Source organism: Carassius carassius, chromosome 42, assembly GCF_963082965.1.
Source record: "Carassius carassius chromosome 42, fCarCar2.1, whole genome shotgun sequence".
NCBI lineage: Eukaryota > Metazoa > Chordata > Actinopteri > Cypriniformes > Cyprinidae > Carassius > Carassius carassius.
In genome coordinates, this window is record NC_081796.1 from 22,277,471 (window position 1) to 22,421,649 (window position 144,179).

At 36.9% G+C, this 144,179-nt stretch overlaps 4 protein-coding genes and 1 pseudogene across 4 annotated transcripts; 1 reads left to right on the forward strand and 4 right to left on the reverse strand.

The window, feature by feature from the left end:
- Positions 1–45,826: 45,826 nt before the first annotated feature.
- Positions 45,827–50,113, reverse strand: LOC132124208 (holocytochrome c-type synthase-like). The gene is made up of 7 exons (XM_059535119.1): positions 49,984–50,113; positions 49,117–49,260; positions 48,895–49,028; positions 48,663–48,811; positions 47,538–47,657; positions 46,839–46,925; positions 45,827–46,755 (listed from the first exon to the last, which is right to left on the reverse strand). The coding sequence occupies exons 1-7, from the start codon at positions 50,102–50,104 to the stop codon at positions 46,557–46,559; spliced, it is 954 nt and encodes a 317-aa protein (XP_059391102.1). The 5' UTR covers positions 50,105–50,113; the 3' UTR covers positions 45,827–46,556.
- Positions 50,114–50,918: 805 nt separating this feature from the next.
- LOC132124210 (TLC domain-containing protein 4-B-like) lies at positions 50,919–74,235 on the reverse strand. Its single transcript, XM_059535120.1, has 7 exons — positions 73,943–74,235; positions 62,548–62,717; positions 61,439–61,528; positions 61,225–61,283; positions 60,319–60,413; positions 53,914–53,987; positions 50,919–52,882 (listed from the first exon to the last, which is right to left on the reverse strand). The coding sequence occupies exons 2-7, from the start codon at positions 62,700–62,702 to the stop codon at positions 52,567–52,569; spliced, it is 789 nt and encodes a 262-aa protein (XP_059391103.1). The 5' UTR covers positions 62,703–62,717; positions 73,943–74,235; the 3' UTR covers positions 50,919–52,566.
- Positions 74,236–82,258: 8,023 nt separating this feature from the next.
- Positions 82,259–96,060, reverse strand: LOC132124211 (calponin-3-like). The gene is made up of 7 exons (XM_059535122.1): positions 95,820–96,060; positions 85,774–85,895; positions 85,260–85,326; positions 84,799–84,936; positions 83,696–83,812; positions 83,256–83,402; positions 82,259–83,180 (listed from the first exon to the last, which is right to left on the reverse strand). Exons 1-7 carry the CDS (start codon positions 95,874–95,876, stop codon positions 82,839–82,841), a joined length of 990 nt encoding a protein of 329 aa, XP_059391105.1. The 5' UTR covers positions 95,877–96,060; the 3' UTR covers positions 82,259–82,838.
- A 2,380-nt stretch (positions 96,061–98,440) lies between these two features.
- Positions 98,441–109,121, reverse strand: LOC132123933 (UDP-N-acetylglucosamine transferase subunit ALG14 homolog). The gene is made up of 3 exons (XM_059534612.1): positions 109,098–109,121; positions 107,388–107,513; positions 98,441–98,713 (listed from the first exon to the last, which is right to left on the reverse strand). The coding sequence occupies exons 1-3, from the start codon at positions 109,119–109,121 to the stop codon at positions 98,483–98,485; spliced, it is 381 nt and encodes a 126-aa protein (XP_059390595.1). The 3' UTR covers positions 98,441–98,482.
- Positions 109,122–122,852: 13,731 nt separating this feature from the next.
- LOC132123934 (tissue factor-like) lies at positions 122,853–132,950 on the forward strand (annotated as a pseudogene).
- Positions 132,951–144,179: the final 11,229 nt, after the last annotated feature.

Sequence of the window (144,179 nt, forward strand, 5' to 3'; positions counted from 1 at the left end):
TTATTATTATTTCTAATGGCTCATTTAATATTTTATTGTGGAAACCATTTTCATTTGTTATGATTCTTTGATGAATATTTAGAACAACAGTATTTATTTAAAAATTAATCTTTTGTAAATATCTGTAACTGACATTTTTGATCTGTGTAATGTGTAATGTATCCTTGATAAATAAAATGATTAATTTCTTTAAAGAAAAACTCTTACTGACCCCAAACTTTTGAGTGGTAGTGTAACTAAATACTCAAAATTATGCATATAAATGTTTTTTTTTTTTACAAAGAAATATACTGGTGAGTGAGAGAGACAATTTAGAAAAAAGGTTAGCATGGCTATTTGCACCAATGTGAAACAATACATTGTGACACAACATGTTACTTTCTGGCATGCTGCTTCTTGAAAAAAAAAAGAAGTAGTTTGTTAATGGAAAAGCAACATTGTTTTGAACACGTGAGCTATTGTATTGTTTCATGCTACTGGGAATTGCAGGTAAGTTCTCAGCACTACTTCTTTTAGTCAGTTACTCTCCAGCAATGAGGCTATAAATTTTATCAATAAACTGTGATGAACACAACACTGGAGTGATAATTATCTTGAGTATAATTAAAACTACAAATATGTGCACTTTCGCTGGTGAAGCAGTGACAAGCTGTCGTAATTATAGCTTTTTTGTTCAGGTCTGCCAAATGTCCAATTAGCAGCCTAGTATCAGCTGAAATTTGATGTCATTGTTCTAACATTCTGCTGGACATTTTTGAACATACTGAACAGGTGGACAATTGTCTAAAGAAATTACACCTGTTTCTTCCTCTTAAAAAAGTTGCGCCTACTCCAACCATCTTTAAAGAGGCTTCAGGTGCATTACACAATATGGGTCGCTGTTTCTGGTTTTATCTAGTCCTTCAGACACGCCTTTCAAATGACACTACGTGCACGTGACACTGCAACCCTTAATGTTAGCTAATGAATTTAGCAAACGTTACTAGTCCTTGTTTACTTTACTTAGAGTGTAATTGTTTACACTCTGTAAAGCTACATGAAGGGTTCCTCAAATCACACAGTATATATATATATATATATATATATATATATATATATATATATATATATATATATATATATATATATATATATATATATGCTTCTTGAAAATAAAAAGGAGTTTGTTAATGGAAAAGCAACATTGTTTTGAACACGTGAGCTATTGTATTGTTTGATGCTACTGGGAATTGCAGGTAAGTTATCAGCACTACTTCTTTTAGTCAGTTACTCTCCAGCAATGTATATATAGAGCAACTCTCTATATATATACTGTGTGGTTTGTGTGTGTGTGTGTGTGGGTGTGTGTACTCCCAAATGTATAATATATAATTTACATTTTAACTGTATTTAATGACCTGTCATCAGTCCACATCACCCTGCTCATCCATTTATCACAAATGTACAATTAATAACATTAATTAACATTAGTTTTTTTTTAAGTTCATAAAAAATGTATTTCTGTTCTTTAAAATTTCAATAATGGTTAATTGTTTTCAAGGCTGAACAAATCTTGGTTTACATTTTATTTTCAGTTTTTTTTTTCATCTGTTAGTCCTCTGAGATGTCTTGCGGTGCCCCTGTGTGAGTGTTTCACAGCTCTGAACTTGGCACATCACACTGAAAAAAAAATCTATCTGTTCCCGTCTACCACCAAACATCCTCAGCCTGCGTATGAACCACTGCCTCTGCCCCTGGTGATCACAACGAAGCAGATATTTTTGTCAGATGAACAGCAGGAGGATCTGGACTGACCGGGACAGATCGGACCCCCTCCTCGGCCAGCTCTACGGTAAAAGCCCCACTGAGTGACATTAGACCCAGAGCAGGTGGGGCCACGGATGGCTGGTGGCCAGGAAGATGACTCTCAGAGTAATTAATGGTGAGTGTTTTATTCCAAGCTCCCAGCAGTCAGCAGACTGAGACCTTTTTGGGAATTACAAAGCTGTCATGGCAAGGCACTCACACCAGCACAGTAAATATCACCAAGTCCTGAATCAACACAAGCTTCTGGGAGGAGAAACAGTTTGCATTCAACCTTCCCTTCGCTTTGGTGTCCGCCGAAGATGAGGGCCACTGTGGCCACATTTACAGCCGAGCATTTATCTGGTCTTCGTAATGAACCCGACAGAGTAAACAATCATTGTAAGATTAGAATTAATAATGTAGACACTAATGTGTTTATTCAGGTCAGATTATGGTTTCAATAAAATATGGACAGGCCAGAGAGCCATGGGGAACAGCCACATGTGGGACAAAGCAAACATCATGGTGGAGCTGAGGGAAAACCTGTTCATTACACACCTTTAACCCAGCTTTCCCACTGAACATCTCCCTCATCATCATCCGTAATTAAGCAGAATGCAGGAAAGAAGGGTAAAACAGTGTGATGCAATGCAAAAAGCTGAAATGGTTGATTGGTTTAGGTAAATTATAGAAAAATATGTCTGGGTCATATTCACAATTAAGAACACAGACACACACACACACACACACACACACACACATATCCCCTAGTTAACACAGTTACAAATTAGGCAACCAACTGGACCTTATTAACACATGACACTGCTCCACTGATTATGTACTGGTTACTCCACTGCACACCTCGAATCACTTCCTCCTCAATCTTAACCATAACATGGTTCCTGACACAACACACACCCCTCCACATGTCACTTTTCGACATAACCTACACTCCCTTTCACCCTCCCGGCTATCTGCTATGGTTTCATCTTTACTTCCTTCCCCTGAACAGTTATCATCTGTTGATGTTAACAGTGCTACTGATTGTTTCTGCTCCACTCTTACATCTTGTTTAGACACTGTCTGCCCATTGTCTTCCAGGCCAGCTTGTACCACCTTTACTTTCCCTTGGCTGTCTGATGTTCTCTGTGAGCATTGTTTTAAGCTCAGAGCTGCAGAAAGAGCAAATCACAATATCCAACTGACCTTAATGTATATTGATCACTCCTCTCTTCATTCTATGCTAATGTCTCCAACTGCTAAAAGGACACACTATCACAATAAAATTAACCATTACGTCTAACTCTTGCATGCTCTTTAAAACATTTTCCTGCCTCCTTTGTCCTCTTCTTCCCCCTCCTTTATCAACTCTAACAGCTGATGACTTTGCCACATTCTCCATTAATACAATGAAAACCATCAGTGAACAATTTGCCACACCACAAACTGGTACTGTATCAGCAAACATACACTCGCTTTCAACCTTCTCTCCACTCTGTGAGGCAGAAGTCTCTAAACTCATCCTTTCCAATCATCCTACAACTTGTCAGCTTGATCCTATTCCATCTCATCTCCTTCAAGCCATTTCTCCTGCCGTTGTACCTGCACTCACTCACATCATTAACATATCCCCCCACACTGGAATTTTTCCTAAAACATTTAAATAGGCTCGTATAACCGCACTTCCTAAGAAACCCACTCTTAACACAACTCTTTTAGAGAACTACCAGTTTTCCTTCTAACTTTCATCGCAAAAACATTTCAATGAGCTGTGTTCAACCAAGTCTCTGCATTTATTACACAGAACAGCCACCAGTCTGGTTTCAGAAGTGGACATTTGACCGAGACTGCCTTGTTCTCAGTTGTTGAAGCCCTAAGACTGGCAAGAGTGACTTCCAAATCTTCACTGTGATACAGTGAACCACCAGATTCTCCTGTCAACCCTATTGGAAAATGACATCTCAGGAACCCCATGCCAGTGGTTTGAGTTTTACCTCTTAGATAGGTCCTGCAAGGTATCTTGGAGAGGTGAGGTGTCCAAGTTGCAAAATCTAGCTACTGGGGTGCCTCAGGGAACAGTTCTTGGACCACTCCTATTCTCTGTCTACATAGCATCACTAGGTTCTGTCATTCAGAAACATGGCTTTTCATATCACTACTATGCTGATGACACTCAATTCTACCTCTCATTCCATCCTGATGATCCGACAATAGCTGCTCGCATCTCAGCTTGTCCAACAGACATTTCTTGTTGGATGATGGACCATCAACCTCAACTCAACCTGGCTAAGACAGAACTGCTTGTGGTTTCAACAAACACATAATTTTCTCAAGATTTCACCATTCAGTTAGGCTCATCAACCATAACCCCTTCAAAAACAGTTAGAAACCTTAGAGTTATTGTCACTGGGTGACTATTCTGAGCTGAACTTTTTTTTTCCGGGCGGAACTGGAGTGTGGGAAATATTTCCGCCCGGACTAATTTAAGTGAAACACGAGTTCTGTTCCGTTTGGCCAAGGTGGGGAAATTATCCCAGATACACGGCAGGTGTGGGAAGAGGACGTTTCGGATACTGATTGGAGGATCGGGAAGGAAGCAGAGATATAAAAGGGGCTGGTTTATGAACAGGAATAGTAGTTTTTTTTCCCCGCTGTTGTTCCACACGATACGGAAGTGGCTGGTGTGGCGTGGATGTTGTGATTTACGGGCTGCAATGGAGAATCCAAGGAAAGTGGATATTGGAAGTGCGGAGGAAGATAAGTGCTCAACCTTTTTGTATGTTGTGTTTACATCTTATTGTGGATTGGGTTGAAGGAGCGATCCTATGTTTGGAAGGCCCCTGGGTGAAGGAGATCATTGAATTCGTATTGGGAGAGGACAACACTGTGTACTGGCGGGTGAAAACTTTATGAACATTCCTTGTATATTGTGGAGAGTGGATGAAGGATGTGGAGGGAGACTAACTGCCTTTAAGAAAGAGTTCCGACTGCATATTTCCCCGTAGCAGTGGGTAATCCCCCCCCTCTCTTGTGTTGATCTAATAATCCTCAGTGCTCGTGTGTTTACTCAGGGTTGATAGTAGTGCCTTGTGTTGGAGATCGCTGGGAAAGATGGAGAGACTCCGGTGTACGATATATACGCCTGCCGTGGTCTGCCCCCTGCCTTCGTCCATCTGACACGCCCCGCCAGGACTCTGAGCCCGAAACGGGAATACACCACGGATCTTCTTTCACTGAGTGTGTGGAGTGCGGTGAGTGCTGCTATATTGAAGTGTACACACGAGAAGAATTGTAGTGCCTTTGTGGTGTGTGGTGTTTGTCCGTGGCTGTGTCCCCGGTCGTAGGAAGAGATCTGACGGAGAGGAGCAGTGTATTGGTGGCGACCACAGTCTTTACCTTAAGTAAGCTGGAGCTTGGACGTGTTGGAGGCGCCTCTGGAGGAGGTTGGATGACGTCGCCCACGCAGCAATCTCTGTAAGCTTTTAAATCAAATCCTTACCCTTGCATCCACGTGACGTTGTGTCATTTGCCTTGTCAGCAACCACCGGCCTTGTGCGTGTCGTCTGTGCTGTCTCTTCGACGAGGGAAGCAAAGGACAACAGCCGATCCTCCCCCGTGTGCCCTCCTGCCAAGCTGGGCGGGAAGCCCAGTATTGTTTGCAGTCTCACCTGTAAGGCCCACCAGCCGTCAGTCATCGACCAAACCCGTATCTGCTTGGAATATCGACCTCTGAATATCTTCAGTGGTGAGTAGCCAGTTAACAGCCCTGTGAATACCCACCTGTATTGAACTCTGTACTTACCTGGGAGCTAGAAACCCCTGCATGCTAACAGCTCAGCCCTGTGAATACTCACCTGTGTATTGAACTCCGTACTTACCTGAGAGCTAGAACCCCTGCACGCCAACAGCTCAGCCCTGTGAATACCCTCTTGTATGGAACTCTGTACTTACCTGGGAGCTAGAAACCCCTGCATGCTAACAGCCCAGCCCCATGAATATCCACCTGTTTATTGAACACTGTACTTACCTGAGAGCTAGAACCCCTGCACACTAACAGCCCAGCCCTGTGAATACTCACCTGTGTATTGAATTCTGTACTTACCTGTGAGCTAGAACCCCTGCATGCTAACAGCCCAGCCCTGTGAATACTCACCTGTGTAGTTCAAAGATTTTCATATTGTCTTCTTAATGATTAATATTAGATAGTTTTCTTCTAGAAAGACAAAATCTAATTCCCACCGCAAACATCATGCCACGAATCTATGGAACACCAAAAATACACAAAAATGACATCCCATTATGCCCAATAGTAGACAGTATCGGCTCGGTCACTTACAACCTATCAAAAGCATTAGTGGAAATTATAAAACCCCTCCTCGGCCTAACAGAGCATCACTGTCAAAACTCAAAACAACTAGTAAAAGAACTCAACAACATGAAAATAGAATCAGATGAAATTTTAATTTCACACGATGTCATATCACTTTTCACAAAGACCCCCGTGGATGTAACACTACACATCGTACAAGAACGACTCCGAAAAGACAGGACACTTAAAAGACGCACAAACCTCACAGTTGACGATATAACGGAACTACTGAGCTTCGTCACAAAATCCACATATTTCCAATACAGAGGGACAATATTCAGACAAAAAGAGGGATTCGCCATGGGGGACCCACTATCAGCCATAATGAGCAGTTTTTTCATGGAGGACTTGGAAACCACAGCCATAGCCACAGCACCATCGCATTGAGACCAACCCTCTGGAAACGTTATCTAGACGACATACTGGAAAAAAAAAAACTGACATACACAGGAACTCGCTGACCACCTAAACAGTATTGACCCCACCGGAAACATAAAATTCACACATGAGGAAGAATGCAACAGAACCATAGCTTTTTTAGATTTAAAGATCCACCACAGAGATGATGACAGTATCAAAATAACAGTCTACAGGAAACCAACACACACTGACCAATATCTACTCTGGACATCTGAACATCCCACGGCGCATAAATTATCAGTAGTGAGAACACTTTATGAACGGACTAGTTTCATCACGGAGGAAAAAGACAGACGAAAAGAGGAAAAACATATCAGACATGCACTTGCACGCTGCAAATATCCGATATGGGCCATAAACAAAGGAAAAGAACAAGTCGCAAACAAGCAAACCAAATCAAAAACAAAACCCAAACCGAAACCTGAAACCGGAAACAAGGACATAGTAACCCTACCATATATCAGAGGCATAACAGAACCATTACAGCGGGCAATGAGAAAATACAACATAAACACAGTAATAAAACCATACACAAAGTTAAGGCAGTTACTGGTACACCCCAAGGACAAAATAGAGCAAGACAAAAAATTGAATGTCATATACGAGATACCATGCAAATCATGCAATAAAACATACGTAGGAGAAACAGGCAGGTCATTCAACACAAGAAAGAAAGAACATCAGAAAGAATGTGAAAAAGAAACAACAGGACGACTCACTAGAACTCAAAAGGAAAAAGCGCAACAGGAACAACTAAAATCAGCTATATCAGATCATTGCAAACGAAATAACCACATTATGGACTGGGACAACGGACACGTCATCAGATCAGAACCAAACCGATACAAAAGATGGATAAAGGAGGCAATTGAAATCAGGAAGCGGGCCAAGGATACCATCAACCGGGATGAGGGAGCCTACATGCTCTCACACACATGGAACACCATCCTCCAGAGACCATCGAGCAACAGGGGGGCAGGGCGTGGCCAGAAAATAACAGCTGATAAACGACACGTCAAAGTTTTTTTTCTCCACCTGAATGGTTTTGTCTTTCTAGAAGAAAACTATCTAATATTACTCACCTGTGTATTGAACTTTAAACTTACCTGGAGTGGAGTCGGCTGGAAATTAAGGGCTGAAGTGGAGTGTTGTCGAGGAAGGGCTGAAGAGTAGTGCTATCGAGGACTGGAATCCGTATCTGTGGACAAAAATAGTTCGAGTCATCAGTAGTTTTAAAGTTTCCTCTCCCCTTTTCCCCAAACTTTTAAATAAATAAAATTGTTAAATTTTAATCTTGATTGTCTGTCCGTTCATTGGGGTGTTGTGGGACCTCCTCGAGGTGGAAGTTAGAGGGAGGAGCGAGACCCGTTAAATTGGTGGTCCGCTCTGACCTGCGACATTATGATTGATGATATGTCGAATTTCTCAAAGATCAGGCTCTTTCTCTCAGAACATGCAGCACAACTCCATGTTAAAGCTCTTGTTCTGTCCAGGCTGGACTATTGCAATGCTCTCTTGGCAGGTCTTCCAGTCGCTTCTATCAAACCTCTACAATTAATCCAAAATGCAGCTGCAAGATTAATCTTTAATGAGCCAAAAAGAACACGCATCACACCTCTGTTCATCAATTTGCGCTGGCTACCAGTAGCAGCTCGCATACAATTCAAGGCATTAATATTCACCTACAAAACCACCACTGGCTCTGCACTCCTTTACCTAAATTCATTACTTCAGACTTATGTGCCCTCTATACCTGCATTTATATGCTTACTCTATTCTTTTTCTAATCTATCGGTTTTCTTTTTATTTATATTTTTATTCTTTTTAAAAACCCTTGCTACATGTACTACGTTTAAGCTAACTGAGACTTGTTATAGCACTTATATATCATTACTCTTCTGTTGTTTTTGATTTCTTCCATTGTCCTCATTTGTAAGTCGCTTTGGATAAAAGCAATATATATATATATATATATATATATATATATATATATATATATATATATATATAACAATATAAACTTTTTTTAAACAAATTAAAAAATATTTTTTATCAACAAAAGTCAGTCTCTTAGTCAATCGGTATGTTACTGAAACTTTTCTTATCTCCTGCCTCCTGTGGATTTTTCTCTACATATTTCCATGTTCTTTCTCTAATTTCTCTCCCCCAATTCTTTCTGTTTCAAAACATAAGAAAATAGTTTAATTACTGTAATTACTGCATTTAAGAACAAAAAGGAGTCAAACTAATGTTATTTAATTATTTAAAATGCTTCTTAAAGATACCTTGTTCTCTGGTGTGACATTTTTTGTCTTATAGTTTGACAGTACAGGCATCACACCGGAGGACATTTTCTGTCACACCATAGGATGTTTCAGCCTTTTACTGTCAAATGATGACTTTCCTATTCTGAGCTAACCTGTCATTAGTGGTTAGCAAGACACATTTGCATAATTTTCCATGATTTTGTAGTTTAACATACAATTTAAAAAATATATAATTTAGGGGTGTCCACCAAAGGACAACAAAATGTAACACTTTTGTATTGGTTCCAAATAAATTAAATATTTGAACATTTCTGAGAGAAAAACTGACACTTGCCATTTACTAAAATAGACACTTGTACAATTATTAAAATTATTATGTTTTTCATTTTAATTTATAAGAGTTGTACTTTATCGAACCATGCTTTTTGAGGTTTTGAATGTATAGTTTTATATATTTAATATCTATTTTTTTTTTATAAAATATAATCGAATTATATTGTTTATATATCTTTTAGTATTATTTAGTATTATGTTTATATTTGTGTTTAATTAATAAATAATATATTGTTGCATTAAATTATATTGTTATTTATTATTATTTTCTAATTTCTGCAATAATAATGAAGAGAACGTGCTTAATTGTCAAAATGTTGCAACAATGCATTGCACATACACAGAGAAATATATAAATAGTCCTATACATAAGAATGAATTGCATTATGCAGAGTTTATTCATTTATTTATGTATATATATGTATGTATTGTTTTTTTTTAATATGGCATGTTCTTGACAGGTGTCATGAAATATAATTTTTCCTTTTGTGATGTTGCTCTTTAGCTCTACCCACAGTGAAATTCCACTGGTCCAAAATCTTTCTCTCCATAGCTGTCTAATACTAAACCTTCTTGCCTTGAACTTATTGTTTCACTATGTTAACTGTTCACTTATTATCCCATTATTGCAAAACGACCTTTGTTCAGTAAAACACATCCTCTGAACCTGAAAACAACTTCATCATCCATGCTTTATTTAGTCTCTCTTTGCACACATGAAAAATGCAGTCTTTTACTTTCCCATTGAGCAGAAAGGGTAAATTAAGAGTGTGCTGTATCAACGCGAGGAGACAGCTCTCCAATAGACAACAGACATTGATATGTTGCCACAGAGACTCTTCCTGGTCCAAGCAAATTAAAGAGGAGGAGAAGGAGAAAAAAAGGACTTACAAATCGTCCCCCCTTCTCTCTTTCTCTCTCTTTCTCTCTTTCGCTCTCTCCACAGCCAGTGAGAAAATTGAGAATTTGTTAAAAGGTCGCAGTGGATCAAAGTCATGTTGCGGCAGGCTACCTGCCAAGCTACTGGAGTGCTAACACTTGGCAGACCAGAAAGAGAAAGAATGTGCCATCTGCACCCGGATCAGTGAACATTAGGGAGCGGGCCTAAAAATGGAGCTGGCCTGAGGACAGAGCACTGCTACCGATCATTGTCACATTACAACCCCTCCTCACCCCCCACCACCACGCCAAAATGCCCCCTGACTAACCTGCCTCCAGCAAACTGCCAAATGTTAGCCGCCATGAAAATAAAGATGCATAGAGTCACTGGACACTTTTTTCTGTTTTGTTCTGCTTGAGCTCTGCTGAACAAGACTGACTGAAGACGTTACACGCTTCCCTTTAGCTGCTTAAAAAGTCTTACAGTGTTAGTCTGAAATTGTCCATGTATAATATATTAATATTAGATATATTAATATATCTCTAATAAATATGTGTAAACAAATACAAACACCATACATGTATCATACATAGACAAAACCATAAGAAAGAAAGAAAGAAAGAGGGGACAATATTGGTTAATTTATTATTTAAATAACATAAAATAACATAACATAATATATATATATATATATATATATATATATATATATATATATATATATATATATATATATAATCATATATCTAATTTATTTGTTCATTTATTTAAACATGAATATAATATGTTACAGTGTGTTATTATTATGTTACTGAATATTATATATTTAAATATAGAAATAAATATCCTCCACTATCCCTTAATTCTTCTTTCTTTTTGGGGTCAATAAGATTTATTTATTTATTATTTTGAAAGAAATTACTACTTGGATTCAGCAAGGAGGTGTTAAATTGTTCAAAATGTATTTTGAACTTCGTTTTAATAAAATGATCCTGAGAAATTTTGGTTTCCACAAATATACTCTCCGCATAATATCCACAACTGTTTTCAGTAAATTTTGCTGGAGCACCAAATCAGCGTATTACAATGATTTCTGAAGGATCATGTGACTGATCTTATGTATAATTGCACTTGAAATTTGCCTTATGCTCTCTATACTCTCTTTTTAGAGAGACGCTTATCAATCAAACCTGAATTAATGTGTTTCTTTACTATTAACTCCACTTTTCTGTGAGTTACAGCTAAGGTTTTTTTTCTGGCTTTTGACTTCCTGTTAAATACCACAGCGTTCTGATGAGGTTAATCCTGGAGTCAGGTTGAATTGTGTCTATCTGCGAGCTGAAGCGTTGGAACCGAAGTCCGGCGTAGAGGAGAGCTCACACTGGTCGGTACAGATTAGGGCTAAGAGAGATACAAAGCGGCCTGCAACAGCGAGATACAGGAGAAGAGAGAGCAAGCTGGGCTCTTTCCTCATCCTCTACCTATAACGGAGTTGTGGCTGCTGAGAGAAGAACGACAGATCTCTCATGTGAATGAGCTGCAATGCTGATGGGACTGGTGCATTGTGGGAAATCTGGTTATTCTGAAAGACTTGTATCACTATAAAGATTGCTCATACTTAAGGTAAGTAACTTGAATAAACCCCTAACCTCAAGGATTAAACTTCTAAATGAGCAGATTTACTGACTGGTGGATGATAAAACCAGCAAAAGAGACCACATTGAATACTGAGCACTGAAGAAAGGACTACAATTCTAAAAAAGGTTCTTTATTGGAATCTATGGTTCCATGCAGAACCTATAAAGGGAAATTACTCCAAAATAAACAATTCTGTTATCATTTACACTGAAGTTGTTTTAAACCTCTATGAGTTTCTTTCTTTGGCTGAACACAAAAGAAGATATTTGGAAGAATGTGGGAATCTAGCAGTTGCTGGTCTCCATCAGAAATGCATGATGGTTTCCACAAAAATATTAAGCAGAACAACTATTTTCAAAATTGATAATAATAAGAAGAAATAAGTAGCATCGCGAAAGCAATTTCTGCACTGGGAAACACCACTTAAATGTATTGCACAATTCAACAACGATATGTAAATGTGCAGGATTGATGCTCATTTTAACTGCATTGATTTGGCTCTATAACCAAAAGGCACTGTTTCATGCAAAGTCTAAACCTAATGAGTAAAGTAAAGGTTTCTCTCTCTCTCTGAAGTCCAAGTCTTGTGTGAAACATTATATTCGTTTAAAAAAAGTGTGATTTTCAAAGGTTTTGATCTGACATCAAGCCTTCTAATTTTACAGATGGACCAGTCTAGCACTTGCTTCATGCAATGGCACTTAGGATAATAGACAGTGAAGATCAGACGATTTTAATAAAGTGGAAGATATGGAGAGCCGTGGTAAATTGGTTCCAGAACAATCTAACACTAGCTGGCAATGACATTGGCCTGTGAGATTTAGCACATACCTTGGGAGAGCAATTAGATTGAGTTAAGGAGGGATTCTTCACTAAAGTTCTGGGTTCAGTTGCTTGGAGAAAATCCGTCTTGTGGAGTGTGAGTGACGGAAGTTCTAGATCATTCATAACTGACAATGAATTTGTGCAATTAATCTTAATGCAACTTAAATCAGATAGATACCACCCTTACAGACTCCTGTCACCGGGATATTTACATCAGGTGAGTTAAAGCACTGGGGAAATTTGTTCTTAACCTAAACAGATCAATTATTTCACTGCATTTCCTTGATTTTCTGTCTCTATAGAGTGCTGCACTGAAGACTTGAGTCACGAGCGTGGGGAAAAAAACAAATTATCATTATATCAACCATAACATAACGGCTCAGTATTGACAAATCCAATTTTTCCTCCATTTGAGTGGGCAGTCATGTTAAGATTCTGTCATTTGATTTAGCAACTAGCAAGAGGTCACTGTCAATCTGAAGTTCTTCAACAAACTCTATCTGGAAATCTAATCCGCAGTCCAGCCTGGCCGATCAATGGCCTCCAGACCAATGAGAGCGGCCGAACCTGCTACACTCCCACACTTATCAGTCGAGTCGAGCGCTGTCCCCGTCAGCCATGGCTTCATTCACCTGAACAGCAAGAGACAGACTATGTGATGTACAGGGGAAATGGACGAATATACATATCCGGATCAGAAGAGAATCCCAGAATGCATTATGATGATCATAGTATATAAACAATAGGACATATTCTAATAATATATCTATGAATAAATACAAAAAATATAAAAGTATCATATAGCAGACTTGTTGAGAAAAATATATAAAATCTTATCTACCCCAAACATTTGAACAGTAGTGTATATTATTTTTATTAAATAAAATTACATCAAGATTTTTAAACACCATAATCATTGTAGAATTATCTTTTTTAATAGGATGAATTGTTTAGAAATGGTGAGAATGTTTTTTGGAAGAAAATAAAACATGCACAATATAAAATTAATAATAATACACTCCTTCAAAATAAAACAACAACAACAACAACAACAACAATAATAATATTATATATTTTTTTCTTTTATTATTTATTTGTTTTTTAAATAAAATATTAACTTTTTTTACCATAGTAATACTATGGTATTTTTTAATAGCCACATCAAAGTCCTGCAATTTCAAATATAATTGCATATAATAAATATGACAAACATTCAGTCTCATTATTTGTAAAGCACTATCATATCATCACTCGTACCATAGTGCCTCCACTGTACATTTTTATGTTTTTAATTAATAATTACATTTTGTTAGTATTATGCTGTTACATAGTCTTGAAGCTGCATTTGAAAAACTGTTATTCAGATAAATAAAAACTGAACCCTTATAAGAAAGCCCAGAAATGCTATTCATTAACAAGTATTGTAAGCTAATACAGACAGCTCAATAACATGCACCTCATTAGTAACTCCATTAAATCATCATTCAGCAGTCCAGGCTTTGTTCTCCATCCACTTCTATGGGCAGAGAATCTCACTGTTGTTCAACGCTATGCTTCAAAGAGCGGGTACACAACATTAGCATGCAGGCCGAGCAGGTCAATTTGTTAGCATGACAGAGATGTTATGAAGAAATGCAGTTCTTCAAAAGTCAGATTATTTGGATCATCATTTTTAGCGGCAGGTATAAAGGACCGAGAGCCTTCCGAGTGGAGACTCGGGGGCAGTAATTGGATGATGCTGCAAGCACATGCAGTTCAGTAGGACACCTGTTATAATTACTTGTACATATCAGAGCTGGCAGTGATGTAAATACAAAGCTCAGAGACAGTAGGGTAAATTAGCTCCTGATGTAAATAAAGCAGGATTCTGCAGATTCCTCAGAGAGATGCGGTATAATGATCTGTGGACAGTAAAATAAAAGATGCTGGTATATATTTTAACATGCTCATAGTCATTCAGCCAGGAATGGACTAATGACTGTATTATTTGTTAAAAAAGTCACTATGAATTGCTAGAAAGTCAGAATTGTGACATGTAAACTCAGAATTGATAGATATAAACATGCAATTCTGAGAAGAAAAATCTGAATTATGACATTTAAAACAAATCAGAATTTCGAGATATAATTCAGAATTGCAATAAGTTGTCAGAATTATAAGATATGTACTCGTCAGAATACTTTTTTTTTCATATTTTCTTCGTATATATATATATATATATATATATATATATATATATATATATATATATATATATATATTTAAAAAAATGTGGAATAAATAAATAGATAAACAAAAGCAAAACACCCTTCTATTCAATGCCATTCCAAACCTGTACAACTTTCTTCCCCCTTTTGGAACAAAAATGAAAATATTTGTAATATGGATTGATAGATTTTCAAAATATTATCTTTTGTGTTCTTTTTGTTCCACATATAGAAGAAAAAAAATCATACAGATTTAAAATGATAAGAAGCATGAGTAAATTATTTTGGGGTGAACTATCCTCTTTTTAGGACATTTATGACAAAATGTACATGTCTTTGTCTTTTTGTTAGCTGATCAGCGAGCACATTTTGAAGAGGCAGAGTGAATTATAGGTCACCCTCTCAGACACCTGCTCCACCAAAAAGCACGTTTGCAACCATCATTGTTTCTTCGAAGCAAACTGCAGTCAACGGCCGCTGTTCTAAGAGCAATGAACCCTCTACCCCCTTGCATGCTAAATCACCATTGTGTAAGAGTCAGCCTGAAATCCTGGCATTATATCGCTCAGTAAAGGGTTTGGAAAAAGTTACTGGATGCAATGATTTACAGAAGCAATCACCAGCACTTCTATTCCTCCCATCCATATGCTGTGGAGATGAGATGTTTTCAAAAATCCCATCTTGATGAGGAAACAGATTTGGAGAGAAATGGTACAGCTCTTTTCACACATGCACCACTTGCTCCAGAGAGCGAGCTTAGACAGCTGATATAAAAACATAAACCTCTGCTGGTTCACATTAAAAACACATTTCTAAAAATAAGCTGTGATAGGGATTATGTAAGGGTAATATAGTTTTATTTCCCTGACAGGCTTTATTGTGCTCACTAAATAAATATGTTTGGACAAAATATATTGATTTGAAAGTATTTTATCATTTTAACTAATAATTTTTTTTCCTGTAAATTATCTTAAAGTTTGAAAAATGTACATTACAATGTATAAAATAATCAGCACAATAATTATGATATTTTTTTATGTTTTTGAGCATAGTCTTCTATCTTAATATCCTAATGATTTTTGGCATAAAAGAAAAATATAAAAATTTGGACCCATACAATGTTTTTTTTGGCTATTGCTACAAATATACCCCAGTAACTTCAGACTGGTTTTGTGCTCCAGGGTCACAAATAGTATCAAGGCGAAGGATGGTAATTTGACTAGAAGCACTGCTGATTCATATTTATGAGCTCAATCTTCTCCATGCAGAGACGTGACATCACAAATCATCAGCCCATCTTCTCTAAAACTTTTCTGCTCCAGCTCCTGCTCCAGGAGCTTCTGCTCCTTTTAAAAGTTCCGGCAGCTCCTGGGCTGGCCAGAGTTAGCAAGAAATGTTTGAGAATGAGAGATTTAGCTGTAATTATTACAGAAGGAAGTAAATCACTGGAGAGGAAGAGGACCAGGGCAAAGAGTGAAACTGATGCAATCAAATGCCTCAGGCAAATATACCTCCAGCCATCCCGGGCCAACACAGGTAAACACACACACACACACACACACACACACACACACAAACAACTGATAAGAAAGATCATCCGAGCTCACTCAAAGATGAGCATCTGGCTCTCAGCTTTATCCTCTGCCCTAACAAACCTATACAGCTTGTAATCCTGCACAAACAATCATCCGACCATCAGCTGGGGGACATCGATTCAGTGCAGGCCAGATTTGGAAAGATCCTGATGAACTTGACGGATCACTTGGAAATATTGCACATTTCCTCAGGAGAGCAGAGCAAAATATTAAAAGAATCGATCACTCAAATAAATAAATAAATACATTAAATAAATAAATACATAGATTTCTTTATATAGATGGACGGATGTAATAATTGTGAATAATGTGTATACATAATATTTAAATATTGGTTAATGATGGTGACGCCATTTCCTGCAATGCCATTTATTTCTGACCGTGTAACATTTTTGTTTTCATGTTAGTTTTGTTAACTGATATTCTGAAAACAAGTTATTGGAATATCAGATATTAAGATTCAAGTTCACATACTGTATCATGCAGGTGCAAAAAAAAAAAAAAAGATTTGACATATGACAGACTGACACAGTCTCATTCAAAATCTTCTGAAGCCAAACAGAAGGAACATAAAAACGTATTATTTTCTTAATTCTCTCATCTCAATTCAAATATGGCAATGCCACATTTAAATGAGATTTCAGAACTGAACGGAAGGGAAGATTTTTAACTGAAAATGACTTAAGCGGGGGTACAATGGTGTTTTGTGTATTCAGAGTTGTTCACAGTGTTAAAGAGATGGATTCTCATGCTAAACATGGCCAAAGTTGTAAAAAATAATTTAGAAGAATGACTGAGAATTTCTGTGCTGAAAATCGTACTTCCGGGTTGGTACAAGTTTCAGCTGTTTTTTTTTCGATTGTGGATCTAATGATGTAGACGAGAACGGAACTCCTTATATGAGCATTTCTCTCGGAAAAGCGCGCCCGCGCACACACATTGACCAGAGGAGAACGAGACTGCGCACATCAACACGCTTCAAAATCGTCAGCAGCGCTGCATAGGATTTGTTTGAGAATGTCTCCAAATAAGTGTGTTTTTGGATGTGAGGGAAAGTTTACCATGTTCGGCTTCCCAAAGAACCCAGCGTTATATGAACAGTGAATGCAGTTTGTTTTTCCGGGGCAGCAATGGAGTATATCGAGTGTGTTTGTGTGTTCTGGTCATTTGAGTGATGAATGTTTTATAAACAAGGCCCAAGTCGATGCTGGATCGTTTGCTATTAAAACATGGAGCGGTCCCTGTGAGAAAAGACTCCATTCATGTAAGTACAATTGCATCAGACTTCTGTCTTTTGTTGGAAATCAGCACATAAGTGAATATATGTTAATGGAAACAACACGAAACATCAGTATTATAGCTCCGCCCACGGCACGCCTCCAGGAGCTCGGCTTTTTCTGGAGAGAATCGGAAAGCTGTATTTCTCTTTTATAAATATGATAAAACTAAAGACTTTTTGGAGATATGAAGGATGCAGTACTACTCTATAGGTACTCAAGATTAACATGAGATTAGGTGAAACTGTGTATGTTATGTACCCTTTAAATATGAATCTGTTTCTCACACAACACTATGGTTTGGCCTTGGCCTTGGCACACTTGGAATATAATGCTTGAATCATATGCACTGCTTTTATAGCACTTTTATGGTATTATGGTTTAGAAGTCATTTTTGGAGGGTTTCAAAATCCCCAAGCCACATTATGAAAAAGAGCATTCAGAAAAATATGCAGTACCCTCCAAAAGTTTGCAAATGCCCTACTTAAAATGTTTTGGACACTGTCAGCATTAATTACTTGGCCTAAGTGCATTACAGTTTTTCTCGATTGGTTTGGCTCATTTCTTGAAACCGAGATGACATTCTCAAAACCATAAGGTTCTTTGGCCAAACAGTCTTACAGTTCTGCTCAACATTATAGCTCACTAGCAAAATCAAATATCTTTCCCCAAACTCTTCTTCCATGCTTCAAAAGCAGATTCCTTTCCCATATAAAAGGTCAGTACACTCAAAATAGCACAGATCCTTCTCAATTGCCTTGGCACATGTGCATTCATTTAGTGCTTTTGTCAAAATAACCTGGATGGTTTAGCACAACACCATGGATCCCCTGCAAAAGCTCATATCTCTCCCAAAACAGTTTATCCATGTGTCAAAACTAAATATCCTTCTCATATAAATAGTCAATGCCCCCAAAATGCATTATACCTTTGGCATTGTTTAAGCACTGCAAGTCAAAATGCTTAGACGTTTTGTCACTGAGGCACAGGTCTAGCAACAGAATACCACTATGAATAAAACTAAAAGATTTTACAGTAAAATCAGCCTCCAATAAACCACTCATACTCAAGGAAACTGTAAACATTTTTATTCGTACAAAGAAATGTTAACATTAGAGAACATACTGTGAAAAGAAAACATATACAGGATTCTGTAAATGTGAACAGTTATAAACACAAACAAAAAACAAAAAAAACTCTAGCCTACCATACTGTAAATAAAGTTTCAGAACTATAGTACAGTAATATTTTCAGTGGTCGCCATTGTCACCCTCTCTTTCCTGGCCACCATCCTCATCCTCCTGGCCATCGACGCGCTGCTCTCTGTTAGGCCATAAATTCTCATCCACATCGCAACGGATATTTTCTCTTGCGATGCAGCGAGGGAAGAAACGGCGTGAATGTCTCAACCATCCCCTACATTGATCCCCTGTGATGTCCTCACATGCAGCATCCATTGCATGCAGCAGGGCCCTCTGGTCTTGAGCCTGATGCTCATACACCCTCCACCTCAAAGCTGAAAAAAACTCCTCAATTGGATTTAGGAAAGGAGAGTAAGGTGGAAGAAACTCCATTAGCATCCGGGGATGGGTGGTGAACCAGGTTCTGATGCGTGGGCCACGGTGGAAGTTCACATTATCCCACACAATGACATAATGTGGTAGCTGAGGTCCTTCTTCACCTCTCTCATTTTCCGGGATCAGATCAGTATAAAGGTGGTCCAAAAAATTGAGGAGCTTTTGTGTATTGTAGGGCCCTAAACTGGGAATGTGTGTGGCCACACCTCTTTCTGATATAGCGGCACACATTGTTCACACTGCAAATGAAACTGGCCCCGGGCCAAGCTCTGTCTATATACTTTTGGCAGCAGTCATAATCATAGACAACACCTGTCAGGTAACTAAACAAACTGTTTGATTGGTCATCTGAGATGTGGGAAACTGCTCCTTCGTTAGTTCTAATTTCACCTGATTGATTGTCAAGTACTGTCATAAATTTATCAAATGTTCCAAGAAATTCTTTCATGGTATTATATCTTTGACTAATTTTGACAGTTGAAAAGACAATTGTGCATATGATGACTTACACAATGAAACCATGCTGATATGTTTTGGAGAGAGTAACCATTTCACTGAAAAATCAACTAATCAGTTTAGATCAGCAAGATCTATTTATTTGGAAAATGTGCTAAATGTGGGCTCATTGTGCTAACTGTAGCTACTTGTACATAATCATTTGAAAAAAAGCACAGAGTCACTTGAGACATGTACTAAAGCATTTGCAATTTGATAAAACCAATGAAAAATGACATTCTGTTGTGAACAATTGCAAGGTGGTTTGGAGATTTGTCCATGTTATTTTGAGAATGTCATCTTGGTTTCAAGAAATGAGCCAAACCAATCGAGAAAAACTGTAAAGTAACTTGAAAGTCAGAATTCTTATTTTGGAATCTGGAATCTGTCATCTAAAATTAAATGTCATTGATGTCATATTTGAACTGAATGAGATTTGAGAACTGGGTGGACAGGAAGGTTTTCATGACTTAATGACTTGTTGCTCGCACAACACTATTCTATGACTTTAGCAGAGGAATACAATGCATGAATCATATGACTTCCTTTTATAGCACTTTTATTGTCATTTTTTGAGCTTTTAATAATCTCCAGTTCACATTATGAAAAAGAGGATTCAGAAAAATATGCAGTGCCTTCCAAAAGTTTGAAAATACCCTAGGAAAGTTATGGGTTTTGCACAATATATAATATAAGCATAAATGTATTAAAGTAACTTGCAATTATCATTGAGGACCAGCAGTAATGATTTGAAGGCCTAATGAATGATTGAATAATGGCATAAATGAAAATGCATTAGAGTTGGTATATAAATAGCTGTAGTATTTTTATGTTCAAAATTTGTTCTTTTTTTATTTAATCAATTTTTTTTTTTTACCTTAATTTAAATAAAAGAATGTTCAATTAGGGTGAACTATTCCTTACAGAACTATATATATATATAATATAAACAATAATACAAATATTTTACTGTTCTAATATTTTACTGTTTTAAGAATTTTAAAAGGAACTGTAAACTTCTTGTTGTCAAGTTTCTACAACTGTCTTAATTTCAGCCTGGTCGAGTGACCATTTCTAATGATTTGGCTCCTAATAGATGGCTCAAATTTCTCCGGTACTTCATTAAAGTAAATGAGTGTTTTTGCCCGTCTGATTTAAACCTCAGACAGACCTCCCGCCTTTGGATAACACAGCGTTTGAAGGCCCTGCTCTCAGGACATCACTCCTCTTGCTCCTGACAGTGTCATTATCCGACTGCTTCTGTTTGATGGCTCACAATAAGACCCTTTCTAAGACTACTGGGTATTTGTAGTAGTGCAGCATTTAATGAACAATGTTGCTAACAGGATGTGTGAAGGCAAGTGTAAGAGGGGGAAGGGAAGCTGGAAAGGTATGGCTGTAATTACCCACTCGCTGTTTGCCTCGATGGGCATTGTGTAAAGACGACAGCCAGCAGCGACAAATGCTATATACCTTTTTGAGTAAAATCTTAGAGGGCTGTACATATTTTTTTGCAGGGTATAAATAATTGAACACTTGTATGACTCTTAAAAACAAGCACCCACTCTCTTTCTAAAGTGCTCTTTAGGTAATAAGAATGCATTTTCATGGCTGTTTTGTCAGCTTTTAGTTTTTGTACGGAATGCAGTATAGGAACAAAAGATGAAATAATAAAATCAGAATAGATAAGTAAAAAATAATTGACAATGGACATGATGTGAAGCGGATTATTTGTTAATTTTTCTTCTTATACTATGGTTTTCACAGCTCAAGAAATTGTTCAGATGTTGTATTTCATGAAATTTAACAGTTTAAAGCACTCTTGTGTATAAGACTAATTTCTTATGCGTTTCATCCCACGCCTCATTGCTAATTCCAAAACATTATTTTAAGGCTTGTTACGAAGGCTTGAGCCATTGATATCAGATAAATGCAGTTTCGATTGTAGTTATTTGAGAGAGAGAGAGACAGAGAGAGAGAGAGATTAAGTGTGAATTACTTAATCTGTGCAGCTCTCGACAGTAGCGTCGCTAATATCAAAACGGCAAGTTAACGTGCTTCAAGAACAGCGCCATTATTACTTCACAGAGCAGAGCTAACACGTTTCTGTGCATGTGTAATTGTATGTGAGTGTGTTGGAGAAAGAGAGATTCCATTCAAAATTAAACTTTTTTGGGAGATACCTGGAAATTACAGGTATTTTGTTTCCTGTTTTTTTTTTTTTTTTTTTCTTGGTCAGTGTTTCTTGGTTTTGGTTCTTTTTGAAATACAATAACTGAAAGTTGTTTGGCGAAGTGATATGGAAATGGAAATGTAATGCGGTCAAGACCTGCCTGGAACTATAGCCATGCGTTTCCCTGAAAATAATTGCACACCTAAAAACGTTCGTCAGCCAATGAGATTCAAGCATTGAATAGCCCCCCTGTAAGTGCTATTTTTTTTCTTTTTGTAAGACAAGTGTTTCAATTGCTGATGAATATTGTGTTATTTTTAATATTGTCCTGTTTTATACAGCATGAGTGGATCAGCACAGCAGGGGTCCTTTTAGTTTTGTCATATGTTTGTAAAACATCTTACAAATCTTTCTTGCAACCAAGGAAATGTCATATGGGATTATTTCTATATTCTATTGATACTCCACTGTTTTCATTCCAAATGAAAAGTATCTGTAGAAGGGAAAAGGCTGATAAACTCAATACAAAACAGAATGTAAAATTAATGCACAATTATGCAAATTGTATTACATTTTCCTGTCCCTCCCCACAATGAATTAAATACATTTTATTAAAACTTTAATTATTTACAAGATAAAAAGATAGTTTCATGCATTATAGTCAGATAAATGTTTTTTATTTATTTATTAAAATTTGGAGATTTAGAATTGTTTTATTTATTTTTTTTTTTACAAACTTTGCTGCAAACAATAAGGTTTCTCCTCTATACAAAGACAAAATAATCTTTTATTGTGGGTGAGGTATTAAATCATACCATCAATTTTAAATTTTCCTTAATGGCACTTGCGAAGGCAAACATCACTATTACACGTTTTCCTCCAACCTTTTCCAACTGTTTTCTATCCATCTGTATTTGCCAGTGGAGTTTAATAGACAATGATAAACATGCTGTTATGAAATTTTAAATATTTAAGGCTTTATATTAGACACTGATTATATCTGAATTCATTTGCATCTCCTTTGATGAATTCCATTCTGAGTGAATTCTGAATGACGTTAATCGCTCTTAGTTAGGAGGATTTCATGAGGAGGGATCCACTACCCTGTTTCACAAATTTTACACCTCGCCTAAAGCCTGGTCAGGAAGTCCTGCATTATCCCAAACCTTGTTCCCGATTCCATTCAGCTATTCCATTTGAAACAGCAGCAGATGATGCTAATGACAATAGGGGTCATGACCTTTGCAGCTGATGTAGTGTTTCAGACCTAGAGGCAATAGCAGAAGCCATTCCTGGCGCCTTGAATTACCCTGCTCAAAACAGAACCATGTTACTATCCCAGTTGAGTTACTGGAGTATTTAAAGGGATGGTTCATCATTTACTCACCCTCATGTTATTCCAAACCCATATGGTTTCCATTGCTCTCTCTGGTCTCGCTCTGCTTCAACATGTCAGCTTGGACATTGTCTTAGAATTCCTTTGGGTTGAACTATCCCTTTAAAGAATTACTGAGTTTGTGATTGCTAAGGTTCTGGACTTTGAGGCATTTTGCTGTTGTCTAGGCTCACACTGTGTTAGATGAAGTGTCAGTGCAGGCTTGATTGGTTTTGGGAAGGAAGATGATTTTTGCTGCGAGTCATTTATTTAGCAGCAGGTGATCTGAAACGAGCCTTGTCTAGGTTGTTCATCCTGATGGAGGAAAAACAAACCACTTTTAAACCTTTTTAAACATTTTAAAATAGATGACAGTGTTTAAGTAGCCTACTTCTGCAAATAAATATTAAAATGCATTTGTTAGTGTCCATAATAACATTTCCGCCAGTAAAAATGACTGTGCTCCACCTGAATATTTGTTTGAAGATGCATTGTAAAAAGTGCTTGATTTGTGCATATTTCTCTCCTGATTCAGATGAGTCAACTTTTTCACTGTAGAAAGCAATATTATGGATAGAGGACTCATATTTTAGCCAGAAGTAATGGTTTGATGTTAAAAAAATCTTTTAATAGAAACACGCAACTTTTAATTTCACAAGATGTTAATTCTGGAGGACTGGAGTCATGTGGATTTTAACACTTTTCAGCAAACTTTCATTTTTGGGTGAACTATTCCTTTAAAATAGAGTTATTCAACCATAATAGAGGTTAGATTTTTACAAACCACATAAAATGGAAAAAAGCATCACAGTGGCTGAAGAATGATTGTCGGAATTATGATTTCAACGCTTCCTTCTAAATTAAGCTGTTTGGCAGAAAAGAAAAAAAAAATCTCTGACAACAAAAAGCAGAGGCCAAGAGCGTTCTGTGAAAACTTCAGGGATACCAGAAATCACCATGACAACAGGATTAGATTAGAGCAAGTTAATGTGATCTGTGATGTGATTAGTTTAGATAATATCTGATTAGATGTGATTAAAACAGATGAGATTACAATTGCATTAGATTTTGAAACCGCACCATTGCACTAGCTGACTTGGCTCCTGATGAAGGCTAGACAATTTAAAAACAATGGAATTAAATGAAATAAAATCAGTCCTAATCGGTGGAAGGCACACATTCCTCTGGAATCAGTAATTACACTTATTGGTAATTAAAGGATGTGTGAGAATTTTTATATCACTTCTTTATTCGTTATTTTAACGTATCGGTAGATTATTTACAGTGTAATTGCATTTACTGCTACATGTGTAGTAAATTATATTTCTGAAATGATTGAAAATCAGCCTTAACAGCATTATCAGTGAGGAATTGCTTTGGATTCTGCCCTCTTTTACACAAACATATATGTTTTTTTTTTATTATTATTACACTCATCCAAGCTCCAAATTACATTTAAATTTTGCAATTACATTTAAAAAAAAATACAAATACATACATATATATATATATATATATATATATTATTATTATTTTTTTAAATTTTTTTTTTAAGTATTTATGACAATGTGTGTGTGTGTGTGTGTGTGTGTGTGTGTGTGTGTGTGTGTGTGTGTGTGTGTTTTATATATTTATATTATTTAAAAACTACTTTTAAATGGTATCATCAATACAGAAATACGGATATTCCCTCAAATCTACTAGCAGGGTCTAACTAGATTATGCACACTGACATATGCCTAAACAGAGACCATTTTAAAACGTACAAGACTATTTCATATTTTGCTTATACCAGATTTAGTGATGCACAGGAAACACATCGACTATATTTAAAGCTCAGCCTCCTGCTGTATTGAAATCCCCCTGTTAATTTTTATAAATAAAAAGAGTGAACTTTGCTCAAAGGCCTGTGCGACACTTCTTTTGATTCCATCTCATTACCCACACTACACACTTTTGGAAAAAGCATCCAAATCAAATGTGCCCCCCTCACCAGAACAAGGCACTTTTCCACATTTCACAGCAGACACCTTGACCTGAATTCAAACGGATGGTTCATGCCTCTGAGAAGCAAACCACATATTACAGTCTGAGCACATCTGCTGGGCATGTTCAGCCCAAGTCATTACAATTATGGCACACTTCAACGCCTCTGTAAAGTGCTGGATATCCACTTTCCGTGGGTCGCTTGAAGTTGCGTCTTCCCCCCTTTTACGCTCAGGTAGGCAGGGGATAATCTGCATCCATGACAGAGCTCACCTGAATATGTTAACATGCACAGAATTACACTGCACTCATTCAAGAAGGACAACAATATGACGGTGTCATGTCCCGCCAAGCGAGACATCTTGATTTCACAACGCAACTTAGGTGTTAATGGATAAAGCAATTGTTTGAATATTACAAGCTTAATGTAGTGAAATCCTCAAGGTTTGACTGCTCCTGTAAATAAATGTTGGCACTGTTAAGAATGAGGGTATGGGAATAGAGGAAATTCCTCTGCCAGAAGAGGGGCCGACAGAAGTGTGATATTTGTAAAAATCACATTGGCTTTGCCAAACGCCTGTGAAATTAAATCCAGTTTAACATATCACGTTGCCTTTCAGATCATTGTCTAGATAGATGTGACAAATTTATCACAATTAGGAGTTTGGTGGTAAAACCCTGTAATTCAGTTTGTCACAGTTCTCCCTCTAGAACGGGCGTAAAATGTCGACAATGTTCAGGCATGTGAAGTAGAAGACACAGTGTGACTCACTGCAGTGCAGAGTTATGGAAGTGCACATCCAGGATCAGAAATTATCAGAGAAACAACAAGTCTAAGTGGCTCCAAGATGTATCACAACATTTGATTCAAAGCAAACAGTATTTGGCAGCTAAAAAAAAAGAAAAGAAACAATGATAAAAATATCATAATAAAAAAAAAAAAATCCAAATATGTTTTTATATATATAAAAAAAACACTTTTGATTTAAATAATTGAAATCCTTATAACAGTATAACAAAATAAAATGAAAATAAATATCAGTTCTTACGCCATGTCCACAAATAATATGTATTATCAGGATGATATTTAAATACTTAGTATTCTGATAAAAGCGTAAAGAAATGTAATAAAAAGAAAAAAAGTTCCTTAAAATTCTTATGCATGACGCATTCATTCATTTTTACATGATATACTGATGATGTATGGATAATCACTTATTCTTACATTTACTTCATAAAGATTTTATAAAGTAAAATTTTTTTACTTGCTAAAAACAATAAAAAAGTCTAAACTATCAATCCGATTGACAGCAGACTTGTAGAAGACCTGAATTTTTCAGCAGGAATATTAAATATTTCTTCTTTTTTTAATGTAACTAGCTATAATTAAACAACATAACCTATTATCAAAATGAGCAAACATTAACTAAGCTGGTTTCTAGATGGTCTAAGATTGCCATCTGTCCCCAGCTGGTCCACTGGTCATTAGTTTTTCCAAGTTGTTAATAACCGGTTTAGACCAGCTATTATGTTGCAAAAACACAGAAAACAGCTAATTTTTCTGCAGAAATCTTAATTATCTTGCTTCTTATGCAGCTAACTAGCTAAGATTACCTATAGCTACAACATTTAAAATGAATAAACATCCCAATCTAGTCCAAACTGTTCATTAGTTCTTACAAATCGCTGTTCATGCTAAACTAGCTATCATGTACCAAAACACAGATACCACCAGCTAAATTGTTCAGCAGGAATATTTAGTAATTTGCTACTTATGTAGCCAGCTATCATTAGATAACTTTACTTACAACATTAAAAACGAACAGACATTAGGTACAAGTCAGGAGACTAGATATAATTACTGTAGCTACAGTTATCTAGCATTCCATGTTACCTAACATATTCGGTAGCTAACATTATCTTGCGAACTGTCGCTAGTCTGTAAAAACTCATTTCAGGATTGTAGATTGTGTATGCCTAACTTGATATTCACCAATTAAAAACTGTTTCTTAAAAAATGAGGATGAAATCACACTGACACAAAGCTTCTTTGAAGCACATAGCGTTTAACCTCCCCAGAGCTCTTTTTCAGGTCTGTCTGAAAGGTTTTTACATGACATTTTCGCTATAGACATTTTAAATGCCATTTTTACTTTCAAAACTCAGCTTTTTTTTTCTCTCTGACTTGTTTCAGATAAAGCTCTTGCTCTGCATCTACTCTCGCAGCAATGGCCGAATGAATGAATGTAAGACAAGGTGATATCAAAACTGGCCCTCATTAAAACAGGCGGACAGTACTACCGCATGCTGACTAGACGTGTAGAACAAACAAGTCTGTTAGTGAGAAAGGGGGGTGGTGGCACCCTGCCAGGTCTAAATTGCTGTGTGAAAGTGTTTCCTTGCCATATGGGTTTTCCTGTAGTGCTGAATGAGACCCAGTGCAGGTTAAGATGTGTCAGATTTAACTGGGGATTAATTGGTACTGGGAATGGACTGGGCCATCTGTGCTATCAGTCTGTTCGTCTCAACTCCACCTCCTTATGATCCAGGGGGCCCTCCACAAACGCCCGTTCTCTATAGTGCTCTGAATGGAGCATTGTGTGTGTGTGTGTGTGTGTGTGTGTGTGTGTGTGCGCGCACAAGTAATAGACTGCTGAAAATCTCGAAATTGATTAGCTGGAATAATCTTTTCTGTGCATGCATTACACACTCTCTCTCTCTCTCTCTCTCTCTCTCTCTCTCTCTCTCTCTCTCTCTCTCTCTCTCTCTCTCTCTCTCTCTCTCTCTTTGCAACTGCCTCTGTCAAACAACATTATGGAAAGTGGCCCTGACATTTTCTCTTGACAGTGTAAAAATCAACTCTGTCACTTCCTCATGTGAAGAAAGGCAGAGCTGAATGGATGAGCTCTGAATGTGAATATTCAAAAGGCTTCTTCCTGCACACATCACAGGCAGGCGCATCTCAGTCTAGATTTTTTGCATAATTTTATTGCATATTTATTTTAAACTTTTATCTAAATCTTTTTGACCAGAGATTAGACTAAATGTCCATCAGGGTCTATTTTTAATCTGCCAAACTTCCTTTAATTTCCTTGACTATTATATAGACACAGTGCATTCTGTTTGCGCATTTACATTTTAATTCAACTTTATATAGTCAAAATCAACATTTTCAATAAATACAAATGACTCATAGTTAAAATATAGGCTTCTACAGCAGATTAAATAATTAAAATACATTAAATAAATGAAATAAAATAAATCAAATTTATTTTATATTTTTGATTCATTTCGATAGTTTTATTTAAAAAAAATTTTTTTTTCATTTTGTTTAACTTGAGAAAAAAATGACAATTTAAATACAATTAATAAAAACCACATACATTTTTTTTAATAAAAAAAAATTACAAAACACAACAATATTACTAAGCTAACTAAAATCAATACCTAAATAATACTAAAATAACACTGTTAACAGCTAGTTAAAACAAATAGTGTAGTTAACATGACAATGACAATAAATTCAAATAATTAAATGTATGCAAAAAAAATTAAATACATGTAGAAAAATAATTTGATTCATATATGGTAAATGGACTGCATTTATATAGCGCTTTCAACAGACCACATGGCCATCCAAAGCGCTTTACAATTTGCCTCACATTCACCCATTCACACACTCATTCACACACCGACTGCAGTGTCAGCCATTCAAGGTGCCATCCAGCTCGTCTGGAGCACCTGGGGTTAGGTGTCTTGCTCAAGGACACCTCGACACTTGGTCAGGTGGAGCCGGGGATTGAACCACCAACCTTCCGGTCTGTAGACAACCTAAAGTACATGAACCACTGAACCACTGCCGCCCATATAAATATGTTCAGAGGTGGGTAGTTTTGAGTTACATTTACTTCATTACATTTACTTGAGTAATTTTTTGGGGTAACTAATACTTTTTGGAGTATATTTAAAGATGGGTACTTTTACTCTTACTTGAGTAAATTTTTTGGGAAAAACCTGTACTTTTACTTCGTTACTATGGGCGACGCTCCTCACGTTACTTTATCTTAATGCAATAAATGTTATAAATGCTTCAGTTTATACCAAACGCGCCATCTACTTTTCTCTGGACAATGAGCGATGCCCATTTGCGAATGATTCATTCTTTTGAGTCAATTCTGTTCAAAGGCTTGATACCATAGACAGTAAAAGAAATGGACACAGCGACCCCATTGGAATCAACGGAGAAAAATGAAGTCAATTAGAAGCACGCACTTCCTGGGGGTCGGGCGTACTGCACAGACTCAAACTGAGCTTGATGACGTAGATGTCACGTGGGCGCAAATTTTGGTAAGTATTCTGATTAATTATCTCCCTTGACTTTATGTCTCCACGTTCCCCAGATAGCCTCATAGACAGTAAAAGATTGCCTGCGAGCTTCTCCTCCTGTCCATACGGTAATTTCTTTACTGTGCGACAGAGAGTCGCTGGTTATGACGCAATCGTTAGCCTATTTTTTACAAAAACTGCTTCTACGGGACCATAACGTAAGATACAACATAATGGAGCCTTTTATACATTTTCGTGTTTCTTTAGAAATAATTAATGGACAAATGGAGTCTTTAAATGCCTCCGATGTAAAGTTATTCACTGTCAAAGTGACGCCAAAATGAATGGGAGTCAATGAAATGCTAACTGCAGGTGGGGGTCCGCTAGCCAATGGCACCGCCCAGGGGTGCTTCAAAAAAATATGAAACCCTGCCCCCTGGATAAAACCAATTGGCAAACGAGTGAATTGGTTCATGAATCAGTTTGAATGATTCATTCAGTTCCCTGCCGCGCGCGCTGAATGTCTGAAGCGGTTCACTCAGAGTTGTAACGTATAAGAACATCAGCAGCGTTGAAAACGTGGATATGGAACTGCACTAAATTGAAAGCAAATCTGCAAAGGCTATTATTTGCTAGCGATGGACATCCTTATTAGATGAACACCGCGTTTGCTGTCTACTGTTCAACAGGTAATAACTTGGGCTACATTTGATTACAGTACAGCTTACCACTGTGACATTAGTTTGTTGTACGTGTGTGGCTTATAACAGAGGGGAGTCAAGTTGAATGCAGCATCTAAAAGACAAAAAATAGCAGATTAAGATTTTATTAATTTTAATACAATCACACCGGTATGAGTACATTCAGCAAGTCATATCATCAGCTGCTAAATTCAGATCTATGATCGCTTGCTGGCGCTGAGCCAGAGATAGATGCGTTTTTACAGCACTGCGCATTATAACCAATCACACATGATTCTGTTGAGCTTTTGAATGCAATGGCCAATCAGAGGCATTCAAATGAGTCATCGCTAAAATGCCGGTTCTTTATTCACTCGCTCCTGACTGGAGACCTCTTTCTGGCGAATTCTCTATTCAGAAACAACAAAGTGCAGATGTGTGTACGAATCTTTAATTAAGATATTGATTTCACAGTGTTAACAGTTTCAGTGATTTTAATGAGAGTTTCTGAGAGTGATTGAACTCTAGACTGTCAGTGAAAATGATCTTTGATAATGGAAATGTTATTTGCTCTCTTTCTGAACAATGAAAGATTAATAGCAATTTTTATATCACATTAACTTTCAATGTTAAATTCACATTTAATATAAAGTCTGTCGTATTAAAAATATGTTATGGCATGACACCTATATCTGTTACTTAAGTAAACAGACAGGGTTTTATAATAAATTACATAATTAGGCTACTTTGACCATCGCATATTATCATTATTAACATTCTATGAAATGTGAGAATCGAGATATTTCATTATATAGTTCATGCGTCTGGGAATGTTTCTAATAAAAATGAAAAAAATAAATAAAAACAATGCTTAATAATAATTTGCCAATATGCTGTGGCTGCTGTATGTCACATGATGACCCCCATATGCCTAGACACAATTAATTATGATATTTCCACAATATTTACGCTTGCAGAAATATACTTCTGCGTGCAGACGGAAAAAGATCCGTCAATGTGCATTTGGTTCGTTATATTCAGATGTTCGGTAACTTAGCTTTCATGTAAGGAGTTTTCTCTTTTCTCTGTGTCAGAGGTTATTTATACATATCTAATACATACTTTAAAATATAATTTATTTTGAGATGCAAATCCGAATTTTCATCAGCTGTTACTCCAGTTTTCAGAGTTATGATCCTTCAAAATATTAATCTAATATATTGATTTATTACCAGTGCTGGAAACAGTTTTCCTGCTTAATATTTGTTTGGAACCTGTGACATTTTGTTTAGGATTATTTGATGAATAGAAAGATAAAAAGAACATCATTGATAGTAAATCAACATATTGGAATGATTTCTGAAGGATTATGTGGCATTGAAGACTGGAGTAAAAAGGCTGATGAAATATATACATTTATACACACACACATACATTACATACATTTTATCTATATATCTAAATAGGCTCAGTATATATGACCCAAAGTAACTAGTAACTAACTACTTGAGTAGGTTTTTTATCCGATACTCTTTTACTCTTACTCAAGTAACTATTCAGACTAGTACTTTTACTTTTACTTGAGTACAGTTTTTGGGTACTCTACCCAGTTATTATGTATTATTAGTTATTATGTTTATTTCTCATATGAATTCATGACCAAGATTTTTTTTCTGCCAGAGCATGAGTTACATTAGAGCAGACCTTAACACATGTATTAACACTCTCATTAATAAACCATTAGCTGCTGGGGAACGATCTGTGGACTACTAATAAAGGCAGACTGCTGAAATGCTCACAGGCTCTGGAGAGGAACAACAAATTAAATAAATTCAGATTATAATCAAGAATAGCCACCCACAGTCTCTGGTGGAGATCATAATTCAGTTAAAATCTCAGAGATGGGAAAAAGCAACCACCAAGCGCAGCACAAATTTTCGAAATGATAATATGAGTGACTGTATTTATTGCTTATTGTCTTATGCCAGAACCTTAAGTCTTAAGTCAGTTTAAACTTGAAAGGGGGGCATTACGCTCTGCTCATTTCAATAATCGGTTTTTGACTCTTGAAACAAACAAATGGGTGCATGAGAGTTTGCTTGTGCACTTGATTCTGTGTGAAAGAAAGAGAACCTCAAATTCTCACATGCATGCTTCTTTCACAGAATTGTGTCCGGTTATATTGGAAATGGCTATTTTGCATTTTCAATCCAGTTTTTTTTTTCAAATTATGGATTTTTCAAACCCATGAATTGATATGAATTGACCCTTTGCATGAAGTTTGACAGGCAATCTGACCAATCATGACATCGAATCTGCCATTTTGTCCGACAAATAAACCAGACAGGAGAGTAGATCAACGTTAGTGGATATGAACTTGAAAATGAAATTTTCAATAAATACAAATGACTCTTATTTTGACTCATACACAGAATATAAGCTACAACAGAAGTTCTGTATAAAGATTTAAAGAACTGCAATTCCCAAGGGTTTAAAGATCGCAGTTATTGTACCTACAGCTGAACACCAAATGTCTCAAAGTCATTTTGAGTACGAAAACCTCCACCTCCACCTCCCAAGATTGTCATTTGTAGGGTTATATGATTAGAGCTATTAAAATCTACACAGCACATATTTCCCCCGAATCCCTCCTACCCAAGCGGATCACAAGAAGGTCTCGTAGATAACCACTGAGAATTAGATTACAAATGTGGAAGCAAGGTAAAGAATATGTTTTGCTATCTTAAAGGGATAGTTCACCCAGAATTTAATTCTGTTATTATTTACTCACACTGACGTCATTTCATGCCTGTATGTTTTTTAAATGATCTCCAGATCACAAATAAGAAGTCACAGCAGAATGTCTCTCTTTTGCACTCTTTTGATTTTGCGTACATAGATTGTTGAACTCCAAAAAAAAAAAAAAAAAAAAACGTGGCATGGCTTGTCAGATTAGCAAGAGTAACTAACTCTTTGGGGCGGGTCTTTGGGAAGGGACATTTCTAGCATATTCTACACACTCAGAAAAATGAAGGTTCTTTATTGGCATCTATGGATCCATGAAGAGTTTCTTCGTCACAACATAAATCAAGATTTTTAACTCAAACCGTTGCAGTCTATCAGTCTTATAATGTAATAAAAAGAAAAGCAAACCCTGTGACTTGTAATGATACGTTGATGTGTAAAACACAAAATGATCAGTCTGTGCAAGAAAGAGAACAGTATTTATATTGTTTTCTACCTCTGATTCACACAATGTCTGCCACCTATCTGTCAAATGGACCTTTGACACTCATAATTGAGATTGTACTGTAGATAGAGTGTCAATTATCTATTTGAGACATAGGTGGTGGTGATGCACTAATAAGTCTGCGATCCGCAATCAATCAATAGAACGCACTCAGGAGGAAGTGCTCAGGAGAGTTCTAACAGTTCGGACATTGCATGAATCAGAAGTAAAAAGAAACAATATAAATATTGTTCAGTTTCTTGCTGACCGATCGTTTTGTGTCTTTACACATCAGTGTATCGTCATGAGCAGCAGGGTTTAATTATGTTTTGTTTGTGTATGTTTTTTCTTAGTTTTATTGTATGATTTAGCTTTGATACCCATACACTTACATTATACGACTGATAGACTGCAACTGTTTGAGCTAAAAATCATAATTTGTGTTCTACTGAAGAAACAGTCATCTACATCTTGGATGCCCTTGGGGTAAGCAGATAAACATAATTTTTTCATTTTTGGGTGAACTATCCCTTTAAAATAATTATCAAGGGTTCACTATAGGTTCTGCTCTGCTTTCTAAGTAGCTTCACTGTACTGTAGATGTGTTTATCCAGAAGATTGCTTTGTCTGTTCTAACAGATGCTGTGTTATAAGTAGATGACCAACCCAGTGTGTGGTGTCCTTCTGGCTGCCCATGAGCTTTCTAATCCAGGGAAATATGGGGGTCTGGCCTGATTTCTATTCAACGTGGCACACGTTGGGTCGCTTTCGTCCACACCATCCATGTGAGCTTCCAGAAACAGCTTACAAAGCTTTGCAAAGGAAATTGAAAAAGTGCTGTAATCCTCACACCCCTCTGTGCCAGAACGCACTCACGACGACTCACACACACTTACAAAGACAACAAACTAATACACACACCTCTCGAACACACAGCTAAGAGCTGGCTTATACGAAGGTCTAATCTTTCCCAAATGACCACCCTGCTGTCACCTTTGGAGTCCGGAGTTTGAGATTGTTCGGAGATCTCTTGCTGGTCGCCAGGAGGGGGCACTTCCTGTTTACCATTTCCTCTGTTTCCTTTGTATTTCTCCCTCTTTAGTAATTAGCAGACTGTACTCCAGACAGCCATTTGGTGGATGCTCGCCAGGCCCAGGATACCATCTCAAATGCTAATCCATGTGGAGGTACCTATTTAGCCTCCCCACCATGCCATAATAAACACTGGCAAATTACATTTGTTAAGAATTAAAACAGCTCATTCACCAGAGTCATAGCACCAGACTTTTTTGCAAGGGAACTTGGACTAAAACACAACAAATTACAATGTGATATAAAATCATCTCTAACAGGGCTACTTTGTTCTGCTCTTAAGGGTGAGCGTGAAGGTAATTCGATTCATCAAGACACTAATGCTCTGTTTCTAAACCTAGAGTGGCAATATGGGCTAGATAAAAGCGTTATAAAAAGCGTTCACACTGAGAGTGATTTTATCGCTGGGGGTCACCAGATCGCCGGAGGGGTCTGCTGGATACAGTGTTATTTTAGTATATATTTTAGATTATTAAGAGTTAGCTTTTAAGTTAAAAAAATGAATTAATCAGGAAATCTCTAACTGATTTCATCAAGCAAATATTAACATGTTGCTATGATAAAAGGCTGCTGCTGCGTTCAGCACATCTAAAGTATTATTTGGGATGTTTCCAACTCCAAACTATAAAGGTTTTCATAGCTTGACAATTGGAAGATGACAATTATTGAAACAAAATGGGATTGTTAGCTTTGCAGGTGTTTGATTGTTGAGAAAGAAATCTCCTAGCTACCAAATTGGAGAATAAACAATGGTACTGACTGTAAGGCTAGCATTTGTTCGGCAGGTGTGTGATTATCAACAGAGATCTTTTACTGTGCTTTACACACCTGCAGTGTTTTATAGCATTTTTTTCTAGTAAGAATATGACTTTCTGAGGTGAAAGGAATGCATCGTAAGCATAAAATACACTACCATTTAAAAGTTTGAGGTCAGTCTAGTTTTTTATTTATTTTTAAATAAAGATGCATTAATAATCAAAAGTGACAGTAAAGGCATTTATTTAGTTGTAAAAGATGTCTGGCTCAGCTGTGCAGTGACTCATAGTTCGGGAGGGTTTTTCTCAACTGTACTTCTAGAGGACCATAGACCAATTCCAGCAGAGATGTGTTATCCTTGTGTTTAAAACAAGCTGGTTATTTTTAATTGCAGAAGTGTAAAAAATGGTCTGAGAGGGCGCAGTGCAGGCCATCTGCTAGATGCTTAATCAACTAGAGACTATCTAGTAACTTCACACCAACACTAAACGGCAAAGAGAAAGTGACCGCATCAGAGAGATCTAATACTTTGGAGTGATTGCTTAGAAAATATTTTCGGGTTCATATAATATCTTTTCATATTTACCACCATAATGATGTTGTCCGAACGGCTCCAGAATGAGCCCCCGCATTTCCACACGTGACTATGTTCGTACACAACCTACCTATGTGCAGTATGATTTTCAATCCACATTTTAACATCACAAGTAAATTCATATTTTTTGCCTTCACAAAATGTTTAAGTTGAAAGTTATTCAAATATAACAAATACAATCCATATAAATCAATTCACAAATGGCATTTAAGTTTAGACAGGTGGGGGAAATAAAGTGGCAGGAATTTATGAGTTATGAATCTTATGAGTTTTGAGAACATATTTTAGCATCAAACCTAGGCTAATTAAAATTCATTTAATAATGTATTTTTTATATGTTGAAATATTTATTCAACTAAACTGAATTTCATAATGTATTTTTTATAAGTAGAAATATTTATTCAACTAGTGAGAAGTCATTTCACTGAAAGATCACTAGATTCCATTTAGAAAATTTATTAGGTTAATTTGCATTGATTTCATGCCAACTTTAAGGGACTGATGCGGAGTCCGTTTTTGTCATCTCCATTTCTGTGGTGGAAATATGTGAAACGGGTTCAGATTGGGCACCTGCATCAGTAACCTGTAGGTGGAAAACTGGCATGAGAGGTTGATGTTGTCGGGCAGTGAGCGAGAGAGAGCAGCATTCTCATTGGCTGCGTCTGTGCACATAGTTAAGTGAAGCTGCTCTGATTGGTTTGTCATTGATTGTTTCAGTGGCCTTCTGTCCGGCCCTGATGCATGACGGGAGGCCACTGACCCTTCTGACAGACATCATCTATCAGTATTAGCGAGCAAAGGGCAGGATGAACCCAACCAGGACCTCGGATGTGTGACGTTATGTCAAGCCAAAGAATTCACGTTCACACACAGTTTCCAGAAAGTGCTGAGAACTTTTAACACACAGGTGTTGTGAATTCTGTATATCTAAAATGCTTTAAATGATAGTTCATATAAAAATAAAAATTCAGTCATCATTTATTCACCCTCACGTGACATTCTTATCTTCTGTGAAACACACACACACAAACAAAGAGAGTTTAAAGAATAATATGTTAAAACATCATTGGTCCTCACTGATTTTCAATGTGTAGGGGGAAAAAAATATTTAAATATTAAATTTAATATTTATTCAGGAACTATATCCCTTTAAGAGGACAAAATTGTACTTTTTATCACTTGTAAACGTTTGCTCTCTTATCATTGGCTAACCTCTGCATACAAGTATATTTCTTTTTCTTGTTTTAAGCATAAGCCTCTGTCCTCTCTCTCCTGACCCCAAACTTTTGAACTGTATTGAATGTGTAGCTTGCAAAAAAAATAATAATAATAAAAAAAATATGTTTTAAAACCAGATGGTCTCCTAACTTTCAAGGGCTAACTTGACCATGCTAACCTCCCAAACCTTGTCCTCTTTATGCCCCTTAGTGAGCCCAGCTGGGTCTATTTCTGACTTCTGCATCTCTAAACAATGTTTTCTGCTCACTTGCAGATGCTGTACATTGACTGTACTCCTCAGCCTGATCACAGCTGCACGCTCTGGGAATTACCAGGTCAAGATTTCTAGCCTAAATGCAATAGACCCAGGGGTGAGCTTGGCCTTGTGAGGGCACAGTGCCAAACAAACACAGGCCACTGCATGTATCAGCCAAGAAACAGAGAAAGCGCTATGCAGCATGAGAAAACCCCACACTACTTTTCAAGAACCAAGAAGGATGTTTGCTGTAGCAGAACCTGAGCACTTAAATAATCCGTAACACAACCAAATAACGTCGCAAAGCAAAGTGTGCTTGATAAAGTAAAACTGAAAAGCCAAAGCTAAAGAGACAAATAAAGAAATGTGTATTTGAAAGGCTTCATCAAATTGCTAATGACAGCTCGGTTAATTCACTGACAGAAGACGCCATCATGCAAGAGCAGAGGAAGGCAGAAATAAACATTTCTAAAGGGTTATACACAGTTTGGCAGTAAGTGTTATTTAAAGAAGTCCAATTAACCATAATTCAGTGCATAATGTGTCTATCCACTCTCATTAATTTGAGTTTATATTTAAAGAGACTTATGATCAGATGTGACATACATTCACCCACATAGAAAAAGCAGTCACTTTTGTTAAAGGGCAACGGTGTCCTCTTGTGGCTGATGGGTGACACTAAAGCAATGAAAAGTATTGCATAACTAATTCTGTGCAGAGAAAAGCAGAAAACCGTTGGATGAAATGCAACCTGACCATGGCATCAGTTTCATTTGACTATTTTGAAGATCTTCCTCATCCAGCATCATTTAGCAAATGCAGGTGTTTGTCACTTCCTCTGAGTGAATGCAAGACATCTGCACACCTCTTATACATTATTCATAAGTGCAGTAGGGAGCAGGCAAATGAGCTCTGTAATCTGACTGTTTTTGTAATTAAGAAACTGTAATGCTAATTTGACAAGGGCAGGGGACTGACTTGTAAACATACTAAACCACAGGCCACTGCTGTTATAAAAACACTGTGAGACTTCAAACTCTACAGAAATATAGTTAATACGCTGTCAAATATTTCCATATTCCATATAAAAATAATATTACTTTTACTTAACTACAACAACCATTGTTGGCAGATGCCACTGCACTTGTTTTATTATTTTGTTACCTAATACAGTGGCATTCATATATTAGACCTGATTAAAGTGGTCAAATAAATCTTGGGTCACTGTATATTTTGAGGCTATTACAGCTGAAATAACTACTTTTTCTCTCTGTTTAAAACACTTGATTCAAGCCAATGACGTATCTAACGAAGCCAGAGAACAGAGAAAGTTAACTTGATGTAGACACAACACTAATTTTAAAATGGGAATCACTTCCCTTTCATCTCCAGCATATAAAAACATTTAATAAAGCATGTTAATACCTGCGCACATCATCTATCCATTCATTACACAGAAAAACCTACACTTCATAGATGAAGTTCTCATTCCCCTTCATTGTAGAGTTGAGAAAGTGAGTTGAACCTCAGCAAAAAAGCTTTATTTTGAGTTTCAAATCTTTTTGGGAAGAATCCAGTGCGCATCCCAGAATCCCACTTGCTAGCATGCCGTAGGGCGTCCGTTCATGTACTGTAGGGTCTGATTACAGTAATCTCTCAGCAGTCTCTGTCTCTCACACACACTGTTATTATTTAAGACCTGCGGAGATAATAGCAGCTGTGCTCAGAAATGGCTCTGTGTACATCTTTCCTCCCGGGGGCTAACCGGGGCTCCTAACCTGGAGGAGCAGGAGTGTCTTTCCTCCTCTTCATTGTGCTGTTTGTCTTCTCTCTGTCTATCAGGCTGGGTCCCAGTTGAACGAGGTCAGAGGTTGCCTCAGCCGTTACCATTTATCACAGCCATAGAGCTGATATCTGGGAATGGGGGGAGGGGTGTCGATCTCACGTTTCCTTTTCCTGAGAAAACACAGGTTGCTCGTCCCCTACCATGACCCTAAAATCCAGTCCAATCCAGCGGGTCAGGAGCAGATTTATCCTGCTAATGAATCCAACCTGAGCCGGCAAGCACAGGTAGCCTCACAGGTCACCAGTCAGTAATTGGATAAAAGATCATCATCAAAAGCTATTAGCACTCATGGCTGGATAGGAGCACCACGGTCAGCTATTACAATGAGACGGGAATAATTAATTCACTGTGCTCCTCAGACAACCGAAAGAGCTCAGTTTAATTCAACATCAAGAATGAATTGAACTAAAAGACGCTGGAAGCCGGGAAAAGACGGATAGTGCGATGACGGATAGATGTATGATCAGTGAGTGAAGAGTGGAGATCAATTGAAAAGAAACTTTTTATATGGCATTTCATGCCTTTCTCCATAGTTTAAACTGAATAATATAATGTATGCATTTGTGATAAAATAAATGAATTCAAATAGATTAATAAACTAAAAAAAGAAAGAAATGTAACTAAAAAAAATATGTTTGGTTTGATATCGTGTCTAATACAATGAAATTCATACAGCCACTCATAGTAATTCAGTTTAAAATGTAATACAAGTTTTAGGATACTGATAAAACATTGAAAAAAATAAACATTATGAAGAAATAAAACAAAAAAAAACAAAAAAATATATATATATATATATAGTACAGACCATGAAAAAAGTTTGGATACACCTTCTCATTCAAAGAGTTTTCTTTATTTTCATGACTATGAAAATTGTAGATTCACACAGAAGGCATCAAAACTATGATCTAACACGTGGAATTATATATGGAATTATATACATAACAAAAAAGTGTGAAACATCTGAAAATATGTCATATTCTAGGTTCTTCAAAGTAGCCACCTTTTGCTTTGATTACTGCTTTGCACACTCTTGGCATTCTCTTGATGAGCTTCAAGAGGTAGTCACCTGAAATGGTCTTCCAACAGTCTTGAAGGAGTTCCCTGAGAGATGCTTAGCACTTATTGGCCCTTTTGCCTTCTGTCTGCGGTCCAGCTCACCCCTAAACCATCTCGATTGGGTTCAGGTCCGGTGACTGTGGAGGCCAGGTCATCTGGCGCAGCACAACATCACTCTCCTTCTTGGTCAAATAGCCCTTGATGCCTTCAGTGTGACTCTAATGGTGGGTGAGGTCCATACAGTCTGAGGAATTAAATTCTGGATATAAAATATTTTAGAACTTTGAGAACAAACATTAGGAACAAGTACATAAATAAAAGTTAATAAAAAAATAAAATAAAAACATAAAAATATTCAATTTGTGAACGAATGGTTCTTTTGATTCACATTTTTTCAGTGAATCATTGATTAAGTTCACACAACCTGTATGAACTATTTATTCACTAAACAGACTGATTCTATTCTACTCACTGTCTCAGCGATCTGTTCGGCATGATAAAAAGTCACACAAATCTTTCATATGTTTTTAGAAAACATGAAATATATCATGTGATTCATATGGATTACTTTAGTGCTTTAATATCCTAAACCATAACCTTAACAACTCTTTACCACTTTAAATCCAATCACAGGCAGTGCTGTGTCCAAATGATCTAACTAACTAAGAATCAGAATCAAAATACTCAGTAGCAGTTTCAGAAACATTCGGAATCACGTGAAGCAGTGGGGCTCCAAATCTCTGGTTACATTCATTGACTTCAACAAGAAATAATTAGTGTAGGTGAGCAGCATGTTTTCGGTCGGATGCTGGTCATGAGCAAAGCCAATCAGAGAGGGTAAAGCACCAATCCAATTGTGATGGGAGAGAAAATGAGGTCATGATGGTGCAAACAGTCGTAGACAAAACAATTATTCCACAGCTGCTGATATTTTATCTTTTCTCGCCGCTATAAGACGCCACACATGGGTGAGTTTATTGATCTTGGTGGAGGGTGGGACGTCTGATCATTGCGCTAGTCATTATGTATAAGATGCTTTCCCCCCATACTTATTAAGCTGCTCCGATTTCTACCTGTTTCCATCAGAGCTCATTAAAAAACAATGCACAAGGCCTGCCTATCTCAGTGTGCTGGTTGACTGCACTATAAAAGTCAAGAACTTATCACTTCCAGTGCTGTGATAAGCCCATGGCACAAATTGAAACCGGTTTGATTAGGCCTCGTGGAAGGCTCTCTCTGTCTCTCTCTTTCTGTTTCCAGCGGGCTGCGTATCAAACCTCCCTTGAGGGAACGTCTGAGATGGATCCGTGCCAATCCTTTGGCCACAAACTAGCAGGGTCCTTTCAGAACGTGACCTGTGGTGCTCACACAAACTAACAGTGTGAGGTCCAGTCGTGGCACCTAATGAATTCAAAAGCCCTCTAGCAATGTGCTGGGTGCATAAATTATCTGAGGTGAGGAAGTCAGCCTGAATGTTGAATGTTGAAGGCTGTGGATTTCTGCAGCCTAAGGGCTGCTCGGACCCACTTGATGTTGTAAACGCCTTAAAGACCTCCCAAACTTTCTTGTGTCAAGGATAAATATTTATTCTCTCATTTCTGAGGTCCTGCTTTGTCTTGTTGCATTGCACTGCACGTATTTGGCTACAGGAAATTGTCAATTTTTTATATTTACCTGGTTGTTTTTAAGCAGGTTCTCAGAGGAAAAATTAGCCACAGTGTAACAGTTTTAACAATCACAAGTCTATAAGTGTAGTTTTGCATTAAATGCAATATGTAAACAAGATGAAATAACAGGTCTGAATATAGAGACTGAATATTAAATCCATTACAAAGTAAGGAATAAAAGTCAGTAATCAGAATTATAAAGTGTATTTTGTCCCAAAATGCACCAGAAGTGGCATAAATATACATTGAAAATAAATATTTTATGCATTTAATATATATTAAGATATGTTTATGGTAAGCAGCCTTAAGTATACTTTGCATATATTAAGTATATATATATATATATATATATATATATATATATATATATATATATTACACAGCGATGGGAAAAAAAGGGACAATTTTAAAATTCTCAACATCTGTAAAGTAAAGCTTAATTTTTGTTTTATTCTATAAACTACTGATGGCATTTCTTCCAAATTTTTTATTAAAAATGTTGCCATTTAGAGCTTAATATATATATATAAGAATAAGGAATCAATATTTGGTGGAATAACCCGGATTTCCAATCACAACATTTGTCATTTTGACCAATTTTCATTTTCTAAAAAAATTATAATATATATATATATATATATATATACTGTATCTTTTAATCTGTTTCCTTCTAATCTGCTTTGAATCCATTTAAATAAGCACTAAATAAATGAAAAATTAATAATTATATCTGATTAGCACAGAAACTTTTTAGGATTTTGAGTTATTTTTAAGAGGTATATTTTTCTTTTGCAAGGTATTATGGCTGCACTTGTGAACATTTACAATTAATTTTCCTGAAATAAATATTGCTTATTTAATTTAATTCAATGATTTTGACCACTGAAACCTTTACTGCGAAGTAAATTTAGACAAGTGCAATCGAATAGCCCTGATGTATACTATAACTGCAAAATGAAAATGAATTATGCAGAATAAATCCACAATTATTGTACAGGATGGTGCTGGAATGTCATAAAATTGTCTCCATGGTTCCCACATTTCACTTTCATATAAAACTCTTAAGTGTAGGAAAACTTCCTGTGGGGCTGTGTTGTCTTTCTCAGACTGACAGCTCTTAAACACCTTGCATGCATTCATTTATTTTCAGCATAATGCTGTTTTATTTTGTATTAGCATGTAGAGAGAATCACCAATTCCAGTGTGTTATTATTTTACTGTGTTAACGGTAAAGTGTGTGGGAGAAGTGGTCCAGATGCAAATCAAGGATGGGATTTGGATTTAAAACAGCTACTGATGAATAAGCAATTACACTTAAACCAGGGATAAGACACAAACATACATGATTCACACTAACACAGCTTTTCTCACTGCTCTAGATGGGGAATATTCATATTTTGTATAAATATGCAGTGACCCCAAAACCACTTTGGACACTTATGCCACTTAAAAATGTATGAATGTCTGTATTATATAACACGAAAGTGTGCTTGCGCTATCTTTCCTACAAATAAATGCCACTTGGATTGATATTCACTGACATTATGTGTGGCCTACAGGAATTATATAAGTTTAACACAAATGAAGTTTAATCAGCAGAATTTATGGCATAATGTTGGGTATCACAAAAATAATAATAATAATAATAATTTATATATATAAAATAATTTGACTGACCCCTTATTTTCTTAAAATAAAAAAGAAAGAAAGAAAAAGAAATTTAAAGCTACACTAAAGCACTTTAAAAGCTGGGTTGGAGAATCCCTTTAAGTTTTAGTTTTAGTTATTTCAGTACTTAAACTAAACATAAAGAGAAACGTTAACTTGGCAACTAGCTGAAATAAAATAAATTTAAGATTGTATATTTTACTGCAGTTAATGTTTAAATTACTTCAAGTAATGGAAATGTTCATTGTTTTGATTTAAGTTAACGATAATAACCCTGCACTCGGTAACACATTTCAAACAAGCTTGTCATAACTGAGCTGGTTAAAATAAGTGGAACTGAATCTGCAACACACCAGCTTTTCCATCAGGACCATTCTGGATGTAGTACAATCAATACAGGAGTAAAACCATCAGCCAACATCTGAATGTCCATGTCAAGACCACCGGTGACCCATAAGCTAGAAACTTTCCAACAGTTACTCATTCCCATAATTAATGTTACAGTTCTGGAATCTAGACAAAGCCTGGTTATTGTACTTGGCACATCTGGGCATCTTTTGGTATGTAAATGAAACAGACTGGAAGGATTGCAGGGGGCTTGAATCCCCCCCGCCAGACTCCACTGCCACGGGCTGTTTGGAGATCTGCTCTGTGCACTACAGGCGGATTTTCAGGTTCCCTGCCAAACAGAAACCCAGCCGAAAAACCAAATACAAATATACAGTAGCTTTGTCACCACACATGCATTATTCAAAAGCAGGCGATGGCCTCTCAAATGGAGCGTAATTATCAGTAGCAGCTAAAACTGCTCATAAAACTCACCAAAATCAGGTTCCCTTCTGTAAAGAGGCAGAAACTGTCCCCAGAGGATGAGGTTATTCTGGGCCATAAGTGAAGGTTTCTTTCCCACACCTACTCACAGACATGAGGAACCACTGCTTCTCCTCCTCTCATAGGATGGACTTCATCACTTTTTAGGATAAATGCACTGTTAAACAACAAACGTCTAATTACAAATGATTATAAAATTACCATAAAACCAATAGCTATACAACTTTTAATAAAAAGTTTTAAAATCATAAACCTCACATTTCAGCATAATAAATGATGCAGATGCAGCTTTTGTGTTCGCTGAAGTGGAAAGATGGATTTTGTTGATACCGATACTATTGAGATACACCGTAATATTTAATTAAAAACAACTCTTCACACTCCTGAAGAAATAAATAACAATACAGTATCTAATGACCCTAGAGTTGCACCACTGTGGGAAAAACTGCAATGTGATATTTGGTATCAAAATTACATGTATTTAATTTTCTGATCCTATTTGTTTTCCAGAATATATATAATCTTCACTGTTCAAATGTCTCTTTGTTTATGGGACAGCTGTATATGCCACTAATCACACTGGAGTAAGTATGTATACATGTCTATAGAAATATTAGATGCGTTCATTTCCACTGTAGACAATGTAAGAATGCAAAAAACAAAATTCCACAAACTAATCCATGACAATTTCATAAAACGGTTACATTTTATCCCCGTATACAAGCAGATTTGTGCCTGAGCATGATGGTAACATTTTTATGACTCTCCTCTAAGTCACTAGCAGACACTAGTGGATAGATGGACAACAGGGAAAGAAATGACATTTTCTGAGGAAAGGGCACCACCTACTGGAGTGAAATGGAAAGGGTCACAAGTGAAGCATTAACAGCCAAGCAAATCTATGAGATTATTTATTACTATAGATTATTCATACTATGTATTATTTGACTGTAGGATTTACTTTTTGAAATTAAAATTTGGTACAGGTTAGATTTCAAACAAATTAACTGCGTTACAAATACTGGAGAATTAAAGAAATGTAAGGGAACATATTTTAGAAACTCTCACTCAAAGGTAGCAGTCAGCTAAAATTTAGCATACACAAACAATAATGAAGCAAGTTTGAGCAAAATAAGTAAAACCCCCCCCCCAAAAAAAAAAAAAACGGTTTCAGGATGATTATAGAAGACCTGAACAACTGAAAGGGTGCTTCTAATAAATAAATAAATAAATCATACAAAAAAAAAAAACGATATGCTTCGTCAGATCAATTATACTCCTAACCAAAGACCGCTGAACCATTTTGCAAAGCTGAATGATAACCGCTTACAATAGTTCTCAACATAAGATAAAACACTCAATAATCAGCTTTTGAAAGTTGGAATAATAATTTGATGCAGGTCCGATTTAATACAAATGACATTTAATCAGAGAAAACGGGGGGAAATATTTCAGAAACACTTTCACTCAAAGAGAACATAATTAACAACACTTTAGCGCGCACACACACACACACACACACACACACACACACACACACACACACAATAATGAAGCCGTTTGCACAAAATACATGAACCCAAACAGTAGGTACAAGAAATAAAATAATTTTAAAGCTGACAGCCAGATGAATATGGAAGAGAAACAGATTATTTCATATGCTTCATCAAATTCAATGACATTCAAAAGCGAAACCCCCAAACCATTGGCTACAATTCTAACAGCTGCCAATCGCTCTCTTCATGAACTAAAACACTCAATAATCATCCTTTGAGAGAGAAAAATCAACCAGCGGATGTTTAACCTCGGAGTAAGATCAGATAGCAAGCTTTCCAGTTTGACAACCTTCACTCAACAAGCAGAAAAAAAAAACCGCTAGCTGATGATGAATTCAGAACCTCATCAGAAGAAAAAACACTGATTCATTGTGCTCTCCAATAGAGAACACTCCCTATAAGTCCCTTAATGTGAACCGTTAAGTCCTTCAATGTGCAATAATTTGCTAAGATTCATGTCAACAGTCAGAACTCAATGAAGTTGAGCTCACACATTATAGTATATTGGTACCAAATAGTCTGTGATGTCTTATAGTGGTGCAGAAATGTTAAAACTGTGTTGTGATGGATGGAGTCTATGATGTCCAGCGCCACCAGGCCACCCTCATCCGATCCCAGACAGCCTCTAGAGAGTCGATGGCTGGACGCACATCCAGGATGGAAAACTGGTAGGTGTCTTTATTAATATCCCCATCATAGTAGTCAATGACATATCGGACTTCCTTTCCGCACCGATCTACAATCCAATCATGTCGGTCGAAAGGCAATTCATATCTAGAGAAAAAGTTATCGGAGAGAAATCAAGCACTCTGCAGCTTTTTAAAAATAATCTTTTGGGATTTACATTTATATCTCACCCCATCCAATGACGTATTCTGGCTCTGGGCGAGAACTCTTTGGCTTTGCCCCCGAATTTCTTCAGAGATGGACCACAGGGACACTCACTGCCAGAGACAAACGTGTGTTTGAAATGAACAGTAATCTACAACGCTACGATGATTCTTGCACAAGAGGCAGTTTGTAGAATCAATGCAGATCACACTGCCAGTGACCATCAAATGACAAACAGAAGGCGACAAACACAATATTATCAGTTATCTCGCTTATCTGACAGCAACAGGGCTACATAGATCATAATGAAGCTTTCATCTCATTAAAATGTGTTTTGGCATCACAAGTTACTGTATTATCAGTCACCATTATTTCTGCTAACAATATAAACACTAATTTTGAACACATTGTAATACAGTATGAAGCCTGTTATACTAGCCAAGGCTGTTTATTAGATTTCTTTTACATGTAAAAATTGTGAAATATTATTACAATAAAAAAAAAAACATTTCATATTTTAATATATTTTGAAATGTCATTTAGTTCTGTAGTACTTTTTCAGGATTCATTAATTAATAGAAAGTTCAAAAGAACAATTAATATATATATATATATATATATATTTATTATTATTAATTGAATGCATCCTTGCTGAAAACACACATTTAAACACAGCATGCTCTCAGTCATTGGTCATGTGAAAGTGAGAGTTGTGTTCCAGTCACCTGACATGCAGCGCTTCCCACTTCAGGATTTCCTGCCAGGCTTGATCGTTGTTACGATTGTGGATCTGAATTATATTGGTCATGTCTTCTGGAGCAAGACTGTCATCCTTCCAGCGCCACCTAGAAAACAACAAACAGCAATTAGCTATTTATAACAATTCAGAACAACAACATAAAAAAAGACAGATTTTCCTTCCAAGATGTGCAAAACGTGTGCGTCTTTTCTGAACAGTATCAAAACAATAGCTCCGTTCCAAACGTAGTGTGCTGCCAGTCTAGACATCATTTTAAGGAATCATAGGCACACCTCGAACATTAGGCGCAAAAAAAAAAAAAATAAAAAATCCTACCAATTTTTGCCTACCAAAATGGACCTAAATATGAAGTAACACCTTGCACAAATAAAGCAAGAATAAAGTAAATTATATATATAATAATACATGAATAATAATAATAAAAAAAAAAAACAGGAAAACATTTACATCTAAAATAAATAGCCATATTACTGTATATTGCTTTTTTTGTTTTAATTGACTATGTTATACACTTATGGCTATATTTGCACACTACCGTTCAAAAGTTTGGGGTCAGTATTTTTTTTTTTTTTTTTACTTTTATACAGCAAGGATGCATTAAATTGATCAAATGTGACAATAAGGACATTTCTGAAGGATCTTGTGACACTGAAGACTGGAGTAATGGATGCTGAAAATTCAGTTTTGCATCACATGAATAAATTACATTTTAAAATATATTCAAATAGAAAACAAAAATTTTAAATATTAATCATATTTCATAATATTACTGTTTTTCTGGGTATTTTGATTTTTAAATAAATATAGCCTTGATGAGCATAAGAGATTTATTTCTAAAACATTAAAAACAACATGCTAACATCGAATTAAGATCTATTTGTATGCCGTGTGGAGTTGGAGTTTCTTGGTCTTGGGGAATGATGTGCTGTTTTTTTCTATCTACAGTAGGTAATCAAATTACAGCTTTCACAGGCTTCCTGAAGCTAAGCCAAATGGCATAACTGGTCCACACAGAGCTCTCCAAAATATAACAGGACCCGTGTGGTTGTAAAACATGGATTTAGGAAATGAGACATTAAAGTAAACTCACCCCTTCCGCAGCATTGCATTCCAGAACATCTGTTCAGAAGGATAGACCCAGTTCTGGCCTGTGCCTGAACGTGGGATTTTAGACTCCGCTCTTTTCACGGACAGAGAAAACGGCTGGTCCGGGGCGGGCACCTGGTTCGGAGGGGACATCTGTGGGAAAAAAACAACATTAACATACACAAGCCAAAACAATCTCAAAGAGCGTCTTCTTACTGACGGGATGCCCAGCTCACCATGTTTGCGGGATCAATGGTTCCTTCAGAAGCTCTCATGGGACATTCGACAAACTCATAAGCTCTCTCCTGATGCGCTGGGCCGGCCTGTGGCGTCTGAGCCTGATGCATCGGGCACTCAGGAGGCGGAGAGCCTGGGTTTATATTACACATTATTATTAATTATTGTCATATAAAATTTACTGATATCAAGCTCACGCTAACAAATGGTGCATTACTCACTTTTAGGGGGCTCTTGATGCATGGGACACCCAGGGGGTGGGGACGCCCCACCAAAATGTGGTGCTGACATTGCAGACTCTGCTAGAAGAGTTGGGGGAAGATTGGATACGGATGCACCCATGATGATGAACACCAATCCTGAAACTGAAGATCAAGTAGATACTGTCACATCATTACTTTAGTTATGCTGTTTATAGAAAATCTATTTTCTTTCATAAAATGTATCATTTATTCGCCCTCATGTCATTCCTAATCCAACAAAATACAGATATCTCAAAAACAGACTATATATGTTTAATAAAACATGATGTGAGGCAATTTGATGTACCATATTTGAATCTATGCAAAAATATATTTTTCGTCACACAAATTTATCACAAGGCTTCAGATGAAAATATGGCATGAACTATTGTTATAGCATGTTTATGGTCTTGTATGGTCATTTTAGCAGCTGGTGATAATTTTAATTGTTTGAAAATATATATATTATATTTCATAGAGATTCAGAACAACTTTGCATGCTGTTTTACGTTAAGTAACGTACTGTTTTAAGACATTTATAGCATGTCTATAAATCTCTAACATGCTATACTGTCAGTGAGAGTACAGCTAAAATAAATAGTTTTGATCATTTATGTACCATATTTTAAAAAAAATTACATTTACCAGTCCCAAAAGCTAAGAGTTAACAAAATAGGTTATACAACATCATTCGTACACAGTCATGTAAAGCAATATCACGGAGTATGAAAGAACACATTCCTCTAAAAGACACCTTCATTAAAACGTAACCAGCTTTTTTTATATATATATAAAATATAATAATATCGATCACTAAAGTTTTACAAATATGACAGCATAACTCACCTTTCAGTGTCTCGAGGATCGGACGCTCTGCAATGTCAACGTGCACGGCTACTTCCGGTTCACCCGGCATGCACTGCGTGCGGGGCGGGAAGAATATGTAGCTCATAAATATTAATTGCATTGAGAAAGCTTGCTAAGGACTTTGCCTACGTCCATTAAGCTCTTTTTGCATTTTCTTTTCTCTTTTTTTCTGTTTGATGTAATAAAGTAATAAGTAATTATAATAAACTAAAAAGAAGACACAAAATAATCATGAATCGAAATGAACATATTGCTTTATTGAGGCAAATGGAATAAAGCAAGTGAAAAATTAAGACACGTGTAAGAATAAACATGTTCATTCCTCAGGTACATGCACTTTCCTTCAATATCACTGTGGTTACCGAAGTAACAAATGTAAACCTTTACATGGCAACAGTTTCCAGTGACATTTGTATATGGAACGCAACAGTAATAAAAATACACAGTCGTGATATTGTGCATCTAGACATTCCATAATTAAAACAATGCTGAACACTGAAAGTTTGGATCTTTATGTATTGAAAGCAATTTGAGTAAAAAAGTTAAATTCAATATTGTTTTGACTATATATATATATATATATATATATATATATATATGACATTTAACTGTTCAAAGATTAATAATTCAGGGTTGGAAATGACCAGCAAGGTTCTGAAAGATAGTTTACATTGAATTAACTCTTCCCGTATTTTCCTTTGCTTGTTTCAGATTACTCTTGTACAGTGTTATAATTCATGTCTGTTCACACAGCTGGGCATTTTTTCATAATGTTATTGAGGCTGTGGGTGTGTGCCACCATTTACTTAAAATGTACAATTAAGAACAACAATTCTTACTTTTGACCTTTGGTTGTAACATCAATGAGAACTAAAACGAAAAAAAAAAAATTTAATAATAAAGTGATATAGTCATACATTCTTTAAATGACCATACAATGAACCATGTGGTACAAAATTACACTAAATGACACAAAAAGACAAGTAAATAAAAGATGTTTATTTAACAAAACAAAAAAGGCATTGAGTGAGTGAACACAAAAAAAAGAAAAAGAAAACGTGGATTCCTTTATATCTCGTGCGGGTAAAAGACAAGTAAATAAAAGATGTTTATTTAACAAAACAAAAAAAAGGCATTGAGTGATTGAATATAAAAGAAAGAAAACATGGATTCTTTTAGATCTCGTGCAGGTAAAAGACAATCCTTCATAGGTCTGGTTCTCAGAATAACATTAAAAAATTCAAGTACTTAGTTCATTAAAAACAGAACAACTTTATTTTGTTGTTTCCACGCAAATCGCTTTTAGCCATATTAAACTTTCTTTCATACATTTTAAATCAAAACTCATCCGCTCACATCTGTGCCGCCATTGAGCGTCCGTGTACAGTTAGAGTATCTACACTAAATTCGTCATACATAGTTGACAATGAATTTTAAAATGAATTCATAAAAGTATTACCGTGAATGTGAATTCTATTATATGCTGTTTATTTACTCCGATACATTGACCATTGATTTTATATCCTCCGTTAAAAAAATAAATATGCCATACAAACATTATCATGTTATCCCAAACCCAAAACTGGTTGAATAAATTAGATACGATGCAGGAAAACCATCCAACGTTGAGAAGTCTTCGAACATTCATGAGCTACACTCTTCCTTTTAAAAGCATTCCCAAATTATAATCGATAATTTCTGTTTAGTACTGATTGGAAACACTGTACACCAACGTAATTAAAATAATTACCGTATGTTCAATAAAGTTTCTATGTACAATGCAAACATTCAGAGAACAACATCGCCGCATGCAGTTAACTGTACAGTGTGAACAAAGTGTGACATCCATTTTATGGGAACGGAACGAAATCTGAACAGAATCTGAAGCGAGTGTAAACAGTTTTCATTTAATGCGATAACAATGCATCAATGCTCATATCTTGTATATATAAAATATTTCGCCTATTTAACCCACAGTTGGATCTCGGTGCATTCGATAAAATATCTAATACATCACAAATATGTGACATCAACTTTCCAAGAATTTCTTGAGTACACTGATCCAGATTTTCCTCGTTTAGTGCAGTGCAGTTGTGTGGATGAATCTTTCACAGACAATATACGCGGCTTTGAAGTAAACGTGAACATCAGGTGACTGACCGCTTGGCCCCTCTGCACAGTACAATGATTGAGAGCGAGGGACTGAACTTTGATTAAAAAAAAAATAATGTGGTTTACATGCCCACAGTTTAAAATTAAAAAACAAAACATGGTTAAAATACAGTTAGCCGGTGAACTCGAACAGTGCATCGTTAGCTCTTTTTTGGTGTAGTTTCAAAACAAACACAAAATAAAAGTGGGCGACCAGTCTTTTCTGGTGTACTAGATCTCAATTCGATATTTTGTTTCAGAGTTTCAGATCTTAACTCTGTTAAATATTGCTCTGGGGTGGTTTTCAAAGTCTTTACCGGTCACTATCGCACCATAGTGTCCCATGGTGACCGTCAATATGACCCTGTCTGTAAGCAAATGGTGTAAAATTCAAATGCCCTTTCTTTTCGCTCAATTAGTTTTTCCGTTCTCCTGGCTCTCAAGTTTGGATCTCCTGCTGGAACGCAGGACTTTGTAGCAGCCACGAGTGATTTTATGCATCCACATGATGTTCATGATGTCCAGGCAGATGCTGGAGAAGATCCAAGCGCTACGGCCGCCGAACGAGACCTTGTAGAAGGCCTCTGTGCCATACACTGAGCACATTCGACTGTAGTATACTGGCATGACGGCGATCCGCACCAGGAAAAACACGAGCGCCATCAGTACCCCGTTAGCCATGTTGGGCTTGGAGACTTTGGGGTAACCTAATACTTCAAAGAACCAGCTGGAAAACACAGGCGAGCAAAGTGACATGCTGTAAATGATCTACAGTACCATCACAACATTAATTTGTGTAATTTCTTTTTAATACACAAAATGGCAGTTTAAAGGAATAGTTTACTCAAAATGAAAATTTGCTCACTCTCGGGCTTTTCAAGATGTAGATGAGTTTGTTTCTTCATTGGAACAGATTTACAGAAAATTTGCATTAAATCATTCGCTAACCAACGGATCCTTTGCAGTGAATGAGTGCCATCAGAATGAGAGTCCAAACAGCTGATAAAAACATCACAATAATCCACAAGTAATCAACACCACTCCAGTCCATCAATTTATGTCTTGTTTAGTGAAAAGTAGTGAGTTTGTAATAAACATCTAACATTAAATATATGCACGATTACGTTTACTTTACAAGACATTTATGGACTGGAGTGGTGTGGATTACTTGTGGATTATTGTGATTTTTTTTTATCAGCTGTTACTGTAGTTAACTGTCATTCTGATGGCACCCATTCACTGCAGAGGATCCATTGGTGAGCAAGTGATGTAACGCTAACTTTTTCTAAATCTATTCGGATGAAGAAACGAACTCATCTGCATCTCAATTGGATGACCTGAAGGGGAGTACATTTTCAGCCAATTTATATTTTTGGGTGAACTCACAATAAAACTGTTGGTTAAAACTCCAGCACCACTTTAAATAATAAATAAAATGTGTACAGATTGGCTTTGCTTCTGTCTGTGTTTTTTTACTTTTGGTAAGAAGATACAAATAACAAATAATGGTGGTAAAAAAAAAAAAATTTATGATTAATGCTGGAAATGTTATGTTATAGTTAGGACATGTTAAGCCATGATACTACAGCTAATAATTTTAAATCATAATAATGAATCCACAATAAAACTAGAAACACAAAGTAAATAGTGTTAATTCAGATCTCATATTGCCTTTAATGGTTTCAAGACGTACATGGTGGGTGAAACTACAAAGTTCACCCATTAAAAATTGTGTGCTTTAATCAGCCAAATACCTACCGTTGGTTTACACATGGTGTGGAAAACTCTGCAAGCAGACGGAAGTTAGCAAAATAAGGCAACATTCCTTGACCCTGGAAACACAAGGTATAGAACAAACAAACTATGACACAGAGACGAGTTTTAGAAATTCACAGACTCATGAAACAGCTCCAGCAGTCTCAATATCTCCTCCTTTCAGGTACCCACAATAATTTCTTCAGTGCTGAGTTATGATACTTCACTCTGACAGACATAACAAAAGAGCAAAGTAAACAAAAAAAATGTAGATAATAGAAAAAGGGTTGCATGGACAGTTATTCTATTAATATAGGATTTATATTTAGATCAAATAATGTCCCTCCATATTTATTGTCTAGATTTAGTTTGGTATGTTCAGTGAATATGTTATAAATGACTTACAATTTTTTACTTACAATGTAAGTAAAATTGCATCCATGTATGGAGTAGAAGAATGCATGATAATTAGACTGATTATGCTAAAAATCCCTGAATTATTATAAATGATAACAGGATGATTTTAACAATGTTAATTATTAAATTAGAAACCAAAACTGTGCTTTCAGTCATAACAACCCACATTTCAAATAATCGACATATTGTCAGGCGCATACAGTGGGGTCCAAATGTCTGATACCACTAGTGAAAAACCTTCTATTGTGAATTCTTCACAACAAATTAAAATTATTGAAATTCATTATTATGTGTTTAAAACAGATAGTATTATATAGCAATTAAAATTAAATTGAAAAATAAAAAAAGTCATCTTGTGCTACACTGGAAGCAACCTGACCAAACGAACAAAGACATTCACATGATCAATGTCACATACATTTGATTATGAATTAGAAATAGTTCAGAATATTAAAAAGATAGTTCAGCCAAAAATGAAAATTCAAACATCATTTACTCACCCTCAATCTGTTCCAAACACAAAATATGATATTTTGAACAATGTTGGTAAGCAAACAGTTGACAGCCATTGAGTTCCATAATATGGAAAAAAATGACTATGGAAGTCAATGGCTACCGCCAACTGTTTGGTTACCTATGTTAAAAATGGTTACCTTGGTTTTATTTATTTATAGGTTTGAAAAAAACTTGAAGGTGAAAAAATTATGCCAAATTTCATTTTTAAGCATTTTTAATCTTATTAACATTATACTTACATGTTTCCATAATTTGGATAATACTTTTTATTTCTATGATAAAATAAAGAAAAAGTCCCAGATTTTTAATGTGGTCTTAATACTTTTTGATCCCACTGTATTAGTGCAGCAATGGTCAGCCATGCACGTTTTGTCAGAAAATAAAGCCTTTAATAGCCTTTTCTTGCAAAGCAAGGATTATTTGGACCTATTTCAATGAAATAATCCTCTCCAAACCAGTTTGGCATTATCATTCCTTTAGCAAGAAAATAAACATTTGGCATCTCGATAACACACTTACCTTGAGGGCTGCAATTAAAACACGTATTAGCATACTTACTGCAAAACGGACTATATAAAATCAAGGATAAAAAAATAATCAGGTTGGCTAGCAGATGCATGCTGGTACCCCTAGGTACTGGTAAGTCCATACTGTAACTGGGCTTTAGTAACTGCTCAGAGTTCCATAACAGCAGGACAGCAGACAAGACAGGAGAGAGTCCATCTAGATCAGCCAAGCCTATATCCTTCATCTCTAAACCCGACTAACAGTGACACTGGTAGTTTTTGCATGAAGGGTTTTGCTGGTCAGAGGAAGTGAGGCTGTGTTATTTAAGAAGTCATGTTAGGTGGAACAGAGACAGACTGACAGACAGACAGATTCTTGGAAGAAAAAAGAAAAAAAGGTGGAGAAAAAAAATGCTAAAAGAACGAACGACACAGAAGCAGCAACACCATTTAAGACTCCCTGGACATGCACTGAGAAATAAATCGCATGACACTGACAATTTGATTTTATTCTACTTCCAAAAAAAAAAAAAAAAAAGTCTCTAACAGTTTAATAGAATATTAAAGGTCACATGTCAGTGCTTAATTTAGCGAAATGCTCTTAAAATGAAGCACAATTATTAAACACTGAAGAGACTGATGGGGTATATTATGCTTATGATAAAAATAAGCCGAATATTAGAATTTAGCCTGGTAAGAAGGCAATAATTAACAAAAAGACACTTAAACATTCTGCTTTTAACGCTAATAGCATTTCTAAACACAGGAAACAATAACAAGGAATGACATTTCCAACGACAGACTTAATTACTCACGAGACCTGACGGAAGACTTCCAGCTCCATGTTATAGTATACCTATTATCTTGTAATAATAACTTAGAAAAAGGCTTGAAATGGCAGTCATTAAAGTGACCAGTGACAGTATGGTCTACATCCTGACAACAAAATGCACGTTCAGGTTTGAGGCGATCCTCAAAGTTGCATTAAATCACTGCAAGGTAACTGTAGGGTATGTAAGCAACAATAAAGCCATTAATATCAAAAGTCACTGCCCCAGATGCATTTTTAGTATTTTTTTTTCATACATTTATTTAGAAATGAACAAGCCAAGACAATTAATTAGGCCATCAAAAATAATTTGTCATGGTCTTTCTACATAACAGGTGCCCTTTGAGTTTCTGTTGTACGTATTTGTAAGCACAATATATCTGTTACTGAATAAAAAAAAAATCAAATACAGTACATTCGATTACACTCTTGTTTTGCTTTTTTTCTCCATTCATGCATTTAGTAAACACATAGTGTGCAAGCATGACCCAGAAAACATGTTACCAAGTCAGTTCATTCCGTGAGGATTCAATTAACAGCTTTTAAAAAGTTAACTAAAGTTAATAAGAATATAATAACATTTCATTCAGTAGCATGTGTACTTATTACAAAGTATATAAATATGTACACATACACATTCATACATATATAAAATCTCTAGGGTCTTAATGCATCTTTTTTTCCTTCTGGAGCTTCAGTGACGGTTTAATTTTTTTTTGTAAAACTTAGGTACGAGTCGCTCCGTTGTCCTCAGTGTGAAAGATGGATCTCAAAATCCTACAGTCACTGTTGGAAAGGGTTCAAATATAAAAAAGGCCAAAAGGTAATTTTCATAAATTCAACTATTATTTTCTCTTGTGGACTATATGTAGAAGTCTTTTATGTGAAATATCTTACTCGGGTCAGTACTAAATAAAAATAACATGCCTATTAACAACATATATAAAATAGTTAAAACATTATAGATTGTGACTTTAAAGGGGTCATATGATGCGATTTCAAGTTTTCCTTTCTCTTTGGAGTGTTACAAACTGTTCGTGAATACATAAGATCACTAAAGTTGCAAAGACTATAGCAGGGCTATTCAAATCTTGCCCTGAAGGGGCCAATGCGGTGCAGAGTTTGGCTCCAACTCTGATCAAAGTCACTTTCCTGTGATTTTCTAATGATCCCAAAAACACTGATTAGCATGCTCAGGTGTGTTTGACTAGGGTTGGAGCCAAACTCTGCACCACATCGGCGCTCCAGGGCAAGATTTGAATAGCCCTGGACTAGACTCTCAAATCCAAAGAGATGTTCTTTATAAAAGTTAAGACTCATCCACGCCCCCCTAAAATGCCTTGTTTAAAAACGCCCCCACATGTTTATGTCACAATGTGGTAAGTTTTTCTATAACACTGCCCAAATGTTCACGCAAAGAAAGAAGGTGCAACTTTGATTCTCGCTGCTGCCGCCAGCGCCATTTCATAGAGACACTGTTTCGTTAAAGTGAAAATACTTTGTTGGGTCTTCCAAAAGAGGACACAACTAGAAATCGGTTAAGTTGTATTTACAACACTGTTCCAGAACAGTTTAACCCAAATATTCAGATATGTGAAGCGCATTTTATGGGGGACTGTTTCTTGATCCTAGGAGAGAAGACTACAATACTGGCGCTTCTGACTCACAGTCTGTAAGTACGTTTACATTTGTAATGGATTTGCCACTGATGATTCAAACTCGAGTTTTGAGCAGCAGTTCTCAATTCCAGTCTTCGCGTCCCCCTGCTCTGCACATTTTGTAACGTTTCTGCTATCGCTTCTAAGTCCAAGTCATTATAATCAGTAATTATGTCCCCACTGGATGCAACAAATGGCTCGTTTCTAATGGGTTTTATTGTTTTTGTCTCATTGCACCAGTGTTCTGACTGGGACATGCATCACAGTATGACAAGGGGCATAACATTTCTGTCACATGCTTGAGGCATTCGACCATATCACAACGCACTAGATAGCTGGCCAATCAGAGCACACCTCACTTTTCAGAATGACGAGCTTTCTAAAAACTGATGTTTAAGAAAAGCGAGGCACAGAGGAGAAACAATAATATACAGTATGTCGAAAATTATGTTTTTTTATTTTTTATAACCTTAAACCGCATAAACATTTAATTACATCGAATACACAAAATAATGTTCTCTTTAGTAACATCACATGACCCTTTTAAATATCACCGTTTTAGGCACCCATTTTACAGAATGACTCATGCCAAACAACGGAGCATCAACCGATGCTATTCTAAAGGTTTGGTTTCATTTCATAACTAATTTCTGAATAATTTCTATAAAAAGGCACAAGTTATAACTTGTGCAACATGTAAACTAAATGCTTAGTTACTCAGAATTTACCTGAGGACCAGATCAACCTGTTATTAAGCAAAACCTTATCATATTGTGAGCGTGGAGCATCTCGACACAGCCCAACAAACAAGTGCTTTCTCGCTGTTACTCATCCTGCAGTTGAGTTTGTTTGTTAGAAGGGGTTGTTTTAGAAGAGAGACTATAGGAGGAAGATCGACTCAAAGTAGGGGAAGGTATCAGAGCATGCACACAGGAAACCCTCCAACAGCACCAAAGGAACAGCAAGCATCAACACATGCACACAATCCAATCTGGTGCAGTTTGGGCTGAAAGCCAGCCAGAACTGACCGATGGAGTTGCTAAAGGCGGGTCAGTGAGGTAGAGTTGAAGAGGAGAGAATGGACTTCTGCATAACCGTCAATGAGCATTCCATGCAAAAAATACCATCATCACATCATCATCATCACCATAGTCAGCTACAGAACTTGGTGACCTAGAGGGTAACCGTACAACTGAACCAAGAGTGAACAGAAGTGGCCTCAGTGGTGTAGTGTAGTGGTAAAAGTTCTGGGCTGCTTACTGCAACCATCTAGAAACCATTTTTAACCAAAAACAAAGAATACTCTATATAGGGATGCACAAAACAGACATGTTTCTTAAGAGCGGTTTAAATAAGAGGTGCAAATGTGTTCTTAACTAGACAGAAAGCCTCAATCTCAAAAAGCATAAAAGCTTTCAAAGTTGGTCTATCTTTTAAACTTACTTTTAATAACATCAGTCTAAATGCATTTATGTAATGATGATGCTTCAAAAATTTTAAAAAGAACATTTTGCAACACTTTGCAAACTAATAAATCATGAATGAATGAATGAATGAAGCAAAAACATGTAATCAAGATGGTAATTAAAGCGCCTGTTTTGTTTATAAAGCTTTTTTGATTAATTATTCAACCTCACTTTGGTTACCAACAAGTTAGTTGCTGGATGATTAGTCAACCACATGATTTATCCTTAATATTAAATAATAATAATAATAAATAAACAAATAAAAAAAAATCTACAAACAAGGCCTTTGCATACTGCAGTTAAATACAAAGGAAAAGGAACTTCTGTTCAGAATCTGAACATTCAGAGACGTCCACAGGTTACATATTTTGTTAAAAATACCCAAAGAAGGTCGCTAGACTAGAATGACAGGGTGCAGTTCTTTCTACAGTATTTCCTGGAAATGTATTTAAGATAATGTACAGTCAGTCTGTCATTACTGGTAAATAAACTCCAAGAGAGAATCTGGTTTCACCATGATGGGGTTTATGTTGCCATAAATACTGGCTGACAGTTAATTATCCTACTTATTACACAGCGATTTGCATGAATAAATAAATGCATAAATAAATACATACACAAACACATAAATGCAATAAGTAAATAAATAAACAGGCATATGATGTTTAAATTATTGTGCGGAGAAAAAAAAACTGATTGAAATGAGAAACATTAAACTAGCAATTATCCATGTTATTATCTAAACACATTTGCCCACAAAATGCTGCGATTTGCCTGCAATACCACAGAAATGACCAATCAGAACGGTTTCAGAAAGTCATGTACAGGGACAAATCCTTCTGACCATCCTGTTCCTCTGTTTATGGTTTAGCGATCGCTCTCGTGTCGTGGATCATCAGCCAGGGGACACAGAGCTTTCAGCACCAGCTGCACACCTGACACTACCACTGCTCACTCTTGGTTGTCTCTTTCCCATCTTGCCTGCATGTTCTGTTACGGGACAACAGGGGACTCACCAGTACATAGTAGTAAGCATACAATGCTGCCAGGTGGTGGATTACAAAAAACTTGTCTCCTATTGCTCTCCAATAGTAAAATATAAGCAGCAGATCTGAAAAACACAGAAAAGGCAAGAAGAGTCAGAAAACACTGCTATAACGGTGATTAATACATTCATAGAACTACTAATAATATGGCCAACCTATAATATTCCCACATATCACAAGGAAACACTGATCTACGGACATCTGCAAAACAAATTTTTTCTCTGTGGTCATCTTAACCTTGTTTCAGTTGATTCCATAAAGCCTCTGCCAACACTGTATACCTGTGTTCTTTTGGTTTATTTTATTTATTTATCTTTTGAGAAAATTTTAACACATATTACATATGGATGCGGCAATCCGATATTCAAATCCGATATTCGGCTCCGATACTGCCATTTTTCTCGGATTGAGTATCGGTCAGAGAGGGCAGATCCAAATATATTGGTCAAATAATTGGTAACAAATTAATGACAAAAAAAATTACAACTGGAAATAGAAAAAAATAAATAATTGAAGCAAACCTCAATAATCACCAACTGCAAAAAGCTTTAAAAAAAGAAAAATAATTCTTCAAAACCATAATATTATAATAAACATTTTACAGAATCATGTGTAACCAGGTTAAAATGGTCACAGAGATGGTGAAATTTTTCTAGAGAGGTGTTTCTTTGTTGAAAATTGGATAACCAACAATTTATATAAGTCAATCTACTAAAAACCCGCTAAAATGCAATCAGGAGCCTTAGTACAAAAGAAAATTTTCAAATAAAACTCTCAAAATTACAATAAACCCTCAACTGTCCCCATAATATATTGCATTTTAAATGCATGATGCAGCACTCCAAACACTTTCAGATATCTGCCAGAAGCTCTCACCAGATATGAGGTAGCCTGTAGTAATGCTCACGTTTATCTTCACCAGAGTAGGATCTCCCCTGTTGTGGTAAAGATGAGGACAAGGCACTGAGATTTACAACAAGATCACCTTAAAACAGTAACTGAAAGCATCCTGCTCGTATTTAAAGAGCAACGCTTTTACAGCATGCTCTGAATGAGTTTGGACCAGTCTGTTTAACAGCAAAGTGCTCACCATACGGGGTCCTGATTGACAGCCTCATCGAAGAACAGGATGTAGAGGCAGAAAAGGCCTACCAACAGAGCGTGGAGCGTGGACACAGTCCTGCAGAGTCACAAAAAGCTAAAGGTTTTATAGCACATGACGGCAGTGTTAACAGTGGTTTGCTTCTCCCATAAAACAATGTCAAGTTGAAACAATGGAAACGGAGCAACTGACTTCTGTCAATCAACTCAGCACTGTGTCCTACATCTACAGATCTGTTCTCTTGACAGCCCACTGAAATGAGCATTATCACTGCTTAGAAATGGTCATTATAGTTTGACATACTGTAATTGTATGTATAAGTGGAATTGTATTGTAATTTGATTCCCAAATAATGACACTTAGGAGTCAGTTAAATCAAAAACATACAATGCAAACAGTTAAATCAAAAACATGTAGTGCAACCAGTCTTCCAAATTATTCCCAAATGAATTAGTATTTTGATATTTTTCTTTATATATAAATCAGTACCACACAGTGCAATCGGTGTAGTCCGATTCCTAAACAAATGACTCTTTATGAGACCGTTCTTTTTAGTGAATCAAAACCATACGGTTCAACCAGTCTTCCAAATGATTCCTGAACAAATGATTCTTTTGAGCCGGATCTTTTAAGTAAATCAGATAGAAACAGAGCAACCAATTGTCTAAATGATTCCCAAATTAATTAGTCTTTTGAGTGAGTTCTTTTTAATGAATCAGAACCACAAAGTGCAACTGATGTAGTCCAATTCCTAAACAAATGACTCTTTATAAGCCAATTCTTTTTAATGAATCAAAACCATACAGTGCAACCAGTTTTCCAAATGATTCCTGAACGAATGAGTCTTTTGAGCCGGATCTTTTTAGCAAATCAAACATATACAGTGCAACTAGATATGTCTATGTGATTCCCAAATTAACTGAGTCATATCTTTTAACGAATCTGTGTAGACCAATTCCTAAACAGATGACTCATTCAAGCAAACACGTACAGTTTACAATTACTCCTTTGTACTTAAACACTGAACATGAGAAGGTAATACATCCAAAGAGAAAATGCAGAACTAGTCCAAGATGACACAAAACGTTTTTCTGTACCTCGAGTTCCATTCGATCTTCTGTTTGTGGGTGAGTTTTAGGAAGCCAGGGCTGATTCTGGATGATGCCCATGGGCTCACGCTGTGAAAGAGCCACTGGAAGGTGCAAAAACTCACCACCGAGATGAGCAGGATCAGCTGGCTGAAGGGGTCCATGGCCACCTGACCCCACTGCAACAGAAAGAGCAATATAAAAAAAACACTTGAAGACCCTTACAGCAAGACATGAATATCAATGTCCTGTTGAAATAACAACGGAAAGCTGTGAAACGGAAAGCACAGTTTCAGTAGAAAAGTAAGGTAAATGTTTAACAGACATGCCCTCTGCCATTACCGTGTAAGCAATGAGAAACAAAAGAGGTGACCCAAAGCCCACGTCTATCTGAAGCCCATAAACTAATACAGGCTGTGGGAACGGTCACAATATCAGTTCTCTCTGACTTTATTTAAAGCATCATTGGTTGATATTAATGCTGCTAGGTGTGATTTCCAAAACAGTCCAAAATCGCAGATGTAGTTCACACTCACACATGCAGGATGTACAACTGTACTAGCAGGCTTCTGTTGTCTTAAGTGAAAGTGAAAGTGACGTGACATTCAGCCAAGTATGGTAACCCATACTCAGAATTTGTGCTCTGCATTTAACCCATCCGAAATGCACACACACAGAGCAGTGAACACACAGACACACACACACTGTGAGCACACACCCGGAGCAGTGGGCAGCCATTCATGCTGCGGCGCCCGGGGAGCAGTTGGGGGTTCGATGCCTTGCTCAAGGGCACCTAAGTCATGGTATTGAAGGTGGAGAGATAACTGTACATGCACTCCCCCCACCCACAATTCCTGCCGGCCCGAGACTCGAACTCACAACCTTTCGATTGGGAGTCCGACTCTCTAACCATTAGGCCACGACTTCCCCGTCTTAAAGGGGACTTAAACGACACAATATGCAATACTTGATAGAAGTACTGTATGCACGGATCATATTGGGCTTGGATCTAAATGTCAAGCTTCTCCTCGTACAGTTCCTCTTGCAGTCTGTTGCTGTCACTGCGCACCAGAAAAACAAGTCTGTCCCCTTTGAAGCACATAGATAGGAAGCAGTGATCCGTAATGATAAAGCTTGGGACAAAATAATCAGTTTCAACTGGGTCTAGCAGGAGTGAATAAGCACAAAGAACAAAAGACATACAGTAGATCTCATTCACCTCTTCTTACTAAAGGTACAAACATATATATTTTTAAGGTACCAGTATGCACCCTTAAGGGGTAAATAAAGTAGAAAGGTGTACTTTCTGAAAATGTACTGTACCACCCCAGTAACAACTTTAACAACTGGATTGAACGGAGTGCCTCTTGAGTAAACCTATTGTAAACAAGCACTTAATTAATTTATTCTTCTTTAACTGGTGATATATCATATTATATTATTTATAAGTGGTCGATAGGGGTGTAACGGTATGTGTATTCGTACCGGACCGTTTCGGTACAGGGCTTTCAGTACGGTGCACGTGTGTACCGAATGACCGAATGCAATATTTTGTGTGCGGAACATAGGTACATTTTCGTGTTTCCAAACAAACATATTAAGTGGCGGAAGTCTCCGCGTTCATCGCAAATCCCGCCCTGCAGCTGATCTAAGACCGGTGACACACTGGCTGCGTGGCATGAGCGTGGCGTTTCTGCTGAGTGTCAGTTGCGTGACGGCTGCTTCGCGTTTTCTGTGTCTTTAAACACCAGAATCGTGCCTGACGCGGCGCTGGCGCGCTGCTGCTACTGTAGGTGACATAGAGGGAGGCCGACGAGGCGCCGACAGACCAGGACCTTGTCTTCACGACAACAATATCTATACTTCATGTTGAGCATAAATATAAAGCCTACTGATAAAGGACACCGTCAACAGCAGTGACGGCAAAATAGACTATGTTTGACAGGTGCCATATGCCAGTGTGTCACCGGCCTAAGGTTTTCAAAAGGCATCACGCAAGTGTGAACATCACTACAACTAGGAAAAACTTTGCAGCAGTATTTTTTATAAAAAAAAGTGTAAACAAATTGTTAAAAAAAGTTTATAGTAATAATCAACCTGCAGTTTAATGTTTGCATTTCTTTCCGTTCTTTGGGGGGTCGAAATTGGGCACAACACCGGTTTTCGGAGAGGACGTTGGCGCACGTTTGGCTGCCACTTCTCCTGCCGTATTTTAGTTGTTTATTATTTTAATTAATTTTAAACTCTTCTGAATAATTTTAAACTCTGAGTCTTAACTTGCTTCTGGATTTCCATATATTTACCTTTTCTGAGCCAGCGCTTTAAAGTGTTTCCCCCTGGTCTGTCTGCTGCTGGTCACATTTGGTTGCCGTGATTCACCTGCACTGTCTCTGCCTGTTGCTGCTGTCTCCGTGTGAGATCAAACGGGTCCCTGGAGTTGCGTCAAGTTCTCCGTTTGCAATGGCTGTGTAACAACTCTTGGATGTTATCATGCGACTTCATATGATCACCTGGATTATTGTCGATTTGATTTTATCAGGAACCAGCGTAAAGCAGTGGACCGAACCTCTGGACTTCACCATGCTGAGGTACTCTCTCTCTGATCTTTTGTCCCTGGGACACCATGGCCGTCCAGATATCAGCGTCATACAAACTTTGCGTTCCATGCAGCTCCTCTGCCGGCTTAGTTATAATCATAGAGGCTCTCATCATAGAGTCGCTCTACTGCCGGTGCTGGAGTCACTGCACTTTGGTCGGACCGCAGGCGCTCGCTGCGTCGTACTTCTGGTTGCCGTGGAATCGGCCATGGTAACCTACGCTATCCTGAGGTTCTCTCTCAAAAACCCGCGGCGAATGTGTGCTGTAGCACTATGCGACTTGCTCACTTCAACACGAAGTCAATAAACAATAAAACGGCACTTATCACTGACACTATCCTTGACAGGAAAATTTATATTCTCGGTCTCAGTGAAACTTGGCATAAAGACACTGACTATCTTAATTTGAACATGAGCTTCGGGTAAGGGTGGTGGCTTGGCTCCAATATTTGTATCAAATATATCAATCGATGTTATTGATTCTCCTACTGTTTCATCATTTGAATGTCTGGATTTTAAAGTCAATGGTGCTTCACCTGTTCTTGTGTTGCTCATTTATCGTCCACCAAAACCTAAACCTTTATTTTTTTCTGCGTTTACTGAGTTGCTGACACTTCTTAGTCCACTCTGTCCATCTATGGTCTTGACTGGTGATGTCAGTTTCCATATTGATAATCCAAACTGTGTCAAAACTGCTACCTTTTTGGACATTTTGGATGGTTTTGACTTTAAACAGCATGTTACTTTTCCGACCCATAGGCTGGATGTGGTATGGATGTGGTATATTGGATGTGGTATGTTCTGCTGGTGTTGGTATCCAATCTCTGGATAGTATCGACATGAGTATAAGTGACCATAGACTTATTACATTTGACATAAATGTTATGTTTTCACGATCCATTTCTGAGCGCACTATCAAATTTCGTAACATCAAGCACATGGACTTCACTCTTTTTTTGACTTTTGTCTCTGGGCTTCCCACTACTAACTCCGTGGAGCACTATAATTCCATGCTTTCCTCACTTTTGGATGAGTTCGCACCTGTGCGAGAACGGCTTGTTACTTTTAGGAAACCCTGTCCATGGTCTACCCCGGATTTACGTTTAATGAAAGCTGCCGGAAGACAATTAGAACGGCAGTACAAAAAATCTGGCCTGACAATGCACAGGCTTCTTTACACTGAACAACAGTCTGCTTACCATTCTGCTTTGAATACTGCACGTAAGAGCTACTATTCAAGCATCATTGGTAACGCTGCAACAAATTCTAAATCGCTGTTTAAGACTGTTGACTATCTTCTTAACCAACTAAGGCCGTTGTTCATTCCTCTGTTGACCAGTGTAATAAGTTTCTTCCTTATTTCACTGGTAAGGTTGAGGGTATATATAGCACTTTAAATACCATCACTCCTCTTGAGCTAGTTAATATCCAGCCTTCAAACTTCCCAACTACTACCTTTTCAAACTTTGAAATGGTCGGAGATGATTTTATTATAAGTACAGTGAAGTCCATGAACTCTACAACCTGTATTTTAGATCCGGTTCCCTGCTCGGTCATTATGAACTGCCTTGCATCAATCTGCCCTTTTATGACTTCAATTGTGAACTTGTCATTGACTTCTGGAATTGTTCCTCCAGAACTAAAAATAGCTTCCATTACACCAGTCCCTAAGAAGACTGGTTGTGATGTATCTGATTTATCCAATTACAGGCCGATTCTAACCTCCCATTCTTGGCTAAAGTTCTTGAGCGTGTTGTGGCTGTTCAGTTAAATAATCACCTAGCACTGAACAGTCTCTTTGAACCTTTTCAATCTGGGTTCAGAAGAGGGCATAGTACTGAAACCGCTTTAATTAGGATCTTTTTATCACGGCGGATTCCAGTGCATGCAGTATTTTGGTCTTGTTAGACCTCAGTGCTGCTTTTGACACTATTTCACTCTCCTCTGCTTGACAGGCTGGAAATTGGTTGGGTCTTTCTGGAGCTGTTCTCAATTGGTTTCGGTCTTATTTATAGAATCGTGCCCAGTTTGTTGGCTTGGGTAACTACATTTACATTTACATTTATCCATTTAGCTGACGCTTTTATCCAAAGCAACTTATAATTGCTATATATGTCAGAGGTCGCACGCCACTGGAGCAACTAGGGGTTAAGTGTCTTGCTCAGAGACACATTGGTGTCTCACAGTGGATTCGAACCCGGGTCTCTCACACCAAAGACGTGTGTCTTATCCACTGCGCCAACACCAACCCACTACAAATCAAATACCGTGCCTGTTCGACAGGGAGTTCCTCAGGATTCAGTATTGGGTCCAATATTATTTAACATTTATATGCTTCCACTTGGGCGGATCATTAGGAAACATGGTCTTGGGTATCACTGCTATGCGGATGATATGCAGATTTACATCACAACTAGTCCTGATGTCCATTGCTCATTAATAGCTTTGTGTGGTTGTTTAGCAGAGATCAGTATCTGGATGCATAACAACTTCCTGAAGCTGAATGGCTCCAAAACTGAACTGATGCAGATTGGTACAGTGGCGGCTACTCGTAAGGCCGAGCAGATCAGTTTGATTGTTGATTCCTGTACGGTAATCCCCACTTCACAGGTGCAAAATCTTGGTGTCATTTTTGATCCACAATTATCATTTGAAGCACACATAAAACACATCTCTAAAACTGCATTTTTTCACCTGAGAAACATAGCTTGACTTAGACCTTTTCTCTCTTTTGCAGACTAGGGCTGTCAAAATTGCTCAAATATGGCGTTCGAATATTCCCTATAAAAAATACACGAATATTCGAACTATTCGAACATCTGGTTGCGCATGTCGTCAATGACGCGCATTACATCAATAACAGGCTAAAATAATAGAAAGAGACATAATTACTTGTATAGATAGTCTATTTAAGTTTAAACATATATGACAACGTATTACCTACACAAAAACAAGGAAATCAACTAATGGCCAAGACTGCAGACCTCACGCTCTCTCACCCTCACGTTCTCTGCGCATAATGGTTTAAATGAACAAACACATTTTTGTGCAAGCTATTTATGGTCGCGACTGTTGTCCCAAATATAGCAGGCTTCATTCAGTGATTGAAACAAATATTATTAATATTAATTGAAGTTTTACAGCATATAGAACTGACATTGAATGCTCCGAGCGAGCTGTGCTGTGGTAAACATGGAACTTTTCCTTGACATGAAACGATAAATAATCAAACCTCGGATGCATTGCTTGACAGAACTCCCCGAAGCGTGCCCCATCCACGATTCTTATTTTAACATACAAGGCACTTCATGGGACTGCACCTGAGTATCTTTGTGATCTCATCAGTCCTTATATTCCATCACGCTCTCTTCGCTCTACTAACTCTCTTTCACTTCACCAGCCATCATGTAAGCTTAAGACCATGGGGGAAAGAGCCTTTTCATATAAAGCCCCTAAGCTATGGAATGTACTTCCTCTGCACGTCAGAAATGCACCAACGTTGGGTGATTTTAAAAAGTTGATTAAGTCACATTTAATCAAGAGTGTCTTTCTCTAATGAATTGTTGTATTGCTTTTGGTGTTTTGTTTTATTTTATTTATTACTTTATTACTGAAGCGCTTTGGGTTTAAGAAAAGCGCATTACAAATAAAATGTATTATTATTATTTTCCCTTACTGTACCGAAAATGAACCGAACCGTGACGATAAAACCGAGGTACATACCGAACCGTGATTTTTGCATACCGTTACACCCCTACTGGTCGAGCAATGTTTTTTTGACTGTCAATGCCGATATCTTGGAAAGCAGGGGGGCGATAGCCAATATAAAGCAGATATATATTTTTTTATTATTAATATTTTAAAAATACTGAAATCATTTGACAATGGATTAAAAAAAATAAATGTCTAAAATAAACATACTTTAGATGACAAAGTATTTCTCACTAATAAATATTTAATAAAAATATAATTAAAATGGAAGTAAACACTTTAACCAACAGGACACTCAGTATTCTGGGAAGTCTGTGTGAATTGGGAATCATATTATAAAGCCAAGGTAACACTCATTTCACATACAGCACACAGAGAAAACAAATATGATAGTGGGCAGATGCATAAAGTGCAGCATAATTTAAAATCACGAGTTTAAAGTTTAGATAATTCAGTTCACATGGATCGATCGTCACACAGAGAACACGCGATCATGCTGGATAAAAACACACACTTCATAAGATCTCACAGCTGGATTCGACTGAGTTTGCAAGGTTTGAGAAATTAAATATTCATTAGCCATTCAAAGATTTGTTAAAATTATATAAATGCATATTTGCTTAATGCTGACGGCAAACAAGAAAGTATTATAATGTTTGCCTTTCTATTACTAAAAGCAATCGTTATAATACATTCTGTATACATTAATTCCTTTGTTTAACCGTTCTATCGGATTATTAGGCAGACTTCTATCCTTATTAGACAGAACTGTTAAAGGGGTCATATGATGTGATTAAAATTGTTCCTTTCTCTTTGGAGTGTTACAAGCTCTTGGTGCATAATTAAGATCTGTAAAGTTGCAAAGACTAAAGTCTCAAATCCAAAGAGATATTCTTTATCAAAAATAAGACTCTACCATGCGGAACGCCCCCTAAAACAGCTCATTCAAACACACCCCCCATGACTACGTCAAAATGTGGAAATATTTGTGTAATGCCACCCAAATGTTCACGCAAAGAAAAAAGGCGTGGTTTCAGAAATCGCAGTTAGTATTGAAGCAGCCGTGTCAGGGAGATGCTGTGTGTCTCTAGATGAAAGCGAGAGAGAGAGGGAGGGAGGGAGGGTCACACAGTGGAGTCAGCTGTCTTAACGGTCCGTGGCTTGTGTTCTGCAAACACATACGAGCTTCATCACTGTGTCTGTCACGTGACTCTGTTCCTCTTTCGGACTTGAACTGATGGTAAATCTAAGGACATTATTCACAGTCTTTACATTTATTTAGAAAGATGAAGCTCGCAATTATGGAAAGAGGTGTTACATTTCTGATGAGTGCTTGTGGTGTTCGGCCAAATCACAATGCACTGGGTCAGTTGGCCAATCAGAGCAGACTGTCGGATGGAGGGACTTTGTAGAAAATGACACATTTGAGAGAGGCGGGGCATAGATCTACAATAAGGTACAGTATTTGAAAAAGAATGTGTTTTTTGAAAATTAAAGCATGTCAAGATATTCTGTTACACCAAATACACAAAATAATGATCTTTAAAAAAAAAAGCATCATATGACCCCTTTAACAATGACAGTAAAAAATAAATTAATAAAAAAAAAAATAAAAAAAAAAGAGAAAAATTGTGAGCACTGTATGCTCTGGCGCTGTCATTCTCAGTGCAGTCAAAATAAAATCTCCATCTGCCATTAGACGTGCAATTTTGGTTATATGAAGCGACGGGAACAGTTTTTGTAGACTTTTTGAGGACACAGAAGAACACTCGCAGCACGGTGATATGGAGTGACACAAAGGAGACAAAGGCATTATTGAATAAAGTCGTTATTTTTGTTTTCTTCACTTACAAAAAGTGTTCCTGTCGCTTCATATAACCCAGATTGCATGTCTGATGGCAGATAGAGTATTCTGATGATGACTTCTCATACCTTTTATGGACCTTGACACTGTTATTTACTATGTCTATGGGACAGTCTCAAGCCTCCAGGTTTTCATCCAAAATATCTTAAATTATGTTCTGAAGAGCTTTTAAGGGTTTGGAACAACATGGGGTAAGTGATTAATGACAAAATTTTCATTTTGGGGTGATCTCTGCATCACAGAGATATAATATTTTATATAAATACACACATATACAAATGTATACATATGCACATATATACAGACAGACACACACCATTAAAAAAACAATACTGTGAAATATACTGTACTTATCAGTACATAAAATTTACAAATAAGTCCTCGACACAAAGACAATCCAGAAAACTCAAAAAAGAAGCATTGTTTAACATCTTTCACAGGGCATCTAAATGCTCATAACATCTCCTGTTGATCTACTTTCATGACCTCTGGCCCACAACAGCTAATGGAAAACATGAATGGAAAACATGAATCGCACCCTTACCTGAGGCTAGAAGTGTTCAAAGGACAAGAGAAAAATACAAAGCATGCACCCGTTGCACTGAGAGTTTAGTGAGAAGAGACTGATACGGTTTTAAAATCCACGAAATTAGAGTTTTGTGGCTTTTAGTCTGCATACTAGCTATTAGGTCATCTACACTGAAGAGTACTCAGATCCCACTATAAACTTTAAGTAGAGAAACAAATAAAAAAATGATAACTGTCCACTTAACATTGCAACGACAGATGTAGCCGTTAAACCGTCATCTGCTGGATAAAGAGAGTCTCTCCTGTTTTTAAGTGTCACAACAACTGCAGACTTCCAGCAGCAAGCCAACAGTCACAGAGATCTGCATATGAGCAAAAATATATTAAAACAAGTTTCACACAGGAAATGAGTTACTCATTCCTATCCTAACATGCCTTAACTTGTTCACTATTGCTACACAAAAGTTTTGGTTTTCTGAAACAAAACGTAGGCTCCCTACGGAGTTCACCGCTGTCAAGATAGGCTTTTAATAAAACCACTAGAAACACAAAACTATTTTAAAATCCCTGCTACATGACCAGACAAAGCAGAAAGCAAATCCCTGAATCTGACCAAAGATTTCCAGATGATGCAAAATGGTGCGTTTTGTTTTTTCTGTGGATTTTTGCTGAAAAATAAACAGGAATCATGGTACATGTAACTAGAGGTACACCGATATGCCTTGATCTTAATTTAAGAAAATGACTCCCAGTGTGCAAAAACTTACTAGATTACCGAGTGCACTGATAGTTAGTGTCTTTTACTTTTACATGCAAAATTTCATTGCAGCAAATGGTATGCATATCATAAATATCAGCTTTATCAGCCATCACAAAATCCATATCTGTCAACCAATACAGTTAACACTGAGAAATGCACACTGTAACAAAGCTGGTTGAAAAATCTACAAAGAATACAAAGCGTTAAGGAGGTTATAAAACAACTGAGTTGTACTAGTCAGCATTATTTTAGAACATGGTCAAACAACTAAACCAACAGACTGTGACATCAGCACATCTCCTCATGGGGTGACAGGAGTAAAAAAAAAAACAGCGGCCACTAAATTTAGATGTACTTTATGTAGCAATAAGAAACAAGCACACATAAAGGAGGGGTAAGGGTGAGGGTATTTAAAGGTCCTATACAGGTTCACACTTGTCGTGCAAGGCAGGCATCCAACAAGGTCATGAAGCAAAATGGTAACAGGAAGTTCAGCAGTTTACACAGATGAACACATGCTGCATGTGCATGCATCTCCATTGTGAACATGCAGTTTAAGAAACAAAAAGCCAACTGTAAAAACTTTCAGTTGCAGAAATGTCTGATTGGGTAGATTAACATGCTTTCCATACTGGTGTACAGGTTTGTCATGTGGGTGGCAGATCACAGGACTGACAAAGCTGCATTGCTGACATGCTTTAGTGCATTGAGCAAATGCATCATATTTTAAGAGAAGCAGTGCTGCTTTGAATGAAAGATTGACCAGGCAAAGCAAGGCTCATAGAGCAGCAGAATGGATAGACTGCTAAATAGATGAGTTATTAAACCCCTGAGGAAACTGCAGTGCAAAAGCAGCCAGCCACAATCTACAAAGTGTACACATAAATATACAGAAACAAAGATTTGATTAAATTACCTTTTTAAAATTAAGGCCCAGAAACCACAAATTTACATTTTTAAATTGTGGTTTCCAAGCCTTCTTTTTTTTTATTTAAAGTTACTGAATTAAATATACTTAAATGTACTATAAAATATATATACTTTGTGGCAGGTAACATGGTATCTGATGTCAATGCAATGGTACTTTTATATGGATCAATGGAGAGCTATCTGTTCATACAAAAATATATTGCTTGATTTGTATCACCTGAAAAATAAAAGCCCAAATCGAACATATATAAATTTAATAGCATCAACGTTTTCCAAATCTATTATAACATTTCTAACAACATGGCACATGTTCATTTTAATTTGGTATTTGAAACTACTCACACATTATAGCTCTCAAAGCTGAAAGTAAAACAAAATATCTCAGAAGAAAGTACTTTTCAAAAATCAGGAATAATTTTTTTTTAATGAAAAATGCCAAATACAACCAAAACGTGTGCTGCATTTAGCATTTCCATTAAATACAGAGAAAATGAATGGTTTTCTGGTCGCAAACCTGAACAAATGTTTCCCTTCAGTACTGACATCTATCTATCTTCAGTTAGACTACAACACATTTTTAAAGTGCATAAATATTAAACTCAGATTTTGTTTTTTTAATGTATTTTTAGCGTTAATTTGTCAATAATGTTGGTCATTTAACTCCGACTGGTCTACTGCATTGAACCGCGTTGCTTGTGCAACAAATGCACACATACATGTAACTACATTTGTGCATGAGCATTTTATGAAGATGTGCGCGTGCGAAAAATACATCAAAGACCGTAATTCAGCACTGACAGTCTGATAACACAAACAAACAAACAAATACTTAATCACATCTCTACTAAGGCTCTGTAAAAACATTGCAATGGACGGAAATCGACTCGTGCTGTTACCAACACGCCTGCTGCTTTCTTTAGGCCACATCACACCGCAGTGCTGGCTGAAAACACAACGCTTGTGCATTAAAATATTGCTTGATATCACGCAGTGCATGCATAACCATATGCTTACCTCTTATTGTTCATCAATGGTGTCTGTTGGTTAGTTGTGCATGGTGTCTGAAAACATGGGCTGATAAAAATCCGTGTATTTCGTCAATCAGGCACATTCATGATTCTCCTCTCACCACGGCGATATGAAATGCATGATTTCATATCAAAAACTGGTTATCCTTATAATAATCGCAATCTGCGATGCGTGTTGGTTTTATAAGCGCGCGACGGTGAGAGCATGTTGGGGATGATGATGTGAACCAATGTGTGTTATTGATGGCTGTCTGTAAGTGAAGGTGATAGGATCCAATTTCAGCTTCATTCTTAAAGAGATATTCACACACGGATATTGTCACTCTTTTGATTCATTAGTGAATCGAGTCTTTTGAATTCGTTCACTAATAAGATTCATTCAGAGGCCGTTTCTGCAGATCATCGTTACACCAGTAGGTGGCAAAAAAGTGAGTGACTGAATCATACTCTCTACTGATTCGTAAAAAAAGGAGTCGTTTAGGAGATATAATCGCGTTTTCCAAGGAGAACTAGGCTACTTTCCTCCATTTGTGCGCTGCAAAGTTTTATCGAGCTAAAACAACAATAAAAAACTAAACACAAGTTTCAACAAGTTATTATGTCATTTAAGATGTGTCATTTGTACATATCCATAATTCCTCATCTCCTTTCTCTCAATGAATGGTATTCTAGTTCATTCGAGTAAATTATGAAGTACATGATAATATAAACACTATATAATCCATAAAATGTGACAATCGTGTTGTTTTACTAGCGAGGTGTTTCCTTTGGAATTGGTGTCTCTGAAATCTCCTTCACAAAATGAAGGGTGACTTTTTATTTAGTCGATCCAACCAATGAGATGCTCTCTTGCAGCCCCTAACTCAAATGCTATTGGCTCTTTCTATAGTCAATCAGAAAAAAAGTCCCCTTGGTTTCTTTATTTTGTGAGTGCCTTTAGGAGGACAAATTTAGATGATAAATAATTTGAGCCATTTTTGTCCCACAGAGCTAAAAATAGCTAGGTCAGAACCACACACTACTGCACCCAACCACATGGCAAACTACTCAATGAAGCACCATACATCAGTACTCTCCTCTAATCACCATTCTCATTATTCAGGATATATTTTCTATTTTCCCCCCCATTCATGTATATGCTGGATAACAGGTAAAAGGGATTTCCCATGACTGATCTATGCCAGTGTCAGAAATGAAAGTTTATTTTAATGCACATTGTATTCATTTTCAGAGGCATAATATATAACACTTTTTTTTGGCTTTGACTTTGGTGGCTTTACAAAAAAAAAAAAAAGCCCTAGTTATTCTCCAAACAACTCCATGCCGCTTAACAAAAGACAACTGAATCTTTTCAGCGTACCTATTATTATTATTTTTTTTTTTTTTTTTTTTACAAGTGTGGTGAATAAACTAGGGCACTAGAACACACTTGGCAGAAGAGTCCACAACACATTGTTATACTTAACTTGACACCCACGCATTATTTTTTACAAATGCAATTTCTCCTACTTACCACCAGAGAGCAGTCAGTCTACATAGTTTACCTCTGATTGTGATTTTTAACAGGAACCAGCATACAAACAGAGATTTGATACAGCATTCTCACTTTCCACATCCCAAATGAGATGTCTGCATTAAGATTATCACAGAAATCAGATTAATACAGTACCTTTAATTTTAACATTGACTTTAACTACTCAACAAAAACTATGGTTCCTTCACTTCCTTCCCAAATGCCAAATGCTGTGTAATTCAAATCCATCACCACAGTGACATGATTTTCCTCCATCTGTGTCCCACTCCAACCTCCATTTGGTCAGGCTCCATGCGGAAATCATTCCTCCCTCCAAGCCTCTTCCTGAGGAAACAGAGAGTGGGCTGACGTAACTAACACATACAGGAACAATGAAACATTCCTGAATAGGGTAAAAGTTGTTTTAAGTAGAATTTTTATTAATAGTCTGTGCTGCCTGCCTATGTACAATGTGAAGTTGAACTCCAGCTGCCTGAAGACATTTATGAGTGTCGAGTTATCTGGAATCAATTTTCAGGGCCTCAGGAGGAAAACATTAACATTGGATAGTCTTGTTACATAAATCAGGCAAAATATTTTATGTTTCGCCAGCACTTACATCATTGAGGATAAAATTATTCTGCATAATTACATGAAACTTATTGTAAAAGAAATTTTGTAAAAAAAAAAAAAAATTAAATTGAATTGAATTTAAATTTAAAGAATGCTTTTTCCAAAACATGTTGTTCAAAGCAGATTTTCCGAGAGTTATTTTGGGTTTAGATCCTCAGTCTTGGTTGGCCAAGTTAGCACATCCAATTCCCATAAATCTCATGTGAAGTAGATATTGACGATCATGTCTGTCTGTTGCCTTTTCTCACCATTCATGCAGAACATAACAGATATCATTTGACCAACTTTAGACATAGGCTATGGCAAAACACACATATCATGATGCCAATATGGCTGAAATGGCAAAATCAGAGGAGATCCGATAAGGCCACAGGACAAAAATCAATCAGGCATCATATAATTATCAGTCTACATACTGACTGACACGAATGGGACTAGTTACACTGGTTTAGATTTATAAATTAATTATGGATTAATAGTATTTAAAAAAAAAATCTTTAGAAAGAATCACAAACTAATCAAAACTAGTTCTGTTCATTCATGACAACCTAAGCAAAAAACTTGATTGTTTGAACAGAGAAACATTCCTCCCTTCAAGGAGAAAGTTACAGACAGCCCTCTGTTTGGATCAACTCCACCTCAATCCAGCAGTCCCGAAAAAAACAAACAACAAAAAAATACTCATGTGTGAGAGAAAGAGGGCAGTGGTTTATGCATTCATAGCAAGGTTATTAACATTCCAGAATCTTTGCATTATTTATATGTGAGGACTGGGCTCTTCAGCCGAATTCTTCTTTAACAAAGCCATTCAAAATGGCTCATGCAACAGACTGGACATTGTGGCAAGATGCCAGCCAGCCACTCAAAAAAAGGTACAGTAGGAAGGGCTGTTATTTTTTTTTTCCAGTGGATTCACTGCCAAAGTGAGCGCCTTTCTACCACTTTGTCTCAGATTTTGTTCACATGTGTGCTATTCTTCCCTCTCGACGTGCGAGGACATTCCTTACTGGTTGGCGAATCATCTTGGAGCACTTTTATAGAAATTGACACCATGTCATAATCCCCGGGGCCATTAATTCATGTGTTGTTATAAATCTAAAGTTAATGCAAAAAAAAATTAAAATTAAAATTAAAGAGGAACATTCTAATTAAATCCTTTAATTAAAGATGTTTCTTAATGGAACATTTTTTTATTTTAATTTTTTATAATATGCACCAAATAATTGAATGCAATGTGACCCAGGGAAGTGTGTTTAGAGAATAAATATAGGCAATTTAGATCTTTAATGTTGACTTAAAGATATTTTATTAAATATCTATGGAAGCTTATTTGGCACAGAATAAAAACAATAATAATAATAATAAAATTATAAAAACAAATTTTCTTGCAATTCTGAGTTTAAAGGTATACATCTCGTTTTTATAAACTTTCTGAGAAAAAAGGTCAGAATTGTGAAATTCACATTCTCAAGAAGAAAGAAAGAATTACGAGATATAAACTCGAAATGGCTAGAAAAAAAAAGTCATATTTGTTTTGCTATGGAATAAAAAAAAATTCTTGCAATTACTTATATCTCATAATTCTGACTTTTTTCCCTCAGAATTGTGAGTTTATATCTTGCAATTCTGAATTTATATGACACAATTCTGCTAAGTGATATAATCTAAGGATAAAAAGGCACAGTTATCTTTTATTCTGTGAAAATAAGCTTCTGTAAATATGTTTTTAATATTCAATGTTTATTTACAAATCTTTTATGAATAGGAAACATTTCTCATGTGTGGTTTCCACTGTGTGGCCCCTGATGAAGTCCGGGATGGTTATAATTCAGGCCTGTTGCTGTTTTCCGTCAGTAAATAGAACAACTAATAACTAATTGGTTGTAAAAATGAGGAAGTCTTACCTTCTGTTTTATAAAGTGACTAAATGTGAGAGGGTTCACATCATGCTGGAGAAATGTGGGCTGTATTGTTCTGAAGCTTATAGTTAGTTGCTGTGCAGTTTCTAGGGCATTGCTAAGGAGTTATGAATGGTTTTATTGAGTTATAGGTAGCCCAGAAACCAGAATCGCTCTCACCTTGCTGTAAATGCATCTTTGTCTTCCTGGGCCTCAATAAGTTACTTTGGACTTAATGAAGATAGCATATGATTCCCAACTCAAATCTGGCTGTTTTAGTTTATCAGGAGGTATTATAACAGAAACTCCTTTTAATTAATAAAGAAAACCTTTGGCATTTCAACATACAGCACGGTTTTCCTCCTCTCCGCCATGGCTGGACTGGCCATTGGGCATACCGGGCATTTGCCCGGTGGGCAGACGTGGTTTTTGGGCCGATATCTCATACTCATACTTTTTTTTTTTTTAAACGGCCCATAAAATTTGTACATCGGCGGCCCATTCGTTTGGTTTTGTTTTGCTTAATTGGCGGCGCTGGGTTTGTGCCGGTGTAATGCATTGGTCAAAGTCAGTGTTAGTTTTTTTTTCTGACAGACCAGCCCATGAAACACGTAGATCAGCGGCCCATTGGCTCTTTTCTTGATTGACACTGGGCTGGCCCAATCACAACTTTAAACGAGTGAGCGAGCGGCAGCAGTGTCAGTGTGTATCTGTAAAAAAAAGATGGAGAAGAAACGCAAGGAATGTGCAGATAAATAGCGTGAAAAAATAGAACCAGGCCCTTAAAGCAGACACTGTAAACTGTGTCAAAATATATGTTTTCTGACCTTCATCAGCTCCTGTGGCAGATGATGATAGTGAGGACGGAGGATCAGGAGAGAGATGAGAAAGTGTAGAGCCTTCAGTAAGCATAACTACTTTCAAAACACTTAGGCCATGTCATGAGTGTAGATTATTTCCACATCTGCATAGTTGACGATTACCGCAATTCACTAGAAATTTAATAAGAGGCGTTTGTAAACCATGTTTTCTGCCAAAATAAAAGCTTGATGCAGTTTGCGTCAAAATAAAAGATCATGTGCTTATCTCTTTCAAGTATAGAAATTGGTACAACTAATTAAGAAAGTTTCCTTTATTTTTTTGTGCATTTGTTTTACAAAATATGGCTATTACTGTCATTGGATTAATATTATAACTATTATTATGTATAGGTGTAATGTAAATAGACACTGTAACTAAAAGAGGTTTGAATTTTTCTGTTTAATTTGCACACTGAATATGGGTTGGAGCTTTTAATTTTGAACTCTCAAAGTGCACCAGATTAATGAATTTAACATTAAAATGCACAAAATTTTCTCACGGGGGGGCATGCCCCCGAACCCACCTAGAAGGACCGAGGACACACCACCATAGTTTTAACAAAAATCCTGTAAGAAACACTGGTATTCCTATGCCATAGCCGCTTATAGCTTGTTTTAGGATTCACCGCTGTGGAGTATAGTTCAACTGTATTAATAAATATACAATTTTGACTTATTTCATCTGTTAACTCTCACTCGTTCCTATACTCACTCGTTACATGCCATTAGTGGTTTTAATGAATAGGAGTTGGTATGCATATAATTAAGGGCGTGCAAAGATGGATGGTGTTTATGATCACATAGTGGGCCGGTCTGGGCAAAAATGCCCCGGGCCGATTTTTTGTCCCAGTCCAGCCCTGCTCTCCGCTGAGAAAAGATCCCTCCCTTTCAGAGTTGAGTATGTGGGGGATACATGGAGATGGCTAGAGGCCACTGCTTTGGATTTGAAAGGAGAAGAATCAATACTGAACTCCTCGTTCTGAAATTCAGAGACTGAGCGGCCAGGGAATGAGAGCGTTCCGCTAAAAAAAATATCCACAGGCATGTGAGGAAGTCTCAGATGTCCCGGACACATGCTTTCCAGCTTGTATCCAGGGAAATGTCAACTGGGAGAGCAGCTAGAAACCATCTGTGGTTCTCATTAAAGCCCACTTCTCAGTCTTCACCTCAAGAACGAGGAATGAATTCACAGTGAGCAGTAGTCACAATTCCTCGAAGCGTGTTTGTCTGTGGATCAGTATACAGTATCTTTGTTCTTCATCCTCTTCCCCCTCCATTCATTCCAGGCCAGATGGAGTGATGTTCAGCCTGAGGATCCTTGCTAATCATGCTAATGAACTCCAGACACATAGCTTATTCTTTCTTTTTTTGGGGGGGGGGGGGGGGGGTGGCTCTGCAACACGCCTCTATACAGCTGACCACCTTTATTAAATTTCTGATCTTTTCCATCGGTTTCGGTGGCTTCTGTAATCAGATAGGCCAGTGTATTTTCGCAAAAACTTGGTGCCACAATGCTTGTGTTTTGAGTAGGGGTGGGTTTTAGTTAGTTGCTAGGGCCTTGCTAAGGAGTTCTGAATGGTTACTTCAAAGACTATAGAATCCTTTAAAAAGTCCTTAAAGGGACATTGGTTGCTTTGTGATTGCTAAAGTGTTCTGAATGGTTTTTAGTGCATTGCTAAGGTGTTCTTAATGTTTTTAGAGTGTTCTTCCAGGTTGTTGCTATGGTTTTTGGATTTTTGCTATGGTGGTTATTTTTTTTTAAACGTAAATTAATTTAGCTTATTTTAACATAGTGAAGAAAACTATTAGCACACTTTTCAGCAACATTCTGCATGATTTCATGCATAATTTATGTCCGTAGCACAAACAGTGCAGAAGAAATTACATGCTGAAGTTAAAAACAAGTGTTACGGGTCTCTATGAGCAATAATAATAGTGATGCTTGCCTTAGCAAACACTACTAACTACTTCATGACCCTCTCTGAAGCTCTGGCACAGTGATGACTGCACATGGTTTTGGCCCCGGGCCCCTCAACTGGCACCAGGGTGGCACAGTTAGCAACATGATGCAGCATTCAAAAGCTGCAACACCACTGCCTTTTTCGGACCTTCTCTATAATTGAGTCTTGTGTTTTTGTCTCAGATTCTGCAACCAGCACAAAGCGCTGATTATCCCGGAGTAACACGGTCAGGAGGGGCAGGGGCAGCACCTGAGTGAATGCCATTGCTTTCTTGTCCTGTACGCATGGATATAGTTGTATGTAGTCCTCCCCACTTAATTACACAATAACAGTTCAACTGAGTTCACTGACACCCAGATTAAGCACTAACATGTTACTTAAACATGTAGACTCTCGGTTCTTCATTTCTGACTGCAACCACTGCAGTGACTACGCATTGTTAGAATTCTAACATATTGTTGGCCTTCCATTGCCCCAAATCGCTATGGAAACAGAATAATGTTTTGCCATGTGGCATTACGTTACATATCTCGGAATGACCCAGAATGCAACATGCAACTCTAAAATGTGATTTGCTGCACGTATAAATCCTCTTCTGCTCTTAATTCAAGTCTGCAGCCTCAAACCAACTTAAACTGGTCCAATACATCTGGAATGTTCCATCACAAGCCCCACCACACTTTTACCATTCCGTCGTGTTTCGGTTTATACTGTGGCCAATAAGAATGCAGAAAGGTCATGGCATGGGAAGCATAATTTAATTCAGTGGTGTGCAGCTCTTTCCAAATCCCTCCATGGACGTCGGCTGAACTGTAAAGTAATCAAGGGTAGCATTTCATGGACTTAATTGAAGGTTTAGTATGAGAAGATGCAGAGCATGAATTTTTAATTTTTTTTTTCAGGACACAAACAAGGGCTTTTTAGTACCGTAATTCATTAAAAAACCCAAACATATACATATGCACAAAATGCAGTAGTTCCAATAATTGGTGCACAAACACAGACTTGTTCTACTTTAGATACTTTTTCACTGCTTTTTGTGGTTATATAACTGCTTCCAGAAACTCTGGCCTGTCAACACAAGGAGCAGCTTCCAAATGCCTCTGAGGTTAACCTCAAAAACACAAGATTTATGGCTTCGCAGTGATACTTGGGCAGAGTCAGAGCACATCTGAGGCCCTGTGCCACTTCAATTCACCCTCATAAAAGATACAAGATTAAAAATAAAAAAAACAAATAGCAAAATCTGGGCCGTTGTAGAAACCACACCTCAGCAGGACAACAGCAAAGAACCAGTCTGACTTAGAGAAAGAGGAGAAAATGTGTTATTTAATCCCAAAAAACTGAAATCAGTTCAAATGTATAGATAACTGAACAGCTATATTTAAATTTAAAGGCAATGATGGTCAAAATAATAGACATGCGTGGAGAACCAAGTTTATTTATAAGATAGAATTTATTCATAAAAGAACCTTATGACAGAGGATTTATAATGAAAAGCAGGGCAATAAATACAATGGGAAAGATTTTCCAATATTATGGCACAAAAAAACTAAGCAATAGCGGAATGTTTGTGGTCATCCAGTCAGCTAATCTTTAAATGCTAACATTTGTAGCTTGTAACATTTCCAGGCATTTGGAATTCTAAACGGAATTACTTCAAAAGAATGACTTAGGAAGGAATGTCTTCAAACTGCAGAGCGGGATTTCAATGGCGAACAAGCTTTAAAAGTAGTGAACTCAAAAGTTGTAGGGTGTAAAACGAAGGATCGTACTGCAAAACTAGAAAATTCTCTTAACAGTTCTCCATACTTCATAAAAAACACTTTATTAAAGAAATTATAAAAGATCAATTTCACCATTAAGATGGGAGATTTGAGATATCACCACCTTACGAATGTTTACCCAAACACATGCGCTGGGAGGGAAGGGGTAACTGTGAGATGCAAAAGGCATTGCAAAAGACTTGCTCTTATGATATACATTATGTTAATACTGCTTTGACTAACAGCGTTCTCTAGTAGTCGATGCCCTGGTCGTTGTAGTGCCCTCTGTACTCATCGTGGTATTCGCCCTGGTACTCTTCCTCTTGATATTCTGCCTGATAGTCACTATCACTGATTTCTGAGCCATTGGTCCCCGTGCCTTGGCTGCCGTTGGCGTGGATTATGGGCTCCATTGGGGTGGCGCAATACTTAGGGTCGTACACTTGCCGTCCCAAGCCGTACACACTCATGCCCTTCTGCGAGGCCACCTTATTGGTTCCCATTTGCAATGAAATGGTGGAGTTGTCCAATGGTTCCAGAGCTGCCTTCTGGTCATAGATGTCCCTCCTGGTGCCTGGGGCAGACATGCCAGCCTGGAGAGAGACAAATACATGGTAAATATGTCATTTTTGTGTGATACTGTTGACATATTCTGTATTTGGGTGTACCTGGCTGGCTCCTTTGTTGGTGCCCATTTGCAGGCTAATGGTGGTCTGGTCATAGGGTTTCTCTGTCTGCGTCTTAGGGTCGTAAAGGTGTCTCCTGGTCCCATAGGCAGTCATCCCAGCCTGGCTTGCACATTTGTTGGTCCCCATCTGAAACGAAAGTCAGAAACACCTCAAAAGTGGGTCAAAAACACTCCTGAAGATGAGCCATCTCCACTAGTACCATTCCCAGAGGCAGGTCTACACTGATATTGGTTGAGTAGCTGTTTGGTTTTATATCTAGACTTGCTGAATGGTTGTAGGTTCAAGCCTAACAGTGAGTGATCCTTGATCACAATGGTGAATTTGAGTAGCTGCCTAACCTGAGGTTATTCCAGTCACTTTGGATAAAAGCATGAAAAAGGCCCCACCCCAAAAAAACTTCCAGGAAGAGAGTCTTCTACCTGAAGTCCAATGACACACTGGCCAGCCTTCATCTTCTCTTCATCAAAATGTCTCTGCTGCTTATCTGCATATTTCACACCAATGTCAATGTTTGTTTCCATGCCTTTTGTCTTTGCCTGTAGGAAAAAGAAAGAAAAATGTTATAGTTGCAAAATATTAGCCGTCAATAATATTTTAGATAGGTTTAATAAAAAAATTTAAATAAATAAATAAAATCAACCAAATGTCATAATTTTACTCAAAGAAATATTTTTTATTTCTTTGAATTAGCCCTTTAAAGGGGTGGTTCGGGATTTTTGACATCGGACCTCATTTTTAGGTCAGCCTGGTTGTTATTCATCAGTGGAGACATATTTTTTTTTTAATTATCCAGTCCTTATATTTGGATAGTTGGCCGATGCTAGGCTAGCGCGAGTCAATGGGTATATGTTAGCCAGCCATTAAAAACCGTTTTACCCACTCCACAGTGCACCAAACGCAAATCAATTATAACACTAGACTATCGATGCAAATGTCCGTTGAGAGAATAATGTTAGAAATCAAACTTACCTTTCATCTCAATGATCCTAAAGGAACTAGTTTCTCAGCCGCTGCGGAATTTTACTTTGCTCCGGTTAGTAATGATCAGTGTGCCAGCGGCAGGTAAATACACTTGCGTCATGTGTGGACCGGCTCACTCGGTTGCCTAGGTAATCAATATCACTCCGCTGCTGCTGTCGACAAGGCTTATGATTACAGGGAACAAATTATAACTAATGCAATGTGATGAAAGGTAAGTTTGATTTCTAACATTATTCTATCAACGGACATTTGCATCGATAGTCTAGTGTTATAATTGATTTGCGTTTGGTGCACTGTGGAGCGGGTAAAACGGTTTTTAATCGCTGGCTAACATATACCCATTGACTCGTGCTAGCCTAGCATCGGCTATCTATCCAAATATAAAGACTGGATCATTTTTTTTTTTAAATGTCTCCACTGATGAATAACAACCAGGCTGACTTAAAAATGAGGTCCGATGTCAAAAATCCCGAACCACCCCTTTAAAGAATATTCAACATAAGACTCAAGTTTAGCATAACTGAAGGACTCGCAGACGTACCATACTGGCCAAAGCGAGAAGTGTAGTCTGGACTTGCGTCATGTTCCCGTTTTCGAAAAGATCATTGGCTTCAAAGATGTCATTGGGCTTCAGCCCGTAGGCTAGAATGGCTTTGATGAAATTCCCAAGGTTCTCTAGCTGAGGGAACAATGACAACAGTAAGGCTGTGTTTCTCCGTAACATCATTGGTTACCTCATTTTCAGATAAAAGAGTTAGTTGTTGGTGGATGAGTCGAAGAGTGCATGAATGGGTCCATTTATTCTTACAGCATATAAGGAGTTCTGATACTTCAGAGTTTTTAATGCTGAGGGGCATCTGCAGTTGTTAAAAGCTTCTGCTTCGTGCATCTTTCTCAGCTGCATTGTATTGTAAGCATTGGAAGGAAAGAAACCACTTCTTGCTTCTTAAAGGAGCTGATCTGGATGAAAACAAATAACTTAGGAGTCTCTGAAATATTTACCTTATGCCAGTTTAACTGTGAATGGTTTATTTTCTTTATTGATCCAGGTTGAAGCTTGTTTATCAATCTGAAAAGAATAAAAAAGGGAGTGATTTCAAATCTGTTTTCTAAGCATCACAAATATAAGCATGATCTATGGACACAGTAAAGTGAAGTATGTAATTTCGGTTTTTCTAGCATCACCAAATGGAATTGCAAAAATAATGATTGTTTCCATGCAGGTTTTCTGCCATTAGTTGAGTCAGTGGCTTTATATCAAGCCAAGATGCTCAAACAAGCAATGTTTTAATAGTGTCATGAATAGTCTCTTAGCCTAGCACAGCTGGTGTTTAGCTGTTCAGACAAGTGGTCTCCCAGTCTGACCAGCTGAAATGTGCCCAAACCCACCAACAGACCAGCCTGGGAGAAAATCTAAGGCCAACAAACTAGCTTAGAATGGTTAAAACTGTTTTTGTTTTCAGCAGGGAAACCTTGCCCACATGGCCAAGACGTATGTTTATGTTTACCAACTTACTCGCACAGTATGACGCCATCCTTGAGCCCTTTCTGAAAGCTGTCTCCGATCGGCATGCCAGTCACCTCCTCGATCCAGAAACGAAGCTCCTCCTCCTTCTGTTGGTCATATTTCTGTGCGATCTGTGAGAAGAAACAACCCATTGAGTGAGTCAGCCAACACGCATCAGTCATTTATGAGTCAAACCGGCTCTGCAGGATCATAGTTATGGGTCCTAGACAATCTTCCTTTAGATTCGACAGTAACGTATCAGCATACATGCTTATCTCAAATATCATGTCAATATAAACATTGCTGATCCTCACACAGAACATGTTTGACTTCAAAACTCACCAAAACAACAGTCTGAAACATTTAAAAGGCCTGTTTGACTTTTAAAAGTTGCATTAGAGCTAATGGAAAATCATCAAATGCAGCCTAATTAAATTAGATTGCCTATAAAAACTATTTTCTGGCTCTGTTTGGCTTTCTCCTTTGTGAATAGAATGGCATTCAAAGCCTGTGATGCAACACCGACATGCGACTATGCAAACAACAGAGCATTAAATTCCGACAAAGAGTCACAGTGTGAATCAATTCTGGCTGTTTCGCTCTTTCTCAGGATGTTTCTGACTGTAATAAAATAGCACCGTTTAACATTGAATAATGTGCTCCGAACAGATAGCTATTACCAACAGCAGATCTTTACCAAATGCATGAATGAAATGTGAGATGGCTTCATTTGCTCCTTCAATGAATGTTTAGTCTGTTTATTGGCCTGTAGGCGAAGAAGTAAATCTTAGAAATATAATATTACACTGATTTGAGGCATCAAGTATGAGTAAAAGTAAAAGTTAAATATAACTTAGAAAGCACTTCTCATTAATACAGACTCTCAGAGTATGTTTTCTTCTTCATGAGCTAACTATTAATTCAGCTTCAAGTGAAACCCTTCAAAAATTATTTACTTTTTTTATGTAAATAAAAGGATATTAAATAATTCAATTTCAACACTGCAAGTCCAAACCTATTTAAAGTAGCTATTAATACAAGGTCCAGGAAATGGCTTCGATCACAGAGGCTCCATTTCAAGTTCAGCATTCAGGGTCAGACTGTACAAAGACAAAGCTACATGTGGCTATCAAGACAGATCTCGAGAGAGAGAGGGACAAAGGAACATACAGAGAAACGGGGGAGAAGATATTCTCAACAGGAGGCATTCAGGACAGACGCTTCTGTAGATGTCTCTTTCCCGCCAAAACATGATAAGAGCTTTCCTCATGGCCTTCTATCTGCCATCTCAAAACTTATTGACAAACACAGTCCTGAAGAAATTTTATTTATTTATTTTTTTTGGAGTTACTTATGCACACCAAGGCTGCATTATTTGAGCAATCACTGTGAAATATTAGTACACTTTAAAATAATTGTTTTTCTGGGTTAATAATTTTTAAAATGTAATTTATTCCAATGATGGCAAAGCTGAATTTTCAGCAGTCAGTACTCCAGTTTTCAGTGTCACACAACACTTCAGAAATCATTATAAATGCTGCTTTGCTGCTCAAGAAACATTTATTGTTAGCATCAGTGTTGAATGATCTATAGAAAGTTAAAAAAAACAGCATTTCTTTGAAATAGATTATTATTATTATTTATTTATTTTTTGTTAAAAATTATTTTTTTTATCTATTTTGGTCAATTTAATGCATCCTTGCAAAATAAAATATTAATTTCTTAAAAAAAAAAAATACTGAACCCAATTATTCAACTAAATAATATAAATATCAGCAAGTTATTTTTAACTTTCAAATTAGGTAAAACTAGCCCCTTAGGGTAAGAAAATACTATGGAATTCTTGAAGTACCATTTAAACACTATGATATATGAATACACTAATTTAAAATCAAAGTATATATGAAATACGTCTCAGACTGTACTGAGTTCATACTAAAATCACTTTGGTATATTGGCAAATCAATAACCAACATATTACCTGAGCTACTATATCCACATAGGTTACTTTATGCCAACAACATTTGTGCCTATTTTTATTTCTCCTAGGGAAATTGAAGATATAGCTTGGCTCCATAAACTTCCATAGAAGTTCTCTCAGCAGGCTGAAGATCAAGCAGACATCCTCCCACACTGCAGGCCATTAGTCAGAATATGAGACATCTAGGAAAAAAATGGCATGTGGGGTGTGTGGCAGTTCCCTTGTGCAATTTGAGGTCACCCGAGATGACTTTTCTCCTATAATGACAGACAAAAAGCTAAACCGTACACAGTTTCTCATCTTTGAAGAATTGCAGCACTTTTGGCATGTTCCAAATAGTTCAAAAGAGCACTGGATGTTTTCAGATGTAGTGGGAGACAAAGAATGTTATATCTCTGATATAATGATCCATTGACTGGGGTGATTTATATTAGACATGAATCAGAAAAAAGAACAGAGGAACTCCACGGAGAAACTGAGCAAAGATTGGAGAACCATGTGTCTGTCTTGTCTTTCCTTCCAGTCCACTGGGAAACCAGCCAGTGGTAGAAAAAAGAGAGAGAAAAATGTGATCCTTGATGAAGATGTTAGAGGCATCTGCAGAAGAAGAACATTCTGGAAGGTTGTGGGCTGATCCCGCTGGAGACCAACCTCTAGCTCTCCTCCCCCAATCTTAATTCTAGGAGCATACTGATGACAGCACAAAAACCGAGCAAACACTGGACTAAAAAAAGGTCAGGGAGTGAAAAGACTCGCAACACAACACGATCAATTCGACAAACTGGTGACAATGGAACAGGAGAGGGAAATCCTTCTCATCTTGGGTTTAGGCTAAAAAACTGTTTAGCAACATGGACATGAATCTAAAATCCAACAAAGTCCTATTTGTTTAACAAAATTAGTATTAGTAAAAGAGTTCTAGAAGTAAAAGAATTAATGATTCAGAGGTGTGCATAATTTACGGTGGCATCATAAAAGCTAACTTAGCAAAAATAAACTTGTTAAACAAATGAATGTTCTTACTTGACCTTCTTCTCTGACTAATATTGGGTACTATGCAAGTGTGCCTATTTAATCACGTGCAAGTAACTAGTCCAGCCAGTAATAGGCAATATATAACCATGCGCTCTGGAAATACCCAGCAGACAATGAGGAAAGATTTGCTCTTCTATACCTGCAAAATCAATTTGTTTTTTTCACATCTGAAAGGGAACTCTTTAAGCCACAAATTGATAGAAAATTCTCCTGAAAAACAGTAGTAATCAGATGTTTATATATTGTTTCGCAACCACAATGCTAGTACATTGCTAGCTGATAGCTAGGCTGTACTGGATGTTTGCAACAAGGTGACTCTTTGAGTATTCTGCTTGTTCGATACGATGTTGCTAGGGTTTCTGAGTGGTTGCTAGGTGGCTACTTACTCCCTTCATTCAAGCAAAGCCATCCTAACTAATTTCTTTTCCATTTTATTAAGAAAATGTACGTAATATTCGGAACCGCAATTCTAGAATATTGCTAAATGATTACTAAGGCATTGCTAGGGTGTTGACAGGTGGCTACTTACTAGCTTTATTCAAACAAGCCCATCCTAACTTTATTGTTTAACTTTTTATTAAGAAAATGTGTGTAATATCTGAAACCACAATTCTAGGGCATTTCTGGATGTTCAGGATGTTTTGATTGATTGCAAGGATATTGCTAGGTAGTTACTAGGGTGTTCTGAGAGGTTACTAGGTGGTCAAAAGAGCCCATCCTAACTTGATTTTGTTAATAAAATGTGTTATTTTTGGAATAGCAATTGTCCAGCATTGTTTGGTGGTTGATGGTAATTGCTAGGGTGTTCAGATTAGTCCGAAAACTTTTCCACCAGACTAACATCACCATCTCTCAGTATAAGAAATAATAATAATCATTGTTGACTTAATCTGTTCACAGACAACTTTTGGCTAAAAGGGATTTCAAACCTTCAATAAACGTTGATATCTTTTTAAACAAGAGTCTATAAAAAGCCTTGTCTATGTTTACACTGTTGTAAAATCCTGCTGAACAATAGACCCAATTGCCTCATGAAAACACTTTCCTGTTTCTCCTAAAATGGCATCATGGGGTTAACAACCGTGGCCACACTTCGCAGAGCCTTAACCAAACCTGGAAAATATTGCTGATCAGCACATTGCGGGGGTATGTTACACTCCCTCACTGCACATCAGGAGTCACAGTATGGCAGTTAAAAGTGCTTTTACGCTGAGAATCAACATGGAATGCAGCAGTAGAGAGTAACGGATCAAAGCCCTAAGGTTAACCTGATCTGGTTTTACCCAAGAACCACCGAGACCTCCCTGTTCTGAACCTTGTCCTGTCCCAGGACACAAGGGCTTGAGCTGTGAGAGCCAAGAATAATATGGATTTATTAGAGTCTGAAAAAGATTTTCCCAGGCCTGAGAGAATCAAGGTGTCATCCAATAATTTCAGGGGGAATTCCTGCATATTTAACTTCATGTTCAAAGTTCTGACCATGGAGCATTTTTGGAAGCAACATACAAGAGAATGTATTTTACTAGGGGAGAGCAGGGGCGAAAGTACCATTTTTCAGAAAAACATCATTTTAAAAGATAATGTTGTAGACAGAGATATATTTCTGCTGTGGTCAGTAACTCATAAGTCTGGTCTATCAATACCAGGTGGTATTTTGTAGAAATGTAGAAAGGCTTCAGTATAATTTCAATTTGAACATAAGTTGCACATTGTTACTTTTGACCCCATCGGTTGGGACGAAAGTAACACACAGGTGGGTTAAAAGTAACACAACAATATAAGCTAGATTTATTTTCTGTTACTCTTATTTTTATGAAGTATACCTGACTATGACCTTGTAAATATGTAACTGCAAACATATTCGGTCTTTTATTTTTGTAAAAAAAATTATTAAATTACATATTTATATTTATATTTTTATTTTAAATTTAAGTTTCATCAAATGTCTCAAAACCAGACTGTACAAACTTTATTTTTTTATTTTTTATTTTTTTATTTCAGTGTATTTTTATAAAACATTTTTTCAACAGAATGAACAATATAATAATTAAATTACATTGGCATAATATAAATTCTAAACATAATGTAACAGTAGGCCTATTCATGTTTCCATCCAGTTGTTTTTATGCATAAATTCAAAATGTGCATTAAAACATCTGGAAACACTGCAAATTCATAGCTGGAGGTGTAAAAGCTAAGGTATGGCTAAAACCTAAATATAACTAAGGTAAATGCGAGGTAGGAGCTGCCCAGATGTTCCTCTATGTCCAGAAACGCTCTCTCATAAACATCTGGATAAAACCAGACCACTGTTTGTCTTTCTGACCCTCACTCAGACATATTCTTTTGGTATAATATGACATAAACATTTTAATAAATGATGCAAGAGACAGAAATTCACAGAATAGCATGTACCGGAACAAAATAAATACTTCTTGTCACTGTAGCGGGACAAAAGTAACAACTGTTACTTTCGTCCCGACAGGAACTCCTGGCATTTAAACCTGATTTACTTTTATACTAAAAAACTTTGATAATGCAAACTTTAGGATGTGTTAAAGCACTAAATAACCTGTAGATTGATCATTACTGTGACACATGAAACAAAAAAAACAACACAACTAATTTAAAAAAAATTACCGCTTCAGTAATTTACTTTTTGTACTCGAAAACAGTTTTACCGACCTAACTGCGGGAAATGATGAGGAAATCACGTGGTATTTCTCAGCTCCATCAAGGATTGAATGCTGAATATACCGTCATAGCTGGGAATGCAAATGCAGTAATAGGCTCTGAGAAAATCGCTTTGTTACTTTCGCCCCGCGTTACTTTCGCCCCGGTTCTCCCCTACTAAACAGAGCTACCGAATCTCCAATGGCTTCCAAAAGCTCTCCTCCAGTAATTTATGTCTGGGGAAAACAACATGGCAAAAACAACTGATATGATTAATATAATGTAACAAGAATGGTTACGATAAAAATAGGTTGCTAACTGACACCTCTTCCATGTGTAAAAATAAACCAGCCTGAACAATATCATCACTGTGCTGGACTTGAACAGAGGATGATGCTTTGGCAATAAGCCCGTAATGAACGGACCCTTGTGTCTGCTATTACATAACCAGAGAGGGTCATTAATTTGATTGGGAAAACATCCTTTCCCATTATGTTATTTGTGAGTTTTATTTTAAGGAATAATTCTATTTGACAAGGTGATTCGTTTACATTTACAGGCTGGAGATACTGGGAAACTAATGTTTCTATCAATGTGAGAGCTTTGACTTCCCACATTTCCAAAGTTCAGCCTGCAGGAAAACAAAGGCAGAAAACAGCTCTCGGCTTTCAGCAGAGCAAAAGTACTGGTGAAACTCAAGAAACGAGACAAACAAGTCCTTGGAAAGCACATTACCTATAAAAGGTTAGAGACAAACACAGTTAAGAACGTTCTCATAAGTTAATACTGATTGAAAAGTAGGTATTTCTCATATGAATAGAATAAAAAAACAGCTTATAGCGTTTGTATTATTAATCCAGTCATTAACATCCCTGCACAATATAAAAACACTAGATTTTATGTTTTTATATATATCCCTGCAGAATAACACTGCCTGCATTCCTCATGTCTGATAAGGTCGAGCTGCTATTGTTTCACAAGGAAAAACCAAGTGCTTCACCTAAACCCTTGCACACACTGCAAAACAAGAAATTAATTAGATAATCCTGCAAAAATGTATCAAGGTTGAATATTAAGTAAAGATCCTCACATGACACTGAAGACGGAAGTTACGGGGAAAAGTGGATTTTAAAATAACAGTTATTTCAATTTTAAATAGTTGGTGATATAACTGTTTTCTGTATTCAAATAAATGCAGCCTTGATGAGAATAAGGGACATCTTCAAAAATCTTACTGACCTCAAACTGAAAGCATGCAAAATAGCAAACACTTTTCTTGCAGCCTTTCAGTGTCCAGCCAGATAAAACGGAAAATAAGTCATGGATTAGGAGGGTAAAAGGTGTAATGAAACTAGTCCCTAGAACTACTATCCACTAGCAAGTAATCAGAATCACTATTGTATTTATAGCCGCATAAATAAATCATAAAATATAGCATAAATAACTCAAATTCCACCATCACTTATTCATGATTTACTTAAGTCTTTCCAAACCTGTATGATTTTCTTTCTGCTATAGTCCTTTGAAAGTGCATGATGACTGAGAATGTCTAGCTCCAAAACAAAACAAGAAAGCATCATAAAACTATCATTCAACCGGTGGTGTAGTGCACTTTTTTATCAGTCGGCATTGTGTATATACCCACTTCTAAATCCCCTCTGATGCACATGATCATCAGTAGTGTCCTACATTAGCCAAAATCACGACAGTCCAGCACATGAGTAGCTAATCCAACTGCATGTGAGTAAATGCAAATATTCCCTAAAGACATCCAGTTAAGACATTGATGCGGTCAGGACCGAGGCGTAAATGCTCTCCTGCAGTGTAAGTTTTAATTATACATGAAGCCTGAGGGCACTCTGGTGCAGAAAGTCCAAAACTGACTCATAGAAAGTAATAATTTATGACGTGCCAGGAAACCCTTAATATGGATAAAGACATCCAGCTATCGCAGCCAAAGCCAAAGCGTAGCTAATCTGAATAAAAAGAAACATTTCAACTGATGAAACATGAAGACAATAAACACAAAACTGTTACAATATATGGTTTATGTGTGTTTTTCAAGTCATCTCCAGGTAATTAAAAGCATCTGAACACTGCAGTGCTAATTGACCGCATTTATTACAATTGGCTATAGAAACTATAAAATATATCTTCTGCCTTATTCTGTGATAAAAATGGGTGGAAAAGTGTTTGTATATAAACAAATCATAAAATTGTCATGAGGAAAATATAGGAAAAAATTATAGGCCTAATACAAATTATTGTTTATTGTCCAGCAGTGTATTTAAACAGATCGAGAGAATTCAAAGAGAAAATAACAACAACAATATTTCTGTCCCCCACACATCTGAAATGATGACTACACTCGTGAGTCATGGCTCGAAATTACCCTTTCCCTGTCAATGTAAGTCATGGGAGAAACAGCCAGACACAGGAGTAGAGCTGCAGGATAAATTAAGTATCACAATTTTTGTTTGTTTCAAATAGATTATGATTTTCCTCCGATTCTGAACAGAAAACTTATTTATTTTTTTAATTATCTATTGCAAAATCTGCACCTCTCTACTATAGCAAATATTAATTTTTAAGATGATCCTTACTCCATGAAGTCAAGCAGCAGAAGTTAAGTGACTGTGCAAATACTACTGACACATTTTGGGGTGAACTAAATATGCAAAACTAGTCTTATCACGGTTAATAACACAGGGTGTTGAACCTTTTCTGGGCTACTTAATAAAAAAAATGGGGGCATTGAGTTAAGAGTATACTCACTTCTCAAGGCTCACAACACAACTCTACATACTGTATGTTCTGTCTTCAGAAGCAATACAATGAAATTATGTGAGAAAAAAACTATTTTTCCTTGGCACCATCATAACGGTTCCTGAGATAAGCAGTGATTCATGCATGAATCATTCTTATGAGATGAATCAGTTCATCCAGTTTAACAAAACTAGTCAGATTAACCAAATTTGATTCTGGATTCAAATCACTAAATGGATGGATGCTGCAGTTGGCAGCTCACTGGAGAAGAAAATAATGACTTAAATTTCTAATTCCATGGTTTCAAAGACACTGCACAAAAGTTATATAGACAACCTTTTTGGTGTTTGCATCCACTGTAAAGCTTGAAAGCTCCAGCTTCATTGCAAATGCAATGAGTGACCAGTATTTCTCCATTTGTGCTCATAAAAAAAAAGGATGAGGATAAGTAAATAATCCCACAATTTTCTTTTCAGGGTGAAATATTTCCTGTAAAGCTTCTGGCTAAATAAGCAACATTCATTCATTGAGCTAAATAGGTCATTATTGCAATACACCCTTTGAGAGATCAAAGCCAGTAGTTGAACTCTTCTGAATGAAACAGGATTGTCACAGCTGTTCCAGCACATTTTAGAAATGCTTAAAATTCCAAGATGAAATCCTTACTTCTGAAGAGGTTAGATGAAAGACAGAAACCAACCAGGATTGTTCGGGCATGAAAAACAGTTTAATTTACCTGCTGATGAGCTGAGAACTAAGATTACTTAAGTCAAAAATAGCTCTTCAGCACTGATGATGTCATGCTTAATACATTTGAAAGTGTGTGTGTGTGTGTGTGTTGGGGGGGGGGGGGTCGTCATTCTTTAAGTTGATTCATTGGCTTTACTTATTTTTATTGCATGCAACATCCTGTCTGATCATTTTGAGGCATAACATCACTACTAAGATATATATACATATATGGCAGTCATAAAAAAAAAAAAACATGGAAATTATCTCGGCCAGAGTCACTTCTTAACTCTGGACAATCATAGATCAATTTGAGGATCAATTTTACTCTATCATATAAAATATGATTTTTATATCATACACTTTTTTTAAACATGGGGATGCTAACTTTGAGTAATTGTCTATTTAACCAAATAAATACTAAACAAAAGACAATCTATATCATAACTTACTTAAATATTGTTATTATTATTGGAATTTTTATTATTATTATTATTATTATTAATGTGCTTTTTAATTCAAATTCACTTGGATTCAACCACCAATTAAAGACTCGTGTAACTGTTAAAGCTTTAATGAAATGGCCATGGCCATGTTTAAGTCTTACATAATAACATAGGTAAAATAGCAATTAAAAAATAAAAGAAATGTATACATTTTAAACCAAACCATATTAATACCAAACTAACACAGTAATCCTGCAGAATAAACTACTCTTTAAAAGTAAAGTAATACACACAAGTAGCCTATCTGTTCCCATCAAAACTGATAATCTAAACATATATGCTAAAAAATGTATAACATAAATATATGAATATATTTGAAACAAAGAAATAAATAAATTAAGTTTAGTTTACTTTATTTAGTTTACCTTGTTTTTAACCTCCGCAGATAATCCGTAGGCTGGTCCCTTGTTAAACTGGGTCATGATTCACGTTTTGAAATTTCTCTTAAATTCAATGAGCTGACCAACAGGGAATGAGTGAAGTAAAGTCCTACAGCTGCAGTAAAATCACAGTACAGATAAATCGGCGCTCCGCGTGCATGAATAATCCTCGTGCACAGTGACTTTACACGAAACAACAAAGACTCTCGCGCAAAAACTTCTCGCTTCTATCGCGGATTTGAGGTGGAGCTAAATGACTAACGCGCAGCTAGAGCCAATCAGAAGCCTCTCTTCTGCATATTAAACCGTCCATTGTTTCTCTGGCTGTACTAGGTGCCACAGTCGAAAGTAATACAGTAGATCACCTGGCAAAACTATTGACCGAGTTTCAGATTACTGGAAACCGTGGCTTATCTCTACAGCTGTATGGTGTAATAATCCTTTCATTCTCTGTTTTTTTTTTTCAATTCTTTGTTTGCTAGCGGCAACAAAAGAATAAGCATTTCACTGTTAACTTTTATTTTATTTTCTTATTATTACAAACATTATTACTCAACAGATCAGAATGAGGTGTATTCAAATATTAATATATTAAACTAAACTACAAATGATAAATTATATTAGCAATTATATAATAATTATTAATAATAATCGGAACAATAAATAGTGATTAATTTAAAAACTACATATATATATATGTGTGTGTGTGTGTGTGTGTGTGTGTGTGTGTGTGTGTGTGCCTGAGTGAGAGAGAGATTAAATTAATAATTAAATTATATATATATATATGTATGTATGTATATATATATATACATTACTATACACTAATGGTCTGCTAAAATTATATAATTAGCCAATAATTGCTAGTGTTACTAATGGCCCAAACTAACATTAACCATGGTGGCAAGTCACTTTATGTAGCATATTGAGCAATAATAATAAAAAATAAAGAAACAGAAGCTAACCAAAAGTGCATAAAGACTGCATAATACAGAATAAAAAAACAAATAAGACAACACCTTTATGATGATAGTAACTATGGTATGGTAAAATGCCAGTAACCACAATTTATCAGTAGAAATCAATCAATCAACAATGTCTATCATAAAACACACAACACAGGCTAAGTGTACGGATCCAGTTTGTGTTTCATGTTCTGTATTGTCAAGTAGCTTTAAATGACCAGTTGATGCTTTGAGTGTGATGTGCAGGGTGGGGCTCTGATGTCAGGGTTATTTTTGTCTGAAAGGTTGAAGTGAAAACAAAATGAGGAAAAAAACAACTATCATGGAGGTGGTTTGTCTGAGGAGATCAGTATCTCTTGCTGTCACTCAACCTGTGCAGCGTGAACAAGGAAACTACTCCATTAAGACTTTTTCTCTAAGGTTGATTTTGTTTCTAATAACATAGATACAAAGAAAATGCCAGAATGTTTTGAGCTTCACTTCGTGATTTATCTGACAACATGACCTTTTTGATCAGAGGCCTTTAGGCCCTTTGTCGGCTAAAAATCAAATGCAACATTAAATATAAGAATGAAATTGAATGTATTCTGCCAGGTCGACTAGGAAATATATTGACTATATTGATGAAGGTATCAGCCAGTGAGAGATTAAACAATGAATTGTTTCCAGATAAGACTCTAGAGAATTTATGACTGGAGATATAACTGAGGTCAGTAAGCAAGTTTAATATTTAACAGTTTTTATGATTATTTCAGACTCAATATGGATTCTTTCTAGATTTACACTCATTTAGTCTTTACGGGTTCTCATGCGGAATCACACTTGCTGTTAGTGTTTGGTCTTTACCTCGTCCCCTCCCAAAAAACCACCTAACCAGTGCCTAATCAGTTCTACTTAAAAAATATTCTATTCATTTTTCTTCACTAGAGTTTAATAAAGACTTTAAGTTCCATAAATGGTCACCTTTTCACTTCAAAAGACGATAACTGATGGACTGGAGTGGTTTGGATTTCTTGTAGATTATTGCAAGACTGTTGCAATCTATGCTCATGATAACCAAATTACACATGACATCACATACCTTCCAGACATGTCTGATGGGATCATCCACTTGCAGCTGTTCAGAAAGTGGATGAACTTTATGCTGAAAAGTAAAGTTACCAATATGAATTTGCTCTGGGAGACAAAAGAATCCATCAGGTTAAGTTCTACCTCATGCTACAGGTATTAGAGTACTTGAACCACATACCAGCACAGAAAGACAATGAAGTAGCACTCAAATGGAAAATATTTCATAGGAATGCTGAGGAAAAATGCATTCACACGTAAGAATGAGGTGTCAAAATCTAAATTAAAAAAAGTCTTCCATTTAACTGACTGATAATATAACCTTGAAATGGACAAACCTGTGATCAAAAGACAAATATTGTTTAGCATGCAGTGGTGCGTGTGTATAAACTTTGCTCACTTTAATTTTGTTGACTTTCAGAGGCGTAAAAGATAGAGCAGGTGTGTAGAACAGGACATTTCATCAGCCTATCATGACCGTCTGGCTTAAAAAAACAAAACTCTGAGATAGTTGTCATAGCTGTGTACTTAGCACGTCAGTAACTGCATAGGAATGAATCGAATGTGAATATGAAATCATAAAGACATGAAAAGTCTACAGAAAGGGATTTCTCTTCACACCAGTCTCCCTAAGTAGATGGCCTTCGGGTATTTGTCTTTCAGTGATGCCCACTGCACAAACAAGCAGTCAGAAAAGTAGTAGAGGATCTTCCCGGATAGAGACAGTGTCTCCACACGACAGATGCTTTCCACATAGATGATCAAGACTCTTTTTAGTCCCAGGACGCCCAGGAGCAGCCCAGTGGCACACAGTGGGACACACGTCCCTGGACCATTACACAGCAACTGAAACACAAACACACACTTGCTTAAAAATATAAGCAAAAACATCACTTTATATTTAAATATTCAATTAATGAACAACTAACAGTGAACATTTCTTGTATATATATATATATATATATATATATATATATATATAATATAATATATAATATATATATATATTACTAAGACACACCAGCAGAAAGAAGCCAGCATAAAGTACAGAGTCCTCTGAGTTGGAGAAATATGAGCTTTCTGGTTCAAAACTGGAGACAGTGAGCGGCACAGGAAGGTGGTCAGACTTCGGTGGAGACGAGCCATGGGGTCTGGAGAAATCATCTTACCCCGACTGCTCAGACTTATTAACATTGGAAAAATCCAGCCTCTGTCTGCTCAGAGCTGAAACCGATATGTGGCAGGAACCGAGGACAACGACTAACTTGAGAACATCAGAGGTTACGGACGTTTCCACTCACATATGCTTCAGTTAATTTCTGTCTGCTTCAAGGCCCACCGGTGCTCGGATTTAGATTATTGCCAGTTTCCAAACAGTTTAAGACACCCCATTTCCCATCCTGCACCTGGAGGCAGATAAGCGATGAGGATGGGCAGGGATAGAGCACCAGGTGGGCGATCTGTCTCGGCCTGTATTTACATTTCACACGCACCTGTGAGTTCACTTCGGGGAATGACATCACTGTCACCCAACAGAGAGACGCTGACTTCAGCTCTGAAGGCTGCTAGATTGTGTACAGAGATTGGCGAGCGTTTGCTATGGGCACAGGCCAAGCTGTCAGAGCACTATTTGAGTCTGTCATCAGAGTGGTGCAAATTTAAATGGCCATTGTGTGAAACTTCAACACGACATAAATCAAGCATTCGAAAAACACAATTTTCGGATCAGCGGGGTTCTGAATGTGCATCAAAGAAAACCGCTTGTTTTTCTCAAACCTCTTTTTGATAAAGATAGTGAAAACTGGATATGAGGCGCTCTCTTTTTTAGCCTCTTCTGCATTTTCTCAAACACTTGGCATTAGCAATCATAAAAACTAAAACACATCAGCTAAATACTGTTCCACCAAGCTTGTCTTCATTAAAAGAGAGTTTCAGTTGTTTCTGTGATGTACTGAAATATAATTACAAGCACTTCATACGTTTCAAAGGCTTTTATCGACAATTACATGACATTTATGCAAAGAGTCAGTATTTGCAGTGTTCGCCCTTCTTTTTCAGGACCTCTGCAATTCGACTGGGCATGCCCTCAATCAACTTTTGGGCCAAATCCTGACTGATAGCAACCCATTCTTTCATAATCACTTCTTGGAGTTTGTCAGAATTAGTGGGTTTTTGTTTGTCCACCCGCCTCTTGAGGATTGACCACAAGTTCTCAATGGGATTAAGATCTGGGGAGTTTCCAGGCCATGAACCCAAAATTTCAACATTCTGGTCCCCGAGCCACTTAGTTATCACTTTTGCCTTATGGCACGGTGCTCCATCGTGCTGGAAAATGCATTGTTCTTCACCAAACTGTTGTTGGATTGTTGGAAGAAGTTGCTGTTGGAGGGTGTTTTGGTACCATTCTTTATTCATGGCTGTGTTTTTGGGCAGAATTGTGAGTGAGCCCACTCCCTTGGATGAGAAGCAACCCCACACATGAATGGTGTCAGGATGCTTTATTGTTGGCATGACACAGGACTGATGGTAGCGCTCACCTTTTCTTCTCCGGACAAGCCTTTTTCCAGATGCCCCAAACAATCGGAAAGGGGCTTCATCAGAGAATATGACTTTGCCCCAGTCCTCAGGAGTCCATTCACTATACTTTCTGCAGAAGATCAATCTGTCCTGATGTTTTTTTGAAGAGAAGTGGCTTCTTTGCTGCCCTTCTTGACACCAGGCCATCTTCCAAAAGTCTTGGCCTCACTGTGCGTGCAGATGCGCTCACACCTGCCTGCTGCCATTCCTGAGCAAGCTCTGCACTGGTGGCACTCCGAGCCCGCAGCTGAATCCTCTTTAGGAGACGATCCTGGCGCTTGCTGGACTTTCTTGGACGCCCTGAAGCCTTCTTTACAAGAATTGAACCTCTTTCCTTGAAATTCTTGATGATCCTATAAATTGTTGATTTAGGTGCAATCTTAGTAGCCACAATATTCTTGCCTGTGAAGCCATTTTTATGCAACGCAATGATGGCTGCACGCGTTTCTTTGCAGGTCACCATGGTTAACAATGGAAGAACAATGATTTCAAGCATCACTCTCCTTTTAACATGTCAAGTCTGCCGTTCTAACCCAATCAGCCTGACATAATGATCTCCAGCCTTGTGCTCGTCAACATTCTCACCTGAGTTAACAAGACGATTACTGAAATGATCTCAGCAGGTCCTTTAATTACAGCAATGAAATGCAGTGGAAAGGTTTTTTTGGGATTAAGTTAATTTTCATGGCAAAGAAGAACTATGCAATTCATCTGATCACTCTTCATAACATTCTGGAGTATATGCAAATTGCTATTATAAAAAATTAAGCAGCAACTTTTCCAATTTCCAATATTTATGTAATTCTCAAAACTTTTGGCCACGACTGTAGAAAATAGGAAAGAAGCTAACAGACAAGGTTTTGTAATCATTTTCATATGGCATACTGAAACTTCTTTTTCATAACAATAACTTTTTTATACAGTGTCTTTACTAAGCTAAAGAAATTGGTTAAGTACATAACTTAAATAAATTACACGTTTTGTGAGATTTTTTAGGTCTATAAAATATAACCTAAGGTCTAAAATATATCAATACATTTTGAAAATAAATAAATAAAGCATCTTTCAAGGTGTAACATTTGTTATACTTTTTGGATGAACTATTCTAATCTTGTAATTTTTCCTCTCGTTTTCTTTTGCATCACATACAAACATATTACATATTCATATATTTTCTTCTATAGAATCTTTCCAAAGATCAAGGTCTAATATTGATACATTTTAGTATTAATGAAATAAATAATACAATATAAAAGAAATAAAATATAATTAACTGTTATAATTAACAGAACTGTTTGTCCAAAACTTTCCACTGCACACATAAACATGGTGCTCAAGCAAAGTGAATATCTCATCAATATCTGTTGATGGCCAGTGCATGTTAAACTGCTGCTTATTTAAAGACAGTGGGGATTATACACTAATGCTGAAATATTTTAATAAATCAAAGGCCTTATAGAGTCATTGTGCCTGTGATGACATCACTGTGAGACATGTTCGTGTCACAGCTGCACCCACAGGTGAGGACGTGTACAGGTGCTGAGGTGTAATCACTAATGAGGTCATCGAAACTACTAATGATCTCTATTCTGTGAGCCAACTTTATTACCTCACATTATACAGAGCAGCTCCAGATGAGATTAAACTGTTTCCAGACTAAATGACTTCCCTTCTCAGGCTTCAGATGAGTCAGCACAGACCAGACTGCAGGTGTCATGGCTATAAATGACAGACAAGTTCATTCTGAGTTTTGTTAAACATTAACAGAGTAAAAGGTTGGCTATACAGTGTATAAGTAGCAACACAACATAAACACCCAATTTAGTTTTATTTTGCCAGCCTGTGCTTTTTACTGCAAGAATGGCATCATCTTATGTTTTCAACTTTTTATTTACATTTGTATATATATAGTTTGAGTTTGTGACTAGGATTATGCACTGAGGTAAATTTGATATATATATATATATATATATTAATTACAAATATACATTAATTACACATATGTATTACACACACACATGCACACAAAACATTTATTTATTATGTATTATTCTAAAAATTATATAAAACATTGAAATATAATTTATATTATAAATGTGTATTACATTATATATTTTGAGTAAGCTATATAAAATAATGCAAAATTAAATTATATATATTTAAAAATACTGTATGTTAAATATAAATTACATACTGTATATAACACATTTTAGATTATGATAAAATAATAAATAAATACATGCATATATGCTTGCACGTGTTAAATTTCCATTTCATTTGTTTATTTACTTTATATTATTTATAGAATGAAGTTGTTATTTTGATAAACTGTATTGTGTTGTTTATAGCATGCCCTTTTGTATATTATTGCTTATATTACATTTTGCACGTTATCATGGTTTGACATCAGATTTGTGATTAGGATTGCTTGTTTATGAACACTATTTCTCTACATGCAGATCCTAACATTTTCTAACATGCAGATCTTGTTTTATGATCTATCCATCACTAACTATCATGGATGAACATTAGATAAATAAAACACATAGCTTCGTTTGCTTCCAAATAAGGCTAAGATGAAACATATGGAGATGTAGTCGAAAAAGAAAACTCAGGATCAGTGAGGAGTCTCTGTGGAATGTGAAGGGACGTCCAGCACACAAAGGCAGACCCCATTATTTGTTATTGTAAATCGTAACAACCTCCTCCTCCACACACACAAAAGCTATGTAGCACAGATTCTTCAAATTGTTTTCCCGTATTCTTTCGCATTTTGGATTTGAGTCACAGCTAGACTCACTCACGAAACTGAATGCATTTCCCCCACAATCTGATTGCGTAAGGTGAATTTCTGTGCAGAATAGTTTTATCAAGATGTCTCAAAACTAATTTAGTATCAGTTCAAGTGTTAACTTGTCAATGTGAGTCTAAGAGGGAGGAGGCAGCGATACAGAAAAGAAATGTGAGAAACTGTAAATCGCAATATACACTGGGAAATGGGAAGATATACTGTTAATTTTCTGCCATGTTATCCATTATTTTTAAGGACATTTCCATTAACGTGCAAAAATTCAAAATACAGGTAAAACACCTGTAAAAAAATCTATATGGAAAATTGCACCATACATATATATATATATATATATATATATATATATATATATATATATATATATATATATATATAATTTTTATTTATACTATATCTACACTATAACAGCCAATAATGTTTCTGATAGAGGCACAACCTGTTTGTTTACTTTAGAACATTTTTACTGTAACCTAAAAATATATATATTGTGTGTGTGTCTGTGTGATTTAAGCCAAACATGCAAAATATATAAAATCCACAGCATCTTTTTCCTTGCTGATTGGAATTTAATTATTGAAAGATGATCTTGACAAAGACAAAGAAAATTAACGACAGAAATCGTGGCACTCTCAATATAGTAGCTGTATGAATTAAATTTATTTAATATGCTCAAATAAAAAGAAATATGCATAATTTAAGGCAAAGAAGCTAAATATAACATATTTGTGTTATCAGTTTTATTGCTGATTTTAAACATATTATTAAAATAATCTTCAACTGTGCGCACTTTGGTCTAGACTGACGTATAACATGAGATGTAATTACTGAACAGTGGTATTATTGACTGCTCCTCAAGGCATGCAGAATCAGGCCAAGACACTTGGCTTGTGCTGACACATCTGGAGCTCATGAGGACCCGTGACGCACTTATTTCCTTTTATGGCTAAAAGAGGACTGAATCCACCCCCTCTTCACCTCTGGATTTCAGACCTGACCCCCCCATTTCCCCCATCTGCGCTCTGGTATTTGGACACACAGGCCCCAGCCCTACACTGACATGCTCAAGTTTGTTTAAAACAAAGAGCTGACATTTGAGTCATGCTGAAGGACGATCCCTCACCGCGCAGACACAATAGGGGTGCCGGACCCCCTAAAGAAGATCTTAGACATTGTCTGCTGGACTAAAAAGGAAATCCTGCTGTCGCAGTGCAACGGCGGATCAAAGGCCACCTGGTACTTATATTGCAATATCACATTCCAAATGAACAAAAAAAAAAAAAATTATAATTTAAACATGTATTAAATATTGTAACAAATATATGCAGGTGAATCTCACAATATATATATATATATATATATATATGAAATAAAAATAAATGAAAGTTAAATAAAGATATAAAAAGACTCATAAAAATGATACAGAGTAAAATTTTAAAAATTACAAAAATTTAAATGAAAACTAAAAATATAAAGATAAAAGCTAATATATATATATATATATATATATATATATATACACAAGCACACACAAAAATACATTCAGTCTATAAAGATTTTATAATAAAGCAGTACATACATGATTATATAATTAATTTAAATAAATAATTTTCTTAATTATTTCCACTTTATTACTTGAATTTAAGGCAAAATCTAAGTTTAACGAAACTCGTTTAACATGAAACTATAGCGTAAAACAGATATAAGTCAAAAAAAGAAAAAAGGCTCATTAAATGAATTCAGCTGACTGGAAAAGTGGGAAGTGACGTCAGCATGAGGACAGAGGTAAACGCTAATTATAGAGATTAACAGAACACTAGCATGGTCTCTCATCCGTCAGAGATTAGACTGGTTTGTTCTGACCTATGAGCTCTGCTGCTCAAGCACTGCAGCGCCGGCTGCTTAGTCATGCTCCGCCTCCTCTCAGCCGGTTCCCCCGGTAACGCAGAAACCTGATGCTGCTTGGCTCCGCCCCCACAGGGACATGTGAGAGTAGTCAAGCAGCTGGGCCAAGGAGCCAGTCAGGTCTCGCCACATCCTGAGAACAAGACCCCTCGGCTGCTCTGCTCACAACCCTTCATTACACAACCACAGGAGGAGGAGAGAGAGAAAGAGGCCCTGAACGGCAGATCATTCCTGAAAAAGGGCTTAAATGCTGCCCATCCCTCTCTCTTTTCCTAAATCAACCCCGTACCTTACTTCTTTATCTGTCTTTGATAGTTTTCCCAGCGATTCTCTCTCTCTCTTTGTTTCTTGCTGAAGACAAGCAGAGAAACAGCAGGATTAGTGTTTGCTTATACAGCAGACAGTCTTCCAGCAGTAATGCGATAGTCTTATCATCTGCTGAAGGAAAAATACATCTTTATCACCTGCTTAAACATTCCCATGCTGCTGTGTGACAACAACTACTGCTTTTGTGTAAAGCAGGGAGAGTTCACACAAAAAAATCATTTACCCAACCTCAAGTTGTAATAAACCTGTATAACTTTCAAAAGAAGATATTTTCAGTTCTATTTTTTGACTCAATTTTTTTTTTAATGTATTTTATTTCAACTAGTGGCCAAGGCAACATGTTTCATTTTCATTTAGTGCAACTTTACACTGCTGATCATTACGATTTTTATTACTTTTGAATTTATCTGATCAAAAATACAGAAAAAAGCATTAATATTATTAAATATTATAAATATAATTTAAAATAAGAGTGTTCTATTTTAATATACTTTAAAATTCAATTGATTTCTGTGATAAAAGTTGAATTTTCAGCATCATTCCTCCAGTCTTCAGTGTCACATGATCCTTCAAATATGCCAATTCATTATTAATGTTGGAAACAGATTTTGTAGCTTATTATTTAGAACCTGCAACACCTTTTTTGGGATTCTTTGATGAATAAAAAGTAATATATATATATATATATATATATATATATATATTCAAAATATTAATCTTTTCTTACAATATAAATCTGTACTGTCACTTTTTTATCACCTTAACACTGAATAAAAGCATTAATTTCTTTCAAAAATAGAAATAAAAATCCCCAAACTTTTGAATGGCAGTGTATTACAAAAGATTTCTATTTTCTAACATTGCTAATAAATCTGCATATTAGAATGATTTCCGAAGGATCATGTGACACTGAAGACTGGAGTAATGGCTTATAAAAATTCAGCTTTGCCATCATAGGAATAAATTATATTTTAAAGCATATTAAAATAAAAAATAGTTACTTGAAACTGCAATATTATTTTCACAATTCTACTCTTTTTTCTGTATTTTTAATCAAATAAATGCAGCCTCAAAGACCATAAAAAACCTCTTAAGGTGCCATAGAATATATTGATACAATATTTTAAATTGTTCTCTGAGTGTGTATGTGATGTTTTATCTCCAAAACAGCATCAATTGACTTAAAAATTGTACTTCTCTGGCCAAACCTTTAGGAAAACTACAGAATTTGGACTAGATTTTACAGATGATCTGAACTATAAATAATAGAGGGTGGAGATATTTATAAAAAGCTATGTTTTCCAAAACAGTGCACAGGATGTTTAAACTCTCAAGGTTGTGGACCGGGCAGAAGACGCTAAAATGTTAATCTGAAGCACACATTGTTACAGAGATTTACTTTAGAGACACATTAAAGTATGATTAACAATATACATTAATAACACAATCGAATACATTACTTGAGCTGAACAATGACACAGTTGTAGAGCTGCCTATAAATAACTTGAACTTGTTTCATTATTTGCAATATTGACATAGTTATTGAACTTAACTGAAACTGAAACTAAATAATTGAGCTAAATGATAACACTGCTGTCTTTATTGTTCTGTACTGCACACTGTATTAAAGGGCTAGAAAAATAAATGTTTGATGACTTGACTACTTCACATTTTCGAATTCGATAATGCAAACTAATATTCATCACATTCCAAGTATGTTTGCATACTGTATATTTAAATTTCAATAAATTGCTCTTTGTACTCAAAATAGTGCTAGGCTGCCATTAGGCCCTTAGTTTCATAAATATGCTATTTCTGGAGGAGCGTTACAAAACCGCCTGCAGAACAGAGGAAATTAATTTCATAATCATGATGGGGGAATGAATGAGAGGAGAGAAAAGCCTCCATATCCGGCTGAAGCCTAAAGACCAGCGGGACGGACGACATCAGAGCACTGAAGGAACTCAAAACAGAGGAACTCCACGACTGACGCACTACACCACTGTGAGGAATCTGCTGAATAGTGAACTGTGATTAAAAAATAGAGGAAAACATATAATGATTGAGGTAATATCCATCATTTCAAATCCACAGTGCAATGCACACACACACACACACACACACACACACACACACACACACACACACACACAAAAGAAAAATAATAATAATAAAAAATAAAATAAAACAAAGGATCTGCTGCCATCTGCTGGTCAAAGTAAGAGAATTTAACACATTTATGATCACAGAAGAAAGAAAATCATGTGTGTTTGGAATGAGGAAAGAATTGTAATTTTGGGGTGCATTATTCCTTTAATGGTGAACATATATTTTCAGTATAAATCAATCATCTTCTGTCCTGGTTTATATGCCGATGCATGTCGTAAAATACCCAATAATCGTAAAATGAACAGTGTTATTAATACTACAGCAGTGAGAACGACTCCACTCACAACATACAGAAATGCCATCAGATACCAAACTACACCCTATCAAAAGTTTTAAGAATCAAGTCTCAAAACGTTAGTAGTCGGAAAAGAACACATTGATCATTTAAACTACTTTTTAAACTAAAACTGTAATAAATGCTGTATTTTTCAGAATGGAATATCACTACGCGAACAGCTGCTACGGAAAGAAAAGAAAAACACATTTTATATCACTTTCACTCAGAAGTTTAGAAACAACGACCTCTACTGGCTCCTTTTAAAAGTGAAGGAAGCTAATTAGGAGGACGTGTATTTTTATATATATATTTTAAAATATTTTTTAGCTTATTATTTAGATTATCATATATTATATGTATCATTTTATTGATCATTTCAACGTTATTGACTTCTAAAAAAATACAGTTAATTTTTAGCACACTCCAATAGAGGGGCATGTTGTCTCACAATATAGGGTAATTTGTCACATTGGAGCCTTACTCAGTTTTTTTAGTAAAATTTAAATAGTAAACAGTTATGTACCAGTTATGTATAGTAAACACACACACATACACACACAGACACACACACAGAGAGAGAGAGAGAGAGAGAGAGAGAGAGAGAGAGAAATATCAATTAACATAAAAATTATTATTAACATAAAATACAATTAATAAAATAGTTACCCCCGTACATCTGAGAAAACTTAAAAAGAACACTTTAAACACATTCCTTCAAGAAGATAATTATGACAACTAGCATTTATGCTTAAACTAATCTCCCATGATGTGAATTTGAATGGCCTTTCCTGAATTCAGAACTAAACATAAACAACATGTTGCTCAGAATATATCCGATGAATGTGTTTAATTAAAGTTCTCTAATTTTCTATGAGAAGATCTCGTGTTTGTTGTCACATGGAAATGGTCCTCATTTGTTTTGTCTATGGTGCTCCTGTGGAAGTGCTGCACTTACACTCAATTTGCCCACTTGAATGTCTTGTAAACTGGCAGACAGATATTAAATATGACTTAGGCTCATTGTCACAAGCTCATTTGTTATTCCGCCACCTCTCATTGCAAACTTTCTTGCTGAAACACCATGTATTTGTCATGATGAGTGTATATTATATAATACTAATGGCACTTTTTGGCTGCATTATTGTAATCAGATGAGACACTCAAACCTTCAGCTCAGACACAGACCCCATGTGACTGCATTTATATAGAGAACATTTTTAATTATCTGACACTGCATTCAACAGCTGCTCTTAAGATGTTCAGATCTCTCTCTCTCTCTCTCTCTCTCGGTGCGTTCTGGGAGTGTTGGGGTGCATGTGAGGGTGTTCACGAGGAGAGAACGATTGATTTTGTTTTTGTTTTTTACAAAAGACAACCAGCAGTCATCAGTTCTAATGGTGCATATGGTAAAATGTGTGACGTGTTTCAAATAATAATAATATCAGAAAAGCATTTAGTTTCAATGAAAATGAAGACTATAATAAAAAAGTTGAAAATAAAGTATAGGGTAGGGTTATGATAGGGGTATGGAGGGCTTTATTGTCCCAATAGTGTTGCATCCATTTATTTATTTGAATTGAAATTCAAATTTACACTCAATAAGTTAATATTGCATACTGTTTTACAATGTACTACAATACTGAGGTGCAGATAATTGACACTATTTGCAATAAGTAGTAAAATTTTAACTTAGTGTAAATAGAATCTATAGCTATTTGCACTTTGTGTAAATACCATATCACAAAAATGCTGCTATTTGCACTAGCATCTTGCTATTTGCACTTAATGTAAATAGCATCTATCGCTAAGAAAATATGTTATTTTCACTTAGTGCAAATAGCCGCTGCCTTTTATAATAGCCCACTTATTATAGAATTGTGCTATAATAACCCCTATAAATACAACTAAATATATACACTATTAACACTTTAAAAGAGACAGACATGTAGATGTTTTTGAAAGTTGTTTTTTCTGTTTTGGAGGGATGCTGGGGATATTGGCCATAAATAGCACGCATGTCCACACAAGGCCCAGGTTAGTGAAGTGGAAGTTAGGCCGTGTAGTACTTCTACTGCTGGTGAGAGCAACAAGTCAGCTTCTAGGATGTGCAGCCTCAAGCTGGATCACAGAGGAACATCGACAGTGATGGAGTGATTGAAAGTCAGACTGAGAATGTCCATGAAATGGTTGATTCTGATAAAAATCATGGTATTTCTGAACTGGAGGAAGCTATTGTACTGAATGATGATGTAGCTATGGTTAGTGTTGAAAGGGTTTTTAAAGAAAATTCTGAAATGTCTAATTCTGGAAAAATGTGTGATGATGATTCGGGGATGAGAGATGACAATGCTTTCTCTGATATATCTGACATTGGATAACAGTGTGGAAGTGTGGACGATGTGTATAAATTGCAAGCAGTGACGGTTCTACACGGAGGCCTAGGGAAGCCCGTGCCTCTGTAGACATGTCCCTGGCCACCCCTGTGGCCACCCCCATGCTGAAAAATAAAGGTAATATTATTTTACACGCAAGCGCCAAAAGCGGAACTAATGTGATGCAACGTTCTACACGGGTAAATTAGTGCAGCGCACCCAAACACTTAGGAACTTAATCATATTCAGGGATGCAAACATCGCACTTTTCGGCGCCTCCCGTTTTCTTCACATCAGTTTGGGTGACCTGGGTCTGATTATAATTTCTTAAAGTCATCTGAAGCAATTCCATTGCTTAATGTTATGGACAGAAGACTATTTACATCATAAATTAAAGTATACGGAAACCTTGTTTTCCCTCCTCTGCGGATGTCAATCAGGGCCGTGCAGAGACCTTTGTAGGGGCAGGTGCTCAAAGTATAAAAGGGGCACATGGAACAAGGCTTTAAATAGCGCGGTTCAAAATAGCAATACAGCAATATATTGTGATGCATTCCTTGCTGATATGGATGATTATGTATTGATACGGCAGCAAATGCTGTGATGCAGTTTTGAAAAAGAAACAGATTAGAAGAGACAATTTTAAGTTTAAAAGTAAAAAAAAAAAAAAGAAAATCCACCTATTAACTCTGGGATCCCAGCCGGCAAATGACCAACCTTCAACGTTGAAATATGTTTGAAATAAGGTCAGTTGTTGTTTTAACGCTGAAACAACGTTGATACAACGTTTAAAGCTGAACGGTTGAAAAACAGTCTGCCCATGACCAACTTTCAACGTTGAAATATGTTTGAAATAAGGTCAGTTGTTGTTTTAACGCTGAAACAACGTTGATACAACAGTGAATCAACGTTACAATATCAACGTTGATCCATTTTGCAAAATCGAAAGGTAATTCAACGTTGATTCAACCATGGTACCAACATTGTTTCAACCTTCAATCAACGTTGAAATGCCGGCTGGGATTAGAAACTGAAATGTCTTAAATTGTCCCAACCTGATGGCTTTTTCTTCTCTGTACTACATAATAATTAACAGCTGTTATAGTAAAAACTATAGAAAACGCTCGTGCCTCTACATTTTCCTCTTTCTCACCAGCCTCAATCTCCTGGCTTACCTGCTCTCTTTCTGTCACTTGTGCCTCTACATTTCCCTCTTTTTCTTCCTCTATCTTCATCTCCTCATCTTATCTATTACTTTCCACTCTCTGTCCATCTAGGAACAAGGCTCAATTTACTATTTCAGCATTAATCTATTATTTTAACCATCACTACTACTCTTGCACCTAATCAATAAGCCCACCTTAAATATTGATACAAAACATTAAACAACTGATACACTTGAATATAGTGATTAATATTATTATTACTGTTGTAGTTCTTGTTGTCTAAAATTGAACACCTTTGCAATGTTAACAAATAACAGGCTACATTTGTTATTCATCTCCTTGACACTGCACTTTGATGGCAGATCAGGTATATTATTCATTTTATATTGACACTGATATTTGTAAATTTATTTCCAGAGAGATATTGAGTTTACATGCTAAAGTGGTCTTGCTGTCGTAAACACTGTTGCTATGGAGTAGATGGTGGAAAGGAATAAGTGTTTTAAGTAAAGGGACAAATACAAGTGCTGGCATAGCCATCGGATTTGCCAAAGGAATGAATATTGATATTTTAGCTGTCCAAGAAATTGTAAAAGGAAGAATATTGCTGTTAAAAATGGAGAAGAAGAAACACGGGACTCAAACAGTATACTTGGCTCAAAGCATCTAATAATAGGGTTAGCGGAGCTAGATTAGACAGATTTTATATAAGTAAAGAATGGAACAATAAAATAACGGATGTTTCTATTTTTCCCATTGGTTTTTCAGATCACCATTTGATATTGTTTGCTTTGAATATGAAAAGAACTTCAAAACCAAACTATTTTTGGCATTTCCATACTAAACTATTGCAAGATGTTGTATTTTGTGAGAATTTTACATTCTTTTGGAATGAATGGAAGTTGTGAAAATGTGCTTATGTGGTGGGAGGTCGGTAAAACAAACATAAGAACCTTTTGTCAAAATTATAGTTCACATTCTACTTCCATGGTAAAAGCAGTGAAACAAAAACTTCAAAGGGATATACAAGCTTTGAAGAATATTCTTGTGATAAATAATGATGACGGGAGGATAAAAAATTGAACATTTGAATAAAAAGAAAGAACTTGGTTCATTATTACAAGAACAAGTGAAAGGAGCATTAATAAGAGCAAGAATTTGTTCTATTAAAGACATGGATGCTCCTTCCTCATTTTTTCTTTTAATCTTGAAAAGAAAAGTGTTCAGAAAAAGCAAATGCATCATCTTCTGCGGCCCGGCGGGGTCATAACCTCTTACCCCATTGGAAATAAGGAAATTGGCAGTTAATTTCTATACGGATCTGTATGATGTTGAGACTTGTGATCTCGAATGTGTGTCTGATTTGCTGAGAGATCTATCGAAATTGACAAATGAACAGAAGGAATCCTTGGATGGACAGATTACTTTCCAGGAGATCACTGAGGCAATGAGACAGTTATCAAATTGACTATATTTTTGTTCATGGACTATATGGAATTTACTGTTCATGGACTATAAAATAATTTCTAAATGTTTAGCAAATAGGTTGAAACATGTTTTGGAAGTATTAGTTCACAGGGATCAAACATACTGTATTCCTAAAGGGTCAATTGTGGACAATCTTTTTTAGTTAAGAGATGTCATTGATCTTATAATCAAGTCAATAATGTTGACCTGGGTGTGATAAGGTAAAAAAGCTAAAAAAGGTACAAAGATCTCCTTTTAAGAGTACCCCTACAGTGTCAAACTGTTGTACCCCAAAAGGTACAATTTTGACCCCCTTTTTTTCTGTGTGGCCTGGATGAATGTGAAATAATCTGGCCCGAAATTACATCCCAGTCCGGCCCTGGTCATGCTGAATGTTTTTATTGTTTTGTTTTTTAATACAAATCTGTTTTTTTTATGTTTTTATATCACTAAAACTAACCTGCTCTTAAGAGTCGATACATTAATAAATGAACCCAGCGAGGACAACTCATTGGAAAGACGTTTTACCAATATTTCGTGGCACATAATATGTAATGCTTTACACTCAATACAGACTCTGAATTCACATTCAAAACTCAGGTGAAACAGTGGAGCAGGGGGCACCGCATGAGCAAGCAGTGACTCCTCTTGGTCTCTCATCATAATAGAGCTGCAGTAAGAAGAACGATGAGGTCATGCCCCGTCAGCAGCTCTGATTGGACGGCTGGTGACATGAGCCATGACGAAGAAGCCTCTGGAATGCGGTGACCCTGTCAGGTCTCCATCTATGTCCACGCCTGATAAAGATGTCACTCCTCAAATCCATTCAGGGAATGTGATGTCTGCTTTGGCACTAACCTGCCATTCAGGGATGTTGCTTAAGTAGTCCTTCCTTATCTAATCCATTGTGAAACTAAACAAGACATTTCCCTTGAGGCCCAGATAGAATTTGGCTCAAATGAGGGACTCAGAGCCTCCTTCACAGGAAACTGGACAGATTTTAAAGACCAGCGTCTGAAGCACTGTGAGAAAAAGCTGAACGCTGGACAGAAGTGATTTAGGCACGAGCTCTAGAGATTGAGGGACCGCAGAAATGATGTGAACTTCTGATGTGTGGTTATATGGTTTACCGCTCCACACTGTTTTCAATGATTTCACAGATGTGAGGGGTCTTATCAATGCTGGACACCCAGAAATTTCACACCATCTCCATATTTTAGTTCCAATATAGTTTAATTATTATTTTTAGCCTTTAACTAAACAAATACTTATTACAATGGAGTGGTGGCTCCTCCTAATTCTCTCAGGGGGGGCAAATATTTGAGGATAGGTCACCCATTCAATTGATAAATTAACGGCTAGTTAAAGATGTAAAGGGAACTGAACTACTATTAAAATTTTAACTGACATGAGGAATCAATCTCTTGCTCTCCTTATGTTTCTTTATGCGTATTAACACAATTCAGCAGCAAATGAAGACTGACGCCAGGACGTGGTTTTTCAAAAAAAAAACAACAACAACAACAACAAAAAACGTTTTATAAACGTTGCTCTTTCATGTTTTTTTTTGTTCACCTTCTCCGAGAGATGATGCATTTCGGTGACACCTGTAGTTGTCCATACGATGTCCGTCAAGCTCTCACTATGGAACAACTACTTCGCAGCCTATTAGCCTTTTTCTCCGCTTATACCACGCCCTTGAAAATCCTCGTTTATACGACTTCCCGCCCTTTGTAGATACTTGTTTGATGTTTGCATTTGGTCTTGGTTGTCCTAATTCTTTAACTGACAATTTATCCTTATTGCTACGACGAATGAATGGTATTTCTTTCAATGACACGATAGAATTAATCTGCGCTGAGGTAATGTTCGCCGTGATGTCGATCAAGTTCAGATGACAAATGCAAAACTGTCCCTGTCTCTCTGTATTTTTTTTCACATTTGATAAAGATATTAAAGTAGTTTTTCATTTTTTTTCTTGTTGTTAAAATTCAAAATAGTTTTTAAATATTATTGGATGTCACTGTTTCCACCACTCGTTGCACAAGTTAAGGTTACGCACGATGATGAAAGCACGTTAGGGCTAGCCCTCCCGGAACTCATTGAGATTGCATTGCAGTCATAGGCTGCATCCGAAAACTAAAAAATGCTGCCTTCTAAGGATGCATTCCAAGGTAGGAAGACATCAAGGCATGTCCGAATTCAATGTTAGTTTCAGTTCCTGTCTCCTGAGATGCCTTCATCTGGCCGGTTTTTGAAGGCAGCATAGATGTATGCTTCACTGCCTTTGATATCCCACAATCCTGTGCGTTCCATTCTCTGACAGTTCAGCCAAAAATTAAAAATGGCATCTGAAAGTTGCGGTCAGTGGTCATTTTGTCTGTAAATGTATGTTTCTGGTCAATGTTTTCCACTTTTTATGTAATTTCTAGTGAGAAATTAATATTACAGTAATGAAATATCCACTTAATTATCACCAAAGCTCTCTATATTTGGCTGTAGATCATTAAATCATTACGCTGCCTCAGAAGCCTGTCCAAAATCAGTTTCGTGAGGTGCCTTCATGCAAAAACGCTGCCTGCAAAGTCATTGCCTGATACGACAGCGACGCAGCAAGTTACCTGCCTGAGTTTTCGGATGCAGCCAGACAGTTAAAGAAATTGACACAGTGACCCCACTGGATTCAACGGAGACAAGTGAAGTCAATTAGAAGCACACACTTCCTGGGGGTTGGGTGTACTGCGCAGACTCAAACTGAGCTTGATGATGAAGATGTGACGTGAGCAAACTGTTTAACAATAGTAAGTCTGTGCCAAGAGAAATCTGAATCACCCACCGAATCTTGCAGAGACGGCGAGCGTGAACAGGAGCAAATTTTGGTAAGTATTCTATGGGCTTCTCCCTTGACTTTATGCCTCCACGTCCCCCCGATTGCCTCATAGACAGTAAAAGATTGCCTGCGAGCTTCTCCTCCTGTCCATACGGTAATTTCTTTACTGTGCGACAGAGAGTCGCAGGTTATGATGCAATCTTTAGCCTATTTTTACAAAAACTGCTTCTACTGGGCCATAACGTAAGATACAAGGTAATGGAGCCTTTTATACATTTTCGTGTTCTTTAGAAATAATGAATGGACAAATGGAGTCTTTAAACGCCTCAGATGTAAAGTTATTTGCTGTCAAAGTGACACCAAAATGAAGGGGAGTCAATGGAATGGTAACAGCAGGTGGGGGTCCGCTAGCCAATGGCGGCGCCAGGGGAAGCTCCAATAAAATATGAAACAATGCCCCCCTGATTGCAGTGCCTGCAGTTCGCAAAAAAATATATTTGAATGGAAGTCTATGAGAGCACTTAGGGCGATTCTCAGTTTGACAGAAATCGCCCAAAAAGGGGCGGTACTACACAAAACGCGACTCGACGCTGATTGGACTATTTAGAGGCAGCACAAACAGTCTAGAATAGTGAAAGCTAGCGTAACACTGTGGTTGCATGTAAAAGAAAAAAAATCCCTCCCTTTCCTTTTGTGATGCATCGCCCAATCGCCCTAATGGAGAAACCGCCACTTTTACAATGAATCATCAGTATCAAGCTATTTAATATTGGGGTAACACTTTATAAATAAGTGTTAAATTATATATATATTTTTTTTTACTGATGTGATGTATATATAATCAAGGTTAGTTTAATGATTCCAGACTAATGTTTTTTGCGTTTGCTTACAGGGGCACAGACAGCTTTGTTTACCCTGTGTATTTTGATGTGGTTAAGCCTCATATACAAAATGTCTAAGATCCTTTATTAACTGGTCACTATTTTTAAAAGCTTTCGGGAGGAACCACAGCTGTTCATTACTCATGTAATGCCGCTCACCCCAGGAGAGAACTGAACCTCTGGTCTGAAGGTCACTGTCAAATATTTTTTGTTTTCTCAGATGAGAAAATAGATGAACTTGTTAATCTTAAAAGGCTTTTGTAAACCGGGAACTTATGCATAGCTTTGTTAGACATTTATGGTTATTATTGTAAACTGATGATTCAATACGTGCGTGTGATAATCGTCTTTTAGCATTTTATTATTTTATTTAATGGACTTAGATTTCACAGACAAATCAACATGTTTTGTCTAAAACAGGCCAAAATACACCATAGCTGTCAAACAAGTCTTTGGTCAGAAGTTTTTTTTTTTCTTTTTTTTTGGGGGGGGGGGGGGGGGGCACATAGTTCCCTGTGGGCATAAACAAAATTAAATTCAGTTTAAATGAGGCAATACCAGTTTGGGTTCCTGTAAATTAGGTGGTGAAACCTGCCTTAGTTTGCATGACTTATTGCAACATAAATTACTCATTTATTTTTTAATTTGTCAATTGGACATAGCAAATGTTTTAGTAAATAATGATATTGTCAGTCATGGCAGTTTATTAACTCATCAAAATAAGTTGAGCAACTTTTTTATAAGTTATATGAAAGCCATCTTGATAAGTCAGTTAAATGCAATCTCAGTTGAAATGACTTGTACAACCCAGCTGATTACTAAGTTAGGGGTTTTTCATTGTCTAATAGTGTAGTTATGTGTGGCATGTTGCCCATTACTTTTAAAATCAATATTTCCCCATTAGTCATGAGAAAATAAGAAAAGGAACTTGTTTAACTGAACATGACATATCAGACAACAGGGAATGTGATTTCCATAATAACAATTATAGGAAGCCAGACACTTAATGGGGCAACAATAGGTATGTAATTCCACAACTACATCCACAACTTCAGGAGCTGTTGTTTCTGGAAGGACCATCACTTTCTCCATCATATACATGTTCAGTTAAAACGTATCATTCTGTAATGGGTTTCATCTGGGAATCAGTTTATCATAACAGCAAGTTCTTTATTTTTACAAATGATCCGACAAACTAAACAAGCCCATTTAGGACAATGGGAATTTATTGTGCATTATGTTATATTATTAGCTGTGACTGTGAGATCGAAACTCAGTGAATGGAGATGGGCTATAAAACTTTTTTTTTCTTCAACTGATACCACTTACTGTCAATACACTTTTATTAATAGGATACTTCTATTTCATTTATTTTCAGCTGCTGTGGTTGTTAGTGCTTTGCTATGCTACACATCTTCTTACACATCTTTCATTCTTAAATGTTTTGAATGGATGTCAGCTACTAATAAGTACTCTGTTTAACACATTTGACTATTTTTCACATGTTTTTTCCATGGGTAGTCAACAGATTCCACCTGGGCCTTGCAATAACCATATTATGCAATGAATAGACATAAATAAACAAATACCTAATGCATTTGAGTTACTCATCAGCTACAGTGAACAAATTCAAATAAAACTAAATATCTCATTTGCTAATGCTGGCTTTGTTCTGATTTCAAGAACATGCTAGTAAGATCATGCCAGCCTACCAAGAATCTTAATGGCAGGACCACATTCTTGGTTTTGTGAGATATGATGTTTAGTTGCACGCCTTTTCACCCGGGAATGTAAGTTTGATACGTTTCGTCCACTGAGCTAATATGCTGTTTAAAATGTTTGAATGCAAGATTGTGTCTATTCTTGATAAACCAAGCTATTAGTAATAAATGATTAAATATTTTCTGCATGTTTTTTTATAAACTTTTTATCAAAACTACATCGGATCTTTGTTTCTCTCTCACTGCAAACAATTTCTTTTAACTACGACTTTTCTACTGGGCCATTTGAACATCCCAAAACAGTTGAAAATTGTTTGTCTGTTTAAAGACATCAAGACATCATAAACATCATCTGGAACAACACACCAGAAATTAGCAAACCACCAAGAACAACAAACAGCAGCTTCAAACAACAGCTAGAACAAATACCTAACACACACAAAGCCCCCTCACCTCTTCCGGGAGGGCTTTTAAGTTGACTCCACAGTTCCTGATTTGCCGTCTCCCAATGACATCCTCCATGACTAACAGGTGGATTGACCCACAGCAACCCTAAAAGAAAAAGATAACAGCAAAAAGCGAGAACTCAAGAGAGACAGCAGAGCAAACCACAGAAGGGGGAAGAGAACAACCCCTGACACGTAACACATATACATCTCTATGTATCTTTCTTTCCCCCTGTATATGGTAATATTACTCTTGATATAGGGCAAAAAATATGTCATACACTGCATTTCTGAATGGGACTGAACAAATGGACCTTTTTCACATTTTCTGGTTGGTTTCTCAGCAGCAGAAGTCATCATAGTTGTGTTAACTTGAAGAGCAGTGAATGGGAGAGTACCACAAATATATTTATTTGCATTCCCATTTGTTCGAAAAGCAAAAGAAAAAACTCCACGATAGTGTTTTTGTGACTTTCAGTAAAAGGAAAACAATAGAGAGAGACTGATTAACGGCAGTCAGAAGAGAGAATGATGTCAAATTTACCGTTTCTCCCATAGACACTGCATTAGAAACACCCTTGCAGTGTTAACTGGTTTTTTTGTTTGTTTGTTTTTTGATGCAAAGGGGATGCAAAGTCATTTGTAAATGTGATATAGGTTAACCCAGTAACTTTGTTTTGGTAAGCCTTTTTCTGCAAGCATCTGAGAAAATGAGTGCTCTGATTTCTGAATTTTGATTCATTTTCAAAATGATATAATAAATGATCTGTGGGGTATTTTGAGCTGAAACTTTACATACACATTCTGGGGCACCAGAGACTTACATTGCATAATGTAAAAAGGGGCATAATGTGTCACCTTTAAGATATTTTGAATGAAAACAGGGAGGCTTGTGACTGTAAATTGCACTGTCAAGGTCCAGAAAAGTATGAAAAGCTGCCATCAACCGTAACATTATGAAGCGACGAGAACACTTTTTGTACATGAAGAAAACAAAAATAATGACTTTTATTTAACAATTTGTCTCCTTTGTGTCTCTCCACATCACCGTAGCACCATTTTGGGTTATGGAGAATATGAGCTGAACGCATACAGTCTATGCTCTTCTGTGTTAGCCTGTGTCTGTTGTTTTCAGTTATCAGGTGTTTTGTTTTGTTTTTTTGCTAATGGTTACAGTAAAAACCTTCAAGTGTTGATAAAGTTTCAGATGGTCTTCATCATGTTATTATCGGAACATGGCAGTCTGATTGAGGATGACACACTTAACATGAGGTGTACCTTCCAGGAATAACCTGGAGATAGTCTGTCTAAACAGAAGGGTAAAACTCACAGCAAAATGTATTTGTTTTTACAATAAGAAAACTACTCTGTCTCTGTCAAGAAAACAGATTCAATGAAAAGACCTGAAATGACCTCACTGGGCCACAGGAGTCTGTTTACCTGGACTATGAGCAAAAAATTAATCTAAAACCTGAAAAAAAAAAAAAAAAGATCTTCTCAGTGTGCTCTGAGGGAATCTGTCTGGCTTGGTTACTAAAATGTGTAAAAAAAAAACTATGTATATATTTAAGCTTGAATATGAACCTGGAAAAAGGTTTAAGAAACGAGCCAAGACAAAATAAAAATTGTCCAGGAGTTCTGAAAGTTAAAGATGCAATAAAATGCAATAAAATGCATTGACATCATATTTTTTCATCACTGTTTTTGTGCATACTGTTATGGTTTAACTGGTGGTCTTCACATTGCATCCAAATTTAATTTTAACTTCCACATTCCTATTTACAATCATTCTGGTAGCATGTGAAGGCAGCATTAGTGAAAACAGGCACAGACAATGGTAGCTTTAGCCTTACAGAGAGCCAAGAAACTCTTTTGGAAAACAAAATATGAGGCATGATGCTTACTTCGTCTGGAGTCTGGACGTTTGCGCACAAACAAAAATCTGACTCTTGTACCAAAATCCTATTGATATGTCACTTGCATAATAATTTGGAAAACTGTGTATAAAAGTGATTTTTTGCATTCTAAGTCACCTTTAATAACAAATCTGTCATCAGCCCAGAGGGCTTTATATTGAGGCATAATTGATTGATCCTTAAATTAGGGAGTTGTTTCCAATTTGGAGATCAAAACATGCCATGGAAATACAGGAATATTCTGAAACATTTGGTTGTGTGGTAAAGTATCTTTTTAGCATGACTTTTGTTAAAGGAATCATTTATTCTAAAAATGAAAATATACAGTCATCATTGGCTCATGTTGTTCTTCACTTCATCACTACATCATGTTGTTCCAAAACTAAATGCTGTTATTTGTTTCCAAGTTTTTAAGTTTGCACTGTTCTTTCTTATGATGACAGTACATTGTGACCAAATCCAAAAACATCATAAGGGATGTATGACCCATTGGTATCATATATATCAACCAGTATTAGAAACATTTTAATTTATTGGTCTCAGTTGATGGCCTGAATTATTGACACCCTTGGTAAACATGATCAAAGAAGACTGTGAAAATAAATCTACATTGTTTATCCTTTTGATCATTTATAAAATAAAAAAAAACCACAAAAACCTTTCTTTGAAGTAAAATTTAAAATGGGGTGGGGGGTTCTCATGATGAAATGTTGTTTTGTTATTGTTGTTTTGTTTTGTTGTGTTTTTTCCTCAAATGCACGTTGGCCATAATTTTTGACATTATCATGAGTAAATTATCTCTTAAGTATATCCCATTCATATTTACAGATTTTAACACACCAGAGTGACTAAAAACATGAAACTGTCCAGCCATGGCTTCTTGTTTCATGATATAAATATAAAGGAATATTTATTTTCCTGGGATTTTCCCACCATTCAATAGTTTAACTTCAATGAAAGTTTAGGTTAAAGGGGTCATATCATGCCATTCAAATTTTTTCTTTCTCTTACAAGTTACAAGTGTTACAAGCTCTTGGTTCATAAAGAAGATCTGGAAAGTTGTAAAGACCAAAGTCTCAAATCCAAAGAGATATTCTTTATAAAAGTTCAGAGTCAACCACGCCTACTTAAAACGGCCTATATAAAAGCTTTACTACCACTGAACGCCACTGTGGGTACCGAGCACTTCTCACTGTATTCCTCCTCTAGCAACACCAGAATATTCTGTTGAGACCACAGTATGGATTGCCAGAAGTCTCTATTTTAAAAAAAATGGGCCTTGGAGGAAGTTAAATTAGTTAATTTAGCTTTGCCTAGGTAATTCTAGTGGTGACAACCGTGCATGTCCCTTCTGCAGTCTGTGTCACATTCTGTGAGATAAAGTGTTACTCCTTCATAGCTTTTGCCAGATTGGAGACACTTGCATATTCTCTCGCAATTGGTTCCACTGCTGCCAGTATTTCAGTTTTGGTTCAGTATACTTACCTGTTGGTCAAAAATAGCCTTTAACCTATACACATTTTTGTTTGTTTGTTTTATTTAGTAACATTCAAGAGGGTGTACTCATTTTTGCAACACAAAATTGTATCACTTTGATAAGAAAAACTTATTCTGATGAATAATTTTGGAATTCTTCTTTGGTAACTGATCAAGCAGGCTTGTTGGAACATTACATCTCCAAAGAACCCTAACATGTCTTCTAAGTAAAGAGTAATTTCTGTATTTGTTAAGTTTTAGAGGGGGTGTTCTCATTTATGCTGTGCACTGTACTTGTCCTAAAGGGCGGGGCTTAATTAGTGTTGCCAGAATCACAACTGGAATCTGCCTGGTGCACTCACACACTCACACACACACACACACACACACACACACACACACACACACACACACACACACACACACACACACAACGAACAAACACATACACACACAATCAAGAAGACTTTACAAGCCACTTGGGATGAGGTTATACCTTAATTTTTACTTTACCTTGTAAAAGGAGATTTACTTGATTTTAAATGATCTTTGATCTTTGGATTAGAATTTCTCCATTTCGGATACTATGGAAAGTAACAGGCAAGTAAACTTTCACTTGTGTGAATTAGCCCTGGTTTTATTTGTCATGGAGGCTTGCACCTCAGGTGAGTCACATACCTTTGCCATAATAATTCAATATGTGTTATTCAGTTTGTTAACCAGTATTTAAACCATTTCTTTCATTCTAATAATGTTTCGTTATTCAAAAGAAATGTATTGATTAATTTGCTTTTCTATTTCATAGACATCTTTCCAAAAGCACAGAATGTAACCTGGTCCTCTATCAATTTTAAATCCATATTAATATGGAGTCCAAAACCAACTAATTATTCCTTACACTGTTGAATTTTCAGAGTAAATCATAATTTTTTTTTTTATTATAATACAGTTATTAGTCAGGTTGTTTATTGTTATTCATTGTCGTGAATAGAATGGAAAATATTCCAATCCAGGTTCAATTTAAAAATGTAATTTATTACAACATGTCAAAAGATATTGTAGTAAATTTCAAAAGATATTGTATTATCAATAATAGTGGACAATAAAAAAAAAAAAAATCTGTTACAGTTTCCCCTTGCAGATTTAATATAAAATATTGTACAGTATGTACAGATGAGCTTGATTACGTTGCATAGATTTTATTTTTATACAATAGTGAAAAGACTCAATAAAAAGTGCTGTTGCCTTTTTGTATGGCCACTATCTAATATTACTTATTAGTACTAGATCATATTGATTCTTACCAATCAAGTCATAATTCATTGATTATATATCTCACTCTGCAATCTGAACATGACCATAAAAAAGGGTGAAGCATAAGAGAAATAAAAGTGTATATTATGCATTTTTCTATTAATTTCTACTCAGTTTTCTATAAATTTCTATCAGTAATTGAATTAAAAGTGCATTGAATCGATCTCTGCAGGTTATTACTTTGAAACCACTTTTTTAAATTCAGTTAATCTTATGATTTAGTTTAGATACTCTATTTATTATATTTTAATTATAAAAAAACAACAACTCTGTATTAAACTCTCACATGAGGTAGATTTGGCAACTATTGCTTATTTCCACACCCAGGACTTTTTATCTTGTAATATAATTCATTTTTTTCCAAATGTTTTCTTCACAATCTGAATGTCTGTGTAAATGACTGTAGACTTGGCCAGGACAGAGAACGGATGCAGCACTGTATCAGGACGATGGAAACTGAATGCGACCTGACTGCAGGGTTAAAAAACCTGAATGCCTCTTACAGCGCTGACATCCTGTCTGAACCCATGCGGGGCGTCTCCTCCGATCTGGTTGAGTTCCCTTATGTCAGCTCGGAGAAATTCTCCCCTTACTATGACATTCAGTATCATTGATAACTCACTTCACACCTTTGTTTTTTACTTTATTTACACTGAACAAATTTATAAACGCAATTCTTTTGTTTTTGCACCCATTTTTCATGAGCTGAACTCAAAGATCTAAGACTTTTTCTATGTAAACAAGAGGCCTATTTCTATCAAATATTGGTCACAAAGCTGTCTAAATCTTTGTTGGTGAGCACTTCTCCTTTGCCGAGATAATCCATCCACCTCACAGGTGTGGCATATCAGGATGCAGATTAGACAGCATGATTATTGCACAGGTGTACCTTATGCATATAAATGTGAGCATTTGCCCACTCAATCAGTTACGATGATGAACTGCAGGTCGAGATCCCCTATATGTGCAGATATGAGCTTCCCTGAGATGGTTTCTGACAGTTTGTGCAGAAATTCTTTGGTTATGTAAACCGATTGTTGCAGCAACTGTCTGGGTGGCTCGTCTCAGACAATCTTGGAGGTGAAGATGCTGGATGTGGAGGTCCTGGGCTGGTGTTGTTACATGTATTGAGATGCAGGGGTGGACTGGCCATCGCAGGAGCACCGGGACATTTCCCGGTGGCCTGACGGTCATTCTGGCCTGCCGGCTGCCGCTGTGCAGGCTGGTATGTAACTGCGAATTAATTGACGGTCTTATGAATGTACGAATCAGGCGATCGCGGAGTGAAAATGACACCACCACATGACCAAACATCAGCGAAGCACTGCCTAATTGGCTATATCCAGAGGCAGGCTTTATCTTAGAAAATCGCCAAAAAAATGGAGCGTAAGGAGGAGTAGAGACGTAACATACAAAAAGGAGAAAAGCCCTGGCCACAGACACAGCAAGTTGCTGCAAAATCCCAGCCATGTTCGCCAGTAAGGGAGCAGGTCGGTCAGAATTACATTTATATTTACTATGGTTCACTGAAAAAACCGAACTGTTCAGTTCTCCACTCACGGTTCGACACGCGCTGGGACCGCTGTTCAACTTAAATCTGACAAAACATCTGTAATATGGTTTACTATAAATAACACGTAAAACAAACAGGGTTCAAAAATATATGTTTCTGTTGATTCATGGGCATTCTGGATTCCCAGACATTACAACAACAGCGATGAAAAATACCTCTACAAATCATTCACTCTTGTTCAGTACTAATACGAACACTGTATCAGTGCATTCTCTTAAAGTGACAGTCTTTATTAATCGAACAGCAACAACCGAGAAATCACTCACTGCTCTTGATTAAAAAGCTTTTTTACTTTAATAAAGAATAATCTTTAATTTATAGTCCAAAATGCAATGCTGTTTTACATTTGATTACTTTAATTTCTGTACCTAAAAACTAATGCAAAACCTACCTAAAAAAATTCAGGGGCGTAGGAGCCATTATATGTGAGGGGGACACGTCCCCCCCACATTTCAAAATCTAAGTTTTGTCCCCCTCACTATTTCCCAATGCCAGATTTTGTTTTGCATTGCCTGCCTATCTCTGCCGAATTCAGAGTCTCCAAATTAATCCATTCTGAAACTTTTAAATGCATATTTAATTTGTTTAAAACGAAATTATAGGCTTAAGTGCAGGTTCCGAAAGTTGGTCGTTTTGTCGCTATGGTTACACACACACACACACACACACACATGCACCGTTGGCGTTGTATCGGGTGCCGTTTGTAAAGCGGCTCATGCTGAAAATAACAGCAACATTTTGTCACATTTAGCTTCAAACAATGTTTAAAAAACTGGTATGAATTTTTGATGGTCACTTTTTAGCACATTTACAACAATATTTGTCAACTTAGAGATATTTTAAATAGTTAAATATAAATATTAAATGTTAGACCTAAATGTTAAATTTTAAATCTAAATGCTAAATCTAAATCTAAATGTTAAATCTAAATCTAAATGTAAATATAAAATCTAAATGTTAAATCTAAATCTAAATGTTAAATATAAATTTAAATATAAATTTAAATCTAAATGTTAAATATAAATATAAATGCTAAATCTAAATGTTCAATCTAAATGTCAAATCTAAATCTAAATCTAAATGTAAAATCTAAATGTTAAATCTAAATGTTAAATATAAATATAAATATAAATGTTAAATCTAAATGTTAAATATAAATATAAATGCTAAATCTAAATGTTCAATCTAAATGTCAAATCTAAATCTAAATCTAAATGTAAAATCTAAATGTTAAATCTATATCTAAATCTAAATGTTGAATCTAAATGTTTTGGTTGAAACTAAATATTTAGCTAATATGCAAATTCAAAATGCCGGAAGTGCCAAAATAAAAGCTGGATGAGGTCAGTGTGTGTTTATAGCATTGTGTTAAATAAGGAACGAATAAAAATCATCTCATCCGAGGAAATTGACTCTTGGACATGGATTATCTTGATAATGACTACCTAAAGTAATAAACACGTTTGGAGAAACTGTATTTCAAGAGTACGCTAGTGTATGTAGATATTAATGTTAGGGAACAATGTGAGTGATGTGTACGTTTAGTTTTATTATCTGATCCACACTCCGGAACAGAAGAGGGCGGTATTGCACCAATAGGCTGGATGCCAACCGCCGTTAAACTGGGAAGAAGACGAATATGACGGCTTGCTGTGAGTTACAATGGTGAGAATATATTTTTTTCATGAAATAATTATTTAAATTTAAGAGTACAAGTTATTTTCATACAGTGGTATTGATTTTGGAGTTAATAATCTATTAAATCTAAGGTGTAAAGTCACCAACATATAAGCAAAAGGTGTAAAGACGCTATTCTCCGGTTTCACAGGCAAGACTAATTGAGCCATGGCCTGATCCAGGCTTAATCTAAACCCTGTTTGTTACTTACATAATACAGCATATTTGTGATTGTGCTGTAAAAACACGTTTTATAATGAATAACTAACAGGGGAGCTCCATTAAAGTGTAACTAAACCCCTGCTCAGAGCCTGACTCCTCCCACTGACAATATTTGAAAAATGCTGAAAAGTGGGCAGATCACAGCGGAGATAGAGGGGACGAACCTAGGGCGGGGCTGAGCGAGTGTGGCGTGATCCTGAGACTCGCAGTGACGGATTGATTGACAGCTGTCAGAGACGCTAAAATGGATAGTGACTGTATGATGCAAGTAGCTTTGCAACAGAGCGATTATTTGAAGTAGAGGACTTTTCTCCCCCACTTTTACCTGAAGTGGAGGGTGTCGAGGTGTCTGTTCATATCAATTCGAGCCGCTGGCTCAAACTGCGGTCTTAACTCCCGCACGGCCGCACCGCGTCGCTTTTCAGCGCGAGCTGTGTGGAGAAGCCCATTTCCACCTCCATTGCGTTGGAGAAGCAATCCCGTGTAAAACGCAGTTTGCACACTCGAGCTCTAGGCGGGAACTTGCGGTCTTCCAGGCCAAATGCATGCAACCACTGGCGCTTAATTTTAAAGTCTGCTGGTAAATTATGCAGTCCAGCAGTGCTGTCACAACCAGCAACACACCTCCGTACCATCCTGACCACTGTACTAAATACAGATAAATCTACGCTAACTTGAAGATCTAAATAACTATATAACTGCTATGCTAAATAGATGCTATATTAGTCTATCCTGGTCGTTACCAATACTCGCAATTCCAGCTCCTGACTCACTACAGTGATTTTGATGGTTTTATACTGTCAAGGGCAAGGGAGTGGTAGCTCGTACCAAGGGGCGTGGTGAGCTGGAAACTGCCTACGTCACCTGCCACCGCTTACCGTCACTTGCCACCGCAACATCCAATAGGAAAAATCAACTGCAGTAGCCACCGTTCAACCTGAAGAGGGCAGCACTCACACGTTTTTACAACATTTATTGTAGAATTAAAACACTTTATACTCAAATGTCAAAAAAGTTACTCGAATCAATGAACAGCACTAATAAAGCTCCATTCTTATAGATCATTAACTAAAAAAAGTTGGTTTAGGGTTTAGTTACTCTTTAAGTACACAACTCAAAAGTGGATTTACATAAACCATATATACATCTTGAAGACTATTACTAAATGTCTATCATGTGACAGGATAGTCTTTGATAAGTATTGCAGGTGAGCACATTTAACAGACATGAAACATGCATCTGAGTTCACTCATTGTTGTCAACACTGCTTTAGATGAGTGTAAGTCATGTAATCAAACACATCTACAGTAACTAAACACAGGTTATCTAATTTATTTGTCCATTTGCAATATTGATAATTTTAGGAACATTTGTGTTGGATAAAAAGCGAGTTACATCATTTACAACTCAACATGCAGATGCAGTATATCACAGATAAATCACAGAGGAGACTGACTCTTGTCTGGATGTTACAGGAACAGATGAGACACATATGTGTTTATCTGGTGAAGAGAGACTGATGAAGGAATGCTGCCATCAAAGGATTTGTGTAAGTAAACTACAAAAATAAATGAAACATTTTAATTAGTGTAATTTCAAAGAGTTATAACAGCACTTTTCTTATTGTTGATTTCTGTGCATTTGCTGCAGATCTTTTGTGGTGGAGCAGGACCTGCAAGGAAAGAGGAAAAAAGGAAATACCTGAAACAAAAGAATAAAGTAATGACTTTTTGTATTGTGTGTGTGTGTATTTGTGTAGGTTATGAAAATGTCTGCAGACTGGTGTGTGCACTGAGGATGGAGAAGTCCACTGCAGCATCCGGAAATGGTCCAGAGATATGGATGAGATGCTCCATCACTCCAGCTCTTACTGTCTCATCAGGACCAGATGCTGCTGTGGTCTCTTCCTCATCGGTGGCCCCAGAGCAGTGAGAGCATCTAGAGAAAGACCAAAAGACACAGAGGATTTGATTTTGGTAAAGTTTGTTCTGCTGGTTTTTTGTTTATACAATGAAGGCTGACTTTCAGAAGCTTCAAAAAGCATCATCAAAAAATGTGATGGAGCTTTTATCTGAAGTCATTGAGAGTGCTCTTATTACAGGGGCCTACAATCCTCTGATCCACCTGGAGAAAAGAGCTGTGATCAAGGACATACTGCTGGTTTTGAACCAGTTCAGTGGTTTAGCCCACTACAAAAGTAATAAATTAATGCATGTACTTGTAAACTATGTGTAAATGTTTTAAAGGTAGTGCTGCTCGTGGAGAGCAGGACACGGATGTTTGGAGCAGACACAGCAGCAGTCAGATTGTCCTGCACGTGTTCTTCTGCTCTCGCTTCAAGGTTGTGTGGTTCAGATAGGCGACATCATGGTCTTCCTCATCCTGTTGCTCAAAGACATCCCCGTTGAGAAGAGTGAGACTGTGAAGCACAGCGCAGCAGCAGAATTGGCGCAGCTGTGTTGAGATGATAGTAAGATGTGGGGTTCACCATCTGTAAATACATGATTGTTAGAACAGTAGGTTTGAATGAAGCTTTGTTTCATGTGTTGTTGACTTGTACATGTATGCATTTATTGTGATGCTAACATTTATACATTCTTTTAATCATTTAAACATGTTTCTTGTTGTCAGTAAATAAAATATAAATATTTAATCTATTCGTGTATTAATTGCTTGACTGAAAACTGATGCATTCACATCAACTGCATTAGTGTATATTCATGTATAGCTATGTCACGACAGAAAATACATTTGGCTTCTTTTACTAAAATGTAATTTTAAGGAAAAAATTTTATATAATTATTGATTGGCATTTATCATTATTATTGCATGTAAGTGTTGGTGTGGGCAAAGGATGCAGTTCATTATGGGGTAATCTTCATTGTTCAAAAACGTGCGATTTATAGTCCGGAAAATACGGTAGTCATTATCAAGATAATACATGTCCAAGAGTCAATTTCCTCGGATGAGATGTTTTTTATTTGTTCCTTATTTAACACGATGCTATAAACACACACTGACCTCATCGAGCTTTTATTTTGGCACTTCCGGCATTTTGAATTTGCATATTAGCTAAATATTTAGTTTCAACCGAAACATTTAGATTCAACATTTAGATTTAGATTTAACATTTAGATTCAACATTTATATTTAGATTTAGATTTAAGATTTAGATTTAAGATTTAGATTTAAGATTTAGATTTAACATTTATATTTAGATTTAAGATTTAGATTTAGATTTAACATTTAGATTTAACATTTATATTTAGATTTAACATTTAGATTTTATTATTATATTTAGATTTAGATTTAACATTTAGATTTAGATTTAACATTTAGATTTAGATTTAGATTTAGCATTTAGATTTAACATTTAACATTTAGGTTTAACATTTAATATTTATATTTAACTATTTAAAATATCTCTAAGTTGACAAATATTGTTGTAAATGTGCTAAAAAGTGACCGTCAAAAAATTCATACCGTTTTTTTTTTACATTGTTTGAAGCTAAATGTGACAAAATGTTGCTATTATTTTCAGCATGAGCCGCTTTACAAACGGCGCCCGATAGTGTTGCGCTCAAAGTCTGTCAGTTGTGCAGTTACCCAAAATCTCCTGAATGAAGTTAAAACCCATCATGTCACTGGATGAAATAAAATCGTCTAGCAAAGATACGAGAGGCCGCCTTGTAAACGAGTGTGTGGAGGATATTGTCATTTCGCCATAAGGTTTTGATGGCGTCATTTATTTATAAGGAGGGCAACACTCCAGTCCAAAAGGTGGCGCTAATGCACATAAAACGGTTTGTTTTTATGTATGCTTCGGCAGCCAGTGTTTATTTCTTGTATGTAAATGTAACCAACCGTAACATAGTAGGAAAGAAAAACGTGGAATTAAATATACTGAAATAAATACTGATCAGTGCAGTGAAATCCTTTTTTTTTATTCCAATTTTGTCAGATTCTGTGATATTCTACATTTAACAGCTGATTCCATTTTTAATATTTCCACCTTTACTGCATTGCGTTTACTGTAGTGGTCCACAGATATTGGCTTTTTGATGGCCGATGCCGAAATCATAGAGAGCAGGGTGGCTGATATAAAGCCGGTATATATATATATATATATATACTTTATATTTATTTTCATCAATATTTAATAAATTAGAAAACAAATGTTCATTAGAAATGAGCATTTAGGTGCTATATATATATATATATATATATATATATATATATATATATATATATATATATATATATATATATATATAATAAATCTGGGGAATTTCCCCCGAACCCCCCCTGGCATTTACTGTCCCCCCCAGGTTCAAAATCGCTCCTACGCCCCTGGTTGTATTTATTTGTGCTGTTGCTTGTAGATAGAATATTCTTAATAATATGATAATATATATATTTTTTGAAAGTATAGTTTTTCCATAAACATAGCACATACAACTATACCGAAACCGTGACTCTAAAACCGTGAAACAAACTGAACCATGAAAAAGTTGAACTGTTCCACCCTAATATTTACATAATCATTTGGCAGAAGGACGCTTTCATTCAAAGCGACTTACAATAGACAAAATCTATTAAAGAACAAATATATATATATATATTTAAAACATTTATATAATGACTGTTTTACATATGAAGATACAGTATTTTTTTAGTGCCAAAAAAAATTAATTGACCAGAAATTGATTTTCCATTTATGTGATAATGTACAATGCTTATTTATTTTGAAGGTGACGAAGGAAGCAACAGTAGCACTAGTGCTGCTAGTGCTGCTGCTTTGAACAAGAGAGGGTGGACAGTTCAGCTTTTGAGTCAGAGTCTTTCAGCTGCTATTGGCAGACCAGCGTTTAAAATAGAAGTAGGCAGCGACAAAAAGAAGACAACACTGCATGTAATGGACATCCCCACAGCTCTCTTTAATGAGGATAAAAAGAGACTGAATATTCGGGATGTTTTCGGAGACACCCTACAGTATAAAATTACCTACAGGAAAGCCAAGAGCATGGGAAAGGTTAGTGTTGTCCATAAAGTGTTCTATCTTGCTTTTCTCCTATCTTATTTAATAAGCAGCAAACAAAGCTTAGCTCTTTCACCATTTAAAGTCTAAAGAACTATCTTGACTTACAGTATAAAAACAACTTTTCAAAGTTGTAAATAAATCAAAGATTACCGAAGTATATGTTTTACGAGAAAATACTATTTCAGTCTTTCTACTTCAAAATTACATTTAAATCAACGTTACTGATGTTTGTTTGTAAAAATTTACTAGCAATTGTTCCAAAATAATTCCTTCACAATTGTTTTTTTTTTTGACTAAATAGTAAGGCAAAAGTCTATACAACCATTCAGAATTTAAAGAAATTGAAATTTTTATTCAGCAAGGATGCAATAAATTGATCAAAACTGACTGTAAAGATATTGATAATGTTCTAAATATTTATATTTAAATTAATTTCTATTCATCATAGAATTCTGAAAATATAATCATAGTTTCCTCAGAAAAGGTAGCTATTAATAAATTAATAACTATTGTCAGCATTGATAATAATAATAAATGATAAATCAAGATGTTAGAATGGTTTCTAAAGGATCATGTGACACTGAAGACAAATGAAGAAAATTCCGCTTTGCATCACAGGAATGAATTACATTTTAAAATTATAATATTTGAAATCTTTTAAAATCTTGTAACAATAAAAAATTATGGTACTGTTTCTACTGTAACTGCAGCCTCAGTGAGAATAAGAGACATTAAAATGTTTAAAAAATCTTAGGCTGGCACTATATATAAAGTATTTAGATTCTACATATTTTATGTGTTTGCCTCTTCAGACAGAGAAGATCAGAAAAAGCAGCATCATTGAGCTGACAGATTTGGACCGAGGAGAGAGTTACTGTTTTAACATTCAGGCCTTCCTTGTCATGATTCTGTCATGATTCTGCCTTCGTGTCCTGATTTTCCTGGTCTTGGGGCAGGATCATGACCGGCCCATGTTTTATGTGCAAGCACATGGCCATTTGTTTGGGCCATGTGCTTGCGTTGTCTTGTCACCTTACCCCGCCCCCTTGTCATCTCGTAATGATTTGATTGTTGCTTTCACCTGTGTCACCTGTTCCTGATTAGTTTGCTCCCCATTTAATCTCCTCATGTTCTCTGTCCTGTGTCGGTACATTGTCTAACCTTGAGCTGTCCGTGAGTAAGCCTTTTGAGAGTCTTGTCAAAATAGTAGTTTGTTCCTGTTTCTGTTGTAGTCTAGTTTGTCAAGTGTTAGTCTAGTTTAGTCATCCTTCGTCTGTCTAGCCCTTGTTTTGCCCCCTCGTGGGTTTTGTTTTTCCTGTTATTTGTTCAATAAACTGTGTTGCTGTGACAACTGTCTGCAATTGAGTTCATCCCTCCACCACCCACCCTGACAGAATGTACCGACCAAGAAGGAACTCAGCAGAAAGGGGGTCCTCCGAACTCCAGCGACAACTGGAGTTCCGCAAACAATGCTGGCTGTCATCCCCTACTGACAAGAAGAGGGTCACCCTCCCATACTCGTCCGAGGGTGAGTGGATCCTGCGGAACTATGCCCAACTATGGGAGAGTATCTCCCAGGAGGAGCTGCAGGTCTCCCCCTCGAGGTCCCCATCTTCGGCCAAGCTGCCAGTGATCCCAGAGGGTCGTCTCCTGGCCGTTGCAACACTGGGGGATCAGGCACATCCCTCCTCGAGTCCTGAGGCACCTCCCACGCCTGTTAATCTTCGTGGTAAACGAGGGAGACGGACTTCGTGGGATTCTTCGTCTGAGTCATCCTCGGCTGAGTCGGCGCTGTCTGAGACTGCCCGTCCAACGCAAGTCACAGATCCCGCTGAGCTTCTCCAACCGGTCACAAGTCCGGCTAGGACTACCACACCGCGACCTAAGAGGAAGAGGAGGAGAAAGGGAGCCTCTCGCCCTTCATCTCTGCTGGCCCAAGAGCCCGCTACTGCAAGCGCTGTCCAAAGCCCTGTCCCAGAGCCCGCTACTGCGAGCGCTGTCCCAGGTGCTGTCCCAGAGCCCACTATTGTGAGTACCGCCGAGAGAGTCGTGGCCGAGTCAGCTGCCGTGAGCGCCGAACCCCAGTCAGCTGCCGTGAGCGCCGAACCCCAGTCAGCTGCCGTGAGCGCCGAACCCCAGTCAGCTGCCGTGAGCGCCGAACCCCAGTCAGCTGCCGTGAGCGCCGAACCCCAGTCAGCTGCCGTGAGCGCCGAACCCCAGTCAGCTGCCGTGAGCGCCGAACCCCAGTCAGCTGCCGTGAGCGCCGAACCCCAGTCAGCTGCCGTGAGCGCTGTTCCAGAGACGGCTACAGACAACGCTGTTTCCAAGGCGGAGATGTGGAGCGTGGGATCAGAGTCGGATTCGGTGAGCTCCATTCCTCTCTCCGCTCCTCGGCCGCCTGCTACACCCCAAGTCATGTGTCCTGTTGTGTCCCCTGCTGTTCCCCCGGTCTGGCTTCCTGTTTCTTCGCCCTCTGTACCCCTGTGCGTTTCCCCGGTCACCCCTGTCACCACATCACCCCGGACTGTTTCTCCCAAGACTGTTCCTCATGTGTCCCCATCGAAGTCTGCCCGGACCCCTCGCCATCGTCCTGTCCACCCAAGACCCCCAGTCCACCTGTTCACCCTGGACTGCCCCCTATGAACTTTGTTGTACCCCCGCCCCCCCTCCCGTGTTTGTTATTTTTGTTGTTTAATCCCAACCCTGTTTTCGTGTCTGCCTTTATTGCTATTTGTCATGTATTGTTGGTTTGTGTCTCTGTCTCAGTCAGTCATGTCCCGTGTTTGATGTTCCCTTGAGGAGCGTCTGGAAGCCGCTCCTTAAGGGAGGGGTTCTGTCATGATTCTGCCTTCGTGTCCTGATTTTCCTGGTCTTGGGGCAGGATCATGACCGGCCCATGTTTTATGTGCAAGCACATGGCCATTTGTTTGGGCCATGTGCTTGCGTTGTCTTGTCACCTTACCCCGCCCCCTTGTCATCTCGTAATGATTTGATTGTTGCTTTCACCTGTTCCTGATTAGTTTGCTCCCCATTTAATCTCCTCATGTTCTCTGTCCTGTGTCGGTACATTGTCTAACCTTGAGCTGTCCGTGAGTAAGCCTGTTGAGAGTCTTGTCAAAATAGTAGTTTGTTTCTGTTGTAGTCTAGTTTGTCAAGTGTTAGTCTAGTTTAGTCATCCTTCGTCTGTCTAGCCCTTGTTTTGCCCCCTCGTGGGTTTTGTTTTTCCTGTTATTTGTTCAATAAACTGTGTTGCTGTGACAACTGTCTGCAATTGAGTTCATCCCTCCACCACCCACCTAGACATTCCTACCTTTCCGTGCTCAAGACAAACAACACGGGGAGATCAGCAACATCCAGTGTTCTCCAGAAGAAATCTTTAAAGGTAATGCTTAAAGTTTTTACAATAGTTGGCCTGTCAGGGATTTTCAGCTCAACAATCCCGGGAAAAGCAAACGCTGGGAATTTTGTCTGATAGGGAGTGAATCAACTTTCCAAAATAGACTCTCTCCCCTCACCTGGACTCTGGCTGTAACGCATCCCTTTTATGAAGTGTCAGATAGCTGATATAGTATCCTATCAGAGATTTATATGGAATTTTTCCAGAATAAGATGTTTCGTAGACGGAGCCCTTCTTATTATCATTTTGACAGTAGCAGCAATCATTATTGTCTTAGTGATGTGCTATTTGTACTACCTATAAGGCTGAGTCTCGGAATACCTAATTAAAATTATGAGAAGAGGTCCAATGTACTATTTGTAAATGTGGGGTAACTGATTGCTGTAAAATTAAATGTCAAACTTAGGGCCCTATCATACACCCGGAGAAATGTGGCGCAAGTGTTTTTGCTAGTTTCAGCCCAATACAGTTCTCATTTTCCCATCCTGCGCCACATTTTTTTCATGGGAATGCTGGTCTGAAAACGAGATGTGTTCAGGCGCATTGTTGGTGCATTGCTATTTTGAGGAACTGAAAATAGATTAAACCATAGACAGACTCAAACCTGGTCTAAATCTAATATTTCTTTGTTATTTAAAGAGCATGTTAGTATAGGTGGCTTCAACGCATGTACAAGCTGCTTATTAAACACACCAAGATGCATAGCAGCACACAAACATGCCTGATATTAAAAATGAATGGATTACAATGCAAAAAGGATATTATTGTGTAGTCTACATAAATATAAAAATGTCATTATGGATAGTCATCGCATGTATCAGAATTAGGCTACCTATTTGCTTGCGCACGAGCAGCTCAGTTTTATCTCAGAGATGCGTTCTCTCTTTGCGATTGCCAATTCCACAGTGTAAATAGCAAATCTGTCATGGCACGGGTGCAACTGGCTCTTAAAGGGAATGGGAGATGACACTCTGATTGGTTTATTGCTCTTTATGCCCAAAAAACACCCATTACTCATTAAGAGAATAGGGACAACATGTTTAGACCATGAGCCCGGGCACTTAGATCGTTAAAATAGGGCCCCTTTTTAGTTTGTACGGAGACCACACATGACATGCAGGAAAAAATAGTAGGCTAAATTGTGTGCACGATTTACTAATTAGTTCCCTCAATGTACTAAAATGTGCACGCGATTACTATTGCGTTCCCTTGATTTACTTTTTCGTTCACTCGATTTATAAATTGTGCGCACGATTTAATAATTTGTTAACTCGATTTGCTAAATCGTGCGCACTATTTAGCAAATCAAGGGAACTCAATAGCAAATCGAGGGAACTCATTAGTAAATCAAGGGAACGCATTAGTAATCGTGTGCACGTTTTAGTACATTGAGGGAACGAATTAGTAAATTGTGCACACAATTTATTTATTTTTTTCTTGCATGTCATGTGCGGGGCTCCGTACGTTTGGATTAATTTTGTGTATATTAAAAACACTGATTTGCACTTAACTGTAGCCTTGAGACTTTGAGGGAAGAAGAAAGATTTACTTAACCAGGGTTGGACAATAATAATAAAATATCCCTCTTGGAGTTGTCATTATTAAAAGTAAAATGTGAAGAAAAAAAATTGTATATGTATCAATATATTGGATGCATGAACATCTAAAGTGACCTCACTTAATGAGTTATTGTACTTAATGTTATTGCAAAAAATACAAATAAAACACTCATTGATCTCGACTGTCAAGCTACACAGAGATAGAGGAGCAAGGAGACATATGAGAATCCTTCAAACATTTTTTTTATATATATACAGTATATACTGTACTTAAAGTTCTCAAATTATCTGTGAGAAAATCTTGTGCTTGTTGTCTCATGTGAATGGTCCTCATTTGTTTTGTCTATGGTGCTCCTGTGGAAGTGCTGCACTTATGCTCAATTTGTCCACTTGAATGTCGTGTAAACTGGCAGAAAGACATTACATATGATTTAGACTCAATGTCACAAGCTCATTTAATGCAAAAGTTTTTTTTTCCTTCCAGTTTCTTCAAGCTTGCATGGTTTGTGTTGGTTTGATGGGCTGTGGCTCAGAGGAAGAGTATTGATACTCCGGACCAGGTCCAGGAAACGTATTACAGTTTCCTGGATATATATCAGCTCTCACATCTATAATGCATTCATTTAATAATAGTTAATAATATGCAAATAATAGTAAACAAATAATAAGAGTTCTTAATCAAAACATAATAATGAAAATAATAAGTAATTTATGTTATCATTGTTATTATTTACCAGACATGGGGACTTGTGACTTGGTGACTTGGACTCGAGTCGACTCGAGTCGCTATTTTTATGACTTGTGACTTGACAAAAAATAAAATACTTGAGACTTGACTCGGACTTGGAAGTTAAAGACTCGGGACTTGACTTGACTTGAGACACGATGACTTGAATGACTTGAGTGTTAATCACATTATGTTTTCAGTTCGAATATAAAATATATAAATTATTTTTTTTTTTAAATAAAATTGATTACTCAGCTGGAGCGCAGGCTGAGAATCGCGTTGTCATGACTGGACCAGGACACTATCATCAGTCATGCCCTCTCTACCTTACGCAAACCACGCCCACTTAGATCAGATAACACATCACATCAACATCTCAGCTTGAGGGGTACCGAGGGTCATCTCTTTTGTCGTCAATAATTCGCGCCTAAAAACGCGTGGAAATCGCTAGTTGCGCCGCTTTCTCCTTTCCAAAGCGCTCGGACAGTTGCGCCCCTGAGGCGTCGAGCGTGTCTCACCGCGTGCGCGTCGCGACCGCGTTGCTTCCATTATGAGCGCGCATACCGGTGGCGCATACATGGTGGGATAGGCCACATCGTGCTCGGCTTGCAGACAAGACTCTCGAATCTTATATTTTGCAAGTGCAATACCTTGTAATAGAGGCAATACCTTGTAATAGAGGTAATGACTTACGGATGTACTCTGAGAGAGAGATTGTGTTTGTGTGTGTGTGTGTGTGAGAGAGAGAGAGAGAGAGACACACTCGTGCTTCACCTGATGAAGGAAACCCAAACTGAGTCTGACTCCAATCACAACCCCAACATTCAGAAACTAATTGACAAAAATCTGAAGTATAATTATGATGAAAAATGAAAAAATGAATTTGAGCTCCAAACCAAACTCCAGTGTTATTCGGCCCTAAACAGAACCACAAAACTGGCAAATTACTTATCACTAAAGCAATTAAAAGAAAGACAAATCCTTTCAAAATATCGACTCCGTGATCATGATTTGGAAATAGAGATTGGTAGACATAAAAGATCCTGGCTACCGAGAGAAGAGAGGCAAACACTGTGAGCTGAATCAAACAGAGGATGAGAAACACTTCCTTCTTGTCTGTCCCAAATTCAGAACTACAAGAGAAACATTCTTCTCACAGTTTGAAGCTTTGAATCGTTCATTCTTGTCTCTAAATGACTCAGAGAAACTACTCTATATACTTGGAGAGAATGAGACGGCAGTCACAATAGCTGCTAAATATTTATACACCATACACACCATACGAAAGGGATAATTTATTATATTCAACTGTTTTATTTGATATTCTTAATTGTATATAATTACTATTATTAATATTAGAAATATCTGCTGCTGCTATTTTTATTGTATTTTATTTTAATCATATTTTATTCTGTATCTAAATGCTAAATTTGGCAATACTGTAACTCAAATGTCATGCCAATAAAGCAACTTGAACTTGAACTTGAGAGAGAGAGAGAGAGAGAGAGAGAAGAAATGTAAGAAAGTTTAATGTTGTATGTAAACTGTGTTTGAGGGGAAGTTGTGGCCTAATGGTTAGAGAGTCGGACTCCCAATCGAAGGGTTGGTCTCGGGCCGGCAGGAATTGTGGGTGGGGGGAGTGCATGTACAGTTCTCTCTCCACCTTCAATACCACGACTTAGGTGCCCTTGAGCAAGGCATCGAACCCCCAACTGCTCCCTGGGCGCCGCAGCATAAATGGCTGCCCACTGCTCTGGGTGTGTGTTCACAGTGTGTGTGTGTGTTCACTGCTCTGTGTGTGTGCATTTCGGATGGGTTAAATGCAGAGCACAAATTCTGAGTATGGGTCACCATACTTGGCTGAATGTCATGTCATGTCACGTCACATCGTTTGAGAGAGAGAGAGAGAGGGGGGTGTTCAGAGAGGAGTCTGTTGGATGTTTAGCTGTTATTTGTTTTATGGACTCAATGTTGAAAATGTAAAACATTTCTGTTGGCAGAAGTGAAAAATAAATTATTTTATGAAGTTGATTTTGTTTGATTCCATGATGTATTTTACTGAACATGAGTATTTACAATGCAAATCCAAATTATTTTAATTTACTGTTACTTATATCTTGTCTTTTAACTTTATTAAGATCAGATTCTGCAGGTAAAATTACAATAATAAGGTGACTTGACTTGGACTTGACTTGACTTACTACAGGACTTGACTTGACTTGACTTGACATAACTTGTGACTTGACTTGACTTGACTTGACATAACTTGTGACTTGACTTGACTTGACTTGCCCAAGAAAAAAATACTTGGGACTTACTTGAGACTTGAAGGTTAAGACTTGAGACTTACTTGAGACTTGCACATGTGTGACTTGGTCCCATCTCTGTTATTTACCAATATAATATAATATAATATAATATAATACTTGTATAATTTACCCAATATATATTATGATATTGGAATTAATCTGTGAAGGATAAAAAAAATTATATTACACTAATATTCTGTAAATATTTTATATTATTATATAGTATTGTGTAGTATTATTATTACACACACACACACACCAAATACTACTACCACTACTACTAATAATAAGAATAATTATGATGATGATTGTTTTTCAATCACAATGGGTCTCACTTGTCTGGGCCAGCAGATATTTGGCTCAAAAGGAAACATTTTAGGATTGAACTGCCTAATTTAAGGCCTGCTTAGAGATTCGGTCATGCTCTGATTAAAAATTCTGTTATGATGTAGGTTAGAACTTCAGTCATCAGCTCTCAGACTTGATTTATCTAATACCTTATCCAAGTTCAGCCAGATTCCCATCAATGCAGCCAAAATTGCTTTTTAAAAAGGTTCATTTACAGGGCATGAGGTATGTTTGCCTGTAATAATTCTTAAATGTACCACAAGGGGACAGACTGCACAAGGCATTATGGTTCAAATTTCACAACACAAGCCCTTGGATGAAAATAGAGGCTGATGGTAATTAGTTTGAGAATGCGCTGCTTTGATGTTAAAGATCTTGTATATATCTCATATAACTCTCTTCCACCCGCCAGTGAACATCTGTTACAAGATTTCCATGTCTAAAATTTCTCACATCAATAACAGAAGAATTTACAAGCTGTTTGTGTACACCGACTTTGACCTTCGCACCACATTCCAGACTATTACTCTGGACATGTTCCTTCCTTTTCCATACAACTTCCTTTGCATACATATAAAGGCTGACCATTTCACAATGACATCACTGACTTCATTACTCTCACTGATTTCAGTCAATCATTTCTCAGTAACAACCTCCTTCCTCTGTCCAGCAGCACATCAACAGCTTTTTTAACTATTACAGGCCAAAATGAAAAACCTCAAGTTGTGCCAAACGTATAGGTTTATTTCTTCTGTGGGACATATGCAGTACATTTTAGTATAATATTAATATTATTAATATATTTTGAAGAATGTTGGTAACTAAACAGTTGATGGTCCCCACTGACTTCCATGGTGTTTTTTTACATACTGTAACGGGGCTGATGAGTTGAGATGTGCAGATCCATGTGCAAGTTTTTATTAGACAGAGATGTGGTCATAACAGGCATGGGTCAAACACTGGCAAACAGGTATATAGAGGGCAAGACCAAGAATATTCCTAGGGCAAGCGTGGGTCTTTGATGAGCTAACAATATCCAGAGGGGTAATCCAGTATCCAGAGCAAAGGGTCAAAACACGAAAAAAAAGGGCAATGCAAGAAAAAGACTAAACTATGAGAAACTAAAACAAGACTATGAAAAGGAGAAACTGAAAATAGGCTATAAAAACTATAAACTGAAACAAGACTATGAAAACGAGAAACTGAAACAAGACTATGAAAAATATAGCGTTTCAGCGTCAGTTCAGGCAGGCCACGTAATCAAGCTCTGCTATCAGCTGATACCCAGATCTAACAGCTGATCTGATCGCTAAAGCACTCAATTGGTCCATTTCAAACAGGGCACCCTATTTAAGTGCATTTTCATTCTGCTGCTTGGCTGCTTCCACTGCATTGCTTGCAACCCACCTCCTCCCCTAACGCCTCCTTAACTTTGTTTAGCTTAATCAATGTCATTCTGTTTTCATTGATGCATGCTCTGTTCTCAATGGGGGAATTTTATTTGCTGCTCTCCCAGTTTTAAATGGGAGATTGTCCCCAGAAGCTGCTGCTGTTACCTGACTAGCTTTCATAGTAAAAGGATGGGTAACTCAGAACAGAGCCATACCGCCAAATGTAACTAATGTAACAGTCATGCAAATAAAAGATATACAAATCTGACTAAAGAATTGTCTATGGTATTTTTGACTCAAGTGGTCCTGACTGAACTATAAAACGAAACAAGTCTATGAAAACAAACACGGAATGGCTTGGTATTGCAGCTAACTCTAGGAGAGGGATATGTGCAGAACAATACTCAGCAGTGTGGAAATCCAATGCTTATAAAGCTTGTCTGATTGATTGTGTGTGTGTGTGTGTGTGTGTGTGTGTGTGTGTGTGTGTAATTGGTCTCAGGTGCATATGTGATTGTTATCAGGTGACTGTGATTGGTACAATGGAGCATGGGAAATGTATTCCAGGGTGTACTGTGTAGTGTGGATGATGACCTCTGGTGGTGAATTAACAGAAGTTCAGTGACCAGATCATGACACATACTTTCCATACGTCAGCTTTCAAAAACGTATAAATAACCAATACTTTAAAGCACAGTATGTGAATCCAAAACTTTACTTTTAAAGTAACCCCTCTTCTATAAAATATTCACTTGTATAAAAGTGTAACAATAGCTCTGGTCTCTCTTCACAAATATTAAATGAATACATTTTATTTACAAAGAACTGGTATGTGAGATTTGTGTTTTTTTTTATTTTTCAAATGTAATTTAAGACTCTGAGAATGTGTTGAGAGATACTGGCAGATCAAACACTAAACCAATCTAGTTTGACTGGATTAAGACATGCCATTAAGAGTCCTGTTGCAGGTTGGCATTCTATTTGCACAAAGCTCTTGCTGTATGTCGATCTGGCAAAAACACCAGGGTGTATCCAGCCCTTGGGGAGCACTCAGAAATAATCTACAGTTTCAGCAGTGAAAGGGATCTTAATGCTGTTATTGACGCAGTTTACTAAGCAAATAAAATCAACAGTTGTTGTTGTTTTACATGCGTAAACATGAAGAAGATATAATATGGCTAGTTACATAGTGAGTCAATCATTCCCAACTTCCTGGCTCATTTTTGTTTTGGCTTTGTTCATGTGACGGTTGGTTTGATTAGTGGGTTGGATGGAGCAACTTTCAGGTTGACACACCTGTCTGCTGTGAGACACATGGCTGACTGATTTATCACACTGATAAGTATCATGCCTGGCCTAATGAAACGCTTCTGTCGAAAATCCTTTTAAGGCATTTTTAATGGATGTGGGGTTGGTAGGTCAAGGGTTTTGTGATTAAGATCATTGATGAAAGATCTTGAAAACTAGCTTGATGCATTAAAAAGAAAAAGATTTTGTTTAATTTGTTACAAAGCAAAGTAAAAATGAATAGTAATTTGTTTTCTGATATTGCAAATCAGAGCTCATTGGCTTTTTTGGTTTTATTTAGTTCTTGTTGAAAAAATAGTTCTTAGTTCTTTATTGAATCCTCTGAGTTCTACAAAAGTCATTTGTTCGTGAATTGAGCTATTTGTATTGAGCATATACAAAAGCCAGAATCATCATTAAGAAGACATAACCTTGGCTTAAAAATTTAATCAGTTTGTAGTAAAGAGGATAAAACAAAGTGTACATGTGTCTACAGATTATTGACAATAAGACACTCCCAAAACATATGAAGAAAAGTACCTGATGATGCTGTATTACAGATATGGCAGTTGTAAATTGGTTGTAGTTTCATTTTGAATCTTTTGTTAGGAGTTATATGAATAAATTTTAAATGTATTAGATAATGAGTCAAGTTTTTCGAGGTTAAACTGAAGTTAGACCACACCCTCTTCACTGTATGACTTTATTTGACCAAAAAGAACTGATTTTTGATCCACAAAAAATAAATAAATAAATGAAATCAAATGCTCTTAAGAGTCATTATTTTGTAAATTGGGCTACACTGTTCACACTGCATGTTTTAAATTCAATAAAACTAACCTGCTCTTAAAAGTTGACGACTCATTGGAAAGACATTTTGCCATTAATTTGTGGCACATAATATGTACCGTATTTTCAGGATTTTAAGCCGCACTTTTTTTCATAGTCTGGCTGGTCCTGCGACTTATAGTCAGGTGCGACTTATTTATCAAAATTAATTTGACATGAACCGAGAAAAATGAACCAAGAGAAATGAACCAATAGAAAACATTACCGTCTCCAGCCGCGAGAGGGCGCTCTATGATGCTCAGTGCTCCTGTAGTCTACACTGAAGACATGGAGCGCCCT

Excerpts from the sequence above, each read along its gene's own strand:
- LOC132124210 (XM_059535120.1), bottom strand. The coding sequence starts at position 62,702 with ATGGACCCCTTCAGCCAGCTGATCCTGCTCATCTCGGTGGTGAGTTTT. Across the intron at positions 61,284-61,438 it reads GTCAATCAGGACCCCGTATG|GGGAGATCCTACTCTGGTGA; the intron begins GTGAGCACTTTG and ends TTACCACAACAG. Across the intron at positions 52,883-53,913 it reads ACACCATGTGTAAACCAACG|CTGGTTCTTTGAAGTATTAG; the intron begins GTAGGTATTTGG and ends TGTGTTTTCCAG.
- LOC132124211 (XM_059535122.1), bottom strand. The coding sequence starts at position 95,876 with ATGACCCAGTTTAACAAGGGACCAGCCTACGGATTATCTGCGGAGGTT. Across the intron at positions 85,327-85,773 it reads GATGGCGTCATACTGTGCGA|ATTGATAAACAAGCTTCAAC; the intron begins GTAAGTTGGTAA and ends TATTCTTTTCAG. Across the intron at positions 84,937-85,259 it reads CACAGTTAAACTGGCATAAG|CTAGAGAACCTTGGGAATTT; the intron begins GTAAATATTTCA and ends TTGTTCCCTCAG.
- LOC132124208 (XM_059535119.1), bottom strand. The coding sequence starts at position 50,104 with ATGCAATTAATATTTATGAGCTACATATTCTTCCCGCCCCGCACGCAG. Across the intron at positions 49,029-49,116 it reads GCATCAAGAGCCCCCTAAAA|GCTCTCCGCCTCCTGAGTGC; the intron begins GTGAGTAATGCA and ends ATATAAACCCAG. Across the intron at positions 47,658-48,662 it reads AATGCAATGCTGCGGAAGGG|GTGGCGCTGGAAGGATGACA; the intron begins GTGAGTTTACTT and ends GTTGTTTTCTAG.
- LOC132123933 (XM_059534612.1), bottom strand. The coding sequence starts at position 109,121 with ATGGGGTCTGTGTCTGAGCTGAAG. Across the intron at positions 107,514-109,097 it reads GGTCTGTGTCTGAGCTGAAG|TTCACTATTCAGCAGATTCC; the intron begins GTTTGAGTGTCT and ends TTTTAATCACAG. Across the intron at positions 98,714-107,387 it reads GGCTTCAGCCGGATATGGAG|TTGCTGTGTAATGGTCCAGG; the intron begins GCTTTTCTCTCC and ends TTTGTGTTTCAG.